This window comes from Carassius carassius, chromosome 20 (genome assembly GCF_963082965.1).
Source record: "Carassius carassius chromosome 20, fCarCar2.1, whole genome shotgun sequence".
Taxonomy (NCBI): Eukaryota; Metazoa; Chordata; class Actinopteri; order Cypriniformes; family Cyprinidae; genus Carassius; species Carassius carassius.
Genome location: NC_081774.1, coordinates 15575483 through 15697378, shown reverse-complemented (window position 1 = coordinate 15697378; position 121896 = coordinate 15575483). Strand labels below are relative to the sequence as shown.

At 37.7% G+C, this 121896-nt stretch overlaps 5 protein-coding genes, 1 long non-coding RNA gene and 2 pseudogenes across 10 annotated transcripts; 5 read left to right on the top strand and 3 right to left on the bottom strand.

Moving 5' to 3' along the window:
- Positions 1–8344: 8344 nt before the first annotated feature.
- LOC132096456 (E3 ubiquitin-protein ligase RNF31-like) lies at positions 8345–25431 on the bottom strand. 2 transcript variants are annotated; one of them, XM_059501825.1, is made up of 24 exons: positions 25321–25431; positions 24406–24605; positions 23279–23425; positions 23043–23198; positions 22894–22950; positions 22175–22328; positions 21907–22066; positions 21678–21823; positions 21374–21516; positions 20563–20793; positions 20160–20474; positions 17338–17523; positions 16864–17070; positions 16395–16568; positions 16128–16226; positions 15871–15960; positions 15500–15614; positions 11437–11549; positions 11135–11245; positions 10930–10978; positions 10158–10254; positions 9087–9252; positions 8501–8995; positions 8345–8462 (listed from the first exon to the last, which is right to left on the bottom strand). In XM_059501825.1, the coding sequence occupies exons 2-23, from the start codon at positions 24601–24603 to the stop codon at positions 8945–8947; spliced, it is 3165 nt and encodes a 1054-aa protein (XP_059357808.1). In that variant the 5' UTR covers positions 24604–24605; positions 25321–25431; the 3' UTR covers positions 8345–8462; positions 8501–8944. The 2 variants fall into 2 exon arrangements, with proteins under 2 accessions (XP_059357808.1, XP_059357809.1); XM_059501826.1 differs by having other exon boundaries at positions 21907–21964.
- A 716-nt stretch (positions 25432–26147) lies between these two features.
- LOC132096455 (bucky ball-like) lies at positions 26148–29260 on the top strand. Of its 2 annotated transcripts, none has more exons than XM_059501823.1 (5): positions 26148–26303; positions 26385–27887; positions 27959–28060; positions 28193–28294; positions 28658–29260. In XM_059501823.1, the coding sequence occupies exons 1-5, from the start codon at positions 26150–26152 to the stop codon at positions 28687–28689; spliced, it is 1893 nt and encodes a 630-aa protein (XP_059357806.1). In that variant the 5' UTR covers positions 26148–26149; the 3' UTR covers positions 28690–29260. The 2 variants fall into 2 exon arrangements, with proteins under 2 accessions (XP_059357806.1, XP_059357807.1); XM_059501824.1 differs by having other exon boundaries at positions 28644–29260.
- Positions 29261–30111: 851 nt separating this feature from the next.
- On the top strand, positions 30112–35810 carry LOC132096454 (E3 ubiquitin-protein ligase rnf152-like). 3 transcript variants are annotated; one of them, XM_059501821.1, is made up of 3 exons: positions 30112–30244; positions 34581–34688; positions 35044–35810. In XM_059501821.1, exon 3 carries the CDS (start codon positions 35165–35167, stop codon positions 35750–35752), a length of 588 nt encoding a protein of 195 aa, XP_059357804.1. In that variant the 5' UTR covers positions 30112–30244; positions 34581–34688; positions 35044–35164; the 3' UTR covers positions 35753–35810. The 3 variants fall into 3 exon arrangements, with proteins under 3 accessions (XP_059357804.1, XP_059357805.1, XP_059357802.1); XM_059501822.1 differs by having other exon boundaries at positions 34880–35810; XM_059501819.1 differs by having other exon boundaries at positions 34780–35810.
- An 8561-nt stretch (positions 35811–44371) lies between these two features.
- Positions 44372–48143, bottom strand: LOC132096929 (glutamate decarboxylase 1-like; annotated as a pseudogene).
- Positions 48144–49872: 1729 nt separating this feature from the next.
- On the top strand, positions 49873–53683 carry LOC132096928 (CD209 antigen-like protein C). Its single transcript, XM_059502613.1, has 5 exons — positions 49873–49981; positions 51106–51233; positions 51298–51516; positions 51585–51688; positions 53122–53683. The coding sequence occupies exons 1-5, from the start codon at positions 49873–49875 to the stop codon at positions 53270–53272; spliced, it is 711 nt and encodes a 236-aa protein (XP_059358596.1). The 3' UTR covers positions 53273–53683.
- A 16796-nt stretch (positions 53684–70479) lies between these two features.
- On the top strand, positions 70480–72073 carry LOC132095808 (melanocortin receptor 4). The gene has a single exon (XM_059500893.1). It carries the CDS (start codon positions 70838–70840, stop codon positions 71816–71818), a length of 981 nt encoding a protein of 326 aa, XP_059356876.1. The 5' UTR covers positions 70480–70837; the 3' UTR covers positions 71819–72073.
- Positions 72074–95153: 23080 nt separating this feature from the next.
- On the bottom strand, positions 95154–100760 carry LOC132096927 (UPF0489 protein C5orf22 homolog; annotated as a pseudogene).
- Positions 100761–104648: 3888 nt separating this feature from the next.
- On the top strand, positions 104649–105763 carry LOC132095807 (uncharacterized). Its single transcript, XR_009422510.1, has 3 exons — positions 104649–104854; positions 105265–105433; positions 105542–105763. It is a non-coding gene; the product is annotated as an uncharacterized LOC132095807 (long non-coding RNA).
- Positions 105764–121896: the final 16133 nt, after the last annotated feature.

The window sequence follows — 121896 nt, the reverse complement described above, 5'->3', positions numbered from 1 at the left end:
AAGAAGGTAAAATGGCCACATAGTATGTGGTGTAAAGATAATTTTATTAGAATTATGAATTGTTACTTGTCAGTATTAAGTGCTCGTTTTGTGACCATTTTGTCCTACTTTGTAAAAATAACACAGTTGAGAGAAATAATGTAGCAATGTGGCTTTCTGGAAAGTGGGATCACTACAGGCGGATGGGAGGAGGGTAACTTAGCGTAAAATAGAAGCGAGCGGGCGGGTCAAGGTGTGGGAGAGAAACTGGCGGGAGCCGGACTAAAAAGTAGACTTCTGCGCTGCGGCCGAACTAAGCATTAGCTGATGCGTAAAATGTATGCATATACAAGAAATTATGAGTTCTTAATCTTAATCTTTCGCTCCACATGTCGATGAAAATTGGAAGTTGTTCCCTTTGCTTCGGTGATTGATGTACCACAGAATTTACATATCCCAGAATGTTTCTTTTTTAAAGTCTTACTGCATATGAACTCTTTGTGGTTCTTATATGCAAACTGAATAATGCTTGATGTAACAGACATTTAAAAAAAAAAATCCAGCTGCCTCTGCACTAACATTACGCTAACGTCTCACGCTGTTTTTATACAGTCTATGGTCTCACGTCACAAGAAAATCACCTGTCATTGGATGTGTCAATCATACATCAATTTAAAGAAACATTAACATACAGTAATAATCATGAAATATTTTGATTGGGACTCGAGTGGACTCGGCATAAGTCGGATTCCTAATATGTTCGAGTCCGAGTCAATACCGAGTCAAAATGCACACGAGTCCATGACAAGACCGAGACCATTAAAATACGGTCTCGAGACCGAGTCCGATACTCGAGTACTCAACACTGATTTTTGCTACTCAACTTCAACACATGCATGAACTAACTGTGTGTATGTGTAACAGCTCAAGCTAATTCTGTTTTTAATAGAGTTTCTAAAGACTTAATTTTGTTTGGAGACTGTTTTATTCCATGCAAATAAGTGACTTAAAAACAGAAAAGATGAATAGGGGTTAAATATTTATGACATAACTCTGTTATTAAAAAATCTTATAACAAAAAGATATTACATTATATATTGACATTATCCCTTGTAATATGCCAGTTAACTGTTATAGATGCAATTTTTATTTTATCCTGGATCTTCAGAAAAGCTTGTATTTGTAAAGTACTGCAGTCTCTGAAGGGTTGAGTAATTTTGATTGCAACTATATATATATATATATATTACAGTATGGATACTTCTGCAGAATATACTGATATGCATATATATATATATATATATATATATATATATATATATATATATATATATGTAGGTATATACAGTATATATATATATATATACTGTCCAAAATTGTCCAACTACTTTGTGTGGCCACTGTATACTAATAAATACATGTATGTGTGTTGAAAGCCTGTTATGCTGGAGTACTTACTGCTGGCAGTGTGGTCCATAGTCCTGCGACCTACGGTCAGTGCACCGGAGGAAATATGTCAAACCACAACTGGGCACAGGGGACCGCACAATTCATTGGCTCAGCCCTAATTGCCATGGCATTTCAAAATGAAACATCGTCATCTGTAGCTAAAAACAGAACGCGAGGAGAAGAAGCCAAATGATTGAAACAAAATTGTCTTGTACAGCATGTGTGCAAATGACATTTGTTAGGGAGCCATTTAAGACACTATATTTAAACCTTGTCATGGGTGAACAGCCACTGTAATGGGAATCATAATTTGCCTCAAACTCAGTGACTTAATTTGGTGGAAAATGATTTGTTATTACGCCGCATAACATTAGGCATCTGCGATAATCAAAGAAATTTTCACATCATCATGTTTTAGGTCCATATTCTCACACAGCTGTGTTTGTAAGGCAATTAAAAAGAGTCCCCCAGCAGAGTCAGTAGCTCATCCCATCTCACTCTGAGATCAGCAGGTTACAAGGTCCTAGTGTTTGCAGTGCTTACATGAGAGTTACCAGGCAAGGTAACCCTTAGACCCCCGGGTGTAAAAATTGGGTACCCACCGCTCCTTTGACTAATGGAGTGGTTTGAGCACATGTATATTTGGAGAAATGGCTTTGCGTGCCAAGCTCGCCTGCAGCGACAGTGAGACAGACAGAGCGAGGGAAAGGGCAGACACGCCTGGATGGTCAGAGCCCAGGGGAAATTGTGCAAGGTTCATGTGGGGCAACAGGAGGAGGCAGCATGGCCTTGATGCAGTCCCTGTAGCTCTTGATACCTGGAGAGAAGCATGCATCAGTTGAAACTAAACTAGCTTTTATTACTTGGTAATCCAAGATCCATGTGCACTCTTGCTAGTGTATGTGTCACAATTTTTAAAAAATAATAATTATAAAGACTGATTTAATAAAACTGATACTCTCAGGCTGCACACAGTAATATAATAAAATAATGTTAAATATTTTTACAATTTTAAATAACAGTTATTTGTTCATATTTTATCCTTTTTAAAAATGTACCTGGATTACCTGCCCCAGTCTTCAGCATCACATAAAGCATAAGGAATCATTTTAATATGCTGGTTTGGTGCTCAACAAACATTTGTTATCATTATAAAAAAAACATGATCCTTTTTAAATTTTTTATTTATTTTTTTTATTTAATTTTTAGGATTCTTTGATGAATACAAAGATGAAAAAGAAGAAATAGAAATGCATCCTTGCTAAACAAAAAAAAAAATTAACTTAAAAAAACTTTCTAACCTTAAAACTTTTGAACGTTAGTTTACAAACTATCACATTAAGTTGAATCTACAAAGAAATAATGCTTTTTTCAGAATGAACTTCTGATCCACTTTTTAAATTAGTGCATTTTTCATAGATAGAAGTCCGTTTCTTCAAATTCAGTCCTAGCAGAAAATCATAAATATTAACAATAAACATGTAACAAAAAGTTTAAAACTGAGTTTCTAAGATTTTTATCTAAACAAAAATGGTTTCTTGACAACTCATCTTCTGTAAATGTTTTGATTGAAACGTGTGCTTCTGCCATATTTCTTTAAAATAAATGGCACTTGTTTTGATATTTTGTTATAATCCAAATACATATAAATGTTTAAATTGTGGCTTAACTATCTAAATAATTCTTAGGAGAGGCTGTGTTTTTAGTCCATTTAAGATCAACAGGTCAGTGGGGATTGTTACACTGTCAAGGTCCAGAAAAGTATGAAAAGCATCGTCAGAATAGTCCACCTGCCTTCAGTGGTTCAACCGTAATGATATGAAGCATCGAGAATATTTTTTAAAGCGAATAAAACAAAAATAACAACTTTATTCAACAATTCGTTTTCTCTGTTTCTTCCCACATCACCGTAGTGCAGGCTGTGTACACTCTTCTGCCGCACCACAAGGATACGTTTTCTTCATGTATTTACAGAATGATTTGAAAGAAAACAGAGCATCCTTGTGGCATGGCTGACACAGAAGAGTGTACGCAGCCTACACTACGGTGATTGAATAAAGTCAGTATGTTCAAAGTATGTTGAATAAAGTCATTATTTTTGTTTTTTTCTCGTACAAAAAGTATTCTAGGTGCTTCATAATGTTACGGTTGAAACACTGATGGCAGATGAGACTATTCTGACGATGCTTTTCATACTTTTCTGGACCTTGACAGAGTATTTTACATGGCAGTATATGGGACAGTCACAAGCCTCTCGGTTTTCATCCAAAATATCTTAAATTGTGTTCCGAAGACAAAGAAAGCTTTTACGTGTTTGGATCAACATGGGGGTAAGTGATTAATGAGAAAAATTTCATTTTGGGGTGGAGTATCCCTTTAATTTCATGGGACTTTAAAGTTTCAATGAAACAGAAGTAGTGACGCACATCCAAGCAATGAATAACAAAAGTATACATTGACAGATTGTCTAAAAATAAAACAAAAATGTTGCATGGGCTTTTTGTTTTAATCATCGGCTGTTGATTGGATGGGTTTAAGAGGAGTAAATTATTGACTGAACATGCATGGATTAATTAACCAAAACAGAACAATAATATGCATTTAGAAAACAGATGAAGTTAACTTTTATTTCATTCTGAATTCAAAAAGCAATATATTTGCTTCCTCAGTCAAGTTGTGAGTGACAGTTTCCAGAAGTCATCTTTTTCATCAAGGAAAGATTTTCAATGCCCATCCTTTCACCCCTTGTCCTTTCCTCTCTTTGCTCTGCCTCTCTCTAGTGACTGTTCTGTGGGATATCAGCAAATTTTGAATACCGCACAGCTCCAAAACAGACGTGAGTGTCTTAATAATAGTTGCAGCCTAGAAAGTCAAAGCTGTGTAGATAATGCCAGTCAGAAAGCCAGCAAGCATGAACCCCCAGTTGCTCATTTCAATATAATGGATTCAGACAAAATATCTTATATCCCCCTTTAGGATATGCTTGGAATGGAAGGGATTTTTTTTTCTCAGTAATAGAATTTAATCAAGTCAGGATGTTGTTCAAATCTTTAATCATTACGGAAATAAAAAATGTATAATGTTGTTTATCTGTTCCCCATCACAAGTGTGGTTTGGAGTTAATAGGTCTATATGGTGATTAAGTTTTTTGAAGCGTTGAATGTTCTCATTTTAATTTGACTGCTGGTGCCAATTTATTTTGATACAGTTGGTTGATCAGCATTCCACCACTACATTTGCATTGCGCTGCTATCTGGTTATGCAAGATAATGAAGGTCAGTATCTTTATCAGTGTAGTGCTGCCTGACATCATCACAAAACAGCCAATCAGAAATGTTTTCTTGTGGGACTTGTTGGATAAGTATCAGTTTTTTCCTCTGTAGGCCTACTTCTTGTCCAGTGGGCTTTATTGTGGGCCGTATTCACCGGCATTAATGACAGTCCATGCCACAACCAATGAATGAATGAATGAATGATGAATTGATGGGTTACTGTCATGTTTAGGTTTTTGAAGAATATTTTTTTGTGTTAATATTCACTTGCATTGTATAGACATTATATAAACAAATCTTTATTTATTTTTTTCAACTGAAGAAAGAAAGTCATATACATCTGGAGTGGAACGAGTAAATGATGAGAGAATTAAAGTGTTTGGGTGGAGTGTCCCTTTGACTATTTCTTAATGTTGTAGCCACCCAGACTTTGGTTAGAAATATAAATGGTGTGTTTATTAAAACCTTTTAATGAATGATTAGTATGCAGAACAAAGACTGTTAACACTGCTAGATTGACTGTTCGTTTGTATCATGATATCCATGACTCTCCTTGCTTTATTAATGGCTCTATCCAGATTTGATAACCAAAAAAAGAAAGAAGGCCTGAAGACATATCAAAATGATCCTATAGATGTACAACCCATTTCCTAGGGCCCATTTCCTTGTCCCATCTGTCTACCGAGAGTATACAGTACACATACTGTATCTACACTGCTATACTAAGAGATTACAGAAATCAAGTAGTCAACATAAAAAGCCTTTTAAAAGTTGGTTCACTTCCATAATTAGACATATTTTCAAGTGAAACTGGATAATCAGTAGAGGAAATGGCTTGATTTTATCCACTAGTCCATGAAAAGTGGAGATAAGAGTATATTTAAAACAACACACACCAGTGAAGGGAGCATTAGGAATGTAAACATTGAAATATGCAAATAAATGAGAAAATGCAATTGCATGAAAATAAGCAATAGAGCTCATTATGAAGATATTTTGCGACTGCACATTACACTAGCTCCATTTCACTAAGGTAGAGGTGGCTCAGAGTGTCAAAGATGTGGAAACACTTCAGCGGAATCATAGACCCAGCTGGGCTAGGCTGCATTTCTGTCTCTTTCTTTCTTCTTCCTCCTCTGCTACAGACTAGAACCTCATCTATCCCAAAAGCCCCTGAGACACAGGTCCCCGCACCAGAGAGGCCATCTGTCAAAACAAGTTAGACGTCACGTCACAGTTTGCCACAACTGTCGTAATCGTGAAGAAAAAGCCACTACAAGTGTGCTTATTCAGTGTAAAACCCTGAACTATGGCCTCAGTCGCAGACAATGTGATGTAAAATAGTTGCATTGTAACGATTACATTTATCGTTGCATTTTAACCTTTAAACTTCCTTGATTGATTCTGTTTCCAAGTTAAATGATCAAAACATGACAAATAACACTTTACAATAAAGTGTAGGTGGAAGGAAGGTTACCTTGGAAATGTAATAGGTTATAGATTAAAAGGAATAAGTATAACCATTTCGATTACTTTATAAATGTAACTGACTGCATTTGATTACTTTTCTAAATTTCCAACAAATGTTGTTTATTTTTAAAGCAGGCACGGTTAACTTTACAGTAGTACTCAAGTCAACACTGATTGCTGTATGGCTGCAAAAAAAAAAAAAATCGCCATTAATCGCATTCAAAATAAAAGATTATATTTACATACTATATGTGTGTGTACTGTGTATATTTATAATGTATAAATACAAAATATGTATTTAAAACATATTTGCATGTATATATTTATACTTATATAATTTATATTATATATAAATATATTTTATATGAATCTACAATATTTTATATATATGTATATGTGTATATAGTCACCACAAAATAAGACCTTACTTAGAGTTCTCTGAGGCTTAATACAGATTTAAAATCATAAAATATACATTAATGGTTATGATACTGTTTTTGAAATCAAATCCTTGCATATTGCTACAGGAAACACTGGCATCTAATAATGCTTTGAAAACAACAACAACAACAACAAAATTCAGAGTATTTTTAAGATATTGAGCTTCAAAGTTTTTGCATTCCATTCGACTGTGTAGATATAACCTTATTGTTTTTTTAAATAAAAATCCCATAATGTATACAACATAAAAAATATATATCACATAATGTAAATAAGTTGTCACAGAATAACAACATGGGAATAACTCAATTTTGACAAAAATGTCAGATAGAACCTTATAATTACAAGGGGACGATATGTAAAATTAAATAGGAAATAAAACCGTTATCAAATATGCTTAAATTCCAGCAAGGGTTGTCTCATATTTTAAAGCAGTGAGTGCAATTTGGGAAAGAATTCAATCATTCAGATGTAACCCCTTTTGTAATCGTTAACATTTTCTTAGGTAACTTCCATTTAACTAAACATTTTGTAATAGATTAATTACATAATTTTTTTAATCAAATCACATAATGTTACATGTAAGTAGTTACAGCCAACACTGTTTATTAACTACATTTGTTAACACACATTAACAATGAAAAACTTAACATTAGGCCAACCTAATTGGACCTTATTGTAAAGTGTTTGCTAAAATGTGTCTCAAAATAAACATATATAAAGTCTTCTTTTTTTATAAATATGGACCTCTCTTTCACTACTGTGCCCTCACACAGAACTTGTGTCAGTCTGTCTTCTGCTCCTCATGGGGTTTCCTCTATCACCATATCCCATCATGCATTTTCTATTATGTCAGTGCTTTCTGCAGAGCCAATCAATATGCTGAAAAACAGGACAAAACAATCTACACGGAAGCTACAATTCAGTTTGGATTGTAGCTATCGAGGTTTGGTGAGATACAAGAACACTCAGAAGAGTCGTTGTCACACAAAGGCAACTGTTCCAGTTGTGTTTTCCATCAGTTATATCTTCTACCTTGTCGTTCAGCAAACTGCCCTCATTTGGGCAGGATAAGTGGCTGGCTGTTAGGATATCCTATATCCTGATAGGAAACTCAATATTTCACAGCTGAGCAGTTAAGTGTGCTTCTGAAGAACCTTACACTGGTGAACAACAGCTAAGTAGAGTATTATATATTGTATAAGTAAAGTGATATGGCATATTTAAGGGAACAAATAGTGTAAAGTAAAAAAAAATAATAATAAATTCAACTACTGCATGTAACCAGTCAGCATCATAAAACTTTACAATGCATTTAATTCTCATTGCTTAGAATAATGACCTCTTAAAAATATCCATTGACTTTCTCATTATGTGTGCCTATAATTTCTGCTTAAACCGTGCTCTTCATTGATCATGCGCTTCAAAAATGAAATTCATAAATTCAGGAATATCTGGCTGCACAAATGTCCACTGACTAAAAATAGCATCTGATCAGTGGTTTCCCTGACTACAACCCCACTGTAAATGGCTTTAAGACTTATACAGAGATGAGCAACAATGTGTTCTAAGTGCTCTGATCTCAGAGACAACCTTGATACAACTGGATGGAAAAGTAATAGAGAACATGTATTTGAGATGTTGATCGAGTGATGTCAACATGACTGGTGGTTTTACTGCTTTTTAACCATATTTGACCATTTTGCGCTCTTTGAAACACACTAGAGTCAACATTTTATAAATTATGTTTAATCTTATTTATATATACATTTACATACACATTTAAAACATCATGCCATTATAACTTTGATTGTATGTCATTTGACACCTATCATTCTGCAGACTTAGTTTCTCATTTAACTCTGGTTAAATAAACTCTGAATATGAACAGCTTAAAGTACAATCAACTGAAAGGTTAACCCATAAAATGCATTTAAAATGCTGTTGTTTTATACTTTTGGTGCTTAAATTTAAAACTGAATTAATGAAAAACTTGACTATATGTATTCACAGACACCATAACTGGTTTCATAATAGCTGTCAAAGTGTTGGTTATTTTGTTAGATCAAGTCACAGCTATAATGCTATTTGAGGGAGATTAAAATCAAAGCATGATTAAAAAGCAAGAATTTTCAATCACAAAACCTTAGATGAAAAGGAAAACTTACACCAGTGTGTGTATTGTGCAAATGAGTGCAACTACATCACATTAAGAAACAGGGAAGCACTGTTTAACATTCTGTTGACCTCACAGCTCCTATCATAAAGTAGAGCTACAATTAAAATAGTACAGGTTAAATGATCACTGAAGAAAAGAAAAGAAAGAAAAGATTTCACTTCTTGCGAGGGACCTTGTCACCCAGAGGCACGTCATCCATGAGTTTCTGCAGATGTGAAAGGCAAAGAAAGAGTTTGATAGCTGTATAAAAAAAAAAGTCATGCTTAATGATGGAAGAAAGGACCGTATCAACCCACCTTAAGCAGTCTGGCAAAGTGTGCTCTCTCGTCTTCTCCATCCCCCTGTCTGACATCAACATGGTATCTCCTGCAGGCCACAGTCAGCTCATCGAGAGCGTAAAGGGGGGCGGGGTCAATAGAATGCCCATTAATGAGGCTGACCAGGTACTCTCGATAATGCTTCCTGGAACACAGAGAAACACCATTTTATTTACACCTAAAAAGTAATTTGGTCTTGTTGAGTACACCGGGCTTTTATTTAAACTTTTTTTCTCTCACTCTCTTTTAACGTCAACAGATGTCTTTGGTCATTGCACTGCATTTAGCCATTTTTGTCAATGTCTCTATAATCCCGCTTAAGACTAAAGCGTACTGCAGTCACAATTTTAACGGTATAACAATTTGTTTACTCACAATGTGGCAATTTAAAAACTATACTGCATATTAGCATTGAAATATTCCAAGTATTTAAACATTCGAGAGAGCCTATATGTTACAGGGTGCTGCAGAAAGGAGTACTAAAAATTTATTTCTGCACTGCTGATTTTTTTGAAATACTGACCAGGAAAACTCATACTCAGTAGTCCGCTTTTACAGCCTCATTGAGAATATACTAGTGATCCTGCAAAACTATTCCAACTTAAATTTGTAGATTAAAATACTGAAGAGTTGTCAGAAGCTTAGTGGTGGTGATGCTGAAATACATTTATAGCCTATCTTGAGTTTTTTTACTTGAAAAAAATGAATCACATTGATAAAGTTTATGGTACTGCCAAAAAATTATGTAACCCAGTTCAAAATGAAAAGTGTGGTCCTTTCTTCAGCATGTTTCTGTATTGTTACTGATTTTCAGTTACTAAAATAACCTTTTTTACCGTTTAACCACATCAACTCTGGGTCTGGGTCTACATTTACATCCAAGTCTACAATCCACCATGCCTATTCAAACAGGGTGTTCAGTTGAGGGGCTTAAAAAAAGGTCTTGATATAAAACTTCACGACCCCTTTAAACCATAGATAACAATAAAGAAGTTTTATTTTTAAGAGTGTACAAGGAGCAGACAACATGGTAACGATGATTTCACTCACTCGCAGAGTCCCGCCTGGCCCGGCTGAGTCTGAGCCCCACATGGCGAATCGGTTTGACGAGTCCCTTCATCTTTCTGCTCGCTCACTCCGCACACACCTGACGCAAAAACACCACAGCGAGGATGCAGTTTTCCAGGAAGACATTTTCAGTAAAATAATTGGAACAGAGTGTGAAATAAAGCTGTAAGGAGTAGGTGTATGTGTGTGTTTGACTACGATTTCATGGTACAAATATAGCCTCGGCCTGAGAAGCGGTAATTGGATGGCCGTTTAGTCAGAAAACAGTGCTTTGCTTTATGATGTCCAGCTTTTAGGCTTTCATTACAGTAAAACCAATTTTGCTCCACTAGGCAGTTGAGATAAAGAGTGAAATTTGAAGCAAACTAGACTTTAAGACAGAGACGGACAAATTAGATGAAGAGACAGACACAGACAAAAAGATTACAGAAGTACTGGGGTAGATAAGACGGAATGAAATAAGGCCACAGAGTTAAGGACCACTCACACAAAGTCCACACCACAGCTATAACAGTAACGGGAATCACATTCAGAACATTTATTTTTCCAGCAGAGGAACGATAAAAACATTAACAGCCAATCAAAATCCACCCAAGCTCAAGCATTTAAAGCGACAGACAACAACTTCAGTATACGCTTACAATAAACAGAACATTTTCACACGCTGGTATGGATGCTAATAAAGTTACCATTCTTTGAGTGAACAGGCCTTTAGAACAAACCAAAAGTATAAACCTTACAAATAAAGACGTACCAGTCTGTGCTCCTGGTGCGGTGTCAGTATTGTAGTTCACCCCCTTTTTCTGAGGAAACAAAATGACGTTCAAACAAGTATCCAAAATAAAACAGTGGAGATGAGAAGTGATATTTCACAACCAACCGTGGCACACGAGTGCTGTGCGTGTGAATGTGTAGGAGGAAATGTGTGTGCTTGTGTTAAATCGAGAGTGTATGTGTACCTGCAGTAAGGCCTGAAGCCTGGCAGGCTCCCAGTCTCGGAGGTAGAAGAGGCAGTCTCTGGGGTGATGGGCATGCAGACCTGTCACAGTACACTGGTTCACTGCACACGTCTGTGAGCAAGAGTGTGAGGGAAAGAGAATGAATAAAAAGGAGGGAAGAAACAGTGCTCCAGAGAAGGCTTCTACTTATAGCCCAGCCATAGCTGGCTTCAAGCTGAATATCAAAGTCACGTACAGCGCAGTATAACATGCACATCGAGCTACAAATAGGCACAAACAATCCTAAGACAACAGGAACTCACTGTGTGGAAGGGGTTGTTACATCCACTGCAGAACTGATACCTGCACTGAGAACAACTGAAGTGCATACAGCCGCCCTTGGCCAGAGCATACTGGAACCTGCAGTTAGGGCAAGCTACAAGACAGAAAACACTGCATGACAGAAAGAATGGGATGTGTGACTATTTTTTCACACTGTACACTGGGTGTTTACATTGCGTTTGATAAAAACATGAAACATAATTTGCATAAATCACACAGATTGTGTTTGTCTATTGTCATGACAATCAAATCACATTGAAAATTCAGGTAAATCTAAGATTTCAGTATATTTTTCCAGTAACCGTTAACAAATACATACAGTATGTATACCACCCTTCACTAATATTGCCACCCTTTGTTTAACTTTCTAATCATTCATAAAAAAAAATATTCTAGCCGTTAAGAAAAGTATACCAATTGAAAGTGGGGAGAAAATCTCACAATGAAAATTTTTTTTTTCTTCAATGCATGTTGGCCACAATTATTGGCATCCCTAGAAATTCTTATGAGTAAAACATCTCGGAAGTATATTCCCATTCATATTTACATTTTTACCACACCAGGGTGACTATGAGCATGATATTTTCCAGCCATGAATTTACACATTTCCAGCCACACACAGGGTTATAAATATGAGGAAAATAAAGGACAAGTTCCCTAAATCTGAGTTTTTGAAATGCTCTGACCCAGTTGTCTAGCCATCACAATTTGGCCATTGTCAAACTCGCTCAAATCCTTACGCGTGTCCATTTTAACTGCTTCTAACACATCAACATCTTATATATATCACACACATTTCATTTTTGTATTCACTTACTGACTACACAACTTGATACCCATAAATGACAGGTACAATTATTATTATTTTTGTATTCATCCATTTTATGAATTTGCAGTGCCTTGCAAAAGTATTCATTTTGATATGTTGCAGACTTATGTTAAACTGCTTTAAATTACTTTTTATTCCACATTAATCTATACTCCATACACCATAATGGCAAAGCAAATTGTAAATTTAAGTAATGTAAGTACATTGCATAAGTATTCAACTTTAGCTATTTAGCTAAACCAACTTTACAACCTCAAATCTTTGAGTATGATGCGTTAAGCTAGGCACATCAACATTTGGCAATTATTTGCCAATCTTCACCTCACCTCTTAAGCTTTGTCAGGTTGGATGGGGGCAGACGCACATTTTCAGGTTTCTCCAGGTTTCCTTTTTGATTGGGTTCAAGCTCAGGCTGTGCCTGGGCCACTCAAGGACATTAGCCGTGTTTCCACTGTCGAGCTTAAAGCGGGCGTGCTAGTGCGTTCCAGGGCCAGTCGCGTTTCCACTGTCACTTCCGGGGCTTGATTGTGCCTTGTCGGGGCTTCCTCTGGGCCAACGCCCAGGGTTTTTTGGCCCGACGAAAACCTTGGGCCAAAGCGGGCCAGCTGGGGCTAGAGGAGTGGTTATGAACAAAGGCGGAGTTTCTCCGCATCTGGAGAGTGTCAGCGCGGATAATTTCAGAAAGATAACTCCAACATAAAAGACCTTTTAAAATAAGTCTTAAGGGGGAGAGTTCATAAGGGTTATAAAAAAACAAAAAATTTCACTCTTACTCAGAAGCGAGTGTTTGAAATGATGTGGACTATAATCCCTAAACAAGGCAGAAATATTTATAAGCGATGTAAAAGACTATGCACACTAAACATTACCATAGTAAACATGGTAAATATGACCGCTTGAAGAAATCAGACGTTAGCTTCTTATTCTCTATCAAAATCGTGCTTATTTAGTAACTTATATTATTGTCTCGTCTCGAGAGTTTAGCTCCACGTAGCCTATCATAAAAATATAATGTTTTTTGTTGTTGTTGTTCAGGAGCTTTTATAAAAATAGAGATAATATCATTCATTCTAAATGTGACGGATAGGTGTGGCTACAAATAAACAAACAGACTCGACTGAATAAGCAGGCTACTTTCATAAGCGTTTAAAATAAATAAATAAAATAGAAATACATTTATTTCTGTGTGATTAATTTTGAGGCCTGATAAATTAATTCATTATGTTCAATGTATCCCTTATTCTATAGTAAAACACTGATTCTTTTGAAATTGGATATTTAACAAAGCATGCAAACAAACAGCCGCTTTTATCATGTTTGTTTTGTGATCGCGCATGTTCCAGTGACTTATTTCTTAGTTTTGATAACTTCTTTGTTGGTGAAAGGATGAGGTTGCATGGCGTTGTTCTGAAAGGTGTGTAAAGGGCGTGTTTTAGTGATGCGCAGCGGAGCTTCAGACTCGACTGTGGAAACCCTGCGCTATTCTGGCCTCGGTGCTGCTAGCCCGAGGCTATTAGCCCCGCTTGGCCCGTTTTAAGCCCTGGCTCGCACAGAAGCTACCAGCACACTTTATTTTTGGGATGGTACTGTGCAGGTGATGAGCAATGCCTGGTTTACTTCTAACATGACGCTTGGAATTGATCTTCATCAGACCAGAGAATCTTGTTTCTCAGAGTCTAAGGGTCCTTTAAGTGCTTTTTTAATCAATTCCAAGCGTGTTTTCATGTGTCTTAACCTTTGGAAAGGATTGAGTTTGGCCACACCGACATAAAGCCCAGACCGGCAGAGTTTGGCAATGATCTTTGTCCTTCTGTAGGTTTCTCTTATATCCACATATGATCATGGAGCTCAACTAGAGTGACTATCAGGTTCTTGGTCACCACACTAACCAAAGCCCTTCTCCATCATTTGCTCAGTTTGCCCAGGAGGCCAGCTCTAGGAAGAGTTGTGGTTGTTCCAAACAATTTCCATTATGGATAATGGAAGCTACATGCTTAGGTGGACATTCAATGCAGCAGAGTTTTTTCTGAACTCTTTCCCAGATGTGTGGTTTGATGCAATCCTGTGTCTGAGCTCTACAAGCAGGTTTTATTTTAATTTTTCTTGACCTCAGGGCTTGGTTTTTTACTCTAATATGCATTTTCAGCTGTAAGACCTCTTTTAAGACATGCGTGCCTTTCCAAATCATACCCATTCAATTGAATTTGCCACAGACTAACTTCACTCAAAATGTGGTAACATTTACAAAAGAAAATGAATGCCCCTGAGCTAAAATTTCAACTGTCCCAGATAAGGGTATGAATACTTATGCAATGGGATCATTTACATTTTTTTTATCTTTAATAAATATGCAAAGATGTTAAAAACCTGTTATTTGCTTTGTCATTATGGTGTATGGAGCATAGACTGATGTGGTGAAAAAGTAATCTAAAGCAGTTGAAGGGGTTTGAATGCTTTCACAAGGCACTGTATACACTTATAACAGTATATTAAAAGCAGTGGTCAAATTCTTAAAACTCCTTATTCAAACTTAGAATGAGTGTGTACTGAACTCAATCTTAATAAGGCAGTAAGAACATCTTTTCTATTTCTGACCTTTCATATCTTGATTTGTCACAATTAACATGCTGCATACCCATCTGTATTACTGACGATAAATAGATAGATAGATAGATAGATAGATAGATAGATAGATAGATAGATAGATAGATAGATAGATAGATAGATAGATATCTACAGAACTTTGTATTTAATATTTCATCATACTGAATCAGGAAAATTTTCTTCTGATGTATAGACCGAAGGATAGATATACAGATAAAAAGCAAGCCAGAAGGATGGATTCAGAACAACAGAGAGGGAGAGAAAAAGTCTTAAGTGAAACGCTACTTTAAAAACAACTGAGCAATCAGTAACTCTCTCTCTCTCATGAAGTGTGAACAAGTCAGAATAAAAATGCCTGCAAGTGAAAAATACCCAACATTAATATTTGATTTGGTTTTCCTTCACCACTGGACCAAACAAAACAAAAACAAACAGACTGTATGAGCAGGCAACATGTTTCTTCAAGTTAACTCTGCTCAGATCTATTCTGGCAGTCAGAATGTGGCAGGGGTGGTGATGGCAGCAGTACTGTTAGCTGTGAGTATATGTGGATTAGAAGAGTGAAAGCACAGGTCCGACAGGCTTCTAGAGCAGATTAAAAGGTGACTCACTGATCCCATTGTCCCGAAGATATCCGGCCAAACCCTGCTTTTGGTACTCGGGGTCATTCTCTCGCTTCCACTGCTGGAACTGCTCACACGAGAGCCCCATATGCTGCGCTTCCCACTGCAAAGAGAGGCAGACAGAAAGACTAAAACGTTAACTTCCATAATACAATATATTGTAAGTATTTGTTCAGTTTTGTCATTACACATACATATGAGAGCATGTTTTTGATTTATTGATAAATAATGTGTTATTGCATTTGCAAAACTATTTTTTATAGCTACTGACTACTGTCATTCTATGAAAAAACACAGGTGAATTGTTCGTTTCAGTCCTTTTAATTACTCCCCAACATATTGGTTTCTTGCATTCATACCGTTTTTTTGCATTGAGCACAGAAGCTTTTCCTGCACTGCATACAGGTGACCTTGAGTTGATCGCCATCATAGATGAAGCCATATGAGCACTGTGAAAATGAGAGGAGAGTGAAAGAGATGCACGAGACGAAAACATGAAGACAACTCACATCATGCACCTCTTTTCATTTCACTGTAAAACGCACTTGAATGAGACTACAGCTGCCTCTGAGAACAAGTGAACAGTGAGGAAGTGCAAGGAGTCAGTGTTACTCACATGGCTGCACCAGAGGAACTTTGGGTCCTTGATTAGAGCCTGCTCAGTCAGCTTCTTGTGGAAAAGATCGTACACATCCGGTTCAAGACAATCCCTTAGCTGTTCAGACACACACACACACACACACACACACACACACACACACACACAATCGTTTTATCACAGTGAGAAGTCTGAAGCCTAGTTATAATGCTGCTGTGTTAAGGCTCAGTATTGCACTGACCATCCTTATTTTTTTATTTATTTATTTTTTCTCTCTTGCAGTACCTGTATGTCCAGAGTGGAAAAGTAGCTGTTCAGGTGCTCAGGGTCATTGATGTCAGGCTCTGTGCAGACAGGACACACCATGTCTCTGATGTGCTTGTCCCTCACCGCTATGGTGAAATGCTGCTTGAAACATCCACAGCACACAGAGCACTGGCATGATGTCAAAGACCGCATCTAAGAAAGACACACCAAAAAAATAGTCCTGACTTAATGTAAGGTACTTTCACACCCATACATTATTATTCCTGTTTACTTTCATTTCATGGGCAAGTATTACAATATAATTCAATGGGAACCAAAACTGTTTGTCTACCATATTATTGTTTTGTTTTGTGTTCCACAGAAGAAAGAAAGTACAGGTTTTGGAATGGTGAATAAATGATGTTCATGAGCCTAAAGGTAAGGGCATGCTGATGTACAAAGTGCAAGATTTGGAGCAAATTACAGAGAAGGAGCTGAGGCAAAGTACCTTGCTGTGGGGAAAAACTGACAGGCAGATGGGGCAATCCTTATTCAGCACACGGCGAATGAAGTCCCGGTCAGGTGATTCACGCACGGCCTGAACCACATCCTCCAGTGTGTATGTGGCTGTAGGGTCTTGCAGCATTGACAGAACCAGCTCACAGCGCCCCCAGCTGGGCAGATCAAACACTGCCAGCAGCCTACGGCAAACATGCTGAACACAGACAAAGAATAAGTAAATAAGCCATTTTTAATAACATAACATTTTGACCACTTTAAAAAATTTTTAACATCATATCATATTATATATATATATATATATATATATATATATATACACACATATACACACACACACACATCACACAAAAGATAATACAGATTTTGTTTTGTTGTTTTGTAAAAACGGTTTCCCGCATCTAGTGGTAAGAAAGCAATGCAGTGTCTCAGTGAAGCTCCATTAAAGTAAAAGGCCAGTCACCTGTTTATCTGGATGGTTGATGTCGATAGGGGGCTCTGGTTCATCGCTCCACATGCGCTGATGGAATGGCTCCAGTAAAGGGCGCTGCAGCTGAACAAGAGCCCCCCTCACATCCCCTCCACTCTGCCGCAGGGCTTCTTCACAGCGGGTCACATCATTAAATCCCAGAGAGCCAAGCTCTTTTACCTAAAAAACAAAACAGACAAAATGTCACATTTACCAGGAATGCACCTGTATTACAATTCTGGACGAAACGGATAAGCTGATAATTATTTTCATGGTACAGCCAATGTTAAAATTCTCTATTACTTTGTATAAATATATTAAAAACTAAAAATGACATTAAACAATGTTATTAAATTATTAGTGATTATAAAGATTAACTTAAAGTGAGTGTTTGATGATGATGAAAGTAATCCAAATATAACAATAAGGCAAATGAGCATGCTTAAAGGGTTTGTTCACCCCAAAATTTAAATTCATCCATGTTCTACTCACCCTCGAAGCATCCTAGGTATGTGACTCTCTTCTTTCAGAATAATCCAATCGGAGTTGTATTAAAAAATTGTCCTTGCTCTTCCAAGTATTTCAATGGGGCTAAGCGAGTGTTTGTTGTCGACAGTTCAGAAGATGTGAAATAAAGTGCGCGCATCTGTAATAAAACGTCCCTCACACAGCTCAGGGGTGAATAAAGGCCCCCTGTAGTGAATCCATGCGTTTTTGTAAGATAAATATCAAGATTTCAAACATAATAAATAGGGCTGGGTATCGATTGGGTTTTATTCGATATCGGTGCCATTTAGATACTTTTAAAACAGTACCGGTGCCTGAATCGCTACCTCTATAAAAATAAATAAATAATAACATTAAAAAGATTTAAAATAAATCCATAGCATTCACATGCTCCTTGGACGTCTCATTTCCCAAGCTTCCCTTACTCTAAGGCTAATAAATGTATTTCATGAGCTGGATCATTGTTTAATAGAAAAGCACACATAATGTTTCTACTGTATCTGTCAATCACTAATATTTAGTTAAAATGATTGCTGTCTGTAACTGTCTTTAATCAGTTCTGTGAATGACTGTATGGTCATTCTTTATAAAGTAGCAACAAAGTCGTTTGTAAAGTACAGTACTGTGCAAAAGTCTGATGCACGTTAGTATTTTCACCCCAAAAAAGGCTTTTAAGCCAGTTATTTATATCTTTTGCTGTAGTATGTCAGTAGGAAATATCAGTTTACATTTCCAAACATTCATTTTGCCATTAATTTTAATAATAATCTAGTGAGATTGTTGAATGCACAAGCAGTCTGACAACAGACTGCCTAAGACTAAGACTTTTGCATAGTAGTGTATGTATAAAGTTTGTATAATTAAATTAAGTATATTTAAATAAGTGCAATTCAAGTATGCGTTAATATGTGTTAAGGCTAGATTGTCGCTGGAGGAAACAGCTGTGGTGTGATGAGCGGTGAACTGCGAAAACTTTACAGTAGATGGGAAACCGATTGCTCCCTCGTGACCTTTTGTAAACTGTATATATGACAAAGAACTGCACAGATACGGATATTCTAACAATCTATCGATAAACACACACCTTGTGTCCTCTGTTTGTGTTTGAGTATGCTCGCGCTGCTCTGCCGGGATCTGCGGATTGAAGAGCGCGCTGAAAGATGGAGAGGAGACAGAGACAGGTCTGCCGCCGTTTTCATGTGAAATAAGCGGACTGACTCTGAGCTATCGCAAATTTGTGTACAGTTTATGGAGCTAAATGCTATAGCCCCACTAAAAAAGCCTAGCGACGCCCATGCTTCTTGTGTACATTTCGGAGAACCAGGACAAATATTTGAATCGATCGCTCAGCCATTTAAGAGGCACCGAAATGAGGCACCGTAATCTGCGTTCAGTTTCGGTTCGAGGTTCCATAGGTACCGGTGCCATATTGGTACCGGGTTTCGGTACCCAACCCTTATAATAAACACTTTTTTTTTCTAACATCTGCTGACTGTGGGTCGCGGAAGATGTGCAGGCAGAAGATGGAAGACGTATACATCGTGCGCGCAGCTCTGGGAAATGTAGGAGCAAAGGAAAACCAGTCTCCTCTTGGCTTATTTCAAAATCCTCTGATGTTTTGTGCTTCTAATTCGTGACCATCGTTTTGTTTTGTTCTCTCTTTATCGCTCGTCATTAACCATTCAGCGCAGACGAACAATGACATCCGGCAGCAAAAAAAGTGTTATGTTTGAAATCTGGATATTTACCTTACAAAAATGCATGGATTCGCTACAGGGGGCCTTTATTCACCCCCTTTATTCACCCCTGAGCTGTGTGAGGGACGTTCTATTACAAATGCGTGCACTTTATTTCACGTCTTCTGAACTGTTGACAACAAACACCGGCTTACCGCCATTTAAATACTTGGAAGAGCAAGGACAATTTTTTATAGAACTCCGATTGGATTATTCTGAAAGAAGAGAGTCACATACCTAAGATGCTTCGAGGGTGAGTAGAAGATGGATGCATTTTAATTCTCGGGTGAACAAACCCTTTAATGAAGAAAACTATATCAGTGGAAACTATAAATAAAACCTTACATATATATCTAAATAGATACCTATAAGTATAAAAGACAACTGATCTGTTAAGCATTATAACATTTTAAAACACAGCTTGCCTTAGAGTTTCTGCAAATTAAACTGTTACACCACTGACTATTCTAAAAGGTCTAGAAACCCAAATCAATTCCCCATATTTAAAGCTATACATGATCAATCAGTATCAGTATCACTATGATTGGATGCACAAAGACAGACTTGACTCACTTTAACTCTACGGTGTCTGAGAGCCTGCCTGACAGCCTTCTCATTATCTCCCCCTGCTGCCAGCCAGGCCTGTTTGGCTTCTGCTCTGGACAGGGGAACAGCATTGCTCTTTTGTCCATCCTGGCCATTGTTCCCCCCTGAACAGTTTGATTGTGCGTTGGGTTCTTGCTGACAGGATGCAGCCATCACACAGATCTCATCAAGCACATGAGGTAGCTCTGCTTTCAGCCAGTCATACGGCATTACATTACTGTTTCCCGACACACACATGCTGGTGTAAACCTCTTCCGGGCTCACTCCTTTCTTCTCTCCCTCCTGAGAAAAGGACAGAGACAATGAGGAAGCTTGTAAACTTCGGAGGACAATACTCTGGCACCAAACAACAACAAAATTTCAGACTTACACGAATGAGCTGAATGAGTTTAAGCCCTTCTTCCCTCATCAATCTTTGCCTTTTCAAATCAGGGTCCTCAATAGGAATGACTTTAGGTGGGGCTGGAAGCGGTGTAACGTCCTTGACTGGTGAGAGTGGGAGGGGCTTAGAGGGTGATTGAGCAGGCTCTGATCTCAAAAAACACATTTCGCATGCAGGTGCTGGTGTTTTGTTGACGTACGTACAAAACTGGCAAACCCACTGAATGACATAAGAAAAATAGGAGAAGTAAACCTAAATTCAGGATAAAACTCAGCAAGAGACTCATTTCATTTGCAATGACAAATCAGAACATGCTCATCAGTTAATGAATGTTAAACAGATTATGTGTCTCACCAAAGCCTATAGAATACCTAACCCGTGTCACTCATAGTTTTGAATGGGAAAAAATACAATGCTCAATATGGCCGCTCCATCGAATGAAGCCCCGCCTTCTGAGAAAAAGAGCTAATTGCTAATCGCTAAATTCATCACGTCACTTCAGCTGCTGTTAGAAGTCCCGGTTACTATAGAAACAGTCAGCATTCTGAGCACAGGCTGATCTTTAGAGCTGCTTTACAGCAGAATTTTATCTCATATTTAAAGAATTTTGCATAACTGATTCTGTTATTCTATTACTATGAAACTGCTTTGAAATCTGTATTATATATAGGGCTATACAAATACAGGTCACTTGATTTGACGTACTGGCACAGAAATTATACATTTCACCTTTAAAATCTATCAATAAACAAAACTATCTTTCAGAAAACTGCATATGGAATGTAGTGAATGGTGGCACCTGGCTGTCCATTAGTCCTGCAGCAGTGGGGGTCGGGCGTGAGGGTGCGACAGGGGGTCTGGTGGCCAGACGAGGGCGCTCACACACCTCACACAGAATGCTGCTGCCTGCATTCACCACAGTGCAGCTTTTACATTGCCACTCTAATTGAAGAAAGTGATGGACATAAAAAACAGCATTTAGATGTTTATTTGTCATGCTCGATTACCAACCTGACATTTTAAAAGGTCAAAAAGGTCTGACAGCCCATTTAGTGTTGAAAAAGTGAGAGTAAACTAGGGAAAAAAAGGATGTATTGACTAACCAGATATCGTAGAGGGCTGCGATTGCTCTTCCTGTAGAGATGGAGCAGCAGATGACAAGCGGGGTCGATCACAGGTTTCACACAAAACCTGCTGCATTGTATTTACTGTAGTGCAGTATGAACACTGCCATGTTGACAATGATGAGCTAAAAAAAAGAAATAAAGACATGCAGTCAAATCCTCTACACAAATATAATCTCTCAACGTTTAAAATGATAACAGTGCTAACCTGAGCCGTTTCGTGGCTTTTGAGGAAGTCACAGGAATCCTAATGTGTGTGGAACGTCCTGAATGGGAGTGATACAGCTGGTCACATTCTGTGCACAGCCGCTGAGTACAGGTGGGACAGTGAGCAGACACCGGAAAGATACCACATATGGTGCAGTTCACTGCAGAGAAATTGAACGGAATAGATGAGAAATGATAAAAGTGGAAACTCACAATTAAATATATTCTTTAAATGGAAAGCCAGGGTTGGTATATTGTGACATGCTTACCTGTGTGTTTAGAGGGCACTAGAGAAGAAAGAGAGAGCGCTGGACTGAAAGGAGATTTAGGCTGAGAAGGAGTCGATGCAGGTGAGAGAGATTGTTTTTCCCATGGTCTTTCAGTAGGAGAGAAGGGAGCTGCATCTGTGCAGATTTCCTCATCCTGTATATGGACACTGTATTCAAGTATCGTGCAACAAAGCTGATAGGAGCACTTTTTAACTTATACACTACCATTCACAAGTTCTTATGTCCACCAAGGATGCATTTATTTATCAAATATACAGTAACATTTATTACCATTTAAAAAGTGTTTTTATTTTATTAGATTTTAAAACATAATTTATTCAAGTGACGGCAAAGCTGAATTTTCAGGAGTCATGTGATCACATGATCTTTCAGAAGTTATTCTAATATGCAGATTTTTATGTGGAGACTGCAAAACATTTTTATTCATATTTTTTATATTTCTTTTGTAACATCATAATTGTCCTTATGGTCACTTTGGATCAAATTCATGTACCCTTGCTGAATAGAAGTGCTCATTTCTTAAAAAAAATCTTATTGAAAAACCAAAACTTTTGAATGGTAGTGTATATATCGATCTACAATTCTGATGTTGAAAAAAGTGCATGGATGGACAAGAAATTAGTTTATAACCAAATAAGTGATCAGCCACATTTAATTGGGTGTAGAATTGTAAAAAAATAAAATAAAAATAATTGTACCTGCACAGTGAGGGAGGGAATAAGTCTTTCAAAAAACTCTGGATGAGGATGGGTACCCTACAGAAAAGGAACAGATTCTATGTGAGCTTAATGTTCTTTGTGAAAAAAAAAAAAAAACCATTGACTGCTTGTACTTTACAGGCTCAGACCTTGATTAGCATGTCCAGCTCCATTCGGAGGCACATGACCTCAAGAGTCACAGACGCCACGTTCCCAACATCCGGCTGGGCAACATCATCAGGAAAGCTCAAGCCATCTTGCTGCTGATTGGTGTAGCCGTACAGGTTGAGTACTGCTCTGCCACCCTGAAAGACAAAGATAAACAATAGTAATCAGGTATTTGGTATGGTTCATACAAAAAGCCTCAATCTCATCCACCACACACCTGAATTGAGTCTACAGTGGTCCTGAAGACTGGGTTGTTGTATTTTACTGTACGCCAGTACTTTGGCCTGTTGGGATTGGTAAGATTTGAGCCATACTTCTCCAAGATGTTAAGAGCAGTGGAAAGTTTCTGCAGCAGGCTAATGGTCTAAAAAGATCAGAAGATATTAATGTACAACAGAATAGTCTGAAGAACAATACATAACAGCCCAGAAACAACAACAGTTGGTAAAAGTGAACTAGGACTTTTGAACTTTTTTGGAACTTAACATTCATGTGCATACAAATGAGTGGAAACAGAACAAATTCTTACGAAACATCTCAGACAGATGTGACAGATTAGCCAGTGCTATGTATTATTATGCGCTTTATGTCAGTCATTCACATGGTCAGTGTAAACCATTCATTCCCAATATATACGGTCAGGCCAGCTTCTCTGCTGCAGTGCACTCTATTGCATATCACTTTATTTGTTGTAAATCCTACTAAAATGTTAAAGATATATTTTAGGCAGGTATGCCTAAGCAGTCTAACAGCACTCATCAATGTCAAAGTGACTGGCATGGCCAATCAAATCAAAGACAAAACCCAAACAAGATGCTAGAGTTTTTACAGTGAAAGGCTGCAAGGTAAGATACAAAAGTAGCTTCACATTTAATATTTGACAACTTTTTTATGACACAAAATAATATCCATTGTTGCTACTCAAATTTTTTTGTCATTTTTAACCATTTAAGTGACTTATGTATTTCATAATTGAGTATAATGTGAAAAGAAACAACAACCAAGCCATTTTTGGCACATTACGTGTATGATTAAGAGCGAATGTGTGCATATTTTAAAATACAATTTTTATTTGCAAATAGTTTTACTGTTATTTCTGCTTTTACTGCTTTCTTTAATTATGTTTATTCCTTCAAATCCTACAAATATTAAATTTATTTGAATAAAAATATCTATTTCTACTACCTTGGTCGCCCCAATCATTGAGACATAGGTCATGGCCTTGCATGCGGTAACTACGTGCAAATGGTCAGATCATCAAAAGGTCAAAAGTTTGCTTCCTGTTGTGCCATCATACACTCTTTGGACTGCTGAGGGAAAATGAATCATTATACCAGCTCTCACCTCCTTCATGTTATGCCCACTACTGTTCTCCGTCAGCATGTTTTCAGCAGCAATGTAGCGATATTTGCTGGAGGGCGGGAGGGGGATGTCGGCCATGGCTGCCACCTGTGCCCTGATCTCCTGGGCAGAACCTGGAGTAGACAAGCTGGCTTCCGCATTCACCCTCTGCTCCTCCAGCTGATCACTGAGAGAGGCCATAGCTGAAAGTGAAAGTTTTTGAAAGCTTTACGTTTAAAACACACAGTGCCTGAACCGAGATCATTGTTTTAATCATGCCAAAACATTGGAAAACAAACTAACTACACTTTAGTTGGGTTTACAGTTTAGCGTTATTAGACAAGTTAGCTTACTGATTTATTATGTTTGAAGCATTAACAAGAGTCAACAACACGTCTGCTAATTCACTTGTCAAACATGCAGAGTCATTTTCTCATTTATTTGCTCTCATTGTTAAGATTCTATAGATATGCATGACTGTCAAATCCTTTAAATAACCTATATCGATGTTTTAAGGTATATTCATGTTAGCTACTACGCTAACGTTAGCTGCCTTGTGAATGGAAAGTGAAACCATAACAACTTGAAGCTAGTTAGCTACTTCTTTCTTTAAAATTAAATATACATTTCTAGATAAACTGATGCTTTACGGTCTTCGTTGTTACTTGTCTAACTTGTAACCTGTAACACACATACGTGTTTACATACTCAAATTAACGTTAAACCCCTAGTTTTTTTTAAACTCGCTCGCTGTGACTGAATACCAATACGCTAGCAGGCTAACACATAGGGGTTATTATCAAAACACTGGTAAGCGACATTACAAAGAAATGTCTAGATGTGTCTCTGTTAATACTTTAAGTCAAGTCAACTGTCTGAATTATTTTATGAGCTGTCGATCAATATAAACATACTCACCGCTTATTGACAGAGGAGCAGCGCTCTTACTCACTCATACGTGAAACTGAAACATTTACATCTACCCGCATAGAGGCGCTGTGAGGAAGCACCAACTGCATTTCATTAAAAAACAATTGTTGTAAATGAACATGGATTCTACAGAAAAGACGGTGTTTTAAGTTTAATTGTAATACCGAATGAATATGTATCAACACTGTTAGTAGTAGTAGTAGTAGTATTAATAATAATAATAATAATAATAATAATATAAATAAGGAACGTAAGTCACAACTTTAAACTTCTTATGATAAAATCCGACGTCAGTGATTGCAGAATATATGCCAAATAGGATACACCTGCTGGCTGCCATTTGATTGCATTAATGTGGAGCTCTGGAAACAAGCATGAAACCTATAAATCCGAGGTGCAAAGCCGTAACGACAGAGTTAGTTGCTCTCGCTATATGCACATTTAAGTCCACTTTGTCACTTTCACATCTAAGGTTAGTTTTTTTGTCGATACGTTTAAATTGTATTAATAGCATGCTTATCCATTTTTTAATTATTTTGCCGTTTTCTGGTATAATCTATTGCTTATAAGTGTGGCACGTTTTTCTTTCATTCCACAGTATTGCGGTGTTTTGTATCCTGTGCTGTCTTTCTTCGTCTCTTCACAAAAAATGGAAGGTATTCTCAACCCATGACTCTGCTAGAGCCTTGTCTACTATTTGGGCAAACAACGGAGCAAAAAATAAAAAATAAAGGGAAAAAAAATAAAAATAATAATAATAATAATTATAATAATATTAAAATCTTGCGAATGTTTGGTGTGGGGTGTTTTTAAAGGAATGACCAACACTTCACAATCAATGGGAGTTGGGCAACCTCACCACCCAGTAAACCACACAAGACCCTTTTTCTATGTTCAACCACCATCTCAGCCTTATTTCATGTATCAATGGCCCATGAATCCATATGGCCACTACGGGTTTCCAGGGCCAGGTAAGTTCTTTGAGACCCTGCTTATTGTAGACTTTTGATTAGTTCCAAAATGTTTATTAAAAAAAAAAAAATTTGTTCCAGCTTTGCATTTTGGCCGTCCCTACATGGCCCCTTATCAGTTTATGCAGTATCCTGGGTATGTGATCCCACATGCACCCATGCAGCCAATTGATTACAGAAGAATCAACCCCCACTTCCCCTCGGTTGCATCCTACGATTTGCGTGTCCGCCAGCACTTTCAACACGCAGGGATGCATCGGGAGACCGCCTGTTCTGAGGTCCAAACAGATTCTAGTGATTCAGTCAACAAACTGATAGACAAAATTGAGAGTCTGAAGACATCTGACCAAGGTAGTGACAAGGGGCTTAACAATGTGGTCTCCTCTACACCGGATGTAGTGCAAGGGGAGAAACTGACCGGTTTAAATGAAGACTCGAAGTTAGAGCTTGTTTCTCAGGAAGGTAAGGAGGAACAAGTTAATCAGGTCACAAGGCCCACGACCTACAGTGACTCCGCATATGATGCTGAATCTAGCCAGGGTAGACTGGATGAATGCGTGTTATCAGATGTGCTACCCCTTGACCGTTCTTCTGTCCATGAGGAAGACCATGCCAATGAGAACGATGACCAACAGAGTGTTGCTGAAGAACTGTGCTGCCAAAATGGAAAGCCAACAACCAGTGCAACTGGCAATGTGTTCTGTAGTGGTATCAAAAGCACTGCTGGTCCAACAGCGAACCCAGATTTGGAGAAACCAGGTGATGAGCAGGTACAAAATATTGTGTCTACTGATGTTGCTGCAGTTATGGAGCCCCTTATAAATCTCTCGGAAGACTTTGACCTGCAGTATCAAATCCTTCGCTTGCCCTGCAATAAGACGACAACTGGCCTCTGTCTTGAACGAGAGATTGACCCACTTGTTTACTTCGATTCGCCAACTACTCTGTTGCCTCCACAGAACTATATGTCCTCTGTTGGCAGTGCATATTCCTACAGCTACTACCCTCAAGTGACCCAAGAGCGCCAGAGTGTCCTGAGTCCATCCATAGATGAGCTCTCTTCCAGAGATGAAATGTTCTCCACTGATGTGGAGGATCTTGATCTCGTTCCTGGACATGTGTATGTTGGTGGTGGCAGGCTGGCTGAAACCAGTGACGTGCCCATTTGCACAAGAAAAGAGCTCTTGAGCGTGGAGAAGGCTCTCCCTGTCTGCCATAAAATGTGCGTGTGCTGTGGCTCAAGCTTGCAGGATGAGGTAGGATTGTGCAAAATGGCCGAACACCGCCATCCTGAGCGAGATGAGGAGTCTGACTGCCAGTATGACCTTGATGCAGAGGTGCGGAGTAACTGCGAGTCGCCAAGAGTGTCCAAGAGGAAGTGTTGCAGCAGACATGTGCTGCCCTCTTGTGGGCATCACTGTGCCAAACACCGGCACAGAAAGCTGCGGTGCGAGGGCCAAGAGCGCTGTGATCTATGCGAGCATGCTTGTGTGTATCCCAAAGGAGAGTGCTGTGAGGAGTATGGCTCTCTGGTTAAAGCAGATAAGAGAATTCAAAAGAGTGCCTTGTGCAGGCCTTGTATTGGTAAGGGTTTTTCTTTTCTTTTTTTTTTAATACTGTCACAAGGTGGTCTGCTCATGCAGAAATATTTTTAGAACAACAATGGAGAGAGGGTGTTGTCTCTGACCAAGATAATTGGGCAAGCTGTGGTGCCAAACCCAGGGCTTGGAGGCAAGTTGGTGGACCTCAAGATCAAGGTAGGACACAGACTTCTAAATGGTGGGGGAGGAGGGGGATTTTTGCCTACTTGAATGTGAAGTCTTTTGAAGTTGAAGGCAAGTGTCAAGTATGCTTGGTCTCTTAAATGGTGTTCTTTTGATTTTGTAAAGGGAGAACTCCATTGAGAAAGCCGATTTGTAAGGCAGTCCACCAGCAAAGACCAAGAAGTGAATATAATGAGGCTGACTTTACCTACTACCAGAGAGGCAGAGGTGAGGTTGGAGTTTTTAACCAGTTTAGCCCCGTTCACACAACGAATGAGAACCATAAAATCACGATAAAAGTTCTAAGAGTCTCTCAATATTCGAGAACCGTGGAGTCCATTCCACCGCTATAACAAAGGCACAAATTATTAAAAAAAAATTCCAACTGATGAAGGATTCGACACCCAATTCGAATCAATCCGGCTATAACAAAATGGTTTATAGCGGCAGACAAGAGTGTGCTTGGAATAAACCGACCATATCGTTCGCTGATGTGGACGCTAATACCTCTAGTTGTCATTTTTGGTATGAATGGGGCGTCAATCACCACTTTCAATCCATGTCTTTTGTGTAATAGCTTTGTCCCATCAGGTGCTATGAAGAAAAGGGGCACAAGATACTAAACCACGATGCACTGCTGTAATACTTGAATGTATTACCCGAAACGTGTGTAAAATGCACTTCACTATGAATGTACACATGGACACTGTTCTTGACTGTATGTAACTTAAAAAAAAAAGTATGGCAGTGACTTGCACCTTGCTGCATTTCCAGTGCTCAAGTTAACTTTCTATTTTGGGTGCAATGCATTCATCTTAATATAATACAGAGACTACTCTCACTTGACCAGGCCTTGACCTATGCCTACAAAGCCCTTTTCTCATGTGGCTGGATCTGGGAGGTGTGGATCTGGTCTCACAGCAAGGGTTCAGAATCTTCACATGGTCAAGGACTGGCCCACTGCGACCGGTTTCAGATGTTGGGCACTGGAGATGCAGCTGGTTTATGGGTGATACGGGGGAAAAAGAAGGATGAGAAGTAAAGTGGACAATTTGGCAGTTTGGCCACTCTTAGTCCAGATGTCTTTGTTTTATTACTGTGCTATTTTTATACATTGTGTAATGTTGACATGCAGAAAACCCCACCTAGCTGTACAGTGTTATTGTGTCATTAAAGCCTCAGCATTGCACTTGACCTGTCTGGTGTGTTTTGTGTCCCCTCTGCTTTAAAGAGATGGTAAAAAAAAAAAACTCCCCTCACTAGGTTGCATTTTGTTTGTTGCCATTGTCCATGTGTTTTTAATTTACAAGGGCCAGCTCATTAGTGTGGGCTTGTCAGGATTCCAGTATCTCAGCTGGTGGTGAACTTTAAAACCGATAAACTCTAGCCCTGGGTTTTTAAACTCTGCCTTCGCCCAAATACACAGGAGTGGCCTTTTTCTTAATCTGTACTCAAAGTATTTTTGTTTTACTTCTAATTCTTATGATGGACTATATTTGCTGGGGCTGATATTGACTGACTTTGGGGCTAAAAAATTTGTTCAAACGTCACAAGCTTCTCAGATTATCCATTTGATTTCAGCATTGCAATAGGTTGTCACTTTGAATGACAGCTTTGTTTAAAAAGTCGGTTTGATGGCTTAATTTAATCTGATTTTGGCAAGAGGAATGGTATAGAAATTGATTACTTGTTATACAATGTTTAACAATGCACAAAATAAGTTTACTTATACAACATTGTGAGCATCTTCATTAGTTCACGGTAACTAGTTAGTTTCTTGCTTCAGTTCTATAAATCCTACTTTCAGCGCTCATAAAAATGCTAAAAATCAACGAAAAGTTTGTATATTTCTGTAATGTTTAAGACACTGTTTGTTGTACTTATCTTGCAAGGCAAGTTAGTATTTGTTTTGTAACAAATATAATCCACCTTCAAACGACTAAACGATCAGACCTGTTTGGACTCGAAAAACGATGTAAAGGGGCGTGGCAAAATGATTAGCGGTCCTTCTATTGGCTGTTCTCTTCGAAGACGTTGCTCGCTATTGGCTGCGCTGAGGGAGTAGAAGAGAGTTTACAGTGTGCCTTTGAAGAAGGCAGAGTGTAATATGACAGATGAGGCTGCTCCGCACGCGACGTTCACCGTTTGCACAGATGAAAACACTTCTCGATATACAAGGTGAGTTTCCTCCCCCCACACTCTTTCAAAGAAACAGGTGAAACTTCTTGGCTTTCCTATTTGTGCATTCGCATCGGAGTTGTTCTGAGACTTTATATACCTCGTTAAATTCTTAAACAGAGTTTAATCTGTTTGGATTAGTTTTTGGTCCATTGCATAGATGCATATTTGCTGCATTACGTTTCAACCGCGGTTTTATAACCTGCGCTGAGCGTGTAACTTTGGAGCACATCTGTTCAAAGCAAGTTCAGCCTCTGCACCGTACCAACCCATCAAGTTTTGTATTGTGTTTTACTGTGTTTTGTTGTGTTATGAATCAGTGCAATACGGATGGAACCTGATATATATATATATGAATTCTCTTTCACTTTTTTTTTTTTTAGATTGCAGCAGGATTATTTCGGGCAGCTTTCTTCTCTGTTCCGGTTTAAGTCTTGTTTTGATTGTTTAGAGACACGCAACAATGGCCGCGTGTCAAAATATAGTGAGCTGCCTAACTAGACTGCATTTCTGGGTGACATAGACGTGTTGAATGCCCTGCAGTGTAAGCTGCTTGTTAGGTTTTAAGACGCAGCCAATGGCAACTAGTCTAAATATGACTGTTTTTGAAAACAGACGTGCCCTGATAATGCCTGTACATGTCACACAATCCAAAGTATTTGGCTTATCTTTATAAATCCCAAACCTTAGCCCACAGAGTCTGTTTATGTGTCATTCAACCTTTTCATCATTCAAGGTTTTTTGTCTTTACTGTGTCCTTGTGAATTCCACATATATTATCTTATGTTATCTCAGTGCTTTGCTATCAGACAACTGCTTGATTCTCTCAGCATTCGAGGTGCCTTTTCTCTATACATTTGGTTTTATTATTAACATGGGTTTGTGTAGATGAGCAGCATGCACTTTAATCACTTTAAGAGTTTGACACCCATTCAGACAGCATTTCAGTACAAAGTTAAAAGCTTATCTGCTTCCTGTCGCAAACACACCCTAGTCAGCCGAAGTTCGGTGTGTTTCATTTAAAAAATAAACACACGAAGATCTGTGTGACTTTGCTGTATAAATTATGTGTTGCCCTGGGATGTTTGACATTTCTGCATTGTTTACGCAGGTTAACATGGGTGGTGAGTTGTAACACCAACATCCCACAGGCGACTTACATGAACGGCGTGAAAAAAGGCATCAAAATTAAAGGCCAAGGGCATGCATGAATAGCACCCCTCCCCACCTGCTCAAGTCAGTGCATTGCCCTTGAGGAACGCCTCAAGGCTTTAGATTTTAAGTGATGTTTTTTTTTCTTTCCCCCCTTTCTGACAAATCAGATCCCCTGATTCAGCTGCATCCATTAGGTTGATGCTCCGCAGTAGCACACAGTTATTGGTTTGTTATCTGCTTGTTTCATTGTCTTAGTTTTCGAGATGACAGACTGAAGATTGACCTTCAGTGAAGCTTCCACCATGGGATTCATGTTTCTTTAAAGATAAAATCATAAAGGCATTGTTTCACATTTGATAATATCTTGTTATGCGCATCTAGTATACCCAGTCCCATTGCATTTCTTTAGTCATGCACTTGATCCTCGGTTGTTTTAAATTAAAAGTAAAAAAGCAAAAATTTCTAGCTCAAGTAGAAAATATGCCAAGTGAAAGCCAGCTTGCTCAGCATAAAATGAAAGATTGATGCCAGTACAAAAGTGAGAACTCAAAGGACGTGTTCTCAAGGTTACACCTTCTCAAATATTTCATATGATTTAGTAAATGTGCCCACAGGACGTTTAATAGATTGGCACGTTTTCTCCCCTGTGTGCTGTACCAGAACTGCTGAAGGAAATTCTGCAATGTGAAATTGAGCAGGAATGGTTTTCATGGTTACTGAGATACTATGAGAAGCACACAATTTCTCCATCACAGAGAGCTGGATTCGCAGCGTCCATACTTGTTTTATTTTCAATGCACTTTTTTTTCCTCATTTGTAATGACACCAATTTGATGAGCATGAAACAATCATGTCTTCAAACGGTGAACTGGTCTCATTTAGCAAAAATAGTTTTGGTAAAGCCTTTAAGATCTATTAGTAAATTAAAAGTATTCATGTCTGTATGTCTCTAAAGCTGTCTATGATATTACTGTAATGCGTTTTGATTGGAAGTCCCAAAGAGGAGGGAAATATTTCCGCTTCTCTATCACAAGATAATGTGCTCCTAATAATGGATAATCCCTCAGGGGCGTCTGTCCATTCATGCTACAATAGCAGGCTTAATTGCATTATTAATTATTTTCACCCTCAAGGGATGGAATGGAATTATACATATATGAGCAATTATTACATGGTATAAACCTTTGAACTTGAAAGAGAAGAGCGCAAATTGCGTGATGCGATAGCTTTTGTTTTGCATGTCAAGGTCACATGAGCAAATTATGATGTTATGGCTGTAAGTGAAACAACAGGAAGTCTGGAGTGAGGCTTATGCTGAAAATGTGGCCATTTAAATTTAACTTGGTCACTTGATAAGTAAGTGTTCATTCTTTTCTCAGGTGATTGACGTGTAGTACCAGCACACTTCATTTTGCCTTGAGTATTTCTCACTTAGTGACAAGCACTGAGCCAGGCAATTAAAATGCATATTAGCTGTACAGTACCTGAAAGAAACAATTGCCCTCGAATACATTTTAGATGAGGTTAGGAAATATTTTTAAGCTCTGAATTGGTTAAGGTCATAAGGAAGCTTGAGTGCTGGAGGGGTTTTGAACTCTCATTCATTGGTCAGCTTCATGCATGCTAATAGTCATGTGTCATGCAGGTTTGAGAAACTGTACCTACGGGTTCGACTAAACTAGGTCACATTTTGCTCTTGCTTGTAAGGGGAAGTTTTTCATCCAGGCAAAATTTGTACTGCCATTGTGTGGCCATATAAACACTCATAAGTGGATTACACTGCCCATTGAGTAAAACAACATTTTATGCCAATAAATCAACCCTGATTACCAGGTTATACAGAAACCAATAATAAATATATTGTATCCTAAATATTAAACCGTATATATTTGAAGACAAAACAAACATAAATAGAAGAGGGGTATAAAGCATGGAAAAAAGCAGAAGAAAAGAGCACAGAGAACACAGATCAGCAGTCAGGAAAGGAGGAGTACTAGATGTGTCATTAGCAAGGTATGTCACCCTCTTATCATGGTCATGTGTTTAGGAAATAACTTGTCTTGCTCAGACTGAGGGATGAACCAAAGTCATAAGCATTTCTCAGGAAAAAACATGTTTTTTAATTATTATTTCTTGTTGCATCAACAAAATGTATCTATTCTGAGAAATAAAATAAAAATCTGGCTAAAATATTTCAAATCTATGCTAAATCTATGTTGTTAACAGTGCAGTTTTTTCAAACTGGAGAATATATATATATATATATATATTTATTTATTTTAAACCTTCAAATGCAAAATATATATTACAAGATGTACGTCAAGTGGCAGAAAGTACATTTCCAATCTTGAAACACATTTTGAGCAAATGCAAAATGTGTTTTTAAAATATACAGTTTGCAAATTATAAATGTATTTAGACAGAAAGTGTATGGAAAAATAATCAATAAGTAATTTAAGTAACTAAAACTACATGTATTTATGAAAAAAAAGATCATTTACAGTATAGCAATGGATTTTGTATATTTTGAAATATTTGAAATCTGAAAAAAAAAATCTGTACAGCATGGGTATTAAGATTGTACATGTTGGTGAATTGCCAATGTATAAAACCTTGATTATTGTTTGGCTTAAGATTAAATTCATTATTAAATAAATCAGCAAAATAATTGGAGCTGTGGTGGAAAGTGTGTTAGATGCATGTTTTGTACGCTATGAGAATGTATATTATTATAAAATGGTAAAAAAATTCACAATTTTCAGATATTCTGTTTCCCTGGTTGTTTTATGAATTGTCTATAATGTACAGCAAAATAACACTACAGGCGTAATGGTTTTTGACATTTAAGTTAATATTTTCCTTAAATCACACAATATGGTTGCATATTCTCTAATGATTCTTAAACTTACCTTGTGATATGATACACTTTGCCAATAACATGGGTCAAGTTAGTTTATTTATTGGTGAAGACATATTCTGTGGCTATACATTATAGATATATTCTTCTATTTTAAAATCTTAAATATTAGAAGTTTTAGTTCACCTTTAATTTCTTCTTGTTAACTTAAAAAAAGAAAAAATGGCACATTTAACCTCGTCTTCCCTACTTTAAGAATGGATGAATTTCAAGTCTGTGAAATAACTCTTTCTTTATTGTCATTCATTTCCTCCTATTTTACAGAGTTATTTCATCATTAGACGGGGAAGGATATTCCTGTGGACTGCTTTTATTTCCAGCTGTGCTCATTGAATGAGTTGATACCCTGCTTGGATCTATACTAGACCCATGGTAAGAATCACTCTGTGAAGCCATGAAGTCATTTCACGTTATCATAGAATTAATCACAGATAATTATCTAATTAAGCCGTTTTGTTTTCAGCTGATATACACGATTTATCTTCCGCATTCTTCACGACCGATGTCTAGGCTTAGGGTGACTGTGTCAGTCCTAATCCCTGCTGATTTGTTTACCTATCCAGGACGTCTACTTTTAAGTCAAGCCTGACAAGAATATAGATCCAGCTCACAGCGAGCGCATAATAAATTAACCCCTCTGCCTGCATGTGAATGTGCCAAAACCTATCCCCTGGATTAAATTCTTGACAGTCTGTTTTGATGCAACACATTTGTCTCGCTTCCGCAGTCAGAGCCAGACGTGCAGACGGCCTCATCAGCACCGAGTGGTTGACGGAGAAGTGCATTGGTGATTCAAATCGGCAAGAATAGCATTATTAAAGTAACCGAAGAGCCACGTTTTAAGGACGATGGACACCTTGTCCCAGAACTCCAGGCTTGAGTGCCAAATCTGTTTCAACTACTTCAGCCAACGGCGCCGTCCCAAACTCCTGCACTGCCAGCATACCTGCTGCTCTGTGTGTCTGAGCCAGATGCGGCTCAGTCAGAGAGAGCTTCGCTGTCCCTGGTGTCGTAGTGTGACGCAGATCCCTGGCGGACTTTCGGTCTCCCATCTTGCAGACGACCCGGAAGTGCTTTCCATTATCAGTCCGTCTCACTCCTCTGAGCACACTCCCATCTTTATACACTTACCCAACAGTGGCTGCTACCTGATGCCCATCCCTCTGGACACAGATGAGGCATTGCTTCCCGGACAACCAGCGTGTCGATTTGGCCCTAAAAGTGTTGGGGTGTTAAACGTCTCTGATGGCGGGAGCCTCGTGCTGGGGGATGACACAGGTGAGGAGGGGATGGAGGAGGTGGCGGTTAAGACCAAAGCATGGACGGGGGTTTGCACTGTGCTACTGGTGGCACTCATTTTGATTTTTCTGCTGGGTATTGTGTTGCATAACATGTCCTGTGTGTCCAAACGCTTCACTATTATTTCCTGCGGATGAGACAGATTCATCAAATTTACTTGTAAAGGACCGACCAATATTGCTCAGAATCTGTTATGTGATTGTGATTATGTACATCACATATGGTGAATAATATATGGTAGATGAGCAGAAGGGAATGAAAGTCAACGGCACAAATCAATGCGATTTGTGTTATTTCCAAAGTGCAAAAGCCCTGATTCATTCATTTGCAGGGAATTTGTTCAATTAATGTGCAGAAATGTCATTAAAGAATCTAGCAGTATTCACTCCATGTATTTGCATGTCGTGTATGTAGTATGTACCTGAGGGAAATTAACTTGGTTAGATTTGTGCGTTATTGACAGCCCTGTAGGCGTTGTGCAGTTTGTAACTGAACACTAAAATTGAGAAATGAATTTACATATTGCTAAATAGCTGCACTGCCTTTAAATAATGTTTATTGCTGTGTTTGATTGCTGTATGTTTTAAGGTGTTTCATTAAAGCAGTTTCTTTAAAATACAATCTTTTATTTAATTACTTTTTTTTATTGGTAACAAGCTGTTACTTTTTTTTTTTTTTTTACTAATGGGTTTTGACTTTGATTTAAATGAGTGAAAACATCAGTCTTTGATTTGTGTGGCATAATTTAAACTTCATTCAAAACAAATTAATATTAATATGAGAACCTTTTGACTCTACATGCTGCTTAAAAAGCTTCATAAATACACTACTGTTCTGTTAATCTTGGACCAGTAAGATCGTTTTGAAAGAAATTAAATAATTATTCAGCAAAAATGCAATGAATTGGATCAAAATTTAAGACCTTTACATTGATAAAAAATAAAATAAAACATTGAATAAATGTTGTTCTTTTAAACTCTTTATTCCTCAAAGAATCCTGTCTGAAAAACAACATATTCTAGCTTCCACAATAATTGTTTTCAACATTGAAAATAAGAAATGTTTCTTGAGCATCAAATCAGCATATTTGAATAGTTTTGAAGGGTCATGTGACACTGAAGACTGGAGTAATGATGCTGAAAATTCAGCTTTGTCATCACAGGAATAAATTACATTTAAAATAGATATAATAGAAGACTGACACAAATGATTAGGAATGATCAGTTGTTCATCACGGTCATATAGTAAAAACATCCTGCTATGCTTTTAAACTGTGATCTTATAGGCCAAGAATTATTATGAATAGAACTGATATGATATAAAAACATCTGATATGAAAGACAAATATCTTGTTACAAATGACAAGCATATGACAGTATTGCTGTACTCTTTATTAACAGGTTTGACTGATTCATCTACAGGTGCATAAACTCAAGCACAGTCATGTTGTCTCTTGCCCAAACATTTACCGTAGAACACACTGTACCTTTTCTCTTCCAGAATGACTGTGATGATGCCATTCCACAACAATTAGATAATTCTAGCAAAGTATTTATATATATATATATATATATATATATATAATTAGTCTTTTAAGGTACATTTCTAAACACTATAGGCTACTTTCTGCAGAATTAAATTGCAAAAAACAGTCACTCCATTTGCAATGGGGTTTCTAATGCAGCTGAAGGAGTTACTTTATGACATCTCTCTCTCTCTCTGGCCTTAACTTTCTATATTTTTATTTCCTTTTTTATTTTAGGAAGTCATGAAAATGCAATAGCATTTCTTGGTCGCTTTTGGAGAAAATGAAAAATAAAAATCATATTTGCTATGATCTACGAAAGCCCATTAATATATAAGCATATTATAGGTAAATCATAATTATATAATAATTGACTTAAGTCAAAGTATGGCCATTCTTAGAAAAAATTAGGAGATAAAAAAGTTATAAATTTGTGTTGTGTAATTAGTAAATTGAAATGGACATTATATAGTGAAAATTATAACATTGTCAAAATGAAGCCACAATTATGTCAAAATAATAAAGATGTGAAATATATCATAAATATGACAAAAGTTGAAGTTGAGATGACTTATATGTTGAGATAACTTTTGTTTTGTAAAAAAACAAACAAACAAACAACAACAACATTACATTGAATTATTACAGTACATTATGCCCTATTTTATTTTATAGATCTAATTTCAAATGGCACTTAGAGGCTTTTGCAGCAGAACTCTTCAAACACACACACATTGCTAGCTGATGCAGCAAAAAAAGGAGGAAGATCTTGTTAATCGAATTTCTTAGAAATTAAATGTTTCATAAGAAAATATGGGTGTGGTGTTCTTGCAGCCTCCACATTTTTTTTGGCATATTATTGTGTCAGTATGCATATTTAGAGCTCTGCGTAACAATGCCAAAAGAGCACACCTCATTTACCTCGGCCTGCATCTGTCAACATGCACAGAACTGCACGCATTTGCTGAAATCATGCAAAATGCCAGACAGCACTGTACATGATTGATAGTGTTGTCCACATGTCAGTTTCTCCTCTAACTTTAGTAAATCACCTATACAAAGGGGCCTTTAACAGGCCATTATCACACAACACTGACACAATCCATCTTCACAGTCACACGCGCTCACAAATCTTCTAATGTGCACAAGGATGTTCTCATCTGCTTTTGAAATATATATTTGAGAATATATGGATAAAAATACTGTCAGGACAAAGATCTTTGGATAAAAAGCATAAAAAAAGCAATCATCTGTTCTGACCGATTTCCAATTTTAACTGTCAGTTGTAGACTAGAAGACAAATTAATCCCAGCTAACGGCTTGATCTGCAATAAGAAACCTAAATTCAGAGGGACCTGCATACCATATAATTTTATTATTAATAGAGCTAGAACAGCAGGTGGTATACAAATAAATAAATGTGTAAATTCACATATGCACAAAAATTATTTTGTGTAGGACGAGAGAAGAATGAAAACCAACAAATTCAGACATACAGAGACCGGAAATGTACTTGATTTTAATATGTTAATTGAAAAAGGATAATTAAATGAATATTTGACTCTTGTACAGTGTTCAGTATCTCATAAACTCATAAGGTAGACCTATTAATTTAGTAACTCCAGTCATTATTAGCTCCTACCAGCAGGAGGCAGTAGTAGACTGCAAAACAGTTGAACAGAGACATTGGTAATTTCACTTTCCCTTCAAAATTCCCCAAACGTCATTTTGTACATCATGATTAAGAGCAGGTGCAGTTTAGTCATGCTACATAAGGAATGAATCATCTTACAGCAGCATGCTGGTTTCATGAAAATGTGATCATCTATTCCCTTTAGTCAATGTGGTTCACTATTATGTCTTTCAAATCATATTTATAATTTAGTTCAGATGTTCATCAGTCAAAAACTACAGGATTTTTAAAGGAGAACACATATAGTATACTTCACCTTGATAAATAATAAATTATTAACAATTGCCAATATATATATATATATATATATATATATATATATATATATATATATATATATGGTCTAAGAAAGATTAAAAATAAAGGTGTATATATATATATAAATATATATATATATTTGTTTTTTGCTCACAATGCTGTACTGATACCCGGAATCAGAGGTATAAAGAAAGAAGGCTATACATATTTATCCTGTGTTTTTTTAAGGAAAACTTTCTAGAGTTCACAGCCCAGACAAGCAATTAAATCTATTAGAAAGTCCACATCCTCCCTCTGAATGGCTGGGTTGGAAAAAACACAAAGGAAGAAAATTCACTTTGTCTTCCAGAGGTTGATAGCCAATCATTGTGAATCCTTCCTCCATCATCATTTTTGGAGCCACTTGTGTGAATTCATAATGTCTGCTTATAAGCAGATAATGGGAACAGCTCTGTAAATAAGCAAACTTAGACTAATTTGTGTTCCTGCATTTACTGGTTGACGAAGACATGAAAAGGCTTAATTTCTTGACTTAACACGTTAAGTTCTTTGTCTCGCTCTGGGCCTGGAGGAATGCTTTGCAGTCGTTTTGGGAGATACCAAAAGCACACATTACTGTTTTCAGGCTGAAATAATACAAAAACTCTTAAAAAAACCCTTTCTGTTTCACAAAAGTTTATTTGTGGCTAAAGAAGTTCCTTCAGATTATAAAATGGTAAGAAAGAGATGGTTCTTCAAAGATAATTTGACTGAATGGTTCTTTGTGGAACCAAAAATGGTTCTTCTATGGCATCTATGTGAAAAACACTTTGAAACACATTTTTTTAAGACAATATGTAAAATCATAAAACGATGAGCTATAACAACTTTTAGAATCATTCAGGAATTTTCATCTTAAAATATGCTGAAAGTTTACAGAAACATGGCACTTACAGGTACCTTCTCCTTTAAAGACAAACTGAAAATGTGTTCTTCTCTTCAGCTTGTAGTAAAGATACTCTGTATTTTCCAGGCAGTGGTTGATATGTACATTGAAAAACCCTCAGAACACTACAAATAATTTATTTAATATTTGCTTTGTCTATAAGAAGGAAAAAACGTTTTTGAATAGTTGTGCTTCAAGGTTTAGTGCTGTCTCTGTCATTTTGTCATAAATATGTGTAGCCCCTTTGGGTATTTTGTGAAGCACAATAGATAAATAAACATTTTAAAAGTAGATGAAATTAAAGGCTCACACACAGAAGGGAATAATAGAATATAGTTATATAAAATAATAAATAAAATAGATTTTTCTTAAATAATTGGTTTACCCTTCCTGGTTCTCAATTCTGGATATTTCAAACAATCTTTCATTTCTACTTCTTTCTTCCTCACTTCTCCACCAAAAAAGCATTTGATTTATATATATATATATATATATATATATATATATATATATATATGAGCTTTTAGTTATACATTAAGATGTGATTGTGTAGCAATAGAGATTGTCTGCCATAACTTTGCCTTCCACATGAAACACTATGTGCTGACCACACTGAATTCTTTTGTCCCCATCATTGTGCTTGTCAGGTTGGAAGAGATACTCGACACACAGCTGATTATATTCCTGCAGGAGGCCCTGAGAACATCACATGGCCTTTACACCTTGGTTTTCAATGCCTCCTCAAGCATCAATGACTCTTTGCAGCCTGTTGTGAAAGCGTATGACTTCCTAGTTAGTCCTGAGCAGTAAAGCTGCCCACTGCTCTTGACAAAGCCTTGAATCCTTCTTCGACTGTCTTGCATGTTCTGCAGTCTGCAATCGTTTGTACTCAGATATTGATATTGAGATCCAACTGTGGATAATAAGGAAAAATACAACCAGCACAAAAGGCTGCGACTACCAACAACAATGCACAGTGTTAACAATCCATGGCATGTCCTTACGAACAAAAGCAATTTGTGTAAATTCACACACACACACACACACACACACACACACACACACACACACACATACACACACACACACACACACACACACACACACACACACACACACACACACACACACATATATATTAGTGCTGTCAAACAATTAATCACATCCAAAATAAAAGTCTTTGTTTACATAATATATGAGTGTGTACTGTGTATATTTATTATGTCTATATTAACACACACACATGCATGTATATATTTAAGAAAAATATGTTTTTACATTTAATATATATATGTATATATATATATATATATATATATATATATATATATATATATATATATATATATATATATATATATATATATATATATATATATATATATATAATATCAATTATATGAATCTAAATATATACAGGTGCTTCTCAATAAATAAGAATGTCAAGGAAAAGTTCATTTATTTCAGTCATTCAACTCAAATTGTGAAACTCATGTATTAAATAAATTCAATGCGCACAGACTGAAGTAGCATGCGGTGACCAGTTTGTGGCAATGCTGAGATGGTATGGAAGCCCAGGTTTCTTTGACAGTGGCCTTCAGCTCCTCTGCATTTTTTGGTTTCTTGTTTCTCATTTTCCTCTTGACAATACCTCATAGTTTCTCTCTGGGGTTCAGGTCTGGTGAGTTTGTTGGCCAGTCAAGCACACCAACACCATGGTCATTTAACCAGCTTTTGGAGCTTTTGGCAGTGTGGGCAGGTGCCAAATCCTGCTGGAAAATTAAATCAGAATCTTCAAAAAGCTGGTCAGCAGAAGGAAGCATGAAGTGGTCCAAAATATCTTGGTAAACGGGTGCAGTGACTTTGGTTTTCAAAAAACACAATGAACCAACACCAGCAGATGACACTGCACCCCAAATCATCACAGACTCTGGAAACTTAACTCTGGACTTCAAGCAACTTGGGCTATGAGCTTATCCACCCTTCCTCCAGACTCTAGGACCTTGGTTTCCAAATGAAATACAAAACTTGCTCTCATCTGAAAAGAGGACTTTGGAACAATAGCAACAGTACAGTTCTTCTTCTCCTTAGCCCAGGTAAGATGACTCTGATGTTTTTCTTTGGTTCAGGAGTGGCTCAACAAGAGTAATATGACAACTGTTGTCAAATTCTTTGACACTTCTGTGTGTGGTGGCTCTTGATGCCTTGACCCCAGCCTCAGTCCATTCCTTGAGAAATTCTCTAACATTTTTTAATCCAGTTTGCTTGACAATCCTCATAAGGCTGCGGTTCTCTCAGTTGGTTGTGCATCTTTTTCTTCCACACTTATATGTTCCAGTCAACTTTCTGTTAAACTGCTTGGATACAGCACTCTGTGAACAGTCTGCTTATTATTATTAATTTTTGTGACTTACACTACTTGTGAAGGGTGTCAATGATTGTCAGAGACCATTTTGAAGGCTCTGGAAACCTTTGCAGGTGTTTTGAGTTAATAAGCTGATTGCCATGTCATCATATTCTAATTTGTTGAGATTATGAATTGGAGGGTTTTTGTTAAATGTGAGCCAAAATCATCATAATTAAAAGAACCAAAGACTTAGACTACTTCAGTCTGTTTGCACTGAATTTATTTAATACATGAGTTTCACAATTTGAGTTGAATTACTGAAATAAATGAAATTTTCCTCTACATGGAAATATTTTCTAAATCTATAATGTATGTGTGTGTATTTATATATTCATAATAAATTTAAGTATTATATATTACACCAGGTTTTTTCTCCATATAGTGGACTTCAATGGGGATCAATGGGTTTGAAGGTCCAAACTGCAGCTTCAAAGTGCTCTACATGATCCCAACCAAGGAATAAGGGGTTTATCTAGCAAAACAATCAGCCATCATATATATACAGGTATATATATATATATATATATATATATATATATATATATATATAAACACACATTTACATTACATTTATGCATTTAGCAGACACTATATATATAGCTAGTGCAGTGGCTGTCAAACCTGTCCTGTAGTACCCCCAGCCCTGCACATTTTGTCTCCCTCATCTATCACACCTGTTTCAACCATCAGCTCATTAGTGGAGACTGCAGGACCTGAAGTGAGTGTGTCAGATATAGGGAGATATACAAAATGTGCAGTGCTGGGGGTAATTCATGGAGACAACAAAGCTAGTGCAAGACAAGCATATATATATATATATATATATATATATATATATATATATATAGACCCTTATTCCTTGACTGGGATTGTGTAAAGACCTTAAAAGCTGCACTGAAACAGCTATTTAGACATTCAACCTGTGAATCACCATACTGAAGTCCACTCTATAGACACAAATCCACAGAAAGTTTTCCTCAAAAGCATAAACTTATCTTTGAATAAAGAAAACACACACACACACACACACACACACACACACACACACATATATATATATATAATAATTTATTAATTCTTAACATCATAGATTACATTTTCCAGCTCAGCTCACTTCCTCTTCACTAGAAAGGTTGAGCTTCAGCATTGCGTGGGGACGCCCATCATCTTGTGATGGTTCCAGGTCACAGAGTGGGCTCTGGATTAAAGAATATGAATAGACTGATGATGTTAGATGTTGAAATAATTCCACCAATTTAAAGTACACATTCAAAATATAAAACGATTTTTTAAAATCGAGGTGAAAGTGGAGGTGGAATCCATTAGATAGAAACTTTTTATCAATTTGATGTATTCTAGGAGCAGGGCTGTAATTGCAGGTTCTGACCAACCATCAGTACAAAATAAATGAAAGTAAGAAAGTAAGTTTTTAGGCAGACATAGGTGAGTGGGTTATATGTATTAACACATTCTCACAGAGTAAATGTCATTGTGCTTTCTCCACACTCCTTTTGGTGGTAAAATTACATAAATTATCCTTGAGAACACCATACGCAATGGCAATGAAGGCGGCACTTTGTGTTGATTAAAAGAAAACGAAACAGAGGGCTGTTGAAGAAGGGTCCAGAGAATTGACTGCTGACATTTAAACTAGATGAAGCAGCCCATGCTTTCAATAGCCAACAAGATTTAAAAGCAACTAGACAGTCCAAGTAGCTGAAAATCACAAACATACTAAAAATGAACAAGTTGCTAAGAACAAATTGCTTATTAGCATTCATATAAAGCACATTTATTATGCCTTATTCTGCATGAATATATTCTAGATCCCGTAACCCTAATATATTAGAAAATATATATTAGAATTTCTAAAATATTTTGTTGTTTTTCCAGTAGACACAGATCAGAAAGTGTTATAAGCTGTGCAAACAGTCACCTCATTGTTCTTCTGTGGCACAAAGCAAATTTGCAAGTATCAATCAATCAATCTCTGACAGAATTAAAATGATCACTTTTGGAGGTTATTTAATTAATTTATTTATTTTTTGCTTATGCCAAAGTATAACACCACAAAACAATGATATCTGCACTCCCAATAGTTAAATGGACTGGCTGTTTCTCTGTTTCCCAGTTAACAATTATGCTTTGAGTGGAGCCTTTTATCCAAAGCAATTTGCACTGCACTGAAGGTGTAAATTTTCCTCAACCACTTCATGAATTCCCGGCGAATCAAACCCATGACCTTGGCGTTGCTTATGCCACTGAGCAACAGGAACACATTATACAATCAAAATGATTGATTTAGGTTACCTTTCACAAATGTCTGCTATTTTATTCAGAGGGTAAGGCTCTATAGCCTGTGTTTCCTGCTGTTGTGTTGACATAGAATGGCACCAGACCCTGTAAAAAAAAAAAAAAATACAAAAAATGGATTTTCTAAATGTAGAAGACAATTTTTGCAATGAAATTGCCAGTAAATTTCATAATTAATTGCAAAGAACATTTTCAGTCAACAAAAATAAGCACTGACCAATGGCAAAAGACACAGAGTCTAAAACCTGACAAACATGTCTGTTGCTGTTTTTCTGCATCTGTCGGAGCTGTTTGAATTGGCCTTTACAAGAAAATACTGTTTTGTTTTTTCTACTTCAAAATTTCATATTTAATTCAATGTTACTTACTGTCTCTTAGTAATTGTTTACAAAACGATGAACTTTAAAAATCTACGTGTTTCAGAAAGGCACAGAAAGCAAGAAGAGTTTTTTTTTATGTTTTTTTTTTTACCTTAAACCGCATAAACACATTTCATTACACCAAATACACTAAATAATATTTTTAGCAATTTCATATGACCCCTTTTAAATATTCAGCTCAGAGTCAGCTCATTTGACTTGACTAGACTAGAGCTCAGTTCTGATGAGATCATCTTCCCCCTCAGAGAGAGACCGACCATTTTATTAATCTTGGTAAACTGGACACATTGCAAATGATGAACTTATGATTCTATCCACCAATCTTACCTTTCGTCACATCTGATGACTATAACATTTTCAGAGCCGATGCCGAGAACTGCTGCTGACTTCTTGATTGAATAATGACTCTAATAAGGAAAGCGTATGTTAAACATGCAGAGGTAAACAGCTAACATGATCTGACCCTTGCTTTACCATAACAAGACATTCAATATTCGAATTAATGTCAGTTTATCAGCACTTTTAAAAACACTGCTGTGACACGTAACGTCTGACCTCCCAATCAGCGGGTCAGGAGGTAATAGCTGAAATGTGTTGGGCTATGTGTCTCAGTGAGTAAGTGGAACTGTCACAGCATGCCTGCTGAGAGAAGAGGAAACAATAATGAAATCATGTACGTGCGCAGAGGTGAACAGTGTCAGGCGAGGTATCACAGACATCCCGTGGGTCTTCACCACCAGAAAGAGATGAAACCTGGCCAACAACACACTGTACAGATTGGTGCCTCCTGCAGAGAAAGCCATTAGCTGTTTAATGAAATACAAATGATGGAAAAGTTCCAATGTTCATTTTTCAAAAGGCAAATATAAATGCTTCCTGTATTTTTGTGCTTTCAGCTTGTTACAGGGACAAAATATGCCATCTCCATCTTCCTCCGGCCATCCAATAATTGAATGCATTTTTCTCAGAACTACTATCTTCATGAATATAAAGACCGGGGATATTTCATAAGTGAACCTGTACCGATAGAGAGCAATTCGACTTCAATTTCGACATTTTTAGGTGAACTATACCTTTAAAACTTGCCCTTTTCTTACAATAAACTGCAAGATTACATTCAGTCAGCATCTTTCTGTATAATTTTCTGTATAATCACAATATGGAAGAAATTATAATCTCAAGATTGCTTATATAAATATAATGAATAATGCATTATATTACTATACTAACTGCTAAACAAATATGTCTTTTTTGATCAAAAATACAATAAATCAATGTTGAAACAGAATTAGTTTCATCCCTATACCTAATTTTAAATGTGTTGCAACCATCCCTGGTCGCCCTTATATATTTATTGTTCTGTTCATTCATAATTATAATATGAATTTTGAAGAAATTAAACTCTTGACTTACATGTTTGTATTTGCTGTGGAAGTCAACCATTCTCCAGCCAGATCAGTGATGTCAAGTCCAGTTGAACCAGGTGGTTGAAAAATCTTGGATGATCTGACAACATTAAAGGACAACATTTACAAAAGCCTCCACTAAATAATCCATGTTATTTAGCTTGTTCATTTTTAACTCATATATATATACTCACATATTTAAGTGTGTCTCTGCAGTTCACCAACAGCTGCTCCAGGTTATCTTTCTGGTCAGGGAGCTCCAGGCTGAAGCCCTCCAGGCCTTCATTAAGCTGGTGAGGATAGTGGAAAAACGTTTGAGGGATTTATTGATAGGCCAGCAAGATGTTTACCAGCTCCTGGATGAAGTGCTTGGTTGCTTCCTCTCCATCCTCAGCAGGGAGCAGATCTAAACAAACACAAAATGCACATTATTCTCACAAATGATTTGTGATTATGGTCGAGTACCCTGACATTTTTTTTTTTAATTTGGCATATTGATTACCATTTGTATAACCTCAGTTCTAATACAAATACCATGAACTATGGTTAGTGTAGCAAACCATGTTTAATTTGTGGTTACCGTGGTTTAACCATATAACCATGCTTTTATTTATTAATTTTTTTGTTGTAAAACCATGGCTAATTTTCATGTTTTCATCTTTTTAAACTCTCTCTTCTTTTGTTAACTGATATGAATGTGTTTATGCTCTTCAGCGCCTCCACACTGACAGATGCCTAGGCTTGGAAAAAAACAGAAAGGAAAAAAGAAAAGAAAGAAAAAAGCAGGTTTATGTGAAGCAACAGAAGCACTAGCCTACACTTCAAGGCCAATTATTTCACTTTTATAAATCCTGCTGGCTTCTTTTCAACATGCTGTTGAAAAAAAAAGTGAATCTTTTACTTGTCAGATTTATTAAGAAGTTATAAGGAAAGCTTCTGTTTAGATCTAAAATCTTACTGACAAATGAATATCAAAGTCCACCATGCATACTGCTATTATATTTGTATAAACAAATACATTCTTAAAAATAAAGCTGCTTAAAAGGTTCTTCACATAGAAGAACCATTTTTGGTTCCATAAAGAACCATTCAGTCAAAGGATCTATAAAGAACAATCACTTGCTTACCCTTTTTATAATGTGAAGAACCTTCTTTCACCGCAAATAACCTTTTGTGAAACAGAAAGGTTCTTCAGATGTAAAAGGTTCTTCATGGAACCATTTAGACAAAAAGGTTCTTCTATGGCATTGTGAAGCACCTTTATTTTTAAGAGTGTACAAATATTATTATTATTTTGTCTTTGATGCAAATCAGATTTCATTTCATCCATATGTCTACATTTTGATATATAGAAGCTGGTGACTTAGCTTTTCAGTGAGGGCAGGCCAGCAGAGATCCTATTTAAGAGGAGCACAATGGAGCTCAGTCTTTCAAATGGTGTGAAAATAGCTTGGCCAAAGTGAATAGAGGGAGCAGCGAGTGAGACATGAAGGCTTGTTTTTATTATTTCTTTTCACGATTTTTAATCAGGCTGGCCATACTGCTTCCATCAGTCTCATTGGTTAAATTATTTCCATGTGTAGTCCTTGAACATTACCTTGCCTGACACAAGTGCAGCCATGGCAACTTCATTGAATGGAATAGTCGCTTTGTACATTAACCTGTAAATGAAGATTCCACGTATTGGTAAAACACTGGCTAATGGATGCCTTTTTTTGTTGTTGTTTTAGACATGAGTGAAATAAGTATTTTTTGTGTAATTTCTATATTTTGATCATTTATTATGACCAAATGCACTGCAAGATTATGTGACTGACATTAATTGTTTGCTTAAAAATGAGAGAAGAAACAAGTAGAAATTGAAGAAAATACATGGCCTGTTTACGCCAAGAAAGAAAACTAAAAGAACACTAGAATGATAGCTTAGCATCCACACCAACAGATGTTATAACATTCTGTTTATTATAAGTGTGCACTGCTGCTTTAAATGCTTAACCTCTAAAAAGTCAGGCGCATTTTGATTGGCTATCAATGTTTTTATTGTATCAGCTGGAAAAAAATACTTTAACCAAATTGCTTCTCTGTGTTGTTATTGTTACAGCTCTCTTAGAATTAGAATGATTATTATAACATCATAGTTATATTTATCATTATAGTGATTGATCTTTGTGTACATAGTCCTTAAGAGGAGTGTCACCAAAAAAAGTGGGCGTGAGGGCTCAGATTTCTAGCTAAACTGTACAAAAGGGCTCAGAAAGTATAGTTGGAGATATCGTTATTACATAATCCAAGTGCATGAATGACCAAAGTTGTATTGGTATGTGAGAAACTAAATTTTAGATGATACAAGAGTTGCTGAGTTGTGATATTTATGAAGCGTGTCTCTTTGAAGTATTGAGGAAAACTGATCTATCAGAAAATATATTTGGCTAAATTTCGTTTGCGATGTCAGGTGACCAAAATTTAACGTCTAATATCAATGTTAATTTGATGCCAAGTACCGACGTCTAAACTCAAGCAAACACTGATCTCTAACATGGTTACTTCAAATGAAACAATAAATCAACATCTAAACCTTAGTTCATTCTCAATAAGATCTTCTGTAGACATCTGACAGAAATAAAGTCAGTCTGGTTATTAATAAGTGGAGCTGGTGATGCTGTTTGTGGGGTTGTTTAATCAGATCTTGAGAGATTTCATGTATTTTATTTCAGTTGATTTCATCTAAGACTGTGTCTGAAGTCAGTTGTAGTAGTTCTTGTGTTTCTCTTTTCTTCAGTGATTCTGTTTGTTAACAGCAGCTGTTCATCACTAATTCACAATTATCACTCAATTAATCACTTAATTACGTAATTGCAATGTACATCTTCTTTCAGTGAACTCAACTGAATTAAGTTCAGAGTACTCATAACTGTTAGTTTTTTCAACTTAAACGGTTTAAGGCAATCGGTTGCCTCAAATGGTTTGGGTTAACATAACTTAAGGATATCTGTTTACTCAAACCGTTTGAGTTAAGTTTACTTGTCGGGTTTTACAGTGCTGCTGCGTTTCCTGTTTAAGGTTGTTTGAGGACATTTGAGTGTTTAAAGACTCTTTTTGATTAGATTAGGTTAGGTAAGGGTTTTGATGGCTTTTGAAGCTGATAACATGAGGTTGAATGTACAAAACACAAATTAAGTAGTATGGCTCTGCCGAGAGGTTTTAGGTGTGACTGAAAGACTTTATTCTTGTCACAGACCAGTGCGAAATGAAATCACTTCCTGTGTAGCCTGAACACTTTTGAAGATGAAAATAAATGTTTCAAAGACAACACCTCTTCTGTAAAGACGTACTGACCAACACAGTGTATAATGGATTTAGAGGATATTTATGAAAATGTTGAACGCAGAGATATTGGGAGCACAACTGGAGCTCAAACTCAGAGTCACGGCCGGGATGAAGGAAAAGATCTAAAGCACAGTAAGAAGAAAATTACTTGGAAGTAGAAATGGTTTTATATATTTTCAAATATTTATACGTGTTTCTGTTTGTAAATGAAGTGTATTATCATGGACTTATCTTTCTGTTTACTTTTTTTAAATGTTCTTGTTTGGATAATTTATAAAAGCAATTTCAGATGACTTAAACTGTTACGTCCCAAGTTGTAACTATTATTATTATTATTATTTTTATTTGGTGTTATTTGTGCTGGAGGGACAGCATGAGAATAAAACTAGAAACTCCATCTGAAGTGTGCCCTATCATATGAGGAGTGTATTCATTTTTTTATGATTTATTTGAAAATGACTGAGATAAAAGTAGGTATTAGGAAAAGGGTTTTGTGAACTTGGCTCACACTCCTAACCAGCAGGTGGTTAAGACAGAGGGAGCTTGAATTTGTATGCCAACCGTCATTTAAATTTACAAGAAGAAGAAGAAGAAGTTGCATGCCCTTTTTGGCCTTAGCTGCCTCTGGAGATTTTTCGCTTGTCCCAGACAATAGCATGTGTGCAAGCTGTTGGTGTATAACTTTGAAAATTTGAAGAGATTTGTGGAGAAAATGTACTCTGTTTTATACAAGTAACCTCAAAATGTGAGACTTAAGTTGAAAGCTTTAATTATTTTTGAAGGAGGATGCTGTTTCTTTTACGCTTCATTGTTTTCTCCAGTTTTTGGTTAGAAAGAGAGTCAAGTAACTGTTTTGAGAGGTTAGAAAATACCCCTTTTGTAAGTTAGTCCTGTTATGTTTGTTGCTTTGGCCTGGTCCCCTCCTGAAGCCTTATTTTGCTCTGTGCTTAGTACTCTTTCTTTCTTTTTTTTGAACTTGTTAAATCAGTTTTCTAGACAGTGACTAGTCTGTGTGATATCTGTAGAGTGCTGGGGCAGGAGATAAGATCTCCAGGTGGCTGGTTGAAAAGTGTTGTTTTTTTTTTTCTGGCTTTGTTCATAAATTTCCTTGTTTTGGCCATCCCTGACCCTAGACAGGGGAGGCATGTAACTACTCATAAAACATAAAAAGGCATTTCTATTTAGACATGTAGTAATTTCTAATAAAAATGAATAGTTAATAATTTATATTTGTGTGTTTTGGTCGTGTTTGTCAGGAGGAAGTAGTTTGGTGTTGATCACAGTGGGTCTCGGGCTCATTTGTGTTCTTCTGATGGTCTTCATCATACTGCTCAACATCACCATCACAGCAGAGAGAGACCTGATAAAGAGTTACAAGAACACCGTTGAAGAGCTCAATCAAACCATCAACTGCTTACAGGACAATTATACTGAACTAATGACTGCAGAGCAACTTCAACTCTTTGAGTCAGAAGAACCTGGTGCTGGAGACCAGAGTGAAAGCTCTCACTGCTGAGAAAAGTCAGTTACAGAGAGATTTTGACTCTTTGAATAAGAAGGGTCCAGTTTATTTCTTCATGTCCACTGAGTCGAGCTGGTCTGACAGCAGACAGTACTGCAGGGATCGTGGAGCTGATCTGGTCATTATCAACACTGAAGAGAAGCAGGTGAGTTTGTGTGAGAGTCTGTTAATGAATGAGAGCAATCACACTTATTCCTGTTGTTCTTCACACAGAGGTTCATAACTTCATTAGTCCGTGAGAAAGTGTGGATTGGTTTGTCTGACACAGAGAACGAGGGCGTCATGAAATGGGTGGATAATTCACCACTGAAACAAGGGTAAACATCACTGTGTGTTTATTTTAGTCTTTGATTCTCATTATAAAATCACAACCTTCAGAAGAAAGCAGAAGAGAAAACTCTTCCACAATCAACACAAACACAATTAAATACGGAAGTTCTAAGCGGCCATGCATTATAATTTTTTTATATATAAATTTATATACATTATAACGACTGAATTTTGCAGGTGGCACTACAGACCTGAATATAACTGATGGGGAGTTGTACACTATCCACTTTACTGTACGCGGACCTTCCTCGTGATCGCTATAATTTGTGCAGTCTTGTTCATTACTTACATTTAATTAATTCATAAATGTTAAATACTTGAATCAATATGATTATTTTGTGTATTAAGTTCTTGCTAGATGCATTAGTTTCACCAACGCGTTCTGTGTCATGAAATAACTTCTTATCAAAACCAAGGTTGACGTCACTGTATTATTCTGTTTGCACCTTTATTTGTGCTTCGTTGAGGCACATGATTAGGTAGTTAATAAGTGGAGATGTTCTTTTTATCTACAGTAGGACGGGATTTAACGATGTAGGCTATTTGTGATGTGCCTCTTTTCCTTATTATTAATCTTTATTGTTAATCATATTGATGAGAAATGTGGTGTATATGTAAAGTGCACAGGCTAATTTAATTCAGTTTTGTTCTATAATGTTGTAATCATTTTTTTTTTCTACACACACACACACACACACACACATACACTGCACATGAATGATCTTTTCAAACAGAAGCTTGTAACACACATGATATCGGTCACAGCATATAATGACTACTAAAAATTACAAATTATATATATATAATTTTATTTCAAATAAAGGGAAAATTAAAAGTGAGTTTAATCCAAGGAGCTCTAAAAGATCTTAGAATAGTTCTGCATCCTTCTGAAGTGTGCGGTGTTGCCATTTAAACATGTTAATTACAAAAACTAAACGTATGTTGTACTGTCTCTGGAAAAGTCAACATTGATTGATCAGCCTTTATTTATGTACAGTATTGTAGAAGTTATTACCTAGGCGAAGCAAAATTTGCTGAAATATATGCTACAGTAAGAGCACCTGCATGGTTGTCCATCAGATGCCTGTCAACGTTCAGTTCGTTACTATAGCAACATTAAAACTGTCATGTCGTTATAACGAGAAAACAAACTTTCGTTATGTCGAGATAACGAGAAAGTTAAGTCGTTATAACGAGAAAACAAGAAGGAAAACAATTATAATCCATGTTAATTGGGACTTCCGTAATTAAAGACATTTTACTGTAAATTCTATAAACTCTTATTCTCTTTTACTTGTCACTTCTGCTCCAGCTTCTGTACTACTTTAGTTTACTTTTGAAACATACTATTATACGGAGTATTGTTGATTTCATAAATTTGTGCTTTTGAAAAACTGAACCTCTGAAACATGTTGTTCAGGTTTTGGCTGAAAGATGAGCCAAACGACTACAATGGAAATGAGGACTGTATTGAACTGAATTTTAATAGAGAGAAGCCGGGATGGTCACCACTGAACGACTGGAATGATCTTTCATGCTCCGAGAAGAAAAAGGGGATTTGTGAGAAATAGGGTTCAACCTTTTCTAACGGTTTTGCTTTTTTTTTGTGATGTAATCATTCTTATTGTAAACGCATAAGTTCTTATTTAGGTCCTGCCTTTAAAATAAAAACAATCAGCGGATCTTAAATTTGTTAAAAGGACAATGTGTAATTTTCTTATGGCTATAATAACCTTTATTTCTGATGCCGTGAATTTGGGTGATGTGGGACACAAAACCTCTGTGTTCATGTTTTGCTGCATCACAAGCAGCTCTATATTAATATGATCTTAGTTCAGCTGTTATCATGAGTCTCATTTGTTGATCTGAAGTGTTGAGGAGACAATCATAGTAAACTACAGAAGTCTAAAGTGTCCAGATTACTCTGATTCACCTTCTTATTCTTATATTGAGTGTCTGTAATTGCTTTCTCTCTGAATAAATTTGCCAGTTAACTGCATTGTTATTTTTCATTTTATATTTAATTCTTATCTGCTTAAAGGGTTAGATTTAGTCCGAGAGCTCTCAGTCCCTCCATTGAAGCTGTGTGTACGGTATACTGTCCATGTCCAGAAAGGTAAGAAAAACATCTTCAAAGTAGTCCATGTGACATCAGAGGGTCAGTTAGAATTTTTTGAAGCTTCGAAAATACATTTTGGTCCAAAAATAGCAAAAACTACGACTTTATTCAGCATTGTCTTCTCTTCCGTGTCTGTTGTGTGAGAGAGTTCAAAACAAAGCAGTCTGGATATCCGGTTCGCAAACGAATCATTCAGTTCACTAATTCGAACTGAATCTTTTTAAACGTTTCGCATCTCTAATACGCATTAATCCACAAATGACTTAAGCTGTTAACTTTTTTAATGTGACTGACACTCCCTCTGAGTTTAAACAAACCAATATCCCGGAGTAATTCATGCACTCAAACAGTACACTGACTGAACTGCTGTGAAGAGAGAACTGAAGATGAACACCGAGCCGAGCCAGATAAGAAAAACCGAGGAGCTGATGATACTGCGCATGTGTGATTCAGCGTGAAGCAGACCGACACACAGAGCGTCTGAACTGAACTGATTCTTTTGGTGATTGATTCTGAACTGATTCTGTGCTAGTAGTATGAGCGCGGGTAAACCGAAGGCTTGAATCAAGGGCAATCGTACCCACTGGGCAAAGTTATTTCCAGTTGACGTCTTGTGGACGTCTTTTTATGTCTTTGCAGACGTTGAAAAGACGTCCACTGAGGAGCCAGAATGAAAGTTTTTATGACGTCTTTTTTTGACGTCTTCTGTAGCCTACGTCCGATTTAGACGTTCAGAGAACCTCCTTACAAGGTTAAAAAACTAGTTCAAAAGTGGTCAGTAGAAATATTTTCAACATCATTTAAGGTTCATTTAGGCATAATTTATACTGTTTCTGGACCAAATCAACACTCTCAGGATGCATTCGATTTAGATGTTATTTCAATGTAACACAATGTAACACACAATGACATTGTGTTTGTCCTAAAATCAAGAAAATAAAATAATCTTCATGAAATAATGAAATAAATGACGATTGAGCATGTGGTAAAATCAAAAGTTTAAGTTCATTAGAAAAGTGAGGAGTTGTCGTGTGGACAGTATAACCGGCGTTTTTGCCTTGCGACGTCAGAGTGTGCGCCGTTATCCGCTGTGTTTGACGTCAGATTGTGCGCTGCTGCTTGCTTCTGATTGGCCAAGGTGACTTTACAATTTGGGTTATATCGCCGCCTGCTGGTGTGACATGCTCTTGACAGCGCTTGACAGCACGTTTTTGCGTTTTCATGTGGACGGGATTTTTTTTTTAAACGCAGGAGGAAAAACTCCGGTTATAAAAATACCCGTGTCCGTGTGGACTAGGCCTAGATGTCTGACAGAAATAAAGTCAATCTAATGATTCCATGTTTGTGGAGATGTTTGATCTTCCTCTGCTGAGATCTTTCAGAGATTTAATGTCTTTGTTTTGCATTGATTTTACCACATGCTCAATCGTCATTTATTTCATTATTTCATGAAGATTATTTTATTTTCTTGATTGTACTGTAGAGTCAAAAGGTTAACGAGATATATACAAACAAAACAACACTTATTTCATGACCTCAGATACTTGTAATGTGTTGACTCTATCATCACCAACAAAGAGCTGATAACACCTGAGCTCTCTTAAATTTGTCGTTCTTTGCTACAACAACAGTGTTTCACAAACACACAGTTATAACAGCCAGAGACAAGCTAACACAAGAAGAATGAGGACCAAGATCCCAACTAAACCAAACACTGTCCACCACAATGGTGACTTTGCACAGTGGGAAGTAACCCAATGCTGTTAAATTACACCCACGTATGCAGTCCATGTGCATGACGTGGTTCAGAAGCAGCACGGACTCATTGTGCTTTCACACAGGAAACGTTTGCGGTCCACTACTCATCTGTGGCTGTATAGGCCACAAACAGAACATTTATCCATTATTTTGATTCCAAATTCAAACGTTGTTAATGAAAAAAGCTTTTTCAGCATTGTGATCCTCTTTTATCACAGTACAGTAACAATCTAAGACATTAGTTTAAAATCAGTAAATATAAACAACATATTATCCCTGCATTTGACTTCTAGGTTTGTATAAGAAGTTACTCAAGCAAGTGGCAACACATTTAAACACAACATATGGCCTAGATTTCTTTTTAAAAGTTGTGGCGATTTGGAAGAAATCCATGCCAGCTTTTCACTTTTTCTAATGGGCGGAAATCAATGAGGAAATTTAATATAAAAGTGAGTCATAAACGGAAGAGGAGGGGGAAGTAAAAACAAAACACACGTGTAGGTTGTATCGGAATGGGACGCACGCTCCCTGAAGGTTGTTGCTGTTCTTTGCTGGAATCTGTGCATGCGCTGACTGGGTGCGATCGCCGAAGTGTCGGAGAAATTGAGCTCTACTGCATGGTTCGGTCGCCTGCCTGGGGCAACACAATCCAGTCTGGTTCGTTCGCCTGCCTCAGGTACTAGTGATGTTGTCCATCATTTGTTAACCTCACGTCAAGTCTCCAAACTCTGTCCCCGGCCCGGGATTAGCGGCCGCTACACAGACTTCACACAGCCACACAGCCACACACACACACACACACACACACACTTTCATTGCACACGCATACGCATACACCCAAACACTAGTTTGGAATATTTATTTTTCTTTGTTTTTTTTTCTTCTCTCTTGTATTTTTTTTTCTCCATTGAAAATTGAAAATGGAAAAAGAAACGAACTTTAAGACCCTCGGGAATCAGGGACTCTCGTGATTTTGTGATTGTTTATGAAATCTTGAATTGAACTTGAACAGCAATCGTATTACTTTGTTTACACTTTCTTCTGTCATTTTGTTGAAGTAACGAAAAAAATACAAATGGTGTGAAAATTTAACTTCATGTAGTTTTTTTAAACACTTTTCTTAATGTTTTTGTTGTTGTTGTTGTGTAACAGTGGCTTGAGCTATTTACGGGGAAACTGAAATTAATTGCGCATTATAAATAAATAAATAAATAAATAAATATATATAAATTTTTTTTTTCTTGACAAGTTTTGCTTGTCTGGCGCCCGAACAATTTAACTTAAATTTACATTTATTAAATCAAATTTTATTTGGGGCAGCCACCGTTACATAAGTGGCACCCAAACAGAGACATGAAACTTAAACACTTAGATAAACCTGGACGTCTTGAAACTTAAACATTTAAACCCTGACCACTTAAACGGGTCACTTGAACTTTGAATTAGAGTTTCCCTAAAGGATTACTTAAGCGTTGGTTATTGTCACTTGAAACTGCCTACTTTTGTGTTTGTGAAATGGTGGCAGATATATACTGAACTGAAATAGTTTTTCTTTATTGAATGGTTTTGTGGGAAGATTTTTTTGTTTTTGTTCGTGAACTTGCACGTTGTTAAATATATAATTGTGTTACCCCTTAGTTGTCTTGCTGCTAAACTGATTGACCTAATTAATGTGAAAGCTGTGGAAATAATAATTTGTGTTATTGAAATCTAATCATTGATTTGTGAAATTAAGTGAATTGTAGTGTGAATTGGACAACTGGACAGACATTTCACACTGAACTGTTATGTATTCTGTTGCAATTTATTTTTTCAAACATTTATACATTGTGTTTTTTTTTTTTTACTCAACTTACATTTCACTACATTTTTACACTGACTACAGATACATTGACAATCAAACATGGCTACCACTCCTCTCTCTCCATCCACTTTTGTGGAGATTGAACCACCGGCACCCGATGTTGCTACCCCAGTCTGGCCTCCAGCACCTCGTCCTCTACTTTCTCCACCTGGACTCTTTCGTGTTCCTCTCCATGTCACTCCTACTCAAGCCAGCACTACTGATGTACCAGGAACCCAGGTGCGGTTTGCAACTTCACCACTAGCTGGCAGTACTCCTGTTCAACCCTTCATCTTGGAGCAGGAACCGAATGGCAAATCTATGCAGATATGTACATTACTTGAGCCTTCATCTCTATCTTCGGCGGCACAGCAGGACTTGCCTGGTATCCTATCAACTCCTGGAAAAGGAATGCATCAACTCACTCAAGTTAAAGAAAATTGAGACACGTTGACACAACATATGCAAACTCATGAGAAAACCATTGGTGAACTTGCCATAGAACTTAAAACCCTGTCTGCACGCCAAGACAGCCTGATTTCTAACCTTGCTGATAAACTTAAGCACAATCAACAAGAAGTGCTCACCCACATTTCTGAAAGTAAGAAGCATGTGAAGGAAGAGGCTGATCAACTCACTAAATCACTTAAAGTTATGATTTCTGATGAACTTCACAAAGCTAAGACTACATATGTGTCTGAAGTGTGGTTTATGATCGACCAACTTCAAGTGGAGCTTCAGCAAGACATCAAATCCTACCTGGTAACCCATCAAAGAAATCATGATCAGTTTTCTACAGAGCTCACCCAGTGTACCCAAATCACCAACACATTGTGTGCAACTGTAAAAAGCTTACAAACTGAACTTGATAGAAGACTCGAAAAGCAAGAGAAACAAATGACTGACCTGCAGACAAGATATTACTCACCTTTACCTCTTAATGCTCCAGTTTCAGCTGTATCACCAGTGTCCGCTCCTTTGCTTCCTGCTCCTGTTGTAAAGAGTGATCATCTTAAGATTACATTTCCTACTTTTGGGAGACAGTCAGATGACATGGACCCCTTGCTCTACCTAACTCGATCAGGATCTCAGGATCTCGTCAGGATTTCTTAGCGTTACATCCTCTTACTGATGCTGACATCCTGGCCACTTTACGCACTGTCCTTTACGGTACTGCCCGGGACTGGTGGGAAGTTGCACGATCCTCAATAACCACGTGGGAACAATTTGAAGCTGCTTTCCTCTCTGCTTTCCTCTCAGAGGATTATGAAGATGAGCTGGCTGAACGGGTAAGGACAAGAACACAGGGAGAAAGAGAGAGCATTAGAGACTTTGCATTTACGTACAGAGCTCTCTGCAAAAGGTGGAAGCCCTCCTTGATGGACAGTGAATTGGTGAAAATGATTTTAAAAAATATGAACCCCTATCTTGCAAGCCAGATTCGCAGTCGGGTGAACACAGTCGATGAACTTGTGAAATTGGGCCAACAGCTGGAAAAAGACTACGAACAACAACTGCAATATGAAAAACGTGTGAGTTCTAAGCAACCCTTATCCATGCCTCAAAGACCTATTGCCAACCGTCCGGCAGAGAAGCCTTTAGTGCAATGCTGGCGATGTAAAGGCCATCACTCCCCTGGCAGCTGTCCTCACTTTGTCTCTTCTCAGTCCCAGTCACCTCAGTCCACCAGCAAACACCTTTCCTCTAATAGCAAGCGGACAACATTTCTAAACAACAGCTTCTAAAGGTACTGGTCCACCTGGCAATCGCTCCGTGTCTGCCACCTTTCCTCAGAAGTCACCAACAACTGGTAAGAAAGCACCACCTACTGAAATTGTTCCACAACAGTTAGTGATACCACTCTGTATTGGTACCTGGAAGGGAAAAGCCATTGTTGATACGGGGGCTAGCTACACCCTTCTACATGAGAATCTCTGGAAGGAACTCGCTTCACAAAAACTCAATCCATGGACCCAGGGTCCACTCTACCTCGCCAATGGGGAAGCAGAAATTCCTTTAGGTTGGATAAACATGCCAATCACCTTACATAAAAAAAAAAATATTCACCATATCTGCTGTTGTTCTATCAGCCAAAGCCCTGGCCTATGCAGTCGTGTTAGGACTGGACTTTATCTTCTCCAGTAGGCTACAGATCAATGTGGCAGATCAAAAGTATTCATTTCAGTCCAATCCTAAAGAGTATTATCCTTTCCAGCCAACAAATGCCAGTGTACCAGTTATCCGCTCCCAACATCCAAAGGGAAAGATTGGAAATAAAAACTCCAACAGTCTCTCTCTACTATCTTCTGTTCCTCCTCCTCAACTTGACATGTTTCAACCAGCCTTTCTGGATGACAAGACCCTAATTGACACTGCTGTACAGCATGCCCACTTACTTCCGGAAGGCAAGCAACAGTTACTGCAGATCCTCGAGTCAAACCCTCAAGTGTGTACCCTTTGTCCGGGACGTACTGAAGTTACACAGCATCACATATATACTACCCACCAAGTACCTATAAAACAAAGACCATACTGCACAACACCTGCCAAACAAGCTGTCATTACAGAGCAACTGGAAGAGATGTTGACTGTATATATATATATATATATATATATATAATTTTTTTTTTTTTTTTTTTTTTTTTTTTCTTGACAAGTTTTGCTTGTCTGGCGCCTGAACAATTTAACTTAAATTTACATTTATTAAATCAAATTTTATTTGGGTAGCCACCGTTACAAAGTAGACTATCACAAACATTTGAAATTAAAACTCACCAACAGGAGTCGGTTCTGGTGCCTTTTCCTATGCATTTAAATCTTTATTACAAGCAATCCCAGGGGGTCTTAAAGAACTTTTTTCTACCACCACAAGTGCATCTATTATGTTGCCTTGTATATCTAAAAATGAACTTTTCCGTGTTTTAAACCTAGCCACGTGTTGACTATTCACAGTGTTTCTAGATTATTGACTATTCACAGTGTTTCTAGATTGTGTAAAGTGATCAGATTCTTTTAAATAATTGCTACAAGCTTCATTGGCCAAAAAATGATCTTTTCACAAAAAAATTCATTTTACTCTTGTTTGATACAGACGCAAAATGACCAGCTAACATTAATTGACTAATATCAGCAGTACACATGAAAGCGTGAATGAGTACTATGTAAAATCCCTATCATTCTAATTAGATTGTAAGAGCAGACTGATTGCTATAAACGGAGGGAAGAAGTGCTTCCAGTCATTGTGTTCTTGATAGCAATGTTTACCTCAATTAACCATTGCTATCAAGGACAAAATGACTGGAAGCACTTCTTCCCTCCTTTTATAGCAATCAGTCTGCTCTTACAATCTAATTTACAATCTAACTTGCCTCCAGCGAAACATGTGCAACCATCATCGCTTTGCTTCAAAATGGCCTCACATGCAAGAATTACATGTACATTTAATTTACCCACTCAGGCTTCCCAGACTTGAGGCGGGTAACACTTGCTCAGGAATGGCAGCAGGTTGGTGTGTGAGCATCTGCACGCACAGTGAGGCAAAGTCTTTTGCACAATGGTCTGGTGTCAATAAGGGCAGTATAGAAGCCACTTCTCTCCAAGAAAAACTTCAAGGACAGACTGGAATTCTGCAGGAAGTACAAGGATTGGACGGCAGAATACTAGTGCAAAGTTATTTTCTCAGATGAAGCTCCCTTCCGACTGTTTGGGACATCTGGAAAATACATTTTTCGGAGAAGAAAAGGTGAACGTTACCATGAGTCCTGTGTTGTGCCAACAGTGAAGCATCCTCAGAACATCCATGTGTGGGTTGCTTTTCAACCAAGGATGTGGGCTCTCATAATTCTGCCCAAAAACACTGCCATGAATAAAGAGTGGTATCAAAACGTCCAGCAAGAGCAACTTCCTTCAATGATCCATGAGCAATTTGGTGATGATCCATGCATTTTCCAGCATGATGGATCACCATGTCACAAAGCAAGAGTGATAAAGAAGTGGCTTGAAGATCATTAGATTTGAATTTTGGATCCGTGGCCAGGCAACTCCCCAGATCTCAATCCCATAGAGAACCTGTGGTCAGTCCTCAAAAGGCGAGGGGACAAGCAGAAGCCCAGAAATTGTGATCAGTTCTGAGAACTAATAAGGCAAGAATGGATCGCCATCAGTCAGGATTTGGTCCAGAAACTAATATCCAGCATGCCAGAGCGAACTGCTGAGGTTATGACTAACAAGGGTCAACACTCTAAATATTGACTCATTATATTTTATATTTGCTAATTTCTATATCTCATGATATACTTATCATTGTTTTTCAGTATATCATAAAAACATATTAAAAAATAATCTACAAATACTGAAGCAGCAAACTTTGCAAAACACAAAATTACCTCACTGACAAAACCTTTGGCCATGACTGTACATGGAACACGGGAGGAACAAGTTGGACTTGTTCAAGAACAAGTGCATATTTGCACAGTAATTACAGAGAAAAATATTGCATTACTTTTAATTTAATTGTTCGATGGAACAATATAAAATTATAAAAAGTGTATCACCTTTCTAAATCATTCCCAAACATAAGATTGGTGTTTAGGCCATATATACCACATAATATTAGAATAGGTACCTCTTAGTTTCAAAATGCATACAGTATAAATTATTTGTCTTTTTACAGGTTGTTACCCCCTTATAACCCAAACGTAACACATTGTTACCTTATACCTACACCTACATTATTTATAGGTAGGCCTACACTATAATTACAGACACGTACACCATGAATTCAGTATACTTACCTAGTTCTTTGCTGGTTGTAATCTAAACCGTTACCAAAGCAAACTTAATTCACACAACATGCTGCTGGTGTAGTGGTTATTGTTATTTTAATGTAAAACCCTAATGGAGGCTTTACTCTGATGCCTCATTGCTGATTTTCTGGAGCTCAACCATCAAACTACACAGACTGTCAACACACTCTCATCAGGTAAATAATTTCTTTCTGAAAATGTTTATAAATTATAGCTTTGAAATGCTAACTGGTTTTTCTATGTCTTTTTCTCTTTTTAGTATAAGAAAACATGTAATTGTGACCACCTCTATTTAGTTAGGTGCACTTAGCAATTTTTGAAAAACACTTTTGACCACAATGTCAGAGCGAGTCCCAAAACACACTTGTAGCCAGACATCACTAAGGGGACGTGTCTTTAAATGAGCAGATCGAATATAGATAGAGAGAGATGGCAGATAAAAAAAGAGGAAAATATCAGAGAAACTAAACTTTAAAAAGAAGGGTTACAATTGGGCAAGAGGTAGGACACGCAGAGATATCACATAAGATATGTGATGGAGTGAACTCAAGGAGCAGGAAGGGTTCGAATCGCACGCTGAGGTTGCACTGTTTCTTATAGATAGATTTGATAGATGAATAACGTTGATTTTGCTTTGTTACACACAACTAATCTGCTTTAGCTTTTGTTTGAGTATGCTTGTGTGTCATCTCTTGTTTCCTCGATCATTGTTGCCATGGATGTGTACGTGCGTGTTGGGCGGATATTTTAAAATAAGTGTGAGGTCCTGTTGGGGTATGGTCGTGTTTGTTTTGGTGCTTTCAAATATCAATATTGTTGGGCAAAAACACTTACAATTTAAAATAATTCTGCATTTAGCAGACGCTTTTATCCAATGCGACTTATAGTGCATTCAGGCTGACATTTTTTACCTAACATGTGTGCCCTGGGAATCGAACACACAACCTTGCACTGCTAACACAATGCTCTACCACTTGAGCCACAGGAACACTCAGTGCACCTTTAAGAATACTACTCTCCTCTTCTTCATTAAGGAACCAGACTCTGCCTACTGCATGCAAAAGCTCCATTCATAGTCTGGGCCTTGATGAAGCTGCTCAAAAAGAGGGGAAGTGCATCCAGAAAAGCTCAATATGACCATCAGGATGCGCTACCAGCCTAAACAATGAGGTCAAATTCATATTTAATGTGGAGAGTTAATGACAACAGAATGTCAGGAGGCCAGTTTAATGTCTCATCTGAAGGATGCTCCTATTCATAGTCTAAAGTCAGCTTTATTACACTAGGACTGTTGCACCCATGCAAGTCGGGGAATGATCAGCCCCTGCTGGCTGGACTAAAACTAAATGCAGCAGCAAACTACATTTCCACAAATTGTCTCCCACCAGTGTACTTAGCTTTAGTGTGTAAATAAAAAAACATATGGAATTTATGCTCCATTTTGTTAGATTTATTATTATTATTACTAGGGTTTATGCATATACATATCCAGCTATCCCATTATTTTTTTCCATTTAACAATGTGAATAAATTTAAAGGCATCACTGGAGCTTGGTCTTCAACAGACCATTTTGTTTTACTTCTTTGAGAAGTTATTTATGTTCTTTGTCCACTGTCATTCATTTATGTATTCTGCTAGTAACTGTTGTTAGAACATTGTCATTTTTGCTACAATGTGATAATAAAAAGGTTCTATTTAGCACTAATACTTCCATAACCATTTTTCTTAAGAGTGTATCTTTTATGATGTCTGCAAAACTTAAAAACATAAACATTAAAAAAAAGCTGCCTGGATGCATTTGTGCAAGGTCATTTTGTAAGGTCATTTTGTAAGGTCAAACAGGAGAGTGTAAGGTCAGATAAATAAATGCAAATGTGCTTGAATATGAATTTTCTGCATACTCAGTGTTTTATATTTTTTTTCATATACAGTCACTTTTATCTCTTAGTCATCAGCTCGACAATGGATTTATCTGTCATCCAAAAAAATCTTAAAATCACAAATATTCACAAACTAAAAATAAAAAAAAAAAAAAAACAAACAAATGAAAGTGAAGTGTAATAGCAGTTAAGTAAGTCTTTGATGGAAGCAGTGAGTTAATTTACTCATTTAAGATTTGTCAGAAGAAATGGTCATACTGGAAACTCTGCAGAGTTTGTGAGTCTTTGTGTCCAATCTATAATGAATTTGTTCCATTTATAAAAGCAATGCCTTGTTGCTTTAGTAGTTAATTCAATAAAAGATTTGCCAGAGTGATTCATTAAAAGAAGAAATTCATTTATGTCATTTTAAATTGAACTGCATGGCTTTTTGCGTGTACCCATGAAGAGAAAACACGCTGTGATCTGCAACACACAGATTTGAGTGAAGGTCAGAAATCATTATAGTAACTAAAAGTTAAATTGTAATTTTTGAAGAAATAAAAATATAGATAAATGTATGTCTGATGTGTACTGTTTCACATAAGACAGAATTGATTATTTATGTCAGAGAATGTTCATTATGCTAGTGTCATCGCAGTAATTAATCTAATTCAGTCTCTCTTTTCTCCCATTCTTAGACTAATTTCTCTTTTTAAAAACAGTGTTACTCATCCGAGCAGCTTATTGTGTGTGTGTTTTTGTGTGGCTCTCAAACAGGAAATCATTACAGCGTTAAAAACATAATATCTTCAAGATGCTGCTGTATATAAGCTCTAATGCACAACAGCCTGTTGTCAAGTAGATATAGACAGCTGTTAATAATCAGTTATAATGATATTAATAATGTTTCAAGTTCTATTCAATTATGCTATTACCACTGTCCGTCATTAGTCAGCAAACAGATGCCCCCATCCCCAAACTCAAACCATTGCTTGAACATCTTGTAAAACTAGGTTTGATGTTTAAACAAATGGAGCTATATATTTTCCCATATAAGCCTGGTGATGCCAATGGTTTGTATTTAATTCAATATATTTTGTCTTCTTAATAGGCACACAAGGTTTCAGGAAAATGCAGCCCAGCATTTTTGATGGTAGGCTACAGAGCCACCATGTTTACACTTTTAATAGACATGCTGAGCTTTTCCACTTTTACAATGCTTTTTTAGACTTATTAGGAAATAAATGTGCTCATGTGTAATTTATTTACCATGGCAGAGGTATTAGAAATCTAGAAAAATATGAATGTCTGGATATTCACAATGCTCGAAATGTGTTCTGTGGCCCTGAGCTTCTTCGGGTTCACTGAGTTCTTTCTTTTTTTGTGTGTGTGTCGGGGGTCAGGTTATTCTTAATACACCACTGCAGGATGTGCTGGACATTTGCTCTTTGTGCTGACCCTGAATACTTTATAATAGAGTTGGGAGAAGGAATGTTTTCAAGCCTGAAGAGACATTGTGTGCTCAAAAAAAAAAAAAAAAAAAAAAAAAAAAAATATATATATATATATATATATATATATATATATATATATATATATATATATATATATATATATTTTTTTATATTTGTCACATCAAAGCTATCTTATTTTTTGATGTCTGGAATTCAGCAGAGACAAAGATGCAGCATTCAGTTAAACATAACTTCTTATTGGTTTCCCTGAGCACATTTGGAACAACTTTTATGAAATAAATATTGAGCATTATGTTTATTATATAGATCTCATATCCTGACCAAGGGGACCAATGGCTATAAGACCCAATAACTGCGGTCCTATTGGCAGGTAAATAGATGGTTGTTGAAATGGCAGGAATTGTGATGTTTCATTATACCATTTTGTTCATATTGTGCATTAGCTACAGTAGTTCAGTAAGAGAAATCAGAACATTATCAGATATTTTAAGAACTAGGCAAGAAGCTAAAGCTAAAAATATTTCTACCATGTCAGAATGTCTCTCTGTGCTTTCAATAGTTTGTTAACTATATATATATATGTGCTTTGATTATTTTTAACTCTTGTATATTTAAGCAAACAACAACCTTCATTATGAGAAAGCACACAGAAAAATCATATGCAAAAATATAAAACGTAAAAACATGCATTTACTCATCTCACCTAAACAAAAACATATTTAGTATACTGTAAAATGAATAAAAAGAGTCAAATGCAAACTCAGAATATTACACAAACCTGTGAAAATTAAATGTTAAATAAGATAAATAATAATACACTTTAGATTAGGGAATGCAGATCATTTTATAAATGACTTGTATAAATATACAAATAATTTGTAACAGGTAAAAAAGGTCAGAAAGTGATGAATAGTTTACACTTTAGATTGGGAATGCAGAAAACTTTATAAATGATTTATTAAGTCTTTTACACATCATCTGTAACAGGTGTTGAACACTTTGTAGAGTGCAGTGTAAGTGCTGATTGGTGAGGGTATAGACAGCTGTCTTCTCTGACACACATGGAGTCTTTAACTCTGTGCACCCGATGTGAGCTTCAGTGGAAGGTAAAAGCGGTTGAGAGGTTCACGTCATCACTAGATCCCACACACTCAACACAGAACACAAGTCTGTGCTGATGAATGAAAGAATTTAACACAACCCACTGGAATCATATGACTGTAAGGCATTTATAAATGTTTATCCACTTCAAAACAAATAAATTACTAAAATAGTGCTTTAGTATACCTGCAAGTTTTCGTTTTTGAACACAGCTTAAAACTGCATCAATAAATCACATACTGATCATTTACTAATGGTTTGTTCATCATTTGGTCATGATTAACAATTGTTTATTGAGATGATACAAAACTATTTTGACAAAAATACTTTAATGATTTATAAATTATAAATAATGTATCAGCTAATAAACCATTTACTAATGAACTGTTTGATTTATTTTCATGATTTAAACATTTTTTTAAATAACTTTAGATTTGTAAATCATTAGCATACAACGTATTAATCATTTATGAAAGTATCGTTATGGTTTGTAAATGATACATTAATCATTAACTAATAATTTATAAATTACTTATAACTGAAAGTTATTATTAAGTGTTACTTATTAGGAATGTAGAATAAGCAATAATATGTGCTTAATTAGTACTAATAAATGGCTAATATTCTAGTAATATTCATACTAATAAGCAACTAGTTAAGAGACCCTAAAATAAAGTGTCACCAAAATGGGTTACGGGATGGTCAGTTCTCCTCTGACCAGACAAAACCAGAAGTTCAATTCCAGGCTGCAGTAAAGTCAGATTGTGCAGAGGACTCATCTGGTTCCTGTGGTCTTGTCCCGGTGGATCCATTAACAGATTTGAATATTAGAAATGTGTTAGTGTGTTATGTGTAAGCCAGATTAAAGAGATGGGTCTTTAATCTAGATTTAAACTGACAGAGTGTGTCTGCCTCTGCAGAGTTTTGGCGCTAAATAGAAAAAGGATCTGTCACCGGCAGTTGATTTTGAAATTCTAGGCATTATCAAATTGCCAGAGTTTTGAGAATGCAGCGGATGTGGAGGATTATAATGCAATAAGAGCTCATTCAAATAGTGAGGTGCTAAACCATTCAGGGCTTTATAAGTAATAAGCAAGATATTTAAATATATACAATGTTTAATAGGGAGCCAGTGCAGTGTTGACAGAACCGGGCTAATGTGGTCATACTTCCTGCTTATAGTAAGCAACCACCCAATAAAGCATTACAATAATCCAACCTTGAGGTCATGAATGCAAGAGTTAATTTTTTTTTAAATGCTAGAAACGTTATGTTGTATTGTGTTGTGCTAGGTTAGGTTAAGAGTCATTTGTAATAGTTTGCACAAATATTGGAGAGAATGTTAACAGAACTTTATTATAATTGTTCAAATTTAAAATCCAATTTTTTGGTTGTTAGCAGTGTCAATGCCACCAGAAAAATCAATTTGTGCTGACATGTTTGTGTGTTGAAATATGCTTTATTATTGCTGATTTTAAATGAATGTGAAATATTTCTTACACTCACAAGTATAATGTATTACTTTAGAACATTCTTCTACCTCAGCTCTTTCTGTGCACATTTTTTTTCTTTTAAATAAAACATTCTATGTGGTGTTTAGCTCAAGGACATGCTGTATACCATACTGTGAATGTTAAAAATCTCAAGGCTTGCATAACTACACTTGAAAACATGGCTATTTAATGTAACAAGACGAGAGGATGATATAGGAAGATATAGGTGTTACAAATAAGGGTGTGCTAACGTAAGGAAAAAGTGCTAGAGGAGGATCTGGAACAAATGAGGAGTTTACTGGATGACGAAGGAGATTACAGACAATATACTACATTTACAATACAATCTTAGGTTAACATTTACAAATATACATATACCAATATAGCATTAACATAGACATAACATATACAATCACGGACGAGGAAGAACTGAACGGGTATTTAAACACACAGGAGGTAATGAGGGAACTGGAGACAGGTGGGGAATAATCAATTAACAAAACAAGAACAGGAAGACCAAATTAGGGAACAGAAAGTTCATAAACGTAACAATAGGTCTATAGAAACACAATTTTTTCTTCATATTTTTATGCATTTCTTACACTGGAGGTCAGTGAGATGTAGCATGGTCATGACACTTAAGAGCATGTTACAGTGCTGGTGTGAGATGGAAATTCTAAAGTTTACATATTGTAACCTAGTTAACAATGTGGAGAATTCTAGAATTTAGTGTCATGTACCCATAGGAATACCTCTGACTTATGAAGCTATAAAGAATGTAAGAGGGCTGCTCTGATAAGTACATATCCAATATGCAGCCTTCTTGCTAAGGGGTTTCACAAGAAACAAAGTGGGTGGGCTTGTATGTTATATAACAGTATGTTTGTATGTTTTTTTCTTGAAAACCCATTATTGCAACTTTGCTTTTTAAAATTTGACTTTTAATGTTGGTGTTTTTAATCCTTTTCTTTTTTATTTATTTATTTAGCACCAACAATTTATCTGAATTTGAAATGAAATTTATCCCTTTGAGATAGACGAGACAATCTTACAAATTAAGATTTCAATATGCTCAGTTTTGGGGGATTGGAACTGTGCATACATTAGGATCATTATTAAGCATTAGTCCGATTTTTTTTTTTTAAATTGTTTATGTTATACTGCAATGCCATAATCAGTTCTCTCTCTCTCTCAAAAAAAAAAACCCTTTCCTTAATGTATCAGCATTACAAATCTCATAAAATTTCTTCTTTTCCAGTTTCTATTTTTCTTTTAACGAAAACTTGTTTGTCTCACCTCTTCACTAAACTGGATTAGCTGTTGTTTGTACAATATTCATAGTGTCTATTCCCATGTGATGATCACAGAAGGGGTCAGTCCCTGTCTTCAGGCTCTGTTGACTGTAATTGATTTTCTGCATTTGGACATAAAACTGTATAATCAATAGGCTAAAGAGAGTAGTCAGCTCTGATTCATGAACCTCATTAAGCATTCATAAAATGCTAATGAGGTGATTTGTTAGATGCTAATCCAAACCTGTAAATAAAACAATAGGCAATATCAATCAACATTTATTCTGGTCCTCAAATTTGATTGCCTGATCAGTCCAACAGCATTGCGACCTTTAACTATATGTATCTCTTCTAGTTTTCTGTAACACTAGTTTATACACAATCAAACCAAGTAACCATTGGATAGAATCATTAAATCATTCATATAACCAAATCTTTCAAACAGACTATGATAGAAACTAAACAATTTACTGTCTTTATGAATTAATCACTCAATCTCAATTTATTTAACAGATTCATTTAATTTATGGAATATCTTCAGATTTATTCAGAACTTAAAAAAAGTGACTCTCTTTGAGTGAATCATTTGATCATTAAAATAGCCAATGCTTTCAAAACATTAATTTATTCAGAAATTAAACAAGTGATTGTCACAGTGAATCACTGAGATATATATATATATATATATATATATATATATATATATATATATATATATATATATATATATATATATATATATATATATATATTACTCGCAAGATACAATCATGCTTGTTCCTTGAATTGCTTAATTTTAGAAACATACCACCAAAATGCTTTAAGTAAATACCTCCTATAAAGGATTTTATGTATTTGTTGAAAAGAGAGGCAACCCCATTCATACGCTGTCCTCCTTCTGATATTAGCTTACATTCACCCATTAAAACTGCCTATGATTGGTGGAGATAGCTGGGGGAGGAGCCTGGGCTCAGCATGCCAGTCAGTGGCTGTAGAGGCAAGAGAATTTCACTCTCCTGTCTGCCAAGTGCTGGAAGCTCTGGAGACCGAGTACCTCACTCCAAACACTGTTTGCACTTAAACAGTGTTGAAACAGAGTCAGCTTTTTCAGATTCAGTCGATTGATGCTGTCTCCTGTCCTCTGATTCTCTGTTTGCATGTTTCTGTCTCTATTTTTTTTTACATTAATTTATTTTTGTTATGTGTAGCTTGCAGACAATTGGCAGACACTTTTACTGATTTGGAGGAAGAGTTATCACAGAGGTGAGGTGACAGATGCTCACACAGTACCTGCTTTCTTTGATCTACATGACGGATGATGTTCAATTCAAATTCACCAGACTGAAGCAGACACAGATCAAGCCACTGACTACGGATATTTAGGGAAATGAACACCTCACTTCATCATGGACTGCAGCATTCATACCGGAATCACAGCCAGGGAGCAATACCAGTGGGAAAGCCTGCTCAGGGCGAGAGAGGATCAGCCTCTGGATGCTATGAGCAGCTGCTCATCTCCACAGAGGTCTTCCTCACGCTCGGGCTCGTCAGTCTCCTGGAGAACATTCTGGTGATTGCAGCTATTGTCAAGAACAAGAACCTTCATTCTCCCATGTATTTCTTTATCTGCAGTTTAGCCGTAGCAGACTTGTTGGTCAGTGTCTCCAATGCCTCAGAAACAGTAGTGATGGCACTCATCACAGGGGGCAACCTGACCAATCGCGAGAGCATCATCAAGAACATGGACAACATTTTTGACTCAATGATTTGTAGCTCACTGTTGGCCTCCATTTGGAGTTTGCTGGCCATCGCGGTGGACCGCTACATCACAATCTTCTACGCCTTGCGCTACCACAACATCATGACTCAACGGCGGGCGGGCACCATCATCACCTGCATCTGGACCTTCTGCATGGTCTCTGGTGTGCTCTTTATCGTGTACTCGGAGAGCACCACCGTTCTCATCTGCCTTATCAGTATGTTCTTCACCATGCTGGCACTTATGGCCTCTCTCTACGTCCACATGTTTCTTCTAGCCCGACTGCACATGAAGCGCATTGCTGCTCTCCCTGGCAATGGCCCTATCTGGCAGGCGGCAAATATGAAAGGGGCCATCACCATCACTATCCTGCTAGGTGTTTTCGTTGTGTGCTGGGCTCCCTTTTTCTTGCACCTTATCCTCATGATTTCCTGTCCACGGAACCCTTATTGCATCTGCTTCATGTCCCACTTCAACATGTACCTGATCCTCATCATGTGCAACTCGGTCATAGACCCTCTAATCTATGCCTTTAGGAGCCAAGAGATGAGAAAGACCTTCAAGGAGATCTGCTGCTGCTGGTATGGACTGACCTCTCTGTGTGTATAAGATTTGTTTCTGTTAGACATTTAAGATAGTTATTGAGATGTTGGCTTGCAATACAAAACTAAGCAACCACCATGGGAGGATGCTGAGAATGTAGAAGATTTAATTACACTGCATAGCTTGTGTAATTATTTAACCCGATCTCATGAAAATGTGCATAAATAGTATGCCAAATAAAACTGGAAACTCATGGTATTGATACACAAAAATAGATTTTGGCATGTATACGCTATGCAGTGGATAGGTTTAGAGTTGTGGGGTAGACATACCTGCCAACGTTGAAGAAATTTTATGAGTACTACAACCCCCCTCCCCCACATGCACACGAGAACCTTCAGCCCACCGCCAATGTATGCTCCACCGTTGCACACACACTTGTGAGAAACCTATGAGATACCTAACACTATAATACATATTATACACATAATATCCTTTCACCTATTAAGATTTATTAGTTACTCCATAACATATACAAGTAGACCATAAATGTTATACAATTACTGCAATCACTCCGAACATTTTGTACAGGAGGCATAGCCCATGGAAACTTCTTTCACCTGAAAATCTTGTCAGAAATAAAAGTAAACTGAGGACATTCTTTCTAAATAAATAAATCATTACAAAACATTAAATAAATGTGCAAAACCAGCAGTTATCAATATCAAAATCAGTTTGCTAAAAACAAAACAACAATTTTTTTTATAATTTTCCATGCATAGTGTTTAAACTTTTGCATTGTTTAACTTGTTAAAGGTTGCAGATTTGGCTTTTTTAAGTAGTGCATCAGTGAAAGTCTCTTTGTAACAAATGCTGCCTTTGGAGGCAATCATGACTTTTCTTGTCACCAGAGAACTGAACATCTCTGTGCTCATATTAATAGATTATTATTAATGTTGAAAAGAGCGGAGAATTTTTTTTTTCAGGTTTTTTCGGGGGAATAAATTGAAAGAACAGCATTGTTTGTTACATTTGTTACAGTTACATTTATTTGTTACATTTATATTATTTACATCAAGCTTTTGAATGGTATAGTATTGCATATTGTTATTGAAACTTCATAATGTTTCACTTGATTATACATTTAGTCAGGAATTATAGTTTGGAAAAAGTCTAACTAGTAAAATGTTTACACATTATGTGAAAACTAGTACAAGTATATAAATAAATAATAAGAGACTTACTCATGTTTATTATCTCTGCTGAATAAAGTGCTTCATTCTTTTTTCTGAGGAAATTCAAATCTCAAATACTCGACCAAATCACATTTTGGGGTGAATTATATCTTATTCCTCTCATCGCGAAGCAAACAGTAAAATAAAAATAAAAACTTTATTTAACATTAGAATCTGAATAGAGCGTTCAGCGGGAGGGCGTGGTCGAATTAGAAGATAATGAAGGGAGATGTGAAAAACGGACATCGCGTTGTTTTCATATGGATTACTTTATCACAGAATATTTGTTTTCGGCAGCACTTATTTAGTTTAAAAGTAGACATGTCAGGCGTTCTATAGATATATCTCTCATGTCTCTTCGTTGAGTATTCACTGAGTTACAGTTAATTTTAATGACGTGTTTGTAAATGAAGATCAGCGCAGACAAAGGCTGCAGACAGCACACCTTGTTTGGTATCTTTATTTTATAAGTGCACAAAGTTTTGTTGTTATTATGTCTGTATACAAATAAAAGTAGACCCTTTACAGATTCGATTTTGTTCTAATCTGTACGATCAAAACTGAAAGTGTAATTTAAGTTCTTTTCGGGGGTTATCAGGAGAAAATGACTCATAACGCGTATACGCGTTAACCGACTCAAGAGGGTTGAACAGAACAATTCAAAACGAAAGAAAACAGACTGCTCTCTGCTTATGTAACGTTAATCCGTTTGAAATGTGTATTTTTCTGGCGCTTTCACTACTGCGAAGATCGCGAGACAGCATCGTCAACTTTATCTTTGCAGTCGACACAACATTGATACATAAAACACTTGTTTATTAATAATTATATTCATAAAATATAAAAAATTCATAATCATTACTTTTGCTGGTTCTTTGTGACAGCTTTTAGGTGCATTATTGGCAGAGCCACCCGTTTCACACATATTCCGTCTGCGGTGCGTATGCGTTGCGTAATTTTTTTACGCACCCATGTTAACGGATTCCAGCGTTCACACTGCACAAGGTTGCGGTCTGTCAATGCGTTCCAGGAGCAGTGCGTCTGCAGCAGTGCAGCGATCGTTTACGTACAGAGTCTATTTTTGCTGTGCTGCATGCGCTAAATTAAAGTGACAGCGCATTGTTCGCGGTAAAAATTAACATGGATTGACACGGAAATGCAGGCATTTCACAATAAATGTATACTAATTAAAGCCTACTGTGTTTCACATGCAACACATGGCTTTTGGCTAGATTTAAAACAAGAAAAAGAGCAACTTTAGAGAAACAAGGCAATATTATATATGCACTTTTATAGAGGCAGAAAAACAAAGTGATTTAAGACCCGTTGGATTGCGTGTAATAAAGATTTAAATGCAAAAGGCTCGAGAGTTGACTGTTTCTGTCAGTGGTGAGTTTTAATTTTAAATGTTTGTGATATCCTAACAAGAAAAGTAGGCTAATGTTGTTTAAATGTGTTGCAGCTTGTTTCAGCAACTTATTTAAAAAACCTAGCAGTCAAATGCATGAGTAATACGTTGTTTATATTTGAATGTAAACATGTCTATGAAAGATTGTTACTGTACTGTGATGAAAGAAAGTTTTTTTTTTTTATTTTTTTTACATGATTTGATATAAAAATAATGCACTAATGTTTTTTTTTGTGGCTTAAACAGCCGCAGATCAGTAGCGGACTACGCGTCCTGTGTGAAAGCACAATGAGTCCGTGCTGCTTCAGCACCACATACGTAACGCACTCGGACTGCAGACGCACTGCAGACGGATTATATGTGAAACAGGCATGTTAGCCTACATGAACGCGTGAACTAAACTGAGCTCGTCACAGCTGGACTGCTTGTTATGATGTCAAGGTCATTTTTAATGTTCATAAATTCAATTAGGCTAAACATAGCCTAACTGTTACCTTTATCTTATGTTAATCAGCACCTGGACTGTCTAAAACCTTCTAGATTTCAAGCCATTCCACCACTTTTCTAACTGCCAACTAAGCTTGTGGATAGGAGGGGCAGGTGGGCGGCGGGTTAACATGCACCGCTCTGATTGGCCGAAAGCTTTTCACTCCACTTACACGCTGTGGATCAGCGGCAGATTCAGCGTCATAGATTGCATAGAAACTGAAATCGGCGAAATGCGAGACGTATTTAAAGAGACGCAAGCGTACTTATAGGTCAAAATGCGTGCAGAGTACGAAAAATGCGTACATGTTGGCAGGTCTGGGTAGATGTTTAACATATGTAAGCAAAACCTGTTTAGGCTATCATATGCACACCAACAAATTTTGTATCATACGCACGCAAAAACAGCGTATTATATTCACGCCAAACATATATGTATCATATGCATGCCAAAGTCCATTTTTGCATATCAATACCAAAAATTTTTGTTTTTAATTTTGCCGTACTATTTATATGCATTTTCATGAGACTGGGCTAGATTATTCTGCAGTTATTTGATAACCAGAAGGATTTATTGACATGCAGTTTTGGTGTTTATAGATAAAGTATACAGTGTTCCTGTAGCTCAAGTGGTAGAGCATTGTGTTAACAAGCGCAAGGTGGTGGGTTCGAATCCCAGGGAACACATGTTAGGAGAAAATTGTTAGCCTGAATGCAATGTAAGTCACTTTGGATAAAAGCATCTGCTAAATGCATAAATTTAATTTAAATGTTTATCTTAATGTATATATATAATTGCATTAATATTTTGCCTGCTGAATAAGACATAAAAAAGTAAAAGTGACAATATTTAAAAGCCTTAAATGACAGAAAAAAATTCATGGCACCATGTGTTGTGATTCAGTGACTCGCACACGCACAATATTTGGCAACTGCGAAAATGTTCTCTTAGCAGTTTGGTACTTCAGTTATTCAGCTTGAGAACCATTGCTGCTTTATAAATGTGTTTCAGACTTATTTATTTTTGTATTTGTAAGTTAAGATAATTGTATTTAATTTTTGTAATGCCATTTCATTCTGCCAATAAAACAACATTTAAACTAGTAATTATGCCTCATGTATTATTATTATTATTATTTTTTTTTTGTGGAATTGTTAAAATTACAATAGGTTTGATGGTCAGGTAGGAATTTTGCTGTTGTATCTTGGCTTTATTTAATTTTCCTTCCTTTCTGGCTTCAGATTCATGGAGCTCAAAAGGTAAATATCTGTATCATCTAGTGAAAGATTGCCTTCAAGCTCTTAGAAGCTAAGTCTGTTTTGAAGCTTACCATGTTGCACTGAATAGTCTCTTAGTATGACCATAAAAGGAAGGATTTCTGTCAGTTTGCACAACCACAGAGCTCACATTTATATCCATGATGTTCTTCTCTGTAGTAACAATACTTGAGGCCAATGCAACTTCATGCACTAAAGAAAATATTGGGATTAGTTCTCTCAGCAGGCTGAGGTCTGTAAATTATGAGTTGGCATTCATGTTAGCAATGACAATGTCTTAGCTGGTGTCAGACCCTCTGAACGTACACAATTTCAATTCTGCCATCTTTTATCATGGGCACTCTTTCCTAATTATACGTAGATGGTTTGAGCCAGTTAAGCTGTGTGTAACAAATCTCTAGAGCAACAGTAAAAAATTATGCTCACGACCACCGATTAGATGATGACACCACAAGAACGCAGTTCTTAGTTATAATTCTAGTCTTTAAATATGAATGATATATGGCACTTGTAGTACGTACTCTAATATAATAAAATACTTGTATGTGGAGAGAATATGATAGAGAGACAGAGAGAAAATGTTAGCAATGACAATATCTTAGCTGTTGTCTGACCACAAAATGTTTCTGTGACACATATTTTATTTAGTTCCATGTATTAAACACATAAAACTTGCTAAAACAGAGCAGAGGCAAAGTTAAGATGGCTAGATGATAGACTTTTATGTTTCAGGTAACATGCAATCCACCTTTTACACTAAATTTCTTGGTTGGGACCTGCATGTCCACATGTACAGTAATGTTCACATTCAAACGCATTCTAGTAAAAAGCAAATCAGTTTTTTTTTCTTTATTGTTTACTTTATTGTTTACTGAAGGAGGTACAGTAGAAACACTGTATAATAGAACAGAAAAATTTTACAGTATTGCAATGCTTGCAATGCTTACAGTGAACAAAATGCTTACAAAAACAAAATTTTCATCTGAAAAGAAAAGAAAAAACAGCCAAAAGCCCAGATAAAAAGGGGGTAACTAAAAATAGCACAAAATTAATTTATCTAATCCCTGCGATCTTCAGGGTTAGGCCACATGTTTTCGTCAACATCACATCTAATATTATCCAAGGCGATGCACCTGGGATAAAACCGCTTTGTATGTCGGATCCACCCTTGGCAATCTTGAACTGTGATGTCCCTGCAGCCAGCATCCATGGCTTCAAGGAGGGACATCTGGTCATGTGGCTGATGGTCATAAACCTTCCACCTCCATGCAGAAAAGAACTCCTCTATGGGGTTGAGGAAAGGTGAATAGGGTGGAAGGAAGAGACTTACCAGTCTTGGGTGGACTTCAAACCATACTGTTATTGCTTGCGAATGATGAAAAGCAACATTGTCCCAGGTAACTACAAAGGTCCTCATGTTTTCACCCTCCTGATCCTGCTCTGGTACCAGGCGCTGGTGGAGATCATTGAGAAAGGCAAGGAGGCGCTCGGTATTATAGGGTCCAACCTGACATCTCTGAAGGAGTAATCCTGCATTTGCCATTGCTGCACACATGGTAATGTTTGCCCCTCTCTGTCCTGGCACATCAACTGTGGCCCTTTTTCCAATTATATTTCGTCCACGTCGACGCCTTTTGGACAGATTGAATCCTGCCTCATCTATGTAAATGAATTCATGAGGGGCCTGGTTGGCCTCCAATTCCATAATTCTCTGAAACAAGGTTTATGTATATCAAGTCATTACTGTATACCATACTGTACTGCAACCTATTACTGTGTAGGTTACCTAATTGCAATGTGCAAAGCTAATACAGTAATACTGGACATTGAATTGAATATACACTATACCTGGACATATTGTCGTCGTAGCTCCTTGACTATCTCACTGTTCCTCTCAAAGGGAACAGTGTAGAGCTGCTTCATCCGCACTCTGTGTTTGGACAAAGTCCGTGTAATGGTTGTGAGGCTGATGCTTTCTATATTGCCAAATATCTCATGGTCCTCCACAATTCTAGTTTTAATTTCATGCAGTTTTATTGCATTATTTGCAACAACCATTTCCACAATGGCAAGCTCTTGATCATTATTGAGGAGCTTTCCTCTTCCCCCAGAGGGTGGAAGACGTTGCAGTCTTTAGAGGAAAAAAAAAATGCTCAACATATGCATTACTGTATGACCTTATTGACATGTCAAGTGAGAATAGAAACAGTCCATGTAAAATGCACTACTTACCTGTTGGTTTGTTGAAAGATGCGAATAATGGAGGCAACGGTTGACCGCCTCAAATTGGGTTGCACTCTTTCACCAGCCTCTCTTAGTGAGAGACCGTGGTTGATTACGTGGTCAATGATAGTGGCACGAATTTCATCACTGACTACTGTTCTTGCAGCCCTTGGAATGCCACCACCACGTATCCTTACACCTCTACCTTGCCCTCTCCTTGGGCCTGCTCCTCTTCCTGCACCTGCTCCTCTTACTGCACCTGCACCTCCTTCTGCATCTCTCACTGGACCTGCACCTCTCATTGCTCCTCTCACTGCACCTCCTTCTGCATCTCTCACTGGACCTGCACCTCTCATTGCTCCTCTCACTGCACCTCCTTCTGGATCTCTCACTGCACCTGCACCTCTCATTGCTCCTCTCACTGCTCCTCTCACTGCACCTCCTTCTGCATCTCTCACTGCACCTGCACCTCTCACTGCATCTCTCACTGCACCTCCTTCTGCATCTCTCACTGGACCTGCACCTCTCATTGCTCCTCTCACTGCTCCTCTCACTGCACCTCCTTCTGCATCTCTCACTGCACCTGCACCTCTCATTGCTCCTCTCACTGCTCCTCTCACTGCACCTCTCACTGCACCTCCTTCTGCATCTCTCACTGCTCCTCTCACTGCACCTCCCACTGCACCTCCTTCTGCATCTCTCACTGCATCTCTCACTGCACCTCCTTCTGCATCTCTCACTGCACCTGCACCTCTCATTGCTCCTCTCACTGCTCCTCTTACTGCACCTCTCACTGCACCTCCTTCTGCATCTCTCACGGGGCCTGCTCTTCTCCCTGGGCCCCTTGCTCTTCCTCTTCCTCTTCCTTGTCCAGACATTACAGTGTTTGTCTTTTTCTGTTTCTGTTTCCAAAAACATCACTCCTCAAAGTCCTCCTTTTATAGTAATAGAAAAAAATAACCCCTGCCACTGAGTCTAAGCCAGACTGGAACCAGCTGTGGTTGTCCCAATTTACCCAACATAAATCAGCTGTATGTCAATTATTCAATTGTTTATTATCAGCTGAGATATATTGTTTTTGAACTGATATCATTGCAGAAGCAGAGGTTTTTTTATACTGTATCTAAGGTTTGGAATATTGTTTTTGCTATTGTGGGATGTTGTGTGTTAACATTCGTAAATACTACAAAAACAATCCATAATTTTTTTGGGAGGTATAGCTTGTCTGTTAAGAAAATGTAAGCATTTTGGAAATGTGTTCACTGACTGCATATTGTGTGAAAACGACATGAAATGTGTGAATGGTATGGCCACAAAAGACTGATGCTGTGCTAACTGTGTTTAGAGTTTTGGAAATGTGACAACTGTTTGGACAAACGCTTGTTAGCGACTGAAAAAAACTGTAAGTTCATTTGCAGTCTTTATTGAAAATGAAAAGCCTTCTCTGCCCCTGCAAAATATCTGAAATTATGTTCAAGCAGACTGGTCACCCGTTAGCATGTGCAATTAATCACAGTTAACCAATTACTCAAAAAACAATTACAAGAAGATATTACATGGTTCAAGACTCTCTCTCTCTCTCTCTCTCTCTCTCTCTCTGATACACACTTATAAAAGTTATTTAGACACTCAGCCCTTTCTAGGTATAGTTGCTCCATTCAGTTTGTTTGCAGAAAATCATTTATCATCAGGACAACAAAAGGTCACCTCTGAGTAATCTATTAATCAGTGTAAGTGTCACATGAAGCCCTTCTTTGGGCTTTCTTCCCTATTCATAAGGCCTGCTGATAGTGAGCCATTATGTTTAATTTGACATCACAATCCATTCACATGCAAAAGTCCCGAAGAGATAAGTACATAGATAGCAGCTTCATAAGAGGCTTAACAATGATCTCTTTGGTTCCAGGTAACAGTCTATCTCATCACTGAAAACAAAACAAAACAAACAAACAAACAAAAAACCTATCTCTGAACACATGACATGGCAAGTGTTTCTTCCACGTGCATGATAGATTTTCACAGCTTCAAATCCTTTTCTAGGTATGCATAAAAAATATATATTTGAAATGGAAATGCAAATGTGTGAAATGGAGGCAATTTCATCTTTTTTCTCATCTTTTCATCTACAGGTTTCTCTGTACTTCTCCTGTTTGGTCACTCAGATAGATTGGATCTAATTGAGCATGGACATATTAGACATAATAGCGCTATACATGGCTGTGTCTCGGCATAAAAGCCTGAAATTATTTGTGAAAGGCTCTTTCCTTAGCTATTTAAGGTTGGCTAAGGTGGGAGGAGTTATAATTTTAATAATTTATTTGGTAAAGAAAGAAGGGGAAATATAGCAATGAGCCCAAGAGCATCATGATTGGTCTTGACAATCAATCCTGCAATGGTTGGATAAATAAATAAACGTGGCCATTGTTAATTTTGCCTTATTTAACTTTATTTTGCTTTATTTTACTGCTCTCTGTGTTATTTGATTAAAAAATATGCCTTTCATTTAGCCAAATACCAGTAAGACGTTTTTATATATATTCTGTGTTTTCAACAAACATAAACATTTGAATTGTTCACATACTGAATTGTTACAGGTCAGTGAAGTATTTTCAGCAAGTCTATAAGTTGTTTTCGGGGGAGTGTCTATTAACTTATTCATCACAATATTTAATTAAGTAGATGTAACAGATAGGCAGATAATGGAGGTTTATAAGGGATTGTAAACAGTTGTTGTTGGTAATTGAAGGGATGTTTACTATTTTGTTTAGTGTGTTTTCATTTATTTTAGACTCACACATAGTCATCAGTATGGTGATTAATGTTCATTTAATGTAAGCTGGACCTAGTTCATATACATATTATTTATTGTCAATATACCAGTAAAAGAAACCTCTAGTCTAAATCTAACGTTGTAGCTTTGCCACATGATTTCTATTGAAAAGTTCTAATGTACATATATTAAAACAAGTGTGATTCAAATGTATTTCTGTGTTAAAAGACGCTTAAAAATGCTATATTGCAAGCATTCAATTCAAATTAAATAATCAGAATGAAACATTAAAATTCCTCACTTTATTAATTGAGCTAATATAATAATTAATTTATCTGAGATGTAGAATTATAAATATAAATAAATTATGTAAATTATGAATTATGTAGAATTATGTAAATAAATAAATAAATATGCTGTGATGTTATATACAAAAGCCTGAGGCTTGAATTCTTAAAAATGGAAAAAAAAAAAAAAAAAGTTATCTAAAAGTAGTTTGGCTTTATCTTTTAACACTTAAAAGCATACCTTGGGTCTTTAATGACCCCGGACATAGTTCATTACCCTCTCCCTCATTAATTTTTTAAAGTTAGACATCAGCTTTCTTAGACCCTGATCATACTGAATGTGTTTCTCCTTCATCATTGCAGTCTCTGGACTTTCTTAGCAATGGTAAACTTTTGTCACCACAACAGAAGGCCCGCCTCTCCATTCATTTAATTGGACAATTAACGTCGGGTGTCATTTCTGCTCAGAGTTGCTTTTTTTCAACTTTAGGTGCTCAGAACAATGTGAGGCGCAGCAGGAGGTGAAAATGTGAGGTGCACAGGGCACATAAACAGCTCACAGAACACTCACTGCCAATCCGAAAACAATTTAAAAAAAGATACCCCTCAATGCAAAAAAAAAACAAAAAAAAAACACGTTATGTGTTATTGTGGTATTAGTTTTCCTCAATCTATTCATTATAAACAATACAACAAGAAAAAAAAAATTCAATTTTAAAGAAATTACTGTTTTATGATTTATTTTATAAAAAGTGTATAGGGTCACTAGAGACCCGAGGTGTGTATTAGTGAAAGTATATTTTTTGTGGCAAAATATTAAAATATCTGATGACTCAATACATGCAATTCACCTTTATTCCTTGAGGTGGCCCTGTTTAATAGACGTTATGTTTCACTCATAATTACCACAGGCAACTGTGTTTGAATGGCTATACACTGAAAAAAATCATCCAGTTAAAAATATAGGGTAATCATTTACATCTAACTTGCCCTAGTTATTTATTTTTCATTGGCTCAAGTTAAAAAATATAGATGTGAATAATTTCCCAATTATTATTATTTTTTTAATCGGATGAATTAAACTTTTTTTTTTCAGTTTGCTGCAGAGCAATTACTATATGCCATAAAATATAGATATCACTGTCATTTGATGGTGGATAAATAAGCTGCCAGTGATCAAACTATTAATTTTGAAATCACTGTAAAAGGTAGTTTTGCAAATATGGTTGAGATCGCGAATATGAGCCAGATGGTGAATATACTGTGGAAGTATGCTCTGGACACGTCTAAGTTTCAAAAGGTAATGAAATATGCTTTATTTTATTCTTCTGTAATTATTCTTAAAATATTAAGAGAGTTTTTTGCTGTTGCAGCAGTTTAGGATCAATCCGTGCTGGATATATAGGTCGGGGTCGCTAAAGAACCGAATATGTAATAGTGATTGGCAAAACATTATTATCTTGAAAACCAGTGAACCAGAGAGGTCTCATAAGTCAAGGTCATTTTTCAATACCTAAAAATATGTTAGAAAACTAGAAAGTCTGTTTAAAAATAATGATTGAGCTGTGGGGTGAAAGGATGGTTGCATCACTTGACATTTTAGAGCCATACATTTATTGATTGATTTATAATGAAAATAGTATAAAGATTTGTTAAATATCTATGAAACCACCATGAATACATAAAGTTTTACAGATTCTTAGACTTAGACTTAATTTATTCACTTTTTTTTATTAATTTGAGATGCATTTTCATCAGAAATACATGGATGGAAATATAATTACAAAAAAGACATAAATATATACAGATACAGATATTTTTGTATTAAAAAATATTTTTAGGAAATTGCATTTTAAAGTGAATGGTACTGGAAAAACCAAAAAGAAATGCTTTTATGCTCAAAGAACCAAACCAGCTTGACAAATAGATTCACTATTCTGAATACCTGACAAGAGACTTCATTAAATTCTGCTGGGTAGAGGGCATACTTCTCCTTAATTGATTTATTGTACATGCATTTGATGAATGATCTTGATATGGAATAATATACTGGATTTATGGGATAGCAACATTATTAATCTGGGCTCAGTTAAGACATGCAACCACCGAGCCAACTGGCATCATCACTGTGATAGAATACCAAATGCTGTGAAAAGCAGATGTGCATCAGTTCACTGTTTTATTTTGTTCAATCTGTCATTGGAAAGAAGAAAAATAGTACACAAATAACAATAGACGTTTAATTAATTTTGACCAAAAACAATTTTTTAGGTAGGCCTATAAATTGAGACAAAAGAAACCCAATATTGTTATAAATATTTAAAATATAGAAATATATCGCAGTAAAAATGATGATTATTTGCATATGAGTCTTAAAGCAATGAGGTTGCATTGCATTTTGCAGCAAATTTGATAAGTAATGCAAAACATCCATTGCTCTTTAAAACATCAGCTTAATATGGGATATTATAATGTAAGCTATGAATTAAAACTCTATTTTAATTTAAAATTAAAAAGTAAACATTCAGATTTAATATTTTTTTAAAAAACCAAATAAGCCATGGAAATGAGAACCAATTACACCTGCAAGATAACAAGGCTAATGGCATAAGATGATATTCACAATCACGGTGAGCTGCTGAGGCAAGTCTATTTTTGCCTTACATGATTACTTTGTAGTAAAATAGGGAATAAGATGTGAATAAAATGTATCCATTAGGGAGTCTAAACGCTGTGGGAATGGTGTGTTCTGTGTGTCGTGAGCTGCCTGCCTGCATCTCATCACAATGATATTTAGTGCAGATGAGAACACTCACAACCTGGCACAACGCCCCCTTAGACATAATGCCAAAAACGGTCTGAGGCACATCAAAGATGCCGCTTCCATTTAATGCTTTCATTCTGTGAAAATACACATGACAATTAGCCTGTTGCAAATGCCAGTGCTTTACATCACACATTTTAAATATAATATTGTGATTGACAATCATGACGTTTATAATACATATATTCATAAAATGCATGCTTTTAAGTTCCTGTGGATTAAAGTGCCTGCCAAATGAATACATATTAACAAATTAATTCATTGTATTGATCCGAATACAGCAGCGGTCTGAGAGGGAATTTTCCAGGCATGCTGCAGTGTAAACCTATATTGATCAAACCTGCTCTCCTTACATTGTTGAAATAAAACGATAGTATGTTTTCCATCATATCCCTTAGCTGATAATTATGAATCCATACACGGATTATCTCTTTTAAATCTGAAAATAGCCTTGATTATTAATGACATTATAATCTTTCTGATTACCAGCCCAACACTAATAACCATAAGAAATGAATAGAACAAATCTTGCAGGGCCATTTATCATATATGATGTGTGGCCGTCCCAGACCATGTGAATTTTATGGTTACTGATAATGAAAATGACTTTTATACCTCTTCTACAATGAACTTATTCAACTCATTAGCTCATTAGTGGACACTGCAAGACCTGAAATGGGTGTGTCAGATAGGGATACATACAAAACGTGCAGTGCTGGGGGAACTTCATGAGGCTTGTGAACCCCTGTCTAAAGGGTTTAACGGTTTTCAAACAGTACAAAATTGCTACTAAAATCACTACTTAAAATGCTAGTAAAATCAAGATGTTGATACGTGCCTCTGCCATCTCAGTGCATGCACTCAATCGCTGTAGCGTGTGGCGCCACTATGCTAGCGTTTAGCTTAGCACCATTCATTCCTTAGGATTCAAACAGGGATGAATTTAGAAACTACCAAACACTTCCATATTTTCAACAACAACGTGCAGTAAACGGTAAAACTGTTTGCAGTACAAACCAGTGTGTTCTTAATTAAGACAACAGATTAAAATAATACCCTAGGACACATCAATTGTCAATATCAAGCAGTAAAACAAACTGTTTTATACAGCTAAAAATAGCTGGATGCAAATGAGACCGGAAGTTAGACCCATAGAATTTACAATTGGCGGCGCCCATTTTTACGTCAGGAAAAAGGTGGATATATTATCATTATAAACACATTACAGAGTTTGAATACCATTTAATTTTTCTGCTGTAGGTGTTATTTTTTTAGGTGTTACAAGATTTTGGGAATGGAGACTATCCTGCCTTGACAAACCACCACTCTTTCCTGTTGGGTACTCAGAGAAGAGGAAAAAAACTTGTTAGTGCTGGGTTCAGTTCATAACTGTGTGTTATTTTGTGCAAACCATGTACTCAGAGCAATATTAGAGGACCCATAATTCAGTCTATGATTACTGTTAATGGGACATATTTTATTGCGGAGAGAAAGCCAGCTTGCATCACAGTTGCTCTTAGGAGAGCATCTAAAATGGCAGGTCATATTAATTCATCATGGAAGCTAGTATTCATCTGAAGTAAACTGAATAAGGCAAATTTTTATGCAATTGTATTTCCCCTAAGTTCAGACGTTTTAAATGCAATGGCACAGAACATCAGTAATTGCTGTTTTCTCCAAGTCAAAGCAGCTTTGGGGCGGTCTGCTGTTCGACCTACTAATTGATGTCATGTGTTGCATTGTTTAGCGTTTGTTACAAGCATAACTGCTTATCTGACTCTGAATCAGTTTACACAGTTAACACAGAGGCATCTTGATGATCTTTGTAGGTATGCATTAAAAATTATTTATGAACTCATTATACATAAATCCAACGTGTCAATGCGTGCTAAATATTTTACTGAATACATTTCTGCCTTTAATAACAGAAAATATTGAGAAAATATTTGAATTGACTAACATGTCATGTAGGGTGGTTTGAAAGATAGAATAATATAGATTCAAAGACTGTATGGTAGTGCAACAGTCTCTTTTTCACAGGATTCAGACCAATTACTGCTGGAGAGCTACTGTCACAAATGATTAGCAGAGCAACCGACCAGCCGGGGCTTTTTGAGTGAATGGTAATAGTAATTGTAATGACTGTCTCCTCTCCTGCCCTTTGTGGAACCATGGACTGAGCTTATATGCAGTACCACAATTTATGCATTTAGCAGACACTTCTATCCAAAGCGACTGACATTGCATTCAGGCTAACAATTTTCTCCTAACATGTGTTCCTTGGGATTCGAACCCCAAACCTTGCACTTGCTAACACAATGCTCTACCATTTGAGCTACAGGAACACTTGCATTTTAAACTCTTATATTCTGCACTTCTTAGTGTTGATAAAAGTGAATGTATTAGAGTAATAAACAGTGTTGGACAGTAGCTACTGTAATAACTTTACTGTTTGCAGTAACTAGTAGTGTAACTACAGTAATTACTAAGATTTAGCAAAACTATTACAGTTACTGTACTATCCATAAAACAGCTAGTTACTTATGATGAGACGTACCCTCTGCTCTGGGGCAAACGCAAAGGATTTGCACAAGTGGCCATTGACTCTAAAGGGGTGAGCGACTGTCCCTCTTACTCTGCTCTTTTCATACAAACCGCTTTTATTGTACTAAGAGTCTTGCACTTGTCCCTATAGCCAGTTATACCCATGTTTACTCAAAACTTGAGGGAGGGATTTCGCTCTTTTGGGACATTAAGTGAGTCACCAACAAAAGCCTGAACTGTCACACAGTTGTAAATGATCATCTAAATATATTATGAAAGAGGTCGCTCTTAAATTAATCTGGAAATTCCTTCAGGGTTTTATCGCTGGGTGCATGAGAGTTAATTTCGATGACTCAACCCCTACTGATTTAAAGTCCAACAATCCAATAAATCCTAGATTTATTTTCATAATTTTCACAACTTGCACAGTCACATAAAGTCACCAGTGCAGCAGGCATATGGAAATATGAAATATGTAAAAAAGCTTCAGCAGATGGAAATATTGCCATTAGATTGATTTTGTCAGGAAAAAATATGATTGTGGCATCATTCTGGCATTTCATGGCTTGCTCACCCACATCCCTCTGATCCAAATATAAATTGTATAAAATGTTTTTAGAGAATAAAACATTTTCTTATGAACTTATATGACTTCTTTTGTTAAAATACATAAGGGAATATGATCAGATATGGGTATAACATAGAAATTACAGCTACAATTAGCTTCAAGCTACACAACAATTAATGTGATTAATACAACACTTTTACATATGGGTCATTCCATGAAATCGGTGCCTTTTGCTTCTCTAAGAAATAATGAAATATAGATTTAAAATAACAACGAATAAATCTGCAATTTAAAAACATAATGATACTATGTATTTTTTCATCAATATTACATAAAAAAAGTCAATTAAATATTATTTTACATAATTTAAATAGCATTTATGCTGATATGGGTAAGGGTTTTGGCCTGTCCCTGCCAGACTCTGTTCTGTGTCTGTTTTCTTCTGCCACATGCTCATGTTATGTTATGTCCTTATTTGGTCTTCCTGTTCCTGTTCCCTAATTAGGTTAATTTGTCCCAGGTGCTTCCAATGTTTATTGTGTCATTGATTTCAGGTGTTCCTCATTGTGTCTCACCTCTAGTCCTGTGTATTTAATGGTTTCCTGACCAGTTATGAGTTCTTCAGCCAGGACTGTATTTGTCAATGTGTTATGTGTGTGTCTGCCTGCCCTGTGTTTCCCCAAATTGGAAGATTAAAAACTGTGTATCATGGAGTGTCAATACTGTTACCATTCTTAAAATGTAAATTTTAACAATTATTTATTACTGATGTAATTGTAATGTAATTGATGTAATGTAACCAATATCTACCAGTAAAATAGTATCTAAGTGTACAACATGTACTTTTGTGAACTTGACCCTTAGCTAGAAATGCGCAAATTAGTTTGAAACCATCAAACCTGTTACTGTCATCCCTGTTACTTTTCAGGGTAAAAGGTTTTGACATTTGAGTAACCGGGATTGAAATATATTAGGTGTCACCCTGTTTTTAAAGACTGTCTGTAAAATGCAAACATTTTTAAAGGTCATCCTGGGTGTAATTTTAAGCTAATGCCTATATCATTCACTGGCATAAGAGCATGAGTTATAGTTTAGTTAGTATTATTGGTGTTGTTGTTAATGACCAGGATAGGATGATCAATATCAATAAAACCATTTTTTAAGGTTATTTATTTTTTTTTTTTTTCTTGACTCATTGTCAATAATGCAGCCATGTAAATTGCAATGTTCAAGAAAGTCAAGATCTTGGTCCGGTTTCAGATGATCACAGAAAGACCAAGATCTGATCCTCTTCCTTTCCTAATAATTGAACCAGATCAGTATTTTGGAAGTTCTGTGAGAGGACACAGACAAAAAGATGGAACACATTATCTATGACATCAATCCTGTTACTGTCATTAATTTCATAATAATTGTAAAAAAAAAATATATTTCATAAAGCCTTCCAGGTTTTTCCATTGTAACTTTAACCATATTTTATTTTGTACAAAGCCCTTTTTATATGTATATATATTCTTGGTCATCTGAATGACTGAATGATATACAGTTTGTACAATGTACACACACACACATTTGTTTTTATGAAAAGTGGGGACATCCCATAGGCGTAACGGTTTTTATACTGTAGAAACGTCTCAAGGTTACGAATGTAACCCTGGTTCCTTGAAGGAACAAGACGCTGCATCAAGCGCTTTGGGGAAGCTATAAAAGCATGTGCCGTGCAGCTGGCTTCAGCTTCGAGTAGGGAAGCAAGCGCCGGCAGGGGTGCCGGGAGTATGGCTCTGCGACGCAGCGTCTCGTTCCTTCAAGGAACCAGGGTTACATTCGTAACCTTGAGACGTTCCTTTTCAGGAACTCGAGCTGCGTCGAGCGCTTTGGGAAACGATGTGCCCACGCTGCCAGTCTTCCATATCCCTAGTGTGTATCCGAAGAGCACAGCTAAGGCGAGAGAACAGAAGAGCCCGGAGTGGCTCGCATATGAAGGTCATAAAATCTGACAAATGTAGAGGGCGTGGACCACCCCGCAGCGTTGCAGATGTCCAAGAGGGACACACCTGCTGAGAAGGCCTTAGAGGCCGCCATACCCCAAGTGGAGTGAGCCTTGGCTCCCAAAGGAAGGGGAAGACCAGAGGACTCATAGGAGACGTTGATAGCTTTGACTATCCAACGACTTATTGTCTGCTTGGAGGCAGGAGACCCCTTTTTAGGAGGACCGTGGCAAACAAGCAATTGGTCGGATTATCTCCACAGGGCAGCTCTGTGGACGTATGCGTCCAGTGCTCGCACTGGACACATACAATTTAGCTTTTCCTGGTCTGGCTCCCGAAAGGGAGGAGGGCAGAAGGCCTGCAGTACGATAGGTTGTGGTGTAACAGAGGGAACCTTCGGAACATAACACGCTCGAGGGTATAAGAATGCTTTAGCCATACCAGGGGCAAAGTCTAGGTAAGTAGGGGCCACCGAAAGGGCCTGAAGATCTCCAACTCTCTTTAGCGAGGTGATTGCCAATAACAGGGCAGTTTTAAGCATCAGATGTCTATCTGAGATGTCTTGTATTGGCTCGAATGGAGCTTTACAAAGAGCCTCTAAAACCACAACCAAATCCCAGAGGGGAATACGGGATCATACTGGAGGTCTCAGCTTCAGCGCACCGCGGAGGAAACGTGTTACTAGGGGGTGTCTACCCACTGACTGATCATTGAAAGGGACATGGTAAGCAGCTATGGCCACCACGTACACCTTTAAGGAGGAGTGGGTTAACCCTGCAGAGAGCCTAGCTTGTAGAAACTCCAGAGCTGTACCAACTGGGCAGTTAACAAGGTCAAGCTGGCGGTCTCTGCACCATGAGGTGAAGAGTTTCCACCTCAGGGCGTACAGTTTCCCCGTGGAGGGAGCTCTGGACTGGAGGAGGGTCTCAACAACCTCAGTTGAGAGACCGGATTCTATGAGCTGTGCCCCCTCAGGGGCCACACCCACAGTTTCCACAGCTCTGGGCGAGGGTGAATTATCATGCCCTGCGCCTGTGAGAGTAGGTCTGTCCTGATCGGTATCTCCCATGGATAGCCGTCGAGGAGCAAGACTAAATCTGTGAACCATAATCGGCCCGGCAAGGACGGGGCTACTAATAACAGACGGACCCCGTCCCGGCGTACTCTCGCCAGAACTCCCGGGAGCAGAGCGAGAAATGTGTACAGACGAAGCCTCGGCCAGGTCTGTACCATAGTGTCCAGTCCCAGAGGAGCTGGATGAACTAGAGAGAACCAGAGGGGACATTGCAATGTCTCCTGAGTCGCAAAGAAGTCCACCTGGGCTGTGCCAAACACTCTCCATATCTGCTTCACCACCTCGGGGTGAAGTTTCCATTCCCCGGGCCTCGGCCCCTGCCTCGACAGTATGTCTGCTCCCACATTCAATCTCCCAGGAATATACACTGCTCTGAGCGAGAGGAGTTTGCCCTGGGACCACAGAAGGATCTGGTGTGCCAGCTTGTACAAGGGGCGTGAACGCAGACCCCCCTGGGGATTGATATAAGAGACCACTGATGTGTTGTTGGTGCGCACCAACACATGGTGACCTCTCAGGTCTGGGAGGAAATATTTCAATGCTCTATATACTGCTAGCATCTCTAGGCAATTGATGTGCCATGTCAGATGGCGAAAACTCCACAGACCGCGGGCAGGGTGGCCACTCATGACCGCACCCCAACCGGTGAGGGACGCGTCTGTCGCTAGCGTTACACGGCGACAAAGAGCTCCCAGCACCGGGCCCTGATTCAAGAACCAAGGTTTCTTCCACATGTCTAAGGCCCGAAGGCATCGCCGCGTGACCTTGATAACTCAAAGTGGATTCCCCCTTGGGGAAAAGCCCTTGGGCTTGAGCCACCACTGCAGGGGTCTCATGTACAGCAGGCCAAAAGGTATCACGTTGGACGCAGCTGCCATCAGACCTAACAATCTCTGAAATTGTTTGACAGTGAGTGACTGGCCTTCTTTGACTCTCTTGACTGATGTGAGGATCGACTCCATCCGAGCAGGAGACAGACGTGCCTGCATCGTGGTCGAATTCCACACTAAGCCTAGATAGGTGGTTCTCTGAACTGAAGAAAGTACACTCTTCTTGGCGTTTAGTCTCAAACCCAGCTCCCCCATATGTGTGAGAATGACATCTCAATGTCGAACCGCCATCTGCTCTGATTGAGCTAGAATCAACCAATCGTCGATATAATTTAGAATGTGGATGCCCTGCATCCGGAGGGATACCAGAGCCGCAATGGAAGTACTTGATATTGATAAGCTTTGCCCCCGAAAGGGAACCTCAGAAACCTCCTGTGTTGTGGAAGGATGGATATGTGGAAGTATGCGTCTTTGAGATCTATTGTGACAAACCAGTCCTCGGATCTGATTTGAGCTACAACCTGCTTGACAGTGAGCATTTTGAACTTCAGTGGCATAACTGAGCGGTTCAGGTTACGTAAATCTAAGATCGGACGCAACCCCCCATCCTTCTTTGGAACTATGAAATACCGGCTGTAAAACCCGGATTCCTTGTCTAGAGGAGGGACCACCTCGATGGCCTCCTTCCTTAATAGGGTATTCACTTCTTGTTCCATAACCATGTTCATGACCGAACTGAATGCAGTAGCCTTTTTCTATTGTACGCAGGACCCAATGAGATACATTTGGCAGTAGTTTCCACGCTGCTAAATAATCTACTAAGGGAATCAGTCTCTCGAGACTGACCTCTGGTGTAAGAGGCCGCTACGCTCATGGGCGGAAATAACTGGGAGCGGCGCTCGCTGGAGGCCGCTGTGCCCTGAAACTCTGGCAGGGTTGGCAGACTGACCTCCCGAGGGCACTGAGGTGAGGTGGGCACCGTATAATGAGGTGGACCGTGCTCTACCCCAGTAGGGGCTACCCTCTGGATCCCTGTGCCACTGGCGTCAGGATCTCTTTGTCGAGGACTTCCGGGCCTCGATAACTGTTCTTAAATCGGGCTTGGATTTGGAAGTCCCCGACTCAGAGCGTCGTTGAGGCCCTCCGTTCCCGACGTGGGGGAACACGAGCGGCGACACTCTGTTTTGGCGCTTCCCTATATGAGGAGCCGGCATGTGGCGTGGTCATCTCCCGCCCAGATGCACCACGAGAGCGACGAGGGAGGAAATTCTGGAACGCCGCCGCCTGCTTCCGTGCCTCCTGGAACCTGTCGACGACAGTATTGACTGTGTCGCCAAACAGGCCAGAAGGCTGAAGCGGGGCGTCCAGGAGGCAGACCCTGTCTCTTTCTCTGATTTCTGACAGGGTCAGCCATAAATGCCTCTTCGCGGCCACTAAGGCTGCCATAGACCGCCCAATCGCGCGAGCGGTCTCTTTAGTGGCGCGGAGGGAGAGATCATCGGTCTTTCTAAGTTCTTCAATATCTTCAGACTTGATCCCCTCCCCCTCGTCGATATCTCCCAGCAGGCCGGCCTGATATGCTTGTAGGACTGCCATAGTGTGAAGGCAAGCCCCAGCCTGACCTGCTGCCACATAACCTTTGCCCACCAGCGATGATGTAACTCTAACAGGCTTGGTGGGCAACATCGGAGCCTTTAGAGACGATGCCGACCCGGGCGACAGATAGCCCGCGAGCATCTGTTCGACCCGTGGCACCGCTCTATAACCACGCTCTCCCAGCCCCATCACGTTGCCATAGTATAGTGAATCGGGGCCGAAGAGGCAGGTCGAATATGGATGATTCCACGATCTCGATATTTCGTCGTGGAGATCGGGAAAAAATGGTAGGCTCCGACGTGGAGGTGGTTGCCTCGGCCGCAGAAAGTGTTCATCTAACTTGCTTTGCGGCTCAGAATGTTTTTCAGCAGGCCATTCGATTTTTAATCTATCAACTGCACGTGTAACCACCTCCAAAAGCTCCTCATATTGGGGCGACAGGGGTGGCAAATCCCCAGCAACAGTCTCCACATCGACCTCCTCAGAGGAAGAGAGGTGAAGAGCTGATCCCTCACCCTGGGGGGAAGAAACCGACGAGCGTGCTTCCGAACCCAGGGTTTGGGCGCCGGATCTGGCAGATGAGGAAGGAGATAAGGACTGACCCGTCTCCATTCCCTCTGACAGATCCACCTGCGAACCCCACGAGTGCAGCAGCCATTCTGCCTCGGCAGAAAAGCACAGCGGGGAACGCTGGTGAAGGCTCCCTCCTCGAAGAGAGCCCTCCGGGATCGAATCGTCCGTATTGGCAATCGTTCACAATGCGGACAGTCGGCCCCCTCGAGAGCCGACTCAGCGTGCTTCGATCCCAGGCAAGCCACGCACAAATTGTGTGTATCCCCACAGGGAGGGAGGAACACACAATCTGTAACGTGGCTTGGAATCGCCCTTAATATGTTTGGTCTTAGCCTTAACTTTAGGCATATTGAGCTGTTCTAGCGATCTTTTTAATGCTTAAGAGACAGACAACAATAAATAGGACCAACGGGACAGACTTTTGACATGCACACACAGAGCGCTTGCTGACAGACGCGAAGCTGAAGCCAGCTGCATGGCACGTGCTTTTATAGCTTCCTGGTCGCTACGTCACCCCGCACGTGACGTCACGCCCTTCCGTTGGACAGATTGCACACGATATTCAGAGTCGGTCTCGTCAGGGACGTTCCCCAAAGTGAAAGTAATAAGTCAGAAAGTAATAAGTAAAGTAATATTTATTTTCAAAGATAATGAGTAATATGTTAATTTTTTTGTTCTTTTTTTTCACTACAATCCCAACACTGGTGAAAAAAATCACATATAACAATTGCCTGCTAACAGTTTAAAGAGATAGTTCAGACAAAAATGAAATTTGTCATCCTTTATTCTCCATACCTGTCTGAATGTCTTTATGAAAATAGCATTTGACGATGGAGACTCCACATCACATCGTGGCTACACCACACCTCGGGTATGCACAGTCATCTAATGATTCAACAAACCGTCAATTATTCCGCTTATAATATGGTTACCACACATCAAAACATAGTTCAGATGTTGTACTTCAAGACATTAATAAGGTTTTGTCCTTAAAGTGCTCTTGTGTGTAGGATTAATTTCTTATGCATCTCATCCCTTACTTAAATTATGGTTTTTATTTTTATTTATTTATTTTTTTACTGCATTTATTTGCTTCGTCAGTGTCGTTCAAAGTTGTTTTTTCATGCATTGAAATTTAAAGTCAGGTCAGGCATATTGAGGGCAGTCTTATAGTCTGCAGGCGCAGAGCAATAAAGCAGGGTGCCTAGTACAAAGCTCACATGAATTGGTAAACACCTCAGGTTTCAGACAAAGATAGCCAGGGGACACACAGGAAGAGGGGAAATGTGCTGTCTTTTATCAATGTATCTGCTATTCCCAGAATGAAGTATGCATCATTCAAGAAAAAAGGGATGAATGACTGCTGCACAGAATTTATATGAAAGTCTTAGGGTTTATACTTTACTTTGTTAATAAAGCATCATATTGGTGACAATACAGAAAAAATATTACCCAGTGTTTCAGAATCTGTTATTTTGCATACATGCTCTGCAAAAATACATACATAGAAAAAAATCTCTTAAATTGAAAACTTTTTTCCCTTTACATTCTCATCTATGCATCTCAATCTGATTGTTACATATGCACTTAATGCACGCAGTGAAAGAGTACATGGCAAATCACAGCAGGATTTTAAAAGCTTAGCAACATCCACCCTCTGAAAGCAGCCACTGATAAAGAACACGCCACAGCTGCTGCTGAATTTAACCTCCCTCCTCATGGGGCCTGTGATGTGCTCTCTGATGATATTGATTCATACTCTTTGTGAACATCTAAGCAGCCAAAGAGGGACTCTAGAATGTTCAGCACACTGTTCTAGATGAAATCCACTTGCTCCGCTGGGCATTACTCCTCCAAACCGCATCTGACAAGGATAAATAGAAATTTAAGAAACATTTAAATCTGGTCTCTCATATTATCTTAATCTTATTTCAATCTTATACATACATTTACAACATATGTGAAATGACATATACACACACTCAAAATTTCAGTATCTATCTATCTATCTATCTATCTATCTATCTATCTATATATATATATATATATATATATATATATAAAATATAAAAGTGACGAGTGAACCTTGTGGTGATTGGTAAAGGATTGGCCACTGCCGTATTCCAGTTTGTGTTATCGTATTCCAATTAGATTGAAAAAATTTTTGTTTGGAGAAATCGATTTACATCTGATCTGTTAGTTTGAATATTCTGTGGATAAGTGCATTGATCTACAGGTTGAACTTGAGTTTTGTTTTTTGTGACATTTGATTATATGTCATCCTCAAATTTACTGTAAACTGTTTCCATGATTTCTGTTTTTTTGTTTAATTAGTGAAATATTTTTTTTCCCCTTGTGAAATCTTTTTGAACAAGGCAAACTTTATTTCTTAATTAAGACTTTTATCTGTTGAATTGTGCTCCCATTGACCGCTGTCACTTACTTTAAACAGCAGTCAGAATAAAACCCCGATTTCAAAAAGCCTAGTTTGCTTACAGTGTATATTTCTTCCATTACACCCGGTTACATTTTTTATTATCAGCAAGGACGCATTAAATTGATTGAAAAGCGACAGCAAAAAAAAGTTTTCTTTTGAATTTTCTATTCAAAGAATCCTGAAAAAATGAAAGACTATCAATATTTCCACAAAAAATAAACATAAATAATACTAATATATACTGTATTTTATATACAAATAAAACAATTTGTCAAAAACTTAACTTTTTAAATCTTAAAATTGTTTTGTCATTTATAAGGGAAATACCAAACTGAAACAAGTAAATAGTCTTTATTCACACATAATAATACAAAAATGTATATATTTTTATTGTGCATGGCCTCCTTTGGCCTTGATAACAGCTTGCATTCTTGCTTGCATTGTTTGTATGTACTTTTCCACAGTCTCTGTTGTAACTGACTTCCAAATAGTTTAGTTGTTACCAAAGGTTTGTTTTTGATGAAACTTTGTGCGATCTAACTGTGAATATATACTGAATCTAACTTTGATCCATCTCCATTAAATCCCAGCAATTATTATATTTTAGCATTAGAAACTGTATTGTGACTAAAGAGCATACACATACTGGTGTGGATTAACCATTACAGAAAACAACAACAACTAAAGATTTTGGTAATCACCAATACTGTTAGTCCAGGCCAGCTGCGGAACAAACTTCTTATTGTTATTCCTATTATATGCCTAATACATTGTTAAGCTACACACACACACACACACACACACACACACACACACACACACACACACACACACACACACACACACACACACACACACACACACACACACACACACACACACACACACACACACACACACACGATGAAGTAGAGCCTTTGTAAGCTTAAGATACTTTTTTCAACATTATTTTTTTTACTGACCCCACACTTTTGAAGTAAATATATGCCCCTGGCGATGTTAGTAAATCAATAATAATAATAATAATAATAATAATAATTTTTGTTTTAAGTATTTTTGATTCTGAACACACATTTGTTTTACAAATGGTGCATGTCAGCCGTGGTGTGATGCCCCATCAGTCAGATAACTTAGTATTAAAAGACTAAAAACATATTCCCATGGACCATGAAGGGCCGAGCTCCCCCTGACTCATAGAGATAAGCGAGTGACTGATGAGTGTGATGTTGAGTCTATGCTCATTAAAAAGCATGCTAACAGATCACCGAGGCACAAGTCTCACATAACACCATCTGTCTCAGCGGCACAGATTCAAGGCATCTGCTTTTGGGTCAACAACCAGCCTACAAACAATCATAATCTTATCATCTTATGTCATCTTATGTCATAAATTGCAATGCTAATTAATGCAGACCAAAAAGAAAACAAGAAATAGGATGCTTCTCTTTGAAAAAAAAAAAAACCACCAAATGTTTTTAACTTTAGAGAATGTAATCATAAGCAAAAGATTAAAGGACCCAATGTACTTTTCACAAGGAGACACAGAACAGACGTCCATATGCTCTAATGACTGATGTACATGGATATAGTCACTATGGTGGGTTTGGGCATGCTTTTTTCTGGGAACAGCTGCCCAGCCGTGATCATTTGCTGGATCTCCTCTTCACGGCCGATGTGGTGAGGGAGCTCGGAGTAATCACAGGTCAAGCCTGCTTGATGTATCTAGACTCAACAACACAGGCACAGATATATCAGTCTGTGGTGCGGACAGACATGCCTCAGCACTACAAGCCAAGGAAGGCAATTTTTTTATCCTTCATGGTCTGCTTGGAGGCTCTCAATAACTCGAAAATTATACTTGACATTAAGTAACAGGTTGTTATTTCATTATATTTCCTCATCACTGCAAAACATTTTTAATTAGTATTTCTTATTGTTTTGCAGAAAAACAACATCTAAACATCTTTGAAACAAGATTTACTTTAAGATGCAAGACTTGTTTTTAGAGATCATGTCTTGAATTACATTCATTAGATCTAAATTACATTGGCATGTTATTGGCTATTTTACTTAATTCACATACACACACGCTTCTGGCATCTTCCATAAAAATATGGCTAATGTTTGGGGTCTGAGATGACTCAGAAATATTAAACACGAATAAAGAGATTTGCTAACAAGAGTTCACATTACAGCAATACACTCCTGGCAGATGATTATTTTAGTTATTTTATTGTTTTTGTATTTGTTCAATTTAAAGTTGACCCCAAGCAGAAACAACATGACAAGAACGGATATGAGCCACATTTCTGAAAAGTCAATGTGTAATCTACAGTAAAATAGAAGGTTAAAGTTTCAATTATAATGTCCTCTGCCAACTGTTTTCATTATGTTAAAGGAGTTTATTACAAGAATATGTAGGTAAAATTAGAAGATAAAGAAATTACTGATATTGGTTTTCTACATGCGTCATTGTATACTACAAAATATCTGGGATGACAGTAGGGATGGCTGACGCGAAACTGACGTTACGACAGTGTAGAGATCCCAAAGCGCAGTTGTTTCGAAACACTGCTCTGAAGTGTGATTCGAAACACCCATGTCACATGAATAAGTCGAATCAAAGCAAAGTGTTTCGAGATCCGAATCTGATTTTGATCGACAGGGTTGGGAACAAACCTGACAGTGCTGAGTATACAATTTCAAATATTTATTATAATTATATTGATGCTACACTCTGGGTTCATACCTAAAGTGACAGGTTCGGACAACATGTCAATCATGCACACTAACCACGCCCCCAGCCCACATGGTGTAATAATACACAACATATACATTATAATTCATTCATTCGCTTAACTGATTCGTAGTCAATGCTGTTTCAGAGCAATACTTGAAAATGACCACTAACTGTCACCGTAGAGACCTGTTTCGAAACCTCGGCACATTTGCTTCGACTGTTTCAGTGTTTCATTAAGCCTTGCTCTGCCCACCACTAGATGTAAGACACTTCAACACATAACTTTACCATTTCATAGTCTGGTGACTTGAGTTCGATTCTTGAGGCTGTGTACAAGCCTGACAAGAGATTTCTACAAAGAAAGAGAGGGGTAAAAAATCTATACATGAGGCTGGGTCATGTCCTGCTTATTCAAATGCATACTGCCTAAAACAATCAATCGAGCCCAATGGTGCGCTGATATGGAGTTATAATCAAAAAGCACAGAGCCTGTGGCTCTACCGTCTTATCCCTGTGACAGCAGTAATGCGTACCCTGGGTTTGCTGCTACATGTTCAACAGTTTCCTGACCATCATCATCAGTTCAGCAAATGCAGCTTCCAGGTCTTCAAGCTGGTGAGTGTGTCTCTCTACACAATCTAAAAGCTGCTTCTGAAAAAACAGCACATGAAACTTTTCTGCCACCAGGGAAATGTGCCTTCTGTGTGTCCTGTATACAACAAAATGCACTGATGTTCAAAAGCCTAAGACCACATTGAATATATATGGGATAGCATTTAAACCTTGGAATAAACAAGGTTTTGTGTTTTACTGAATATAAAACATACATAAACATACTGTTTTTTTCTTCCTCTCAAGGACACATTTAATAGATGAAAAATGACTGTAAAGATATTTATAATATTATGAAAAAATTCTACAATAAAAAAATGTTTCTGGACTTATAAAGAATCATGTGACACTGAAAACTGGAGTAATGATTGCCGAAAATTCAGCTCTGCCATGACTGAATTACTTTCCTTTTTTTTTTTAAATATATAGATATTTTAAAATAGAAAACAATTTCAATTGGAAAACAGTTGTTTTAAATTAAAACATTATTTAATGATATTACAACATTATTCAAAATTAAATATTTATTATTATTATTATTATTATTATTATTATTATTTACAGTAATTTTGATCACAAATATGCAGCCTTGGAAGGCATAAGAGAATCAAATATAGCCAACCACAAACTTGAACGGTAGATCACATTTGTGATTTTGACAACTCTGGGTAATTTAAGTTTATCTCTGAATTGAACTTTTCATTTACATTGTCATGCTAATAAAATAATTAGCAATTAAAATTATTTTAAGCAGAAAGATGTAATACATTTCCACAAGTAGTCTCAATATCAGCAATCAAATGTGAAAATGTCTGATTTTGATAAAAGCTGTTGCAGCAGCTAATATATATTTTTAGCACACATCAGTTGAATGAAACATTTCTTGGAAATCTGTTGAACAGTTGTTGTTGTCACTGTTAAAAACAAAAACAAAAACAAAAAAGGACAAAAAAAGAAGAAGAAATTAACAGACACAAGATCAGCGTTAGCTTCTTGTAAGAAAAGATTTAGCTTCACCCTCTGATGGTCTTTAGTAACATGCCTGTTGCTATGACTGAATGAATATCTAATGATTAGTTTATGGTACATTTGATTAGGATTGTTACCTCATCTGAATCCTGCTGTGGCCTGCTAAAGCTATATAACTCTTACAGGAGAGCGTACTCTTCCTGCAAGACAACAACAGTGGCAAATAGACAATGTATATAGATGCAAATACATATAAAACAATTTATGAGCTCTGGAGAAAAAGAAATAATAAATATCTTCCATTTGTATATAAAGCTTTTTATATATTACTAAAATGGAGGTGTGAGAAAGTACAACATGGAGAAGTAATTGCTATCATTTAGGAAACATAAAGGACTATAATGATGGATCTGCTTGATTCAGCCTACCCGTGTGTACATCAACTTGAAAAGGTTCTTACAGGAGAATAACAAATTGCAAGTCAATGTCAAGTATGAAATGGTCAGACTGCTCTACAACTGCTAAATGCAATGATTCAATTTGTTGATCCCTCATCATTTTTCATGTTTGTGTGACTGCCATTTCCTGACGCAGTGCCGCCATCAAGCGGTTGAGAAGAGGAAGGGCACAGGGTGTACCTTTTCTACTGCACATCGTCTTCTTTTCAACTGATTTAGCTATTTTTATCACCACGTTGCACGTTTCCAGGTGTCAGTTTCTGTGAACCGTCAACGGGATCCAATCAAATTTGGGTTTTCCAGCTGATCCAGTGAAACGTATAGAGCGTTGCTCAAAAAGTAATCATCTGTGCTGGTGACACTGTTAAGAGAAAGTGATTTTAACAGCACAATGTTTCCTGACAGGGTGGAGGGCTCATCCTTATAAATAGTAAATGAACGTCTGCTGCCATCTCATGGTTACATGCTGATATGCTGCACCTGACCTGATGGTGGTCGTGGATGAATCTTTCCCCACACACATAGAATGCTGTCCTTCTTTGATCTGCTGAGCCCAGTATGGATGCAGCCAGGCTACGTGGGATACGTGTCCAGCATAGACCATTGGCATAATCCAATTCTCAACGCTCAGCTCACTGCAAGAGCAAACAAAAACATGTCAGCCCTTACTCACTGTTGCACTTAATGGTGTGAACAAATATCAGTGGGCTTTATTCTCAACAGCATGAGCTGTCTTTCAAAGGGGTCATATGATGCGATTTCAACTTTTCCTTTCTCTTTGGAGTGTTACAAACTGTGCGTGAATAGATAAAGATCCCTAAAGTTGCAAAGACTAAAGTCTCAAACCCAAAGAGATGTTCTTTATAAAAGTTAAGACTCATCCACGCCCTCAAAAATGCCTCGTTCTAACACGCCCCCACATGTCTACTGTACATGTCACTGTGTGGGAAGATTTTCATAACACCGCCCAGATGTTTACGCAAAGAAAAATGGCATAACTTTTATTCTTGCTGGATTATTATTGCACCACCACCATGTCTTGGAGACGATATGTGTTTCATTGTGAAAGAGAAACTACTTTACCACTGATTATCAAATGTGAGTTTTGAGCAGTGTAGAGTAGCGTTTGTTGTCGTTTCTCTGATCACAAATGCAGACATGGTTTTATGCTGACACGGTACGATGAAATGCATAAAAAGACAGTGTAAGACATTATAATCAGTAATTATCTCCCCACTAGATGCTACAAATGGCTAATTTCTAATGGGTTTTATTGGTTTTGTCTCGTCGCACAGGGACACAGCATCAGAGTACTGGTAAGGGGTGTAACATTTCCATCACATGCTTGATATATTTGGCCTATCACAACACACTGGATAGCTGGCCAATCAGCATGCACCTCGCTTTTCAAACCGATAAGCTTTGTAAAAATTGTTGCATTTCAGAAAGGCGGGGCATAGGAGAAAACTAAATTTATGTCACTACCAAAACTTTTGGCCATGACAGTAATGTAGGCTAAATTTATTTTCCGTATAAAGTTTTCTGATTTGAATTATGTAATTGTTTTGTGATAAAATTGCAAACATCTGAAAAGAAAGGAACAAAGTATTAACTGGTAGGGGATACCAATTTATCCTCATATTGCAGTAAATCAGAAATATTAGATAGTGGCAACTATTATTTACAGTTCATTTCATTTGTTTAATGACAAAATAAACAACAAATGTTTTTCCCCTAAATATTGTGATGTTGTGTAATATTATACCATAATGGCAGAATGCAGAGTCCTTCACATATTTCAAATATTAAAAAAGGCATTAATGGATATTAATCAAAGCATAAGTGCAAATAAATTAATAAATTCATTATGTAAAAAAATATCTTTAGGAGTACAACAGCGTGTCACTGGGGCAGTACCCTTAAAACATACTAATGTAGCCTTCTAAAAGTACTGCCCCAGAAAAAAAGCTTTCATACTATTTTTTTTCGGACAGAATTTAGTCATCATTGTTAAAGTAGCCTATCCTTTGATTTGAATGTCTCTGAATATATTTAATGAGTCATATTTGTAGTTAGACTCAATCACATAGTTTACAAATGAAGGAGATTTAACACTGCTATTACTATGTGCTTGTCCAACTAAAATATAGCAAGAAAAAAAATATAGATAGGTTTAAAGGTCTGAGGTCACAAAACTCTTCAGGAGGTCTTCAGAAGGTTATGACAACTCCAGTGAAGCATTTGTAAGGATCTCCAGACAGCTCTTGCATTGGCCCCTGTCAGTTTCATATCAATATTGCATTAGCAAATTTTACTCCACGCTAGCGAACTGCCAGTCCGTGAGCTGAAGTTTAAGTTATAGTTTGAAATGTATAGTGCCTTCAGGAAGTATTCACTTCACTCCCTTGAATTATCACACATTGTTCTGGTTATATCTCTAAATGTTGAACCCTTCAAGTATTTTTCCTTCTTCAGTAACACAATCATGCAACATTTAGGCTGTAAGTCCAACACACTCACAGTCATACTGTATACAAACTTGCATGTCAATCAAGGCAGTCAAATAAAGTTTTTGCAAATGCCATTGAACCATTTGTCTTTTTGTGCAGTTAAAGTCATTGCAGGCACAGTCAGCAAATGTAAGAAATAAAGGATAAAGAAATATATAATAAACATGAATGTGCAGAATGTGTGGGTAATACTGCACATAACAAAGGGTAAAAAAAGTTTTTCAATAGAGTATACCCAGTCAAATGTAAGCCATTCAATGCAAGTGTCTTGAATAGATCTTGACTCTAGTTCTCTTTCATCAGACTCCAGTTTTTACAAGAGTTTCATGTTTTGGTTTAGCCTATTACGCAATAAAATCCCATCTATGGTGCAATACCAGACCCGTCCTTCTGTTCCATGTTTTACCCATAGGTTTTACCTTGAGTAGAACACACATCTTCTAGATCTTCTTTTTACTTACCCTTAAGACCCTGCGGCCTTATATGAGGACATTATATTTTTGTGAATTTCTCCGAGACTGTTCATGCCACAGTTTTAAGTCTGGATGTCCTGTACAGAGCACATTCAGGGCTTTTCAGAGATACCAAATGATTGGATGTTTCACATGACCACTCCCTCTCCTTGGTCATCAAACTGTCTGAAATTAATTTAGTGACACTCTTATGGAAATATGATAATTTTTTGTAGTTATCATTTAAATCTGTCTAATTTTTAAATTATGTGTCATAAATCAACATCTCAGGAAAATGTTATGGGGTTTCAAATCAATATATGACTTTCTGTTACTAAACAGGATATTGATTTCATACATGTCCTGACATAAGGACACCGGGACAAAAAGCATGTTTATTACGCATTTTTGGAGACATAACAAATGAATAGAGAAAGAAATTATATTTCAATATTCTATGAAATATTATATATTATTATGAAAATCTTGTCAATTATTACTCCCATTATTACACTTCTTTTTTCATTACATGTTGCCCCAAAAACAAATTAATATGCAAATTAGATTTAGTTTATAGATACATTGTATATAATGAGAAAACCCATTAATGGTAATTTTACACACATTTTGCAGAAAGAAAAATGGTATACTGAATCATTCTGTTCTAACATAGTTGAGAATCATCTTTATACAAAGTTTGGTAAAGAAAAAAAAATGGAAAACTAAAAATGTATCGGTGATTTAAAAAATCTATTGATTTTGCATATGCATCTTCATTTATGTCTTTTCATTTTTTTTAAAGAAATTGAGTCCCGATGTCCTCTACCGAGGACATAGCATAACTTATGAATGAAATGCATGAATGCAGAGCACAAGGCTGCACTGGGAAATCCCGTGTGCAATGCATGACATGCAATGTGCATCTGTGCTTGCAAAGTGAACGAAACTGCTTTGCAGCATTTCACACCAGCCAATAGGGGCTATTCCAGACAGGCTGGAAAGATAGAGGCAGCTAGTTAGAAAAAAGGAGAAGGAGGTCTCTGCGGAACAAAAAGAGGCTTTTCCCAATTTTTGGGCGTCTTCAAACTGAAATAGGTGTTTCTCCATCTCGTTCTCTGATTTGCTCAAATTGAGTGGGCGATTCCCAAATGCATTTTTCCCATCAACCCAAGTATAGCAAGTGATGCGGAAATTAAGCACAAGCACCGTCTGCCACTGAGAGATCGCCTACATATGAATGTAAGTGTATTGTTGCCAATTTGTTTTTGATTAATTTGCGTTACTTTTCTAGCTAAGTTATTAAAAGCTCCAAACAATTTACTTTTAGTCACAATCTAGGATCATGCATTATTAGCCTACATGTTCTATTCTCACTGATATAGGCCTATCTGTGTTGCTTTAGCCGTGAAACCATGGTTTACCTCTCCAGTGTAGATAATGATAGCTTGCTTAACTTTCCTGTCACACATTTTTAGTCAATTCAGGAATCAATTCAATTAAATAATTCACTAAATTACAATTGTTAATCGAGTTTAACCAGGTAGTTATCTTGTCAGTTTAGAATGCTATAAATTGTTTTAGTAAAATGTTGTGGAAAGAATGTGCCTTAAATAGAAACGTGTGGATATTTTATCTTTGTGCTATTTCAGCACATAACAGTTCAGCGGAGAGGTAAAGATCCTCAACCACAGCGCTGCCGTGAAGATGTTAATTTATTCACATGCCCTTTCTGCTCATGTGACACATACAAGCCATGCCAGTATCATCAAATAATGACCCATATAGCTGGACATAAACTAAGATCTGTTGAACATGGAGGTAAGTGTGTAAGCACCACTTAAAAAAAATGTCTATAAAAGATGTATCTAAACGTGTAAAAGGTTTAAACGTGTATTAACAATAATTTTTTTTTTACCTCCATTTTAGATTATGTTATATACAGCTGTGGCCTTGGCTGTGGTCAAAAGGCCAAACATTTTCACTGCTGTCAGTGTCCACAGACCTACATAAATAAAGGTGCCTTAAAAGAGCATCTTTGCAAAAAAAAACCCTGTATCTGCTTTTACTGCTGATCTACAACCAGTCGCTCGTCCAGCACAAGAAACATCTTTACAGCAACCAGTCGCTCGTCCAGCACAAGAAACATCTTTACAGCAACCAGTCGCTCGTCCAGCACAAGAAACATCTTTACAGCAACCAGTCACTCGTCCAGCACAAGAAACATCTTTACAGCAACCAGTCGCTCATCCAGTAGAATCAGCGGTTCCACTAGTGATTAAAAGAAAGAAAATCACTGTGAGTTGCCCTCACTGTGGAGTAAGTCTGAATTAAAAAAAACCTTAAACAGCGAGATCAGGCTAAAAGTAAAGGTGCCACCTTTGCTAGCCTTGTTACTATTGGAGGCCCTGACTACAAGTATTATATATCCGTTTATGAGCCAAAGGTTTCACATTACAGTAGATTGGGCAGAGTCTTGGTTAATTACAATTCCAAGACAAACACTTGGCATTGTCCTTGTCTCAAAGGTAGAAAATCATGCCTGCATAAGAGTATTGGAAAATGGTGTCTCTTTCAAATGAAGCGGCAGCTCTTCACAACGAGGCAGTGAGTGAACCATCACAACATGAGGACGTCATGATGTCTGGCCAACAGTGGGAATATCCTCCAAAGGGTGAAGGCCTGAAGCAGATGGTACAATATATTTACTATAATAAAAACTTCCTGAGACACTATCTGTCACGATCGGCGTTACAGGAAACACAGGAGAGGGAACCAATTGCAGGTAAGTCATTTATTTAAAGGGTAATCCAAAGGGGTAAACAGTCCAGGCAGGGTCAAAACCAGAATATCCAAATCCAACATAAACAAGACACGAAGACACGAAGACAAGGCAAGGCAAGGCAAGGCAAGGCAAGGCAAGGCAAGGCGCGACGGACATGAATAATCATAGAACATTAAACAAGGACTCCGTAACACAGACTCAGACAGACCGGGTATAAATACACCGAAGGATAATGAGGGAACAGGAGACAGGTGGGGAACAATCAATTACTCAACAAAGAGGAAGGTGACCAAATAAGGGAACAGGAAGTGATAAGGTGACAGACACCGTGGGAAAGGAGGACACCTAGTGGAAACCCAGGGAACACAACCCAGACACTGTGACAGTACCCCCCCTCTACGGAGACGCTCCACGACAGACACAAAACAGAGACCAGGAGGGAGGCGGACAGGTGGAGGCTCAGGGGGAGGGACGGAGGGCCAGAAAAGAAAAACATGGGGAACAGGCACCGGAATTGAAAACACAAAACAGGGAGACCAAGAGGGAGGAGGACCGGAGGAGGTTCAGGGGGAGGGATGGAGGACCAGACTAACAGAAAGGAACAGGGACAGGAGTGAACACAAAAACAAAAAGCAAAAACAACAACATGAAGCCCCCCAGGGCGGGGCAGAAGACCACCACATCCGTGTAGTCAGGGCGAGAGCCCCCCAGGGCGGAGCAGAAGACCACCACAACCGTGTAGTCAGGACGGAAGCCCCCCAGGGCGGAGCCGAAGACCACCACGTCCTTGTGGACGAAGTCAGAGTCCTCCAGGACGGAGCGGAAGACCCCCACAACCGTGTGGTCAGGGCGGAAGGCCCCCAGGGCGGAGCAGAAGACCACCACAGCCATGTGATCAGGACCAGAGCCCCCCAAGGCGGAGCAGACCTCCGTGCGGCTGGACCAACGGGACGACGAAACTCTGGTAATCCCCTGGTGTCCTTACTGGATTCCAGAAGATTGGTGCTGGCCTGACACTGCTCATGAAGATCATTGGTGACTTGTATTTGCTCATGAAGATCAATGGTGACTTGCCTTTGTTCATGAAGATCACCGGTGACTTGCCTTTGTTCATGAAGATCACCGGTGACTTGACTCAGTCCTTGAAGATCACCGGTGACTTGACTCAGTCCTTGAAGATCACCGGTGGCTTGACTCAGTCCTTGAAGATCACCGGTGGCTTGACTCAGTCCTTGAAGATCACCGGTGACTTGACTCAGTCCTTGAAGATCACCGGTGACCAGCCTAGTCTCTGGAGGATCAGCGGTGACCAGCCTAATCTCTGGAGGATCAGCTGTGACCAGCCCTGACTCTGGAGGATCAGCTGTGACCAGCCCTGACTCTGGAGGATCAGCGGTGACTAGCCCTGACTCTGGAGGATCAGCGGTGACTAGCCCTGACTCAACTCAGGAGAGTTCACTGGCACCTGACTCGACTCAGGAGGGTCCACTGGCACCTGACTCGACTCTGGAGGGTCCACTGGCACCTGACTCGACTCTGGAGGGTCCACTGGCACCTGACTCGACTCTGGAGGGTCAGCTGAGACTCTCATCCTGTGCAGCGGCGCTGGGCAAGCAGCCATCTTGGGCCATGACTCTGGACAGGTGGCCATCTTGTACTGTGGTGCTGGGCTGGCGGCCATCTGGGGTTGTGGCACTGGACTGGCGGCCATCTTGTACTGTGGCGCTGGACCGGTGGCCAATTTGGGCATTGGCGCTGGGTTAGCGGCCATCTTGTGCTGTGGCGCTAGGTTGACGGCCATCTTGGGCTGTGGCGCTGAACCGGTGGCCAAAGTGGGCATTGGCGCTGGGCTGGCGGCCATCTTGTACTGTGGCGCTGGACCGGTGGCCAATTTGGGCATTGGCGCTGGACTAGCGGCCATCTTGTGCTGTGGCGCTTGGCTGGTAGCCATCCTGGGCAGTGGTGCTGGACTGGTGGCCATCTTGGGTTGTGGCGCTTGGCTGGTTGCCATCCTGGGCAGTGGTGCTGGGCTGACGACCACCCCGCCGGAAGAGACAGAAGTGGCTGGGGCATCCCACCGAAGCCGATGCTGCAGGTAGCGCACAAATTCCCAGAATTCCAGTGTCTCTAACTGCGCCATCTCCTCCTGAGACACTGGATCATCCAGTCTGCCATTAAAATAGTCCTTGAGGGCTGCATCGTTGTAGCCCATGCCCTCGGCCAGGGACCAGAACACCTGAGCCAGGGCCCCCACTTCATTGCCCTCTTGGCGGAGGGCGATCAACCGAAGGTACTTGGTTCGCCGCTCCGCCATCTTGGCTGGGGAACGGAAAAACGACATACCGCTGGTTCCCTGTGTGACGGAGTCCTTCTGTCACGATCGGCGTTACAGGAAACACAGGAGAGGGAACCAATTGCAGGTAAGTCATTTATTTAAAGGGTAATCCAAAGGGGTAAACAGTCCAGGCAGGGTCAAAACCAGAATATCCAAATCCAACATAAACAAGACACAGAGACACGAAGACAAGGCAAGGCAAGGCAAGGCAAGGCAAGGCAAGAAGCAACGGACATGAATAATCATAGGACATTAAACAAGGACTCCGTAACACAGACTCAGACAGACCGGGTATAAATACACCGAAGGATAATGAGGGAACAGGAGACAGGTGGGGAACAATCAATTACTCAACAAAGAGGAAGGTGACCAAATAAGGGAACAGGAAGTGATAAGGTGACAGACACCGTGGGAAGGGAGGACACCTAGTGGAAACCCAGGGAACACAACCCAGACACTGTGACACTATCAGATATTTTTACCGAAGATGTAAAGGAGGAAGATATTCCTAAACATCTTATTCCTGAGGAGGAGTTCTGTTCTCAGTGCCCCGGACCTGTTAGCCTCAGTGCTCCTATCCCCATCACCAGAAATGCTAAAGTTGCAATGCTCACTGGTGTAGTGACTGGTAGGCATTGTTGGTTTGTCAGTTGTTACATATATATGTGAATATTCATTATACAATATATGTGAATATTCATTAAGACCTTGGTTCTTGTTACTGTGCAGTATTTTTTTTTTATTTAGTTTGCATTTGCTGCAGTATTTGGGGCAGTGTAGATTAAAGTATGCAGTACATTATAATTGTCATGTGATCATTTTACATGTCCTATTAATGTCTGTTTTTTTTTTTTTTTTTTTTACCTCATCAGGAATATCCACATATTGCAAGAAATGCAGTAATTGTGGTATGTTTTACCGATACCAGGACTGGATGCATGGCTTCACAATTTTGATGATCAACTGCTAACTGTCTTTCTGTGCATTTTCATAAGGAATTCTGTGCAGGTTTTGTTTCTTAAATTAGTTATTTGTTAAATGGAAAATACTTTATCCTGAACTAACACTGATACATGTTCTTATGTTTATTCCCACTAAGGCTCATGTGTAAGTTGGAAGAGTGCGTTCCATTTTGCAAAGGACATCACATGTGCCTTACCCAAAGGACTCAGAGTTTTTTCATGCATATTGACATTTTGAGGCACTGACCCACCATGATTATAACTTTTCATGTCTAAAATGTGGTGATCATCCTCCAGTTGTTGTGATGGATTTACACAGAAAGGGAGTGTTCAGCATGCAAGGTAAAAAGTCACACGTTTATTTATTTATTTCATTTTCTAGTTTGCAGCTAAATTGTGTAAATGTAATTTATTTTCTTTATCCAGTCAGTGACATAAGTGAACCACATGAAACCTACAATGGTAAGGTGAATTCAGAAGACTTCTGGGAGACTCTTTCAATGGAGAGGATTGCCTCTGGGTTGTTGAAAAGTAAGTTTATTACTATAGCTTTTTTAATTAAACATTATGAACAAGAATTTAAACAACTTCAGTCTCTTATGAATACTTTTGAGTTCTTCACATCACGCAGATCCGCTGTGTGCAGCTGGATGAATGAGGCAAAATATATTTGTTGCCATTATTTAGAATAGGGTAAAGAGTTTATTGCAAATGACCATGAACTATTTTTCTAAAAAAAACCTTCCAAGCAAAAGTCCCATTTCATGAGTTTGAATTGCTTCTTTGTTTCCTGTATGATCTTAGCTGGGGACAGAAATCCTTACAATATAAAACCCAATTTTGAATACTGGGCCCCCTGGATCGGCAGATACACACGCAAGGCACCAATTGTGTTAAACACAGAGTGGCAAAAAGTGCAGAGCACAAGTGCACAAGACCTCATTACTGAAATAGACATATCCGAGGAAAGACTAAGTGATGAATTAATGAAGCTAAAGGCATTTTACACCTTAAACAACTCAACTTACATTTTGCAATTAAAAAATGATGGCAAGAAGATAAACCAAAAAATTCATTATCATACAGGTCTAAATTAGTTGTTACCTTCAGGTCATGCCTAGCACTGACATACAAATAACTAGTTTCAAAGTGGCAATGATAATTGTAATGCTAGTATCAAATAAATTTGTGCTCCAACAACAGGTTGCTGACATTCGAAAACTTTGCAAGGCCTGTGGAGTTGATACTCAAGGATCAAAGACTGATCTTCTATCCAGACTGAGAGGACAGATGCAAACCAGAACTGCATATGACAAAATATTTCAGAAAGTTTGGGGAGCATCAGGTATTTGTTGTGCTCAGAGTTAAAAAGCACATATTCTGAAAGGTATTAAGTTCCATTCCATTTACTAAATAAACTATTCTTTTCAGGTGGATGGGCAGTCATTTTATGCCCTAGTGGTGTGGTTTACAGTGTGAAATGTCTTATCTGTGCTGAAAGTCCTAGAGACTTTTCTGACATGTTGTTCTCTTGGAAACACATGCCAAACATCTGTATTTATGATTTTGCCAGAGGACTGGCCACCCATGGCAATGTAAAATTTGACATTTGTTTGTAAATAAAAATTAAATACATAATCCTCTCGCTCTCTTTTGCTCATTTTCTGTGCTATTTAAATATTTTTAAGCGCAACAATATACTGTTAAGGCATGATGGACCAAAAATGGTTATAAATAATTAAAGATAATAGTTCTTTGAATAGACTATGCTGAATGATATTTATTTATTTGTAATTTTGTCACAGTAAATAGTTTAAAGCCTTTTACATGTTTTATTTGTCTGACTAAAGTACAATAATACTGAAACGTAGTTCCCTTTCAGCGGTTACTGATTTGAGGTTTGATTGGTTTAAAATTATCTCACACATTTCCTTTAAGCTAAGTATTCGTAAATTAAATGATGTATCATTGAGTAAAATGCTTCAATAAGTCTGCACTTAGGCACTTAAGAAAAAATGACATGCAGCATTCGTTTTTATTTCTTTATTTTTACATCATTGATCGCGGAAAAACACAACAGAAAAAAATAATGATGTGTGGCTTTTCAGGGCTTCCGTACTTTTTTGATTGGATTGTTAAAAACGCCTAATTCCTGTATGAAAACACCCCTAAATTGGGAAACGCCCCCTTTTTGTTCCGCAGGACCTATACTTGGAAAAAAGCCACAGTTCAAAGGATGTTTACATTTTCAAATAAACTGTGAAAATGTGTCAAATTAACTTTTTGTACCAATGGAGTCTATGTGTGTCATACAGTAAGATAGACCCACTGTACTCATATGAGGACATATTTTTCTGCAAAAACTACTTCCTGTACAAAAACCTATATACTTATCAGGCCCTACATATCCCAAATAGCAAGAACAATTATAAAATGCACACCAGGAAAACTCTCGGGTCTCAGGAGGTAAGGAAACTATTTTTTTTCAAATAAATATCTGCATTTAATAACATCTGAACTTAATTTTGACTGCTGTGAGACTTCATAATCATATTTTGCAGGAAAACAGTCAATAATGTTGAGGGTAGGGATTCAATTAGGCCATTACACAACCAGGAAGGGTCTTGAGAGACACATACAAGATCGAAAATGAAAGGGGGAAGATAGGAAAACAACACTTCATATGCACACTTACATAATTTCAATGGACCATTCATTCTCATGGTTTCTAGCAGACTCCAGGCATGACTTATGGTGGCCTTTATTAATGGCCAGTGCTCTCACTTCTGTGTTAATTGCCCTTCTTTTCCAGTTGCTTATTTTCCACAGGCAATTTCTTGCCTGACAGGACTGCATTTATCTCTCTCTCTTTTTTTTAAGATATGTGTTTTAAAAGACAGCGATATTTTTTTTTCAATCAAGCAATTAAACATCAGCATGTTCAGAATGAACACAGACGTATCTTGTTGCATAAACACATACAATATCAGTGCATTCCAAAAGTAATTTTCTGACTTTCTACACAGTTTATTTGAGTACAATATAAAATTGCTTTTACAGGAGTGAAAGAAATCAAATTTACAAATACTTCAGCGACAACAAAACAAGAAGCAATCAGTGTGGTGTGAATTACATCTTAAGGCAGTAAGTAAATCTCAGACTTAATGACTATGTCAAGCAGTTTTGCCGCCACCCAGCTGATATTCCTGATTTTAGGGAAGCAGTCAGATAATGTAAAACACTCTGCAGAGAATGAGTTTGTTATGGGAAATTGACCAACATCTCTGATTAACAAATGTTTGCAAATAAACTTGCAATTGCTTGCTTAAAATCAATATCAAAATCAATGTACATGGAGATTATTTCCTTGTTAAAAAGAGGTGCACTTAACTGTATTGAACGCACACTTGTAGTGAACTTCAAAACTTAAAAAAAGTATCTTTTTAAAAAACTGCACTTGCAGATTATGTCATGAAATAAAGGGTCACTTAAATGTACTTGATTAAGTAGATTTTTAAACACACTAAAGTAAATTTTTAAAAAGTGCACTTTGTAACAATGTCAATTTAAAAGTTTACTTTAAATAGTTCACGTGTAATCTTCTGTAATGCATTAATTTATACTTATTGTGATGCATTGACTAACATACTAAAGCATGTTTAAAGTACTTGAATATAGTTTTTAACCCATAAAAAAAAAAAAAAACTGTCATAAGGGTCATTATAGAAAAAATAGAAAAAAAAACTTTCCATTGAGGTATGGTTTGTTACGATATGACAATATTTGGCTGAGATACAATTATTTGAAAATCTGGAATCTGAGGGTGGGGGAAAAAATAAAATAAATAAAAATGGAGAAAACCGCCTTTAAAACTGTCCAAGTGAAGTTCTTAGCAATTCATAATACTAATCAAAAATTAAGTTTTGATATATTTATGGTAGAAAATGTATAAAATACTTTCATGGAACATGATCTATACTTAAAGGTCCCGTTTCCGTTTTTCCGATTTCTCTTGGCCCAGCGATTAGAAGACTTACACGTTGCTCACGTGACATCTACGTTATCAAGCTCAGTTTGAGTCTGCGCAGTACGCCCGACCCCCAGGAAATGCATGCTTCTAATTGACTTCAGTTGTCTTCGTTGAATCCAATGGGGTCGCTGTGTCCATTTCTTTTACTATCTATGAAAAAAACGGGCTGATGACTTCCTTGTTCTATGAAGTCCCTCCTTCAAATATACGTAACAAGTTCTGATTGGGCCAGCGGTTCCTGTGTTGTGATTCGACACCAGCTTAGAGCATGCCCTCCTGGAAATGCAATTGAACTAGTTTTGAGAAGCAAGTGGGCAGGAACATGTGCTGGAGATGTACTTATAATCACAGGAGCGTTTTTGCTGATGAGATGCGCATGAAAATCGCATTCGTTTTTTTGCACAGCCCTAACATCTAGTTAACAAAGCTAAACAGCGTTGCCCTTCTGTAATAAGTTACAGAAACTGTTAAACGCACCAACTGAAATAATAAAATACACTTAGTGGTTGTGGTCCATAAACAACGCCTTCTCCAGAGGGAACTGCTCAATCTTTCAGGAATAATCTTTGTGCGAATCCGGCATTAAACTGGTTGAGATTGAGGAAGTAGTCCTCAGCAATCTGTCCTCAGCAAAATGTGCCGCACATAGTTTTACATGTGGATTATAATTTTCGGGAACCGTGTTAAACATAAATTGTAACCATTGATCTCCAAGTACAGCGTCCCTGGGAAGCCCAAACAAAGATGATTGGACTCCGAGATGAAAATAACAGCGTTTCAATGACATGGCGACAAACACAAACGCAGCTCTTTCTTTTGTCTGTCGGAGCGCAACAAGACCACGCCCCCTTTTTTGTGAATTCATGTGGGCGGAGGTTAGTCAAAAAACTGTTTTAGTGACGTCATTACTGCAGGAACTAGAGGGATGTAGTCCAAATGGGTCGTTTTTTGTAGGCGAATTCTGTTAAATAAAATATCTCGCTTGCAGTGTTGGGAAGGTAATAGGTTACAGATTACAAGTTACCCTGTTTAAAATGTAATAGTAGTGTAACTTTTTCAATTACTTTATTAAAGTAATGTAACTAATTACTTTTGAGTACTTTTTGATTACTTTTCTAAATTTGTGAAAATTAAAGAATAATAAATAAAAGCATATACATCAACTTAAATACAGTTATCTAATAAGCATGTGACGTATTCTGTGTAATAAACTCCTTGAAACTGCTGTCTCTTTGTATATGATGATAGTTTTCTCAAAATAAGTAAAATGCACATGAAGTGCGCCAGAAAATGCTTAACGTCATGTGAGCGCCCTATGTTTAGAGTTTGTTTGGGTAACGTTACTGTTTGATCATGGATGCTGTTAAGGTGGTACTCATTTTTAGGTTTGTGCAAATGCTTTTGGTCTGTTTACATTTGCAAACACAACTGCTGTATTATATCGAGGAGCAGAGGCGAAGGAGTATATGTCTGTGTTGTTTTGAAAGGAACAGGAAGTTGCTCGATTTTGAGGATTCTGATTGGCTTGCATGGCTTTATCCTTCTCCCTACACTGCCGCCCATAGGTTTGGCATAGTTATGATGGCGCTCGACGGCGTATTTATGCGGGTTAAATACCCGGCTATGTGTAAATGTGGCATGAGTCTGATCCAAAACGTTTGGCTGAGGCATGGAAAGCGCGCGAGTCATGACTAACAATTCATGACTTATTAGAGATTTAATTATCAAATGGCGGATTTGCAAATGATCGCTTTAGTACATTCGGCAGGCAATTATACAATAATGATATTAAATAGTGGGGCAAAATCGGCTGCCAGGCCACCGGGAATTGTCCCGGTTCTCCCGGTGTCCAGTCCGCGCCTGACAGACACGCAGAATGTGCAAGTCATATATTGCATTTTTTGGGCTTTATATACAGACACTAGTCGATGACATGTTTTGATTCAAGTGTACTGACCTACTTTTGATTTAGTCATCCAAAATGTGGCATATTCCGTCCGCGTTAGGCATTTCGTTATGAAGTGACACAGAGCAGTTCTAGAAATTATGTTTATGTGCTCGTGTACTCCTATATTAAGACGGCAGAGGTTGAAAACACTGCGAGCTTTAGTAGGCCTATGTGTAGTAAATGAAACCATGTCTTTGCCATTAATTTACAGGAGGGGCGGACTGGAAAAAAAATTCAGACTGGAAAATTCAATCTCATACAAACAAATTCCACGACAAAACTATTTTTTGTATGGACCTGACATAAAAAAGGTTTAAATCTTTAATTTGGGGACATGCAAAATAATTAAAAGTTCTCTCCTGAACTGCACCTTCACCATTTTTCTCTTCAGTCTCTTTATTTTGCCCTGTTATCCATCTCTCTCATGACTTTAATACTCAAGATTGAACAAAACTATACTTTACAATACAATACGCTACAATACTACAATATCTTTATAGAACAATCCTAATACTGTACACGAGTCATGTTTTTCCCTTACAAAAAATTACCATGCTTTTATTAGCCTATATAAAAGTAAAATAACCTTGTTTTTTTTTTTTTTTTTGCAAATGGATTTGTATTTATTTTTAAATAAATACATTTGTAAAATAATTTTACATTTTTGGTGATCACAGTTAAACAATAGTAACCATTTTCTCTGGATTTAAAGTTAAATAATAAAATGTTAATTTTCGTAAAGGTTGTGTTGTTGTCTGTCGTAGCTCCCCCTAAACCTATAAAAAAAATGATGAAACTGACCTGAAACCCTGAACAGTAGTTCTGCTTCTCTGCTCCAGCAGTCCACTCTATTCTCTCTCTCTCTCTCTCTCTCTCTCTCTCTCTCTCTCTCTCTCTCGCATTGATTACTCTGAGGCCCCGTTTACACGATGGGAAAATGCAGATATTTTCCTGCGTTTTGGCCTGTCATTTACACGAAAACGCCGTTTTTATCCCTGAAAACGATTATTTCTAAAAACTCTCGGCCAAAGTGGAGATTTCTGAAAACGCCGGTTATGTGTTGCCGTGTCAACTGGGAGAAACGGGGTTTTAGGTTCTCAAACGTCACATTATGCGCCAGAAAATGCTTAACGTCATGTGAGCGCCCTATGTTTAGAGTTTGTTTGGGTAACGTTACTGTTTGATCATGGATGCTGTTAAGGTGGTACTCATTTTTAGGTTTGTGCAAATGCTTTTGGTCTGTTTACATTTGCAAACACAACTGCTGTATTATATCGAGGAGCAGAGGCGAAGGAGTATATGTCTGTGTTGTTTTGAAAGGAACAGGAAGTTGCTCGATTTTGAGGATTCTGATTGGCTTGCATGGCTTTATCCTTCTCCCTACACTGCCGCCCATAGGTTTGGCATAGTTATGATGGCGCTCGATGGCGTATTTATGCGGGTTGATGTAAACGACAACTTTTTTGAAAACGATGTTGTGTGCACGATGTTATTTTTGAAAACGGAGGGGGGGGGGGGGGGGGGGGGATATTCGTTTCTCTAAATACCCGGCTATGTGTAAATGTGGCATGAGTCTGATCCAAAACGTTTGGCTGAGGCATGGAGAGCGCGCGAGTCATGACTAACAATTCATGACTTATTAGAGATTTAATTATCAAATGGCGGATTTGCAAATGATCGCTTTAGTACATTCGGCAGGCAATTATACAATAATGATATTAAATAGTGGGGCAAAATCGGCTGCCAGGCCACCGGGAATTGTCCCGGTTCTCCCGGTGTCCAGTCCGCGCCTGACAGACACGCAGAATGTGCAAGTCATATATTGCATTTTTTGGGCTTTATATACAGACACTAGTCGATGACATGTTTTGATTCAAGTGTACTGACCTACTTTTGATTTAGTCATCCAAAATGTGGCATATTCCGTCCGCGTTAGGCATTTCGTTTTTATGACTGGATTCTACGAACCAGACTGTATTTCCGCATCCCGGAAATTATTAGGGCGGAACTACTTTGCATGGATAACCTCTGTTCTTTTCTACTATAGTTTTATGGCTTTCAGAAAGTTTAGCTGCAATAGATCCATTTGAAGATGAGCTGGCTGCTTGGAAGTTATTCCACTTAATCATACAGTTCAGATTGGCCTGACTTTTCCCATGTTTCTCTAGTTTACTGCTCAGTTTTTTCCAGTCACTCATGCCCTTTCTAAATGTGTCCTCAAGGAAGCTTTCAGTCTGGAAATGGCGACAAGCAAAACAGTAGACTGAATCATATCTAACGGAATACTCAAGCCAAGGGTAATTCTTATAGAAGTAAGTGGAAAATGATCGTTTTGTACTTCCAAAACATTTTGAGGGGAATTGGGGCAGAGCAGGTTGCTTGGGACAGCCGTGTTTTTCTCCAAGATCATCTTTGTTGGTATTAACGTTACTTGCAGCTAGCACATCTGTGGCCGTGGAGTGAACGTCAGGACTGCTGCTAACGGTTGCTCCTGCTGATCCAGAGCTGCTGGGTGTTCCCTCCAATTTCACAGCAGTGTCTGTTTGGATATCGTCATCATCGGTTACGATTTTTTGTGTTGTAGATCCCGTTGACTGAATATTTGTGTCATTTTGAGCTCGACGTTTTAAAAATCTTCTTATGTCCATATTTTGGTGTAAGATAACTAACGTTACAACGCTATTACATGCTAGCTGAGAATCGCCACTTGTCACATGACCCAGAGCCATGATTTATTTTTATCTTTTTACTAAAGCAGTATATGAAATCAGATGTATTACCTACCACAATTTAATTGTTTTGTGTTATTTAAAATATTTATAATAAATATATTTTAAAAACAATGTATTAAAAAAATGCAATTTCCCGTTTCAGCCACCAGGGGGGGCAATGCTCCCCCTGCCCCCCCACAAACTCCGCGCCTGGCGGTATGTCTCAGAATAGTCAGTGCAATTTGGGAAATAAATCAGTTAAATCTGTATGTGGATGTGTGTAAATATTCAAATGTAATCCCCTTTGTAATCGTAAAAAATTTCATAAGTAACTGTAATTTAATTACTCATTTTTTCTTAGTAACTGTAACTAATTACAGTTACAATAATTTTGTAATTAAATTACGTACCGCCGTTACATGTAACTAGTTACTCCCCAACACTGCTCGCTTGGCATTGAACTTTGAGCTTTAGAATTTTACAGATATTATTCATACTCTAACAACAACATTACACACTAACTAAAGTTTAAAACATGGGATCACGAAGAAAGGGAATTTTAATATCCTAATGATTTTGAAAAAAAAAAAAAAAAAACAAAAAAAAAAAAAATATATATATATATATATATATATACAGTATATATATATATATATATATATATATATATATATATATATATATATATATATATATATATATATATATATATATAAATTCAAAAAATAACTAAAAAATAATCCATACAATGTATTGTTGGCTATTGATACAAATATACTTATGTGACTTATGACTGGTTTTGTGGTCCAGGTTCACATTTTCACTGTAGTGTGCTATTTAATAGTACATTTAAATGTAATATTTATAAAATCTAATCAAAAATCAAATCTAAATACACATATATTTGACATGCAATTTTAATATAAATTACAATAAAGTTTATTTTAATTTACCATAAATGCTTTTCAGTATTTGTCAGTACATCTGAACCCTTTCAAAGATGATAGATTTCATTTTGAAATAGCAAAGATGTCTCTCAGTACTTAGGTGGGTCAAAATCACTGTTATGTTCTAACATAGATTGGAAATCTGTTATATTGCTGTTTACAAACACTACGGAAAAATGTATGTTCCTAAAAATGTATGTTCTGAAATAACTTACTCGTGGGTAAGGTCATGTTTTAAACTGAATTAAAAAATAGTATGCAGTACTACAAATAATTCTATAGAATTAACTAGCTTTATCTCATCACTGAAAGCATGTTATTATAGAACCAGCACAATATGAGAGGTTGTTCTTGTTGACATGATGAATAAAGTTCAGTCTGTCACAGCATGAGTCCACTATAAACCACATTGAAAAAGAGACAAACTACTTCAGTTTCCTCTGACATAAACTGTTTGCCGAAATGATGAATTTGTAAAATCTAAACTAGTGACCGGGGCGTAAGGCTTCAGCAGTGATCCAGACTGCATGCTTCCTTTCCTAGAAGTCATGCAGATCATTACTGAAAGATACAGTATGTGAGGTGTAGGTATAAATAAACTTAACATAAACTATTGGAAATGGTAGGCACAGCCCAATACAAGACAGTGATTAATAAGGCTAATGGATTTACTTGGGACTATGTTAAAAAGGATGAAAGTGTCTTATGGGAATATTATAAGCTGCCTTACTGCTTTTCTCTCTCTTGGCAATCAAAATGTTGTTTATTGTGCCATTTAAGAGCTTTGGAAATAATAATTGCCAGAAATTCAAACGCGTGGGACCTTGTCGACAAGTGATCTTTTATTTCCAGGGAGAGGAATGATAAGGGATGTGTGCTAAAATAAATTACCAAAGCTGCATTGCTTGAGTCTCTAGGACCTATTGCATCATCACCCCAGCGATAAGCCCAGGAAGGCTTCATGTGAAATTTTACTCTTAGCAATTTCACTCATGTATTATAGGAAGCATAGTTGTTTGTATTAAGTGAATTCAGGAGGGGAAAGCCTGTGTCCCTGTGGCCTGCTGTAGCTATCTGGTCATGTAAAGCCTTTGCAACCATATACTGTAGGCTGTGATTTAGGCACTTGGGGAGGTTAAGACCAGTTCAGATGTTTCTTGAAGTTTGTTGAATAAACTTGCTCATGTTTTTCTTTCTTTTCTCTTCTGGAAATACTGGAGATTGATGCTCATTATGTTAAAATATGTGCCCACAAAACCTTGAGTGTATCACAAAATGAGTCAGTGAGAGCCTTACTGTGTATATTGATTTATGTTTGTTTCTTTTAATGTGGTATCTTGTAATCGCCTGAATGCAAAATGCATTTCACAGCTGGATGTAGAACTAGAATTACTTAAATACACTTTAACTAAATTTACATTTAGACATGCACTGACATTAACAAATATTGTTATATACTGAATATTAATATAAATAAAACATAAAATGTGAAGGTCAGATGACCAGATATCGAAAATGTCTTGAATATATAATATAGTATTTTAATAGCAAATGCTATAACCAGTACTCCGATACTTTCTGCTAAATTTTGTGGATTTTTAATTGATTTATTTTGGCCGCAACTGCCATTGTTGGGGAAGTTGGCCTCTTTCTCTTAGAAATTATTGATGAGCTCTGATGCTTAGCCTTGACTCTGAAATTAGACTGAAACCTGTTAGCACATGTACTCCATGTTTCTCATGGTACGGCATCAAAACAACTCTAATTAGGAGCCTTGAGAGAAGCTGTAGGGCTAACGTCACTGGAATATATAGATGTGCATGTGTTTCAAGATGCAGCGCTCCATCTCTTCCATGATTAATGCAGCGGAAGGCGCTGTGGAGATCTCTTTTGTTGAATTATTCCTCGGGTTATATGGCTTCCAGCCCCTTTCACTCAAACTTTTGCCAGCAAGTCCACAGTAGGTGAGGCAGGTGCAGAGAAGAAGATGGAAACTTTGTGCAGTCAGTCAGTCAGTTCATCTACAACTCAGCACCATGATCTGTGCCACTCTGATTCGCTGTGTGAAGTAGTGCAGTGCTGTCGCTGCTCTTTAGGACACACGGTGCTCAATTCACTTCAGCTGGATTATTAGCTCTGACTCTCTGTCAGGGCTCTGCTGAATAAATAATGATGTGCTGATGGATTTCCATGTCCTTTTCCTGTTCATTCCTGCTGTCTCTCATGGCTTCTCCCTTATTCTCTCTAATCTCTCTCTCTCTCTCTCTCTCTCTCTCTCTCCTCTATCCCTCTCTCTCTCTATGCATGTGAGCTGGTCCTTGAGGTATTTTTTTTCTTTTTTTCTGCAAATTCCTGTTTTCTGTTGCCTCGCCAAAGGCTTCAATTTGCTATGTAGACTGTGTCGTCTTCTGCAGAACATTGTACATCACAATGACTTTCTGGTCGGTCAAGGGTTTAAAAGTGCATTCAGTTTATTTTATGCTGGTTGATACAGCAGTCATCTTGGGCTTATACTGACATCTAGTGGGACAGATGTAGCATTATGCAAAAACGTCCCAGGTTATGT

Excerpts from the sequence above, each read along its gene's own strand:
- LOC132096456 (XM_059501825.1), bottom strand. The coding sequence starts at position 24,603 with ATGGCCTCTCTCAGTGATCAGCTGGAGGAGCAGAGGGTGAATGCGGAA. Across the intron at positions 20,475-20,562 it reads AACTCATTCAGCTCATTCGT|GAGGGAGAGAAGAAAGGAGT; the intron begins GTAAGTCTGAAA and ends TCCTTTTCTCAG. Across the intron at positions 11,550-15,499 it reads TCTTCGGGACAATGGGATCA|CTTGCCCTAACTGCAGGTTC; the intron begins GTGAGTCACCTT and ends TCTGTCTTGTAG.
- LOC132096455 (XM_059501823.1), top strand. The coding sequence starts at position 26,150 with ATGACCAACACTTCACAATCAATGGGAGTTGGGCAACCTCACCACCCA. Across the intron at positions 27,888-27,958 it reads CTTGTGCAGGCCTTGTATTG|AACAACAATGGAGAGAGGGT; the intron begins GTAAGGGTTTTT and ends AAATATTTTTAG. Across the intron at positions 28,295-28,657 it reads CTACTACCAGAGAGGCAGAG|GTGCTATGAAGAAAAGGGGC; the intron begins GTGAGGTTGGAG and ends TTGTCCCATCAG.
- LOC132096454 (XM_059501821.1), top strand. The coding sequence starts at position 35,165 with ATGGACACCTTGTCCCAGAACTCCAGGCTTGAGTGCCAAATCTGTTTC.
- LOC132096928 (XM_059502613.1), top strand. The coding sequence starts at position 49,873 with ATGGATTTAGAGGATATTTATGAAAATGTTGAACGCAGAGATATTGGG. Across the intron at positions 51,234-51,297 it reads TAAAGAGTTACAAGAACACC|AGCAACTTCAACTCTTTGAG; the intron begins GTTGAAGAGCTC and ends TAATGACTGCAG. Across the intron at positions 51,517-51,584 it reads TCAACACTGAAGAGAAGCAG|AGGTTCATAACTTCATTAGT; the intron begins GTGAGTTTGTGT and ends TTCTTCACACAG.
- LOC132095808 (XM_059500893.1), top strand. The coding sequence starts at position 70,838 with ATGAACACCTCACTTCATCATGGACTGCAGCATTCATACCGGAATCAC.